At 41.8% G+C, this 107,571-nt stretch overlaps 3 protein-coding genes and 6 long non-coding RNA genes across 18 annotated transcripts; 1 reads left to right on the plus strand and 8 right to left on the minus strand.

Annotated features, from left to right (window-relative positions):
• Positions 1-2,212: 2,212 nt before the first annotated feature.
• Positions 2,213-3,987, minus strand: LOC118228490 (interleukin-17C-like). Its single transcript, XM_035420042.1, has 3 exons — positions 3,694-3,987; positions 3,242-3,513; positions 2,213-2,796 (listed from the first exon to the last, which is right to left on the minus strand). Exons 1-3 carry the CDS (start codon positions 3,778-3,780, stop codon positions 2,550-2,552), a joined length of 606 nt encoding a protein of 201 aa, XP_035275933.1. The 5' UTR covers positions 3,781-3,987; the 3' UTR covers positions 2,213-2,549.
• A 10,182-nt stretch (positions 3,988-14,169) lies between these two features.
• On the minus strand, positions 14,170-70,155 carry zc3h18 (zinc finger CCCH-type containing 18). Of its 6 annotated transcripts, none has more exons than XM_035418623.1 (19): positions 70,081-70,155; positions 67,778-68,658; positions 63,185-63,269; positions 56,367-56,515; positions 55,038-55,133; positions 50,938-51,095; positions 49,404-49,518; positions 48,001-48,272; positions 30,093-30,275; positions 29,302-29,427; positions 27,654-27,755; positions 24,970-25,179; positions 23,567-23,695; positions 22,457-22,465; positions 20,451-20,647; positions 19,235-19,434; positions 18,509-18,608; positions 14,789-14,882; positions 14,170-14,419 (listed from the first exon to the last, which is right to left on the minus strand). In XM_035418623.1, the coding sequence occupies exons 2-19, from the start codon at positions 68,645-68,647 to the stop codon at positions 14,197-14,199; spliced, it is 3,318 nt and encodes a 1,105-aa protein (XP_035274514.1). In that variant the 5' UTR covers positions 68,648-68,658; positions 70,081-70,155; the 3' UTR covers positions 14,170-14,196. The 6 variants fall into 6 exon arrangements, with proteins under 6 accessions (XP_035274514.1, XP_035274513.1, XP_035274516.1 ...); XM_035418622.1 differs by having other exon boundaries at positions 70,054-70,153; XM_035418625.1 differs by having other exon boundaries at positions 18,509-18,602; positions 69,936-70,125.
• Positions 70,156-74,392: 4,237 nt separating this feature from the next.
• Positions 74,393-78,273, minus strand: LOC118228234. 2 transcript variants are annotated; one of them, XR_004765426.1, is made up of 6 exons: positions 78,258-78,273; positions 77,678-77,973; positions 77,098-77,393; positions 76,518-76,813; positions 75,925-76,233; positions 74,393-74,809 (listed from the first exon to the last, which is right to left on the minus strand). It is a non-coding gene; the product is annotated as an uncharacterized LOC118228234 (long non-coding RNA). The 2 variants fall into 2 exon arrangements; XR_004765427.1 differs by lacking the exons at positions 74,393-74,809; positions 78,258-78,273 and having other exon boundaries at positions 76,216-76,233; positions 76,478-76,813; positions 77,678-77,834.
• Positions 78,274-78,472: 199 nt separating this feature from the next.
• On the minus strand, positions 78,473-82,991 carry LOC118227265. Of its 3 annotated transcripts, none has more exons than XR_004765224.1 (9): positions 82,898-82,991; positions 82,318-82,613; positions 81,738-82,033; positions 81,158-81,453; positions 80,578-80,873; positions 79,998-80,293; positions 79,418-79,713; positions 78,838-79,133; positions 78,473-78,553 (listed from the first exon to the last, which is right to left on the minus strand). It is a non-coding gene; the product is annotated as an uncharacterized LOC118227265 (long non-coding RNA). The 3 variants fall into 3 exon arrangements; XR_004765226.1 differs by having other exon boundaries at positions 80,538-80,873; XR_004765225.1 differs by having other exon boundaries at positions 78,485-78,553; positions 78,798-79,133.
• On the minus strand, positions 82,992-84,067 carry LOC118227266. The gene is made up of 3 exons (XR_004765227.1): positions 84,058-84,067; positions 83,478-83,773; positions 82,992-83,193 (listed from the first exon to the last, which is right to left on the minus strand). It is a non-coding gene; the product is annotated as an uncharacterized LOC118227266 (long non-coding RNA).
• Positions 84,068-84,272: 205 nt separating this feature from the next.
• LOC118228334 lies at positions 84,273-86,393 on the minus strand. Of its 2 annotated transcripts, XR_004765458.1 has the most exons (5): positions 86,378-86,393; positions 85,798-86,093; positions 85,218-85,513; positions 84,638-84,933; positions 84,273-84,353 (listed from the first exon to the last, which is right to left on the minus strand). It is a non-coding gene; the product is annotated as an uncharacterized LOC118228334 (long non-coding RNA). The 2 variants fall into 2 exon arrangements; XR_004765457.1 differs by lacking the exon at positions 86,378-86,393 and having other exon boundaries at positions 85,798-86,159.
• A 199-nt stretch (positions 86,394-86,592) lies between these two features.
• LOC118228143 lies at positions 86,593-87,657 on the minus strand. The gene is made up of 3 exons (XR_004765416.1): positions 87,538-87,657; positions 86,958-87,253; positions 86,593-86,673 (listed from the first exon to the last, which is right to left on the minus strand). It is a non-coding gene; the product is annotated as an uncharacterized LOC118228143 (long non-coding RNA).
• A 1,251-nt stretch (positions 87,658-88,908) lies between these two features.
• On the minus strand, positions 88,909-89,979 carry LOC118228144. Its single transcript, XR_004765417.1, has 3 exons — positions 89,854-89,979; positions 89,274-89,569; positions 88,909-88,989 (listed from the first exon to the last, which is right to left on the minus strand). It is a non-coding gene; the product is annotated as an uncharacterized LOC118228144 (long non-coding RNA).
• A 3,699-nt stretch (positions 89,980-93,678) lies between these two features.
• On the plus strand, positions 93,679-107,215 carry trhr2 (thyrotropin releasing hormone receptor 2). Its single transcript, XM_035417281.1, has 4 exons — positions 93,679-93,920; positions 101,726-102,383; positions 103,051-103,459; positions 106,004-107,215. Exons 2-4 carry the CDS (start codon positions 101,998-102,000, stop codon positions 106,496-106,498), a joined length of 1,290 nt encoding a protein of 429 aa, XP_035273172.1. The 5' UTR covers positions 93,679-93,920; positions 101,726-101,997; the 3' UTR covers positions 106,499-107,215.
• Positions 107,216-107,571: the final 356 nt, after the last annotated feature.

The following is a 107,571-nucleotide window of genomic DNA, read 5'->3' on the forward strand; positions in this document are numbered from 1 at the left end:
TAAATTCTATCAACAGGGACTGGTCTGAAAATTTGCTGGCAGATGGAACGGTGTCGGTGAAGATGGGAGAGCTTCCTTCTAACCAGGCCACGTGCCAGTCCAGCTTCTGCTGTACAGGATAGTGTAGAAGTGCTCTCTGTTAAACTCCAGCACTTATTAGACAGTGACCAATAATATTTCACAAAGCGCTTTAGGAGTACACTTTCACACGCAGGGAGGAGGTGTGTCATTGGTCTGGCATGCAGTTCAATGTGGCAAGAGGTGGCAGCCCCAATAGGAGACTTGGTTCGCTTCCCGAGTATCAGGCAGGGTGAGAACCGCAGTTATGGCTAGCCAGGAAACGGCACCTTTGGTGACGGCCAGGGAGGGGTCCCTATCAGTAACAGGGTTTTGCCAGGAGGATAACATGATTAGCCAGGAGGATAACATTAAAGGGGGTGTCCTGGTTGCAGTGGGATCAATGCCTGTCCTGAGTGCACAACAAGTACATCGTCTTTCCTACTCATGCCATGTTTGGATCCTGCAGTTGCAGGATCCACAAATTTCAGTATATCATTGCCGATAGCCATAAGCAAGTATAAGCCTTCTCCTAGGCACAGTGTACACATTACATTACATTACATTACAGGCATTTAGCAGACACTCTTATCCAGAGCGACGTACAACAAGTGCATCAGTTCAAGGTGCAGAGGTGCAGAAAAACACACTAGAGTGAAGTAAAGATCGTAGTGCCAGAAGTGACCACATAGATCAGGACTCCAACCCTGTAGGGTAACCTGTTCAGCAAATAAACAAAACAATCCTGCCAAGTACAAAACTAGCACTGAAATCACATTTGCCTAATCAGTAGGAGTGTGTGTGCTGTGCACCCCCACCCTCCCCCCAGCCAGGACAAGCCCAGTCATCATCACTGAGACCCAGTCATCATCACTGAGAGCCACAGCAGTTTGGACAAACTCCACCACGTTGTGAGGGGCAAGCTTTCTACACAGTACTATTTCACAGTACACAGTTCAGATGGTTAATTTGACTGTGGCAAAGTGCATATGGTCTCTACTACTGGGCTGATATGTACTGTGTTAGAGTTGAATGAACACTTGACAATTTACTGTGTGCCTGCTTGGCAGCAATTTTGAATGACACCTAAAACGTTTAACTGCATTAAGCATTCAGGCTCCTCCCTTTTATACAGGATCTATCTTAGTTGCTCCTGATGTCACCATCAACACCAATGTGTGAAGCTCTATCCATTGAATAATAGATCAAGACAATTGATCAAGACAATAGGATGCACCTGAGCTCAAATTTGAGTGTCATAGCAAATATTCTGAATATTTATGTATATGTGATACTTCAGTTTTTTATTTTTAATAAATTAGCAAATATTTCTAAACCTGTTTTTGCTTTGTCATTATGGGGTATTGTGTGTAGATTGATGAGAATAAAAAAGAATTAAACCCATTTTAAATTAAGGCTGTAACGTAGAAAAAATGTGGAAAAAAAGTGAAGGGGTCTGAATATTTTTTCCGAAGGTACTGTATGTTGAGTGAAAGGCAGAAATACATCATGGACAGGTCATCAATCCATCACAGGGCCCACACACACCATTCACTCACGCAGCCCTTGCAGACATGGGGAGAACATGCTAACTCCATACAGAAAGGCCCCTGGATTCATTACCATCTTGTTATGATGTGACATGCTGCCCCCAGGTAGCTTTCCCCAATGCAAAATACTGAATCTCTCTACTGCCTTCTATTGCTTTATATTCCCCAATAACAGTGGTGGCAAAATCATAGGAACTCCAGCATCATTAAGTTGAAAATAAATCGCAAAATAAGTTAATGTAAAGATAAAATACATTTTAATAAAATGTTGATGCTGTTGCACAGAGATACATAAAAAAAATTAAATACAATTTTAAACAAGGGACAGCTTGTTTAAATTAGCTTGCTAATAAGGTACCACAAAATATATGTTTTATTTTATTCAATTATTGCAACACATTTTTCTACAGAATGTAATCTCAACCATCAAATCATTATTTAGAATGACAATTATTAAAATTTCAAAAACAATCCTACATCAAATTTGTTCAGCAAACACATTTGAATATTTTTTTTTAAATAAATAAATTAAAAAAATAAAACACACCGTTAAAAAAATAAATAAAGTCAACTGGAGATCTAGTCTTTGTTTCAGATCCACATTTTAAGATATTACGTCCAAGTCAATAAATAATAAAATTGTCACAATTAAAATCATTTCGGCCATGTCAGAATCAGCACCCTTGCCTACTACTCAGTATATTTGCCGTATACAACTTGCATGCAATATATATACTCAGTAGGTACGTACGCTGACAACGTTACACCACGTTAGGCAATTACGCCATCATTTCATCACATGTAAAACCACGTTTTACGTTTTTCGTTCGCTTATTGTATAAGCAAAACAGTGTTATATATTAAAATAACGTTGGTGCATTTTAAAACAAACACAACATAATGTGAGAAAAGTCTCTACAAGTTATTTCAGTATAGAAACATCTAAGAGAGGTTAGGGAAACTCTTTGGTATAACGCAAGTGCATGCAATAGGCACGGTCACAGTGCAGACTCCGAATGTGTACATTGTCTCGTTGTGTGGACATACGACCTTTTTCAAGACCCGCATACTGGTATACACCGGCATAGAGTTGTACGACCTGTTCTCTATTCCGTTAATGATACATCCTTCACAGAGGCATTCGGCTACAGAAATGTTGACAGGGTACCTTTCCTCATCATGGTTATTACTGTGGGGGAAAGAACAGTAATTAATGATGATGATGATGATTATTATTATTATTTTATTATTATTATTATTATTATTATTATTATTATTATTATTGAGCAGAATAGGTTAATGCTTCAACTAAGCTGTCAACGTGATGAGAAGTGTGTGATGAAAGGATAAAAGACAGGAATGAAAGCTTTACAGGAAATTTAGAAATAATAATTATTATTATTATAATAATAATAATAATAATTATTATTATTATTATTATTATTATTGCAATGAACCAGAGTGTACAAAATGTAACACTTGTGATTCAGAAATCCGTCCCCCATCATCAAGCCACGCAAGCAAACATCGCAATAATAGTTCCAAATTATTTGCACTATTAAATACATTTCAAATTGTAGTAGCATACAGGCGATTGCCTCAAAATTGCCGAGATGATTCATCTAACTACTTACCGGAACCACCAGGGGGAGACCGAACGTTCGTTGTCTTTCCCTGAAGAATCGTTGGAACATTCAGGCTTTGGTCGCGATTCGTTCGGACTCAGAACTTGCTCTGCCACATTGCACAAAGGATGCAGGTGAGTTTTCTTCAACAGACGCTTGGTGAGCTTCGTCAAGGCGACATCTTTATTGAAACACCTGTGCTCTTTATTGCGAGCTTCTGAGAATCCAGGAAAAGTCATGAAGTATAGATATATAACCGACAATATCAACCGTGGCAAGACCTGCAGTAAACAGATAAACAAAATTAATACTCTGGTCTCAAATTATATGGCTCGGATACGTTATAATTTATAGTACCGTTAATAAATTAATAAATACATTTCCACGTGGAATCGACTATGCTGTTTTCAACATAAAAAATAATTAAATGTAATGTGAACAGAAGTTTTATTCTGACTTACCCTCATCCTCTTGAACAAGTCAAGGAAACTTTTCACGTTTTGCTGTATACAACCGTTAAGGCAGGTGTGTCGCTCCTTCTGTGCCATATTCCGACTGACTTCAATATATAGCGGCTGCCGCCTGCGCTTGGGGAAACCCGACAATATAGAAGGAAATGGGAATGAACACAATTAGTTCCGCGCTTCCTTTTCCCAAAGTGCACAGCCAGATACCATAGTTACCCTCGTAGATGCAGGACATAGGTTCCCGCCTTAGGGCGGCTCTATCTTGAGGCGAGTTGAGTTGCATTAGTTATAGGCTACGCTTATACGTATCTGGCACATTTATTTATTTATTTAATCTCAGAATTTCAAACTAGTCTGTTAGATTTATTGTACTAGATTACACATTGGATTTAGTTATGTAAATATGTAAATGAAGGTTTATATTCTTTGAACTTTTATGAGTAAAACCAAGATTAAGCGACCTTTTGAAAAGACCACTGAATTGGTTCGATATTGTTTCCACCAAGGATTAGCCAGCAAAGACTGGCGCAACTACTCCGTTATAACTGGCATCCCATTTCAAATGATCTTCTATGAGATTACCTCTGATGAAGGGAAACAACACAGAAAATATGTTTTCAAAGATTAATAAGTAATCAATTGAATCAAATTACATAACGTATAATAGTGTAATTATTATAATTGTTGTAATAATAATAATAACAATTATTATTATTATTATTATTATTATTATTATTATGCATAATACTAAGGTTTAAATAAGCTCTAGTACATTTTACTCTTTTTGAGTACATCTGAGCACTCTCTTGGACTCATAAAGTTAACAATCATCATATTTCTGTTCATAGAGAGGATTTTTACTAAATGAGGTTCAATAGTGCTTGGCTAAACAGCACGTACTAATCAGAAGACACATACTATTGCTGTAGGCAGGCAGTGGTGAACTTGAAAAAAAGTCCACTGTAGGAATTAAAAATTAGCACAAATTAGCAAATTGCTGAAAATGTGCTTTGGAAATTGTTGTTCAGATTGTTTAATTTGGCATTCAGAGACTTGATTTAGTGCTGAACAACACAACAGAAAGTGACTTAATCCCTGAAGAAGAAATACAATTGTGATTAGCTGAAGACCTTGCCCAGCAGATCAACTTTACATCTACAAAAAAAAAAAACTGCATAAATACTGCAAAGCCAGATGGCTGCTTCTGTTTTAAAATAAAATAGTCACGGTGTTCAACCAGGAAGACTTTTTACTTCATAGTTTACCTCATCCTATAAATTTTACCCAGAACACCCACAAGTAAAAAGAGAATTTAATCATACAACAGAGGCATATACATGTAAATTGTCAAGCAATTCATGCAGATAAAGTAGTTTATCTTCAGCCATCCAATGTGTTCTGGACATTGAGATTAGTACACAGTAAAATTGCCAGTGTTAATTCAACTATTAAGAAATAAAATATGGTCCCCATTGGAGCTGAATTAACACAGTTAGACACGCTGCATTTTTTGCAATACATTTTTACCACTCTGAAAATAACATTCCCCCTGGGATTTTAACTTTAGGAACAGTTATTCCCAGGTATCAGACCCCAATCATGCTGCAAAGTTTTAAAGTTAACCACATTACTACAGCATGTAAGAAATGTTCTGTCTTTTGTTTTACTTGCTTTATTTATCTTTTCTGTTTTATCCCCTTTTATTTATGTATCCCTTTTTTGTAATATACCTCCATGATGGTACTGTGTAGCCTCCATTCACAAAAATGGATGTTTTTTTGGCAGGAGAGTGGTGCACTTGAAGGTGGTGCAGGTTCAAGTGCAGTTTAAAACATAGTCTGCATTTATATATCACGTGTATATATCGGTATTTAAATATAAGTGAAACAGTAGTGGCATTAATCTTTTAATCTGCACAGGGCATTCATTTTGTATTTCAGCTTGTCTGGTGGCAATGCCAAGTTGCTTGTGAGTCTCACCCAGTTCTTCCTCTTGGTATCCTCTACTCTACACTCTACTCTACTCTCTCTCTCTCTCTCTCAACAGAAACTCAAGCGGATGCTGATGATGCAGATAAAAAAGACTTGTGAACAAACATCATCCTGATTCTCTTTTTCTATCAGACTATCAATTTTCAGTTTTTTTTTTTTTGTTTTTTTTTTGCAGGTAGTGGGTGGTGTGTGGGATAGGGGTTTTGGGAGACTCAAGTAAACAGTCATGCATCCATGACTGGAAAACATAAACACGCTGAACTCACACCTTCCGGCTTCCCTGTTCAACTCCCCACCCACGCCTATCCACCTCCACATGCACACGTCGGGTAGAGCGGCAAATAGATGTCACATCCGCATAAACAGACAATGTCTTATTATTCAACACATCTCTGCATTTTCTAAGCTCTCTCAGAATAAAGGTGCAACCCTATCCTATATAGGTGGTACCTTATCCTAGCTGCAATACATAATTCATTTGTACTTCCCTGCTTGGAAAAGGTACTTACAGTTAAGGCCAAAAGTTTACATACACCTAGGCTAAAGATATTCAAACTCAGTTTTTCACAACTCTGCACATTTCATGTTACCATACATTTCTTTTGGAAAGCCAATTAGGGCATCTACTTTGTTCACATCAGCATCTGTACAAACAATAGTATGCAAATATAAAAATCTTGGGACCACACAGACACTGCATCGTTCTGGAAGGAGGCACAAATGAACCCCCAGGGCTGAACAAACTTTGGTCCGAAAGGTTCAACTGAACCCCAAGACAACTACATTACATTACATTACATTTATTTGGCAGACGCTTTTATCCAAAGCGACAAAAAGTGCATTTCATGGTCATAGACAACTACCAAACACAGGTTCAGTAAGATACAATACTTATTTTCTATCTAGAAACACTGAAGCAACACCTCAAGGCATCAACTAGAAAGGTTCCAACAGGGTCTTCCAGCAGAACAGTGATCCTAAGCATACCCCCGAAGTTGAAACAAAATGGCTTAAAGACAACAAAGTGAAAGTATTGGAGTGGCCATCACAAAGCCCTGACCTGAATCCCATAGAAAATGTGTGGAATAAACAGAAAAGGTGTCTGAGCAAGAAGGCCCACAAACCTGACTGAGTTACTCCAGTTCTGTCAGGAGGAATGGGAAAAAATTCCGACAAAGTATTGTGAGAAGCTTGTGGAAGGCTACCCCTAACGTTTGACTCAAGTTAAGCAATTAAAAGGCAATACCACCAAATACTAACAAAGTGTATGTAAACCTTTGACCCACTGAAACCCACTTTGGCCTCAACTGTATTAGCACCCAAATAGACCATTATTTTACTTCCAACATCTGGCAAAAAATTTGTTTTTTAGTGAACAAAAATGTACCTCCACTGTACCTATATTTCTGAGAGTGTGTTTGGCATTCAGATCTAAACCAACCAAGAAGCTCAGTAATGATGGACAGGGTTAGCTGCATCTGAAAAAGCAGAATTTCCTGAAAAGCTTCCATTCCTGTCTTCTATCCTTTCACCACACACTTTTCATCACTTTCACAGCTTAGTTGAAGTATTAACCTATTCTGCTCTATAATAATAATAATAATAATAATAATAAAATAATTATTATAATCATCATCATCATTACAGCAACAATGCAATGCTTGTTTATTCAATGGTTTGTCGGAACAAAAAGATTCAACTTATCTGCACTGCAAAATCTGAGGTTTTTTGTGTGTGTTAGTGTTGTTTTTACATCGGTCTCATTCTTGTACAATATTCAGGTGTATTCTGTTAAGTACAAGTGCAACTGCAGTGCCTAGCATGGGAGCTGAATGTGTCACTTAAACCACAATGATACACTAATCCACTCAACTCATTCTGACTTCAGTGGAATTGTGATGTCACTGAAGTTCAAATGTCAGTAAATCAAATACACACTGCTGAAAGTGCTGACAGCTTGTCACGGAAATGAACTCAACAAGCCAGAACCTGCATGCATGCAAGATACATTTAAGGAAAATCTTCTGAAAGAACGTCAACATTTGAAACAACATTAACTGGCTGTAACAAAAACTGGCATACACAGTCCCCTGCAGTCACCCCCGTTGCTTGAGCTAGAGAACAAGTGCAGTGTTAAATGTGTGGTTGCAAAGCACTGTTCCAATGCTGATAGAGCAACTGTACAGACTACAGTGCGACACCAATTTGTAAATACATTTGCATGCCACTTCTGGTTACAACATATCACCCCTGGCACAAGACCTAACAGATTTGCTAAACATTTCAAATGTTCAAATGTAAACAAAATGTCAAGGCATCGATAAATGTTGTGTTTCTGGAATGCACCCTTAGCTACCAATTTCAGCATTTAGGACTCAGGTAGGAATTGTTCTCACACAGCCAATCAACCAATCAATCAACTAGGTGTATGTAATATAGCTCCTGTACAGCTACAGGTATGAACAGTTTTTTTATGCATTTGCACATATGAATTACATATCTAATACAGGCCAGGTACCTGTACCTAATCCGTTTATAGAGATATTTTCTATGTACATTTTAGCTTACTTTTCGTCTGCCCCCATTTACAGACTTTCACTTAACAGTTCAATAGATGCTCATTTCACCTGGATCAAAAAACAAAATCCACAGAGGTCTGTAGGACTCAGTAGGGGAGGTCCATGGGTAAACTGTACAGACTCCTTAGCCACATTTCAACAATCAAGCCAGCCCAGTTAGGCCAAATGAGGACCGTCATGCATAAAGTCTTATGCTAAAAACTTCTGTATTCAGGAAACATACCCTACATACAAACGGGTGACAAGTGAAAGGAAACACCAGCATAAAGTGTCTTAGTAAGGTGATGGGCCACCACAAGCCACCAGAACAGCTTCAATGTGCCTTGGCATAGATTCTACAAAGCCTCTGAAACTCTGCTGGAGGGATGGAACACCATTCTTCCAAAAGATATTCGATCATTTGGTGTTTTGATGGTGGTGGAGAGCGCTGTCTAACACATAAATCCAAAATCTCCTATAGGCATTCAACTGGGTTGAGATCCGGTGGCTGTGAAGACCACAGCATATAATTCATGTCATTTTAATATTCATCAAACTATTCAGTGACCTCTTGTATCCTGTGGATGGGGATATTGTCATCCTGGAGACACCACTCCCATCAGATTAGAAATGTTTCATCATAGGATAAAGGTGATCACTCAGAATAACTTTGTATTAATTTGCAGTTACCCTTCACTCTAAGGGGATCAGTGGACCGAAACCATGCCAGTAAAATGCCCCCCACAGCATAACAGCACCACCAGACCCCCACACTGTAGGGGTCAAGCATTGTGGCCTGTACCATTCGCTTGGTGTACGCCACACATGCGCTCGCCCACTTGTCGAGAATATGGTAAAGGATAACTCTTTTGACTGTATCACCTATTTCCATCTCTGTAGATCAGTGCCTATGCTTTTTGCACCACTGAACTGAAATGTGCATTTGTCAAGGGGTTTATGCACTGTAACCCTACTATAATATCCCCTCTCTATGTAGTTGTTGACAGACTATTCTTGCTGACAGTCTGCTTACGTCCTGAATTGATATTCACAGTCACTCGAGAAAGAGTTTCTCTTCTGTTTTTCCTTACAGCATCACAGCCATCGAATGTGAGCTTTCGATCACAATTTCCAACCATATTTGCCGATGCCTTTCCCACAGATGTAAATGCAGACGTCACTTTAGTCACTATTCCTATTGCAACACTCGTCAGTTGAGCAGGCTTTGTGACCCAAACTCCTGCCAAAGTCGATTTCACGTATTGTGGCATTCTAAAATGTCACCTGAAATATTTGCAGTGTGAACCTCAGCAACAAGGCACGCTATAACCGTAAAAAATGCATGAAGCAACATTCTTCCATTCACATTTTCTTTCGCTCACTTTCACAACTGTCCTGGATCACCCCCTTGAAGCCTCTGGTTTATTAGCTTCGCAGGGACATAAGAACGCGCGCTCAGCATGTCCAACTGCGCCGTGCGTTTGCATGGCATTGGCCCGCCATTGTCATTTGCGTTGGGTATGTTTTGGGCCTTAGACTGCCAGCTAGTTTCTTGACTCCAGGTGGGTGCCAGCTCCACTCTAAATCCATCCCTTGCAAGCCTCCTTGATGCTGATGTCATACATGACAGCCACAAACGTCATGTATGTTGATCCCCACATAACAACTACCTTTGGCCATTATTTGGCCAGTTTACACAGACTGGCCAGATGACTACTAAAAGGATCATAAGTGCCAAAATGCATGGGTTTGAGGCACTGGGGAACTGCACAACAAACAGAACCAATAAAAGATATAGGGTGCAATAATAAAGTGATGGCATCAATTATTCAACAATCACAACATGATGAACTCATGACAGACTCACAAGATGGATCAAGTTAGAATTTGCCCATGGCAGAGTTTAGGGGGTTGTGGCTTAACATTTTAAATGATTTAAAATTTGTTCAGCACGGAAGCAAACTCAGTTGGTAGACCAGTTTCCCTACACCTCTGAGATCTACAATCTTGACAAACTCCACAACGGTGTGAATGAACAAAAATCGAGTGGATTAATCATGGAGTTTCTGGTGCGGCTTTAATACAGCTTCATACTATTCCAGGAGGCTGTATTGGTTTCATAATTAACATACAGTGCCTTCGGAAAGTATTCAGACCCACTTTTTACACATTTTGTTATGTTACAGCCTTATTATAATATGGATTAAATTCATTTTTATTCTCATCAATCTACACACGATATCGCATAATGACAAAGCAAAAATAGGTTTTTAGACATTTGTGAAAATGTATTAAAAATAAAAAACGGAACTTTGTTGAGGCACCTTTGGCAGCGATTACAGCATTGAGTCTTCTTGGCTGTGTGCTTAGGGTCGTTGTCCTGTTGGAAGGTGAACCTTCGTCCCAGTCTGAGGTCCTGAGCGCTCTGGCACAAGTTTTCATCAAGGATCTCTCTCTTCTTTGCTCCGTTCATCTTTACCTCTATCTTGAATAGTCTCCCAGTTCCTGCTGCTGAAAAACATCCCCACAGCATGATGCTGCCACCACCATGCTTCACTGTGGTTTCATCACACAAGAAAATCTTGTTTCTCAGTATTTGGGTGCCTTTTGGCAAACTCCAAGCGGGCTGCCATGTGCCTTTTACTGAGGAGTGGTTTTCGTCTGGCCACTCTACCATAAAGGCATGGTTGGTGGAGTGCTGAAGAGATGGTTGCCCTCTAGAAGGTTTTCCCATATCTACAGAGGAACTCTGTCAGAGTGGCGACTGGATTCTTGGTCACCCTCCCTGACTAAGGCCCCCCTCCACCGTGTGCTCAGTTTGGCCGGGCAGCGGTTCAGAGTCCTGGTGGTTCCAAACCTCTTCCATTTAAGCATTATGGAGGCCACTGTGTTCTTCAGGACCTTCAATGCTACAGAAAACGTTTGGTACCCTTCCCCAGATCTGTACCTCAACACAATCCTGTCTCGGAGGTCTACGGACAATTCCTTCGACTTCATGGCTTGGTCTTTGCTCTGACATGCACTGACAACTGTGGGACCTTATATAAACAGGTGTGTGCTTTTCCAAATCATGTCCAATCAATTGAATTTACCACAGGTGGACTCCAATCAAGTTGTAGAAACATCTCAAGTATGGAAACAGGATGCACCTCAGCTCAATTTTGAGTGTCATAGCAAAGGGTCTGAATCCTTATGTAAATGTGATATTGCAGTTTTTTTATTTTTAATAAATTTGCTAACATTTCTAAAAATCTATTTTCTTTTTATTACGGGGTATTGTTTGTAGATTGGTGAGAATAAAAATGAATTTCATACATTTCATAATAAGGCTGTAACGTAACAAAATGTGGAAAAAGTGAAGGGGTCTGAATACTTTCCGAAGGCACTGTAATTAAATTGGCTCAATCATGTATGTGATACAGTATTTTAGCTACATTTACTGATAAGCTCATGGTTGCTTGTGTCCTTGCACAAAACATTTTTTTCCATCTTATTTTTAAGCGAACCAGCGTTGGTTAATACCACCCATTTTCAGTTCCAGGGTATATAGATCAAGGAAAATTAATAGAAACTAAAACAAATGGATAAGGCCCTCCAAGAAGAGGATTCTGCACCCGCTACACAATTACCTCTTTTAACTATGCTGAGAGGGTTATTCAACTGAGCCAGGCTAACAGGAGGAAACAAAAATCTGCATATACAGCCATTAAGGAATGGGGTTCCTCACTCCTGGATTACAGGGTACAGGAGAAAAGCACTTCAGAGGAACACCCATAGCGGCTTACTACGTACTTATGCATACAGACTGAGCAAAGGCTATTTTAAGACTCAACCAAAAAAATGTATCACGTCCGCCATTTTATTTCTGCAGCTGTGATCCTTACAGACAGGGATGGCCTGTTTTCTGTGTTTGTAAGGTTTAGGTAGGGGAAGGAAAAGGAACTCTTTTCCAATAGGGCCCACCTACAAGCATCATCTTTGTTTCCATCAGTTACCCTGCTTGATAAGTCAATAAGCTGTAAACACCAACGCCAGGTCACTGGAACATTCCACCACAAGGTTTATACAGGGACACAAAATAGGCTTCTGTTTGTCATTAATGTACGCATTCAGAAAAGAAGCGAAGCTAAATGAGTTATATACATAAGCAAATAAGATAACATAGAGGAAATGGCTAGTATTGGTAAACCACAAAGGAATATGCAGCAACATCTAAATCAGGCTGCATGCAATTAAACATGCAGCAAAATCTACATCATACAGGATGCAATCAAACATGAGGCAAAATCAAAACGTAGAATGCAACCAAACATTAAGCAAAATCAAAATCATATAGAATGCAAACAAACATGTAGCAAAATCAAAATCATGCATGACAGCCATGTCTACAGAATGTCAGTGACACCAGTGTTCCAAAATACTAACACTGATAAATGCTTGAAAAATAAATAATACTTTGTCTGGGAGGTTACATTTGTAAAATAAAACTAGCATGTTGGACACAAGATGCTAAATACATTTATATAAATTGCTTTCAGTTGCTGGTCATGTGACTAGTCACATGATTCACCACAGGTCAGGACTGATCACCAGAGGGTGCTTCCAACTAAATAAACTAAATAAATTCAACTGTGTAATACCAAAATAAATTGTGACCAAGACGAGAAAATTTTGCATAATTGGGGTGAAGTTGACAGTGCACAGAGCAGACATGAGATAACCGGATAACCAGACATAATCATTCGGGTTTGTTATTTTTGATAAGCTCATTTGACACCCAATTCTAAATGAATTCTCTCAATATTCAAGACAAAATCATACCCTTAAATTCTCTTTTTGTTTTGTTACATCCCTCAGAATAGGTGTGAATTCCAAAAATCCAGAAACGAGCCCGTGAAAGACGTTTTTGACTTACAACACAAATTCATAACTTCTGCTGGAAAAAATGTTCCAGACACAGAAAATAAAGAAAAAACATGTTTCTTTATCAAAATAGTTTATTCAGTTGCTTTTCCTGTCACAAAAGTAAGACACAATTCCTCCCTTTCTGCAGGAAATCTCACACGCAACCTCCCACCGTATGTGTCAACTAAAACTGGGGGAAATAAAATAGACAGACCTTTTTAATTACGAAGAGCTGAGGGGGGGGAGAAAAAAAAAAACGAAAACGCTGCAGATATTTAAAAAAAGGCATACTTCACATCACAGGAATTTGTTCGCTATAATTTTACACTTGAAGAAATCTCTGTTTCTCCCATGTTTGCTATAATTGTACACATTAAGAAATCCAACACAGCTGAAAAACACTAAATGCAGGTACTAAGATTAGTCGTGTGCACTGGTAAAGAGGGGACCTTCATAAACAAAGGGGTCCCGAGAGGCGGGGTAGGGTCTTTCTTTCCAGAGAGGTTTTTCCAGAGTCTGTTCTCCGAACAGAAAACCAGTTTCCAGAAACTCCATAGTCACAGACCCGAGAGGGGGGGAGGGGAGTCTCATCAACACAGTTCGAGACGCCAAAAATGTAAAGCATTCAGAGAAAGAGATGGCGAGAATGCATTAAAGGTATCATGTTTCATTGAGACAATTCATTGGTGAGGGTGTGTGTATGTGTGTGTGTGTGTGTGTGTGTGTGTGTGTGTGTGTGTGTGTGTGTGGGTGGGTGCACGCAGGTGTGCGTTTGTGGGGGTGCAGGAGGATGTAGAATCTTTCTAGCACAGAAAGAGCTGGGTTGGGGGGGGCAAGGTTTTCCTGTCCAATCAGAATGAAAGGGGTTGGGGGAGGAGCCATGCCCTGCTGCCACTTTTTCTATTTCGTTTCACTCGCATATAAAAAAAATCTGACGGCCTCTCTCTGAGGGCAAAGCGAGCCCTGACGTTTCCCGGTCGAGCGTGGCGACCGCATCTCCCCCCCCCCCCCCCCATCCCCCCATTCCCCCCCCGTGTCGTCCCCTATTTCCCGGGGATCTTGGCCCTTTTGCGGGCGATGGCGTCCTCCACGGCCTTCAGCTGTTTCAGGAGCTCCTCACGCCGCGACAGCGTGCTGCTCGGCTTGCCCGATTTGGGCGGGGTCGGCCCGCTGGAGCCCGATCCTGGCCCCGCCCCCGCTGGCTTGCCAGATGACGCTCCAGGTCCCTTCCCAGAGGATTTGGGGGGCGGAGAAAGCGGCCGTTTCCTGCAGAGGGAAAAACATTCCCAGCTTTACTCTTTCCCTAGCGATGAGAGCGTGGAACGGAGCACAGGGATAACAGAGTTCCCATTGGGATTTCTGCATTTCAGAGGTCACCAGGGATTATCGATAATGCAAACTAAAGCAAATACCTATTTGCGTGATTGACAACCCAAGAAGCCAATGTCTAAGAGGCCAATAAGTGTTTAGTAATAGCCTTGGGGCAAACAGACAGAAATTCTGAATACAGTATGTCCCAAAAACATGATTTGTCTTTGGTGAAGCAACACAGTGAAAGACTGAAATCTTACAGCTAGTTCAGGGTAACAGTGGTAAGGGAAACTCTCCAGCATGAGGGTGTAATTTTGGCATTACCTCTCTGGTTGTGGGAGCATGGGGCGTGGCCCAGGGCCTCGGGGGCGGTCCAGTCTGGGAGAGAGGGGCGGTCTTAGCATCCTCCTGTCCCGACCTGTGAGTGACAGAGGGAAGCATCTTAGCAGTTGTGCCACGTCCCCAGACAGACTGCAGAAAGGAGCTGGCCCGATTCAGTCTACAAACAGATGCACACACTCTAGGGACGTCCCAATTCCATCCCTGGATCTGTATCGGCTTCCGATAAGTATAATATAATATGGTATTATTTTTATTATTTTCAGTGTCGTTTTGGCTAAGAAACGTCTGGCACTTAATATACATTTTAATTCTCACCTGTAGCGAAGCTCCGTACTTTCCGACTCAAACTGAACGCCAAACTGAACCTGCCATCATGGCCGCAAACAAGCACTATCCATTAGCCGTCACAAATGAGGCTAGGTGTTTATGAAATGAGCTGCTACAGGTCTGCTACGATGTCTGCTGAGCAAAACTTTTACAAAGAGGAAGCCGAAATCAGTCCTACGGCAAGCGACAAGGCCAAAAAAATAACTGGATAACTGAGTTCATTGTGTTGGATGACCAACCATTCTTGGAGATCGAGAATGGGGTTTTAGTTCACTTGACAACACAAGAAACTGAGAACATAAATGACAAGGCCCAGTACAATTCTGAGAGAATGGAACTCTGAACATTGCCATAGCAATGGACACAATCACATCATCATGTTAGAAAAAACCAGACAAGTTTTGGAGCCTGGACCAGTTCTCTCGTTTACACACACACACACACACACACACACACACAGACAGCTCTCAATGGTTTTTAATGTTTTAATTGATTTTAGTCATTAGTTTTTTCTGTTGTTGTTTTTTTACAATAAAAGCCTGTCTGAATCTATGCACTGCTTGTAGTTTTTACTGAAACTGATGATGGCAAGTGCCCAGACAAAGCTGAAATGTTATTTTGTAATTTGCCCCCATTTATGTTGAAATACACCTGGATTCTAAGTCAGTGGGGGGGAGGGGGGGGGGATTACGCCCTTAAATGTAATTTTCCTACACTGTTTACAATAGACGTCACTTTCCTATACAAGAAAACAAAGCAGATGGAACCCACATAAGTAAACAAAGATCTGTCTGTGCGAGTGCGCTTCTGTGTGTGGGTGGGTGATGAGAGTTTATCTGAGTGCCAGTCTCTGCAAGAATATTAGGTATCTGTGTGTGTGTGTGTGTGTGCATGTGTCTAAGAGATGCATATGCACTAGCGTGTGTGCCCCTATGTCCACGGTGCACAGGTGTATTATCCACCCGAGCAATTTTATTCAAACCTAATGCGGGACTTTAAAACCCGAGATTAATGATTGAAACGTTTTATAGAACGGCTCTGATGTAGATGTAAATGCAAATGCAGGCCAAACATTCTGGTCAATTAATCATTACCCCAGCCTTGTGCTAAACTACACAGACAACCATAAGGTTAAGTTCCTTTTAACCATAAGTTCTTTTTTTCTGGGGGGGGGGGGGGGGGGGGGTGGGCTTAAAGATGCAACAGATCCATTGTGGCACTCTGTACTCTCTGGAGAGCATTTCAAGTAATAATAATGTGGTTGGGAATTCAATACATATTAAGTTTACAGAAGCCTTTTCCCCGTTCCACAGCCTCTTATCGCTCGGTCCGCCGTGCGCCTGGGCACAAAACAACATGACAGACAACCCCGAAACGCTTTTCAAAACACCGGCACGCTTCGACGCGCAACGTGGCTGGCTGTCAAACGGCCCGCCTTTGTTCCTTCGCGTCGGCGGCACGGCGGAGGAACGCGGAAAAGCCGCCGGTTAACGTCCGCGCGCGTCGTGCCGTGACGTCGCCTCAGGTCATCCTGGGGAATGTTCCAGAAGGGGCAGTGCAGACGCTCAGCCCCCCAGGCTGCGTAAACCCCAGTACCTGTAACTTTCACGATGGGCGAGTTTGAAAAGGCAAACGTTCATCAGAATATTTCTACCATTTCGATATAATTGATGTCGAGCAGTGTGAAAGAATTACTGTGTTTAGTAAGTGCATCTTTGGGGTAGGAGTGTGTGATCTTGGTGAGTGTGACAATCTTGGCTCCTGTACATGCTATCAGAGTTGTATTAGCCTGTGAAAAAGGGCTAGTGTACCCAGACTTTTGGTTCCAATGTATATTAGGCCACTTAGTTTTAAAGGCATACTATGCAGGATTTATTTTTAAACCTTTGCTGTCATTCTCAACAAACAAGTTTCCTCCTCCGTCTGCAACCCCTCCCACTAACCACCGAGTACCCGACTGAGTCACTGATTTGCAAATTCATTAGAAACTACTGGCAAATTTCTCCCACTAATTACTTGGACCGGACACCACATCTGTCCGGTCGAGACCGTAAACCAAACATGTACAACTAATTAGAAAACCGGACATTCCGGTCAAAAACTGCACGCCTGGCAATCCTAACTAGAGAGCTAAAGGTAATGTTACTTACATGTCAATCAGAAAGCAAGACTCTGCATTGCTTTCCTATCTTTGGCGAACAGCTGACACCACACCACAGAGGAAAAGCAATTCCAAGGTTAATTCTAGTTCTTGAACGAGCCCCGTCAGCTTGTCTTTTTGCTTCGCTGTATCTGTGTCACCGCAGCGGCTAGTTAGCCAGCAACAAACACTCCACTGAGATCTGATCCCAAACCACAGGCTCTGTAACCACACTCACTCCTCCCCAGACAGACAAGAGTGCCACATCCAGGTCCCAAACACATTTTAGAATAACAAACATAGGTAAAGGTGCACAAATTCAACAAGAGTGCTTAAAGACGGAGATCGCCAGTGCATCATAATATGCCTTAGCATTTTATAATATTTTCAAGGTAAAAATCCTGCACAGAATGCCATTAAATAAAAACTAATTTGACTTTTAGTAGTGCCCTGCACATTAATTTATTACGTGCAAAGTGATTAGTCTATTATGTGTACACAAATAGCCTACTGCTAGAAAAAACACTCATCCACATGAACTTGTTTACTTAACTGAAACGAGTGATAACTTATTAGTTAGCCAAATACTGTATGTTTATACATAACTAATTTTAGAGGAGGCCTACTGCCATTCGTTTCCAAATGTTTAGGGATAGTTCCAGTTGATGCAGACTTCTGTTAAATTTAATTTGTGATAACGCTATTAGCAATAGGTTGCGTTAGCCTAGTACTCCAACTAGACAAGTTATTATAAGCAGTGCTGTCGTTATACCAAACGGGAGTGAATCGGAACGCGTGTTCCGGTTCAGTTTTTTCCTTCAGTGCAGCACTCTTGCCAATCGCAATGTTTTTAAGTCACAAGTTATGGTCATAAGTGTAAACTTGTATGGTTTTGAATGCACACCAGCCCACTCAGCCAACGACTAGTAAGCAACCATTCGCTAATTCAATTTTAAGTCTTACATTACCTAAATTAGACCGCAGAACAAACAAGAAACAATGTAAGGAATATAATACTACTCAGGCAAACATGGTGCAAGAATGTGCCATTTCATTTTACCGTCTATTATTTAACAAAGTAGCCAGCCCAACCTGTCTTACATAGGAAATAACATGCATGCAACACATATTTCAACTACAAGAACTTTAAATATTTTCCATAGGCAGAAGCCCAACAGGTCCCATACAATCAAGCGAGTTTGGGGTGGTTCCTGGCCCAGAGCCCTAGCGCTTACCTCTCTCAGGTGACATAGCTGTCCTCTTGGTGGGTGGAGACATGGGCCGGTCCTTGTCAGACGGCAGGTATCTCTTCCTGTTTCCACGGTCTGTCTGCTGCTTAGGAAATGTATGCAAAATACCACTGTAAAATGTTTGCACAAACCAAACAAACAAGCACCTTAAATAAACCAGCAATTATCTATGCGAAAGTTTATTTAAGTTTTAACCGAAATGCTCAATCTGGCCGTATGCACACACACAAAAATGTAACCAAACGAGAAACTACAGCCAGACCAGGAAGTAACCGTGCTAACTCATTTTGGCATGTCTTCCCATATACTCCAAAAGTTTACTTAAAAGGGGGGAGACTGTTGGCAGGTTCTAGGTCTATAGTTTTCTCTAACTTCCTAGTTTCCTGAAAAGTGGTGTGATTTTCAAGACATATTTTTTTGATTAATCAGCAAATACAATTTTTCAGAACCTAAATGTCTCTAATTTTGCTAATCAGTATTTTGTTTGAGTGCTGAATGCGCTCTCCTGTTATAAACTGTCAAAGACTGTGGAAGCTCTTGGTGTGTGTGCGAGCTTATGACTGGCTCTGTATGTGACAAATCAATACTTTCTCCTTAATCACAAAAAATCTGGTAATATTACATCTCTGATGAAAGGGTGTGAAATCATCCCCCCAATAGACCAACAGGAGTGCTGGCCAAACCTCCAAGCACAACCGTCCGTCCAATCACCTTGTGGAGCAGAGTGAGCTTGATGTCCTTGTGAGAGCCATAGCCTCCAGGGGGTCCCATGGGGGGTGTGTGCAGGGGGTGGCCCTTACTGCCTGGCCCCATTCTCTGTGAAGATGAGGTGGAGATTTTGGGGGGCGGGGCAGATGGGTCCGGCTTTCTGCGGTCATCTTTGAATGGCTCATCCTTTTTTGTTGGCTTTCCTGTAAAGGACCACAACACAAGCAAAGTTCAAGCACAACACAACCACAGCTCAACCACAACATAAGAACCACAGAATAATCATTGTTGACCGACACTGTTTTCAAATCCCCCAAGTCATGTTCACAGCTAACTGCTCCCACGTAACAGGTACTACTGAACTTCAAATTGAATGTTTTATTTAGTTTGCAAGCAGAGGCAGAAACCCCAGGCTCAGAGAGTAAATGTCCTTTCCAATATTTCGTTCAAATCACCTGGATTTGCTAATTAGCACAATTCTTTAGGTATAACCGATTAGTGAAATCAGCTGGCTGAGTTCATGGGTGGAAGAAACACATGGCAAGACTTTTACTTTAAGACTTTCGACCCCTGTATACAAGTGATTCCAATTTTCACGAAAACGCGGAGAGAAATTTTCAACACAGATATGTAGATTACACCTGTCGATCAGTTTTAAATATTTTATCTTAAAAATTAAATGCAGCAAGCAAATGATTGTCGACTGACTTGTTCTCCGTGTCTTTCCCAGCAAATGCTATTTGTTGTTTGTTCACTGCACACTACATTTTCAGACTGTTAACATTTGTGGAAAACAGAAAAAAGTCAGAATTTTTCCTCACTGGAGACTTCTGCTCTTATCACAACACGAATCCCAGGCCTACAAAGTGGTCAGTACAAAAATGTGATTTTTACTAAATACTTTTCCATATTATTAAAAGAAATACTAATTTTCACACCATAAAAGTTTCTGAGGACCACAAGTATTTGGCTTTATTGCAGAACCTTCTCCTCCACTTCAGCTTTGGAGGCATGTCCAATTTACGCATTTAGCGAACGCTTCGACACCACAGTGACTTCAAATAAGTGCATTTATTGATGAAACCACCATAAGGAACTAGCGACGGTGTGCTTACAGCACGCCAAAATCAGCTTCTGGCTGAGATGTGTGGCTGGTGTGAAAACATCCATTTTTGGATTCATCAGGAAAAAGCTTGCGCGGACAGGGAGGCCGTGCTACCTTTGTCCTTGTTGGGCCCCCTCTCGCGAGGCGGGGCCTTGTCCTTGCGGGCGTGGCCAGGCGTGGGCGAGCGCGAGCTGGCGGAGGACACGGGACTGGCCAGGTCGGCGTACATGTCGTCCGAGTCGGCGCTCCGCCTGGAGCTGGTGCTGGAGGAGGCCGAGGACACCGAGGAGACACTGCTCACGCTCAGGGACCTGGGGAGAGAAGGGGAGGCGCTGAGTCACTCATGTCATATAGCATACAATCACAGTATACACATACAGGCGCGCGCGCACACACACACACAGGCACACACACACGCACCCACATATAACCGCACGCACACACACACATACACACACACACACACACAGGCACACACACACACACACACACACAACCACACACGCACACACAGTGAGTTCCATAATGTTTGGGACAAGGACAGTCATCTTCATCTTCCTATTTGTTTTGGGGGCTTGTTGCCTTAAAGGATAATGCCAGTAATTTTTATTTTTTTCAGCATCGTCAATATATTCTGTGAAAATACCTAAACTGAAAATATTTCTGTTCTCCAAGTGCATAATTGTTCATTTAGATGGGGACTATTTTCTCTGTGTCGGTGCGGCACATTTGTACACATTCGATGCGGTAGTGAATAGGCAAGCCGAGGGAAGCCACGTCTCGCAGGCAGTATATTTACAGTAGTAGCCACATAGCCACAAGCTGTGTACTGGAAATTCTGCACATTAGTACACACAACAGCATGCAATTCCCGAGCATGTGCACTGCCTCTCTTACTGTCACTCTACTTGAAAAGGAACTACTTTCACATTTGGAAAAAGTAATCGTTTATAAAGTTGTTCCAATTAAAAAGTACGACGGCCAAGTTCTTGGTAATGATGAATTATGCTGACCAAAGCAGGAGATATGTCTCTGTTATTTTTAATAAGATTGTTTTAATACTACTTTGGAAAACACTTGAGTTCTATGACTTCAGTTCCTTTTGGCCTCCACGCTTTGCTCATGTCATCACTCAGATACAATCTTGGTCTCATCTGTCCGTAAGACCCTTTTTCCAGAACTCCGCAGGCGCTTTTAAGTACTTAGCAAACTGCAGCCTGGCTAATCTGTTTTTGTGGCTAACTAGTGGTTTGCATGTTGCAGTGTAGCCTCTGTAGTTCTGCAGGCAGAAGACAGACACATTCATGTCTGCGTCCTGAAAAGTCTTTCTATTCTGTCAGTTGGGTGTTTGTGGGTTTTTCGTCATTATGGCGAGAAGTCTTCAGTCAACATCTGTAGAGGTCTACCTTGGCTTACCAGGCCCTTAGGTGATTACTGAACTCACCAGAGCTCTTTAGTCTTAACAAGGTTTGGCCTACAGTACATCTCCGTTTTTTCCTTATTTCTCAGCCTTCCTTAACTTTCACTGGCACAACTCTGATGACAAACCCCAATATCAGACTCCGAAGACAATCAAAAGCCTAGAATCAAAGATAGATACTGAATGCCCTTATACCTGCACCAAGGAAGCAACCAAACACACCCGACTCATCAGAAAGACCTGTGAAGCCATTTGTCCAAAGCATTATTTTGCCCGAAAATGTGGTGCTACGTATAAGAAGTGCTGTCATTTCTACATGGTGAAACCAGTGTATAAAAATACCCTTAAATGAAAGCTCAGAATCAGCACTTACCACATTTGAATTGTTTGAAGACAAATGTAATCAATTAAGCATGTATGTACATGCGTACATGTACACACATACACATACACATGCAGTCACGCACACACAGAAGAACACAATCCACGCAGTAGAACACAGGTATTATTAAAAGGGAACGGAAAAACTCATTTTACACGACAGGAATTTTCTGTTGCAAATTTTGCAACAAAACATTAACTTGCATGAGAAATCCCCAATGCATAATGAGAGACCAATTTCATGGTGTTCACTATCATAACAGCAATTAGAACAAAAGATACTGCGGAGGCCAGGTGTGGAGAGGTGATGACTAGGTACCTGGATTTTCTGCGGTGTCCACCGGTAGTTCAAAAGCATGGGGAAGGGGGGAAAAAAACAACATAAAACTTGAGTGAGTAAACATTTCAGTCTGACACATACACAATTCATTTACAGCCAGCAGGAAGCCAGGAGACAAAGTTTCCGACAGGTTAGAGGAAGTGGGGACGTGTCTAGTTCCCCGCTCTTCCTACTGCAGGCTGACGTAAGCCAGCCTCCTGTTTGTAGGTCTGTCGAGTGTGGCCAATAATAGCTGGCCACTGCATCATAGTCATGGGAGGTCAGTATGGTATGACACGCATCAATATGCGCGTGGGGGGGTGGGTGGTCACAATAATAACATTTACTGCTTGGGACCTCGTCGTCATCAGTGTGAATCGACAGTTGGAGTTTTTCATCATTGGCTCTTAAAAAAAATAACGCAGCAGGTACCAGGGCGTGGCACCGCATCATTCTCTAGTGACCCCCGCCAGTGGATCAGACACCCGAACATCCGCCTGTGAAGCAGCAAGTGAAGCGTCTTCCTCTGACTCACGTCTGTGTGAGCCTAATTTGTGAGCTGTGCCGCTGGGCACATCACGCTTGTTTCAAAGGACAGCACATGCTTGTCCGCGCTCTCCAACATAACAGACGACACGGCAATCAGCGCTAACACACCATTGGGTACACCAAATTGGAAGAAAAAGGGGGAAAAGCAGGATAAGCGATATGGGACGGGTACTGAATGACATAAATGAAGGTTGATTGTCGCAGTTATGTTCAACATGAAGAAATATATGAGTCATGAACATTTAAATAAATATTGTCTTTGAGAGAAGTTCCACAGAAGCTGGGTGGAATGTATTTCCACCACCTTCACAGGAAGTGAGGTCAGAGCCTCGCAGGGAGTGGGCCAGGGACATGGGCGCAGGATGAGAGGGTCTTCTCTGACCAACACGGGCTTATGTCTGTCTGTCTTCACCTGGTTCTCCCCTCATCACTTCTCCCAAATTCCCAGAATGCATGGACAAAAAAAAAAGTATTTTCCCATCGCAATAGTGCCATAGGACTTCCATGTTTCTGCCCACTTCTCCCAGAGTTTTGGCCCCGTCACACCGTGCTGGGACACACCTGGACTTCCTGGAGCCGGAGCGGGAGATGGAGGCGGAGGAGGAGCGCGTTCGGGAGCCGGAGGGGGAGCGGGAGCTGGAGCCGCTGTAGCTGCTGGCGCTGCCGCTCATGCTGCCGCTGACCGTTCGCCTGGGAGAGGGACAGAGAGCGAGCAGGGAGCGGCGGTTACCGCAGCGCTAACCGCCTCTCGCGTCGTCACCGCTTTTCGGTTATTAAGCCCCCCAGCACCGGTTCTGCAGCGACCCTCAAAACAACACCGAACCAAAATGGCGTGCAAGCCCAGCAGCACTACCGCAGAGATGTGCACGTTAACAGCTGGATGGAGACGTGCAGTCCAAATACACAACTGTCGTCAGTACAAACAGCATCATTAAAAGCCATCGCTGAGTTCCCTTACATGCTAACTAACATCTGTCGCGCGACTGAATCACTCCGTTAACTGCGCTAGCGTTAGTATGGCATTAACAGACACAGACGGCCTACTTGTCCAAGTTATATGAACATGTTCACAGTACCAAGTAAATATTAAACAGCAAATAAGAAATACAAATACAGCTTTCCCGGTCGTTATTGTGGAAAAAATACATTTTCTGTGACCACCCCGTCCCATTTAATAGCACACTTGACGTACACTAAATGACCAACAGTATCTGGAAACCCCGTGGCCTGGGGCTGTTTTTCATGGTTTGCACTAGGCCCCTTAGTTCCAGTGAAGGAAAATCTTAATTCTACACCATACAATCACATTCTAGACGATTCTGTGTTTCCCAAACAGTTTGGGGAAGGCCCTTTCCTGTCAAGTGGCCAAATGTCCACTCGCCGACGCCCCCAGCGCCTAGGCCACGCCCACTCAAAGCCTCAAAGGGCAGAGGAATCCCCCTGACGAACAGAGAGCCCTCAATGCAGGAGAATTCAATCCCCCACAATACACTGTACGACGCATAAAAAAACCACCTGATTTACACATTACAAATGACTGCAGGGCAGCACGTTACCTGCAGGTCATCAGGTTCATTTAAACTAGAAGGACGCATACGCATGCGCGAGCATCACACATAAAAGCGGGAATATGTACACACTTAAGCACACTGAAAATCACACACGCACACACACACAATAAAGGCCTTGAACACGAGCACAAGTGAATGGATGTGCACACGTGCACAAACACACATGCACAACAAAGTCATTAGGGAGCACAGGTGAACGCATGTGCGTGCGAATACTCGTGTAAGCATAGAAACGCAAGCATGCGCCGCGCACACACACAAGCTCGCACACGCGAAATACCACCAAGCTGGTTGAAAGTGGATGAAAACCAGCAACCCCTATCCAGGGCCAGGGACGGGCATGCCTGGGGCAGGGAAGCAGTGGGTGAGCGGCAGTGGGGGCGATACGCGTACCTCCTGGGGGGGTTGTGACGCTGACGCTCCTTTCTGCGCCCCTCCCTGGGGTTGACGAATTTGCCCGCGTCCCGCGGGTTGACTGGCTTGACACCCTCGGGGGCTGGTTTTAGGGGCTTTCCCGGTGGGCCCGGGGGCGGAGGGCTGGCTGGGGTCTTGGGCGGGGCCTTCTCCCGCCGGGGGGGTAGAGGAGCAGGTTTCGGTGGCGGGCTTTAGGATGGGGAGGGGGGGGGGGGGGGGGGGAATTAGTTACTTCCACACTCCTCACTTTGTTCCCTAGAACTCGCTTTAACACCACAAGAAACAACCACCATCAGCCAGAAATGATCAACCAATACATCCTCAATATTCATAGAACAAAAACATCAATAGATTCTTATGTGTGAGGATAGAATAAGATTCTTAAATCCTTAATTGGTAGTCAAATTTTAGCAGGCACACACAACATGTCTTTCCTCCAGGCACTTATTTCACCAGATTGTTTATTGTGTCAATGCTACATTATTCCCATTCTATATTTTCACTCCGCTGCAGGAAAATCGATCTTTTTCATTCATAACTTTTGCAACCATTAGGCAGTGCCTATGGAATGCTGCTTCTGGACATTTCAAAATCTGTGTCCAAAACCACAGGAGCCATTTCTGCCGTATTTACTCATGTTGAGCAAGCTACAGTGCCGTAGGCAGAAGTAGGTTTCGGAAAACATTTTCCGCACACGCAATGCCCCACGTCAGTTCTCCTTGGGAGCTATTCTACGACACTACTGCATTTCAAACGATGACGTGGCCTTCGTCATAACTACTGCAAGTCCATCCCCTTGCGGTGGTACAAAAAATACACAATTATCTTAACATTTTTCATTTTGAAATAAATATTACAGCAAGGCAAGTGACACCCCCCTCCCTATAAGGCTGCATTCGCTCATGACAGGAACAGCTCACTAGTCCTAACTAAGGGGAAATAATGAAATAAAAATCCGATAGCTGTGACGTACATAACAAAATTGAGTCATCAAGCGCCTTGGAATATAGCACGGCCTTGCACGAACGGAAAATCCTCATCTGTACAACTTTAAATGTGAACTATTTCAGGGTGCGAGAAGCCTGTAGTCATAGAGCTTTCTAGGTGGCAATCCTTTCCTTACTGTCACCTGTCAATCAGCTGTGACCCGACTTTACATGGGCTGGCTCTTGATAGGCGGGTATGGTTGTCTACCCCTCATGACTGCATGGGCTCTCCATCCCTGTCCTAGTAGATATGCAGCCATATTCTACTCCTGGCGGCGTCCCACTGCTGTTTCCACCCTCTTCCCCACGCTGCCGGCGGGGCTCTTGCCCCAACCCTCGAGAGTGCTTCGAGAGTCGTCTGGTCTCCCCCACCTCTGCGGTCCAGCCCCTCCTTCGTCATTGCCTCCACCCTGCCCACATCTGCCGCCACCTGCTGTTCCCCATCCCCGCCACCTGGCCCCACCCATCATCTGAGCCACATCACTTATCATATCTTCTGCATAAACTGGCTGACATGCTGGTCACCAGTCGGCACCCTGAGCCGACCAGAGGAGGATGGGTTTCCCCCTTGAGCCTGGTTCCTTCCAAGGTTTCTCCCCATCTGCCACAGGGAGTTTTTCCTTGCCACTGTTGCCTTAGGCTTGCTCCTGTGGGGGTTTAGGCTAGGGCTGTCTGTAAAGCGTATTGTGACAACTGTTGTAAAATACGCTATATAAATAAAATTTGATTGATTGATATTTTTGTAAACAACCTTGACTTTTTTCTAGGAACACCTCTACAGACGAAGATTAACAGCCTGTTGATGCAGCACCTTTAGTGACGACATTATTATAACACTGCCATGACGGGCATGAAAAACAAAATTACATAACTCTAGCATACCATGGACAGCTTGCTGCAGAGGTAACGCATTACAAACCGACTCGGAATGCACTTCTTAATACAGACGACAATCTTACCGTACTATATTAGCCTTAACTTTTTTAAATGTTCCACCGTTTTTAAAGGGCAACAAACTCAATGATGACACAGAAAACAAATGAGAAGGATTATCTTTAAAAAGCTCCCTGGAGCAAGTGACACCTCGTTTTTGAATTTTTACTCAAATCAAGTGCTTTCTCTCTGAATCTGGCAATGCTACTGATGAATGTTTAAATATTATGATCAATAAGCAACAAAGACAGACACCAAAAGATGACAGGCTCAAAGAAACAGAAGTAACATTAATTCGTTTGTTGTGTTTCAAGTCTGGGTCATTGTCCGTTGTAATCTTATAAGACCTTGATATACCTGCATTTATGTAAAGCAGTGATTTTTTTCCCCTGTGTTTTGGCTCTGTGTAAATACCGCAGAAACCTACGTTAACACGACCTCTGGTCAGGCATTTTGAGCGTAACTCAGTGCTGAGCTGAAATTCTTGCCACCCAAAATGTAAGTGCCCTGCCGTGCGCTGCCGTGCACTTCTCCTGTTTGACTGAAAGAACGCTTGTGGGATTAATTATTTGTACCGAAGGTACAGTCCAGTGACGTTATTGTGCCGAGAAAATGAAACTGAATGTGTATTTGCTCATGAGTAATGTGTGATAATACTCAACTTCCTGCAAGTAGGTTGGACTGCAGGTTGTACCTTGCACAGTATATGTGTGGGGCGTCGTGTTTGTGTGCAAAGAAACTCACCCTTTGGGTGGAGCCACTGGTGGCTCCATTTTAGTCTTGGAAGAGTTCCTCTGAGCAGGTGGGGTAGGGGAGGGGGAGCGGGACGAGGAGAAAGATCTGGACCTGCCAGAGAAGAAAAGACCTAATCAAGGCACTGGCCAAAGCACACCGTAGCTAGCCAGCTTGCACAGACACAAACTAAACTACTCCTACACAAGCATGTCTAATCAGCTAAGGACCAAGACTAACAACAAATACATAGACTTATTGTACAAATGAAAATGTAAACGTGAGGATATTCTGTGAGGATGCTCTGTGCTCCCGGAAAGTATTTGGGTTCAAGTAGTTTTCTATGCTTTACAAGATCAGTAAAGCGTAGAAAACTACTTGAATCCAAAACAAATATGTATTTGACCCAGGTCTGGTCTTTTGTTTCAATCAACTTGTCTAATAACTTAATTGTTTTGTCAAGTGTCAGCAAAACTGGCTTATGAGCTGCCATTTTAAAACTGGTACAAATATCTAGTAAGAATACGATCCACAATACAATGAGGATGGCGGCATGCCACTAATCTCTTATAGCCCCAATTAGAAGCCAGCGTCTAAAAATAGCATTCTCTTAAATTATTGCTTTTATCTGTCACTGATTCAAGATGCACTGCTGTAACAGGTTCACCACTGTAAAGCTTAGACTCTTCACACTTTGATGCAAAAAATCCTAACATAATCGGAATCGATTAAAAAAAACAAAAAAAAACAAAAAAAAAAAACAAGGCAGTCCCCTTCCCCAAAGGACGGCTGAAATTGACACCCCAGGTTGATGATGATGGTATTTTATAATCCAATAACTGTCCACAAGTCACACAAGTGCAAATATCGCAGTGATGGCATTGATACCACTAAGATCCAACTCTGATCCCTAAGCAATCAATCAGCTCTTTGTATACAGGCTAGCAAAAGTGTTTATTCATTATGTGTTATTTCCAATGAGCTGAAAGCGCTTTCAGGAGCATTTGAAAACAAGCATTTCTATCTATGTAAATAATGGGAGGATACTGCAGCGTTGGGATGGGTCTGCAGCAGACCTGTGTCAAATACGTATTTGTTTTGGATTCTGTGCTCCATTGATCTTTCCTGGTGTAATGGAGCCTGCCAATATGACCAGAAGGTGGGGTTTGCACTTTTTGAGAGTATTTCATTGGTTCCAATACACCAAACAAGATCAGTAAAGCGTAAAAAACTGCTTGAATCCAAAACAAATACGTATTTGACCCAGGCCTGGTCTTCAGCAACCACAACTAAGATGCAACATGCGGAACAATGTAAATGTAGAGTGAACTGCCAGCTCAAGGCCTAAACACTCCAATCATCCCAACTGTCTGCTGCACATCAATGCACTCAAGACACAGGAGAAGCCAGATGGGAAGCGTCTGGTAAACAGCAGTGGAGTCGAGTTGCGTGGGGGAATAGTTAAGGATAACAGGGCAGTCAGCTAATATGTGGGAGGAGACATGCATATCCGGGGAGGAGTCAAGAGTGCACAAGAGAGGAGATGGATATGTAGGGGCGGAGGAGTCGGGCATAACTGGTGAGAAGTCTGGTGTGCGGGGGGGGTGTGATGAATCTGAGATTGACGAGGCGAGGCGGGGCGTGCGGGGGCGTGTCTCACCTGGAGCGGCTCCCGCTGAGGGAGCTGTGATGGGAGGAGTGGCTGGAGTAGGAGCTGAAGGAGGAGGAGCGGGACCGCGAGCGGGACGAGCCCGTGCCCGTGTAGGAGGAGGAGCGCGACGACGACCTGCAGAACACAGGAGCAGTTAGAGGTACGCCACAGTGCCCAGGCTAATGTTTTATTAATACAGCCCACTGCACGACAAGGATAAGGCTACTGCTCCATGTGATCCAATGAGACGGATAAATGCAAGGGAATGCAACTTACTACTTGAAAGAAACCAATTTTTATTTATTTAATATGACTCAACTTAAAAAAGAAGAGGTGCAGGCTTCAAAAGTAACCCACCATTTAAGAAGGATTAGACTAATTAATTATGAATACAGCCCTTATGGGTAAAATTTTGAGAACAATTACTTATGACTACAATGCCAAGGGGTAAAGTCTTCAGACCAATGCTTTATGAATGCAATCCTAAGCGGTTAAATTTTGAGACTGATGCTTTATGAATGCAACCTTAAGGCGTAAAGATTTGGTACCAATGCTTCATGAATGCAATCCGAAGGGGTTACATTTTGAAACTGATGCTTTATGAATGCAATCTTAAGGGGTAAAGTTTCGACACCAATGCTTTATGAATGCAATCCTAAGGGGTAAAAATTTTGATACCAATGCATTATGAATGCTATTCTAAGGGGTAAAATTTTGAGTCCAATGCTGTATGAAAACAACCCAAAAGTGTAAAGTCACCAATAACACCAATGCTTTATGAATACAATACAAAGCAGTACCTGGAGGAGTTGGAGAGGGAAACAGATGAGCCCGAGGGGCGGTGTCTCCTACGTCCGCGTGGGGGGGACCCCGTCATTCCAGGTCGCCTTCTGGGGGACTTGGACCGGCGCCAGGGGTCCCTCCACTCATCCGGACGCTTAGACAGTGGTCCAAGCTCCTTCTGGGGAGGGGGGTCCAAAGGCCTGTGTGAGGGAAGAGCGTGGTTCTGTTAACAGCACTCAATCAACCATCGACATACTCAACCAAAGACTCTCTCTCTCTCCAACCCAACCAATAACCCGACCAACCACTCACTCAGCCATCTAAACCAACCAATCAAGTATACACTCAATTACATAATTGTGTCCTTAATCAACAATTCTTTCAACTCAGTCAATCAGTCACTCGCTTGTTCCGTCAACCAGTGACCAGTCGACCAGTCGTTCAAAAATACTGATCAATCATTTAATCAGCCAATCAATCATTGAATCTGCCCAATAATGAATTCCTCTTTCAACCAATCACTGCCTCAATCAAGCCACCAATTACGGTGAAACCTGCCTAAGGCAGTAGCTCAGGGGAAAAATTAAAAGTGGGCATCGTGCAGGTCACCGTTGTACAGAGGTGATCGCCAAGGCAGGTTTCAGTAACGGTGTCTGACCGACACCCATTTACTGTGCTTTTGCTTCAATCAAGTCTAATAACTTAATTTTTTAAAACTGGCTTATGAGCTGCCATTTTAAAACTGGTACTAATATCTAGTAAGAATATGATCCACAATACAATGAGGATGGCGGCACGCCACTAATCTCTTATAGCCCCAATTAGAAGCCAGGGTCTAAAAATAGCATTCTCTTAAATTATTGCTTTTATCTGTCACTGATTCAAGGTGCACTGCTGTAACAGGTACACCATTGTAAAGCTTAGACTCTTCACACTTCACACTGATACAAAAAACCCTGACGCAATCGGAAGAGATAAAAATAAAAAAAACAAACAAAACAAGGCAGTCCCCCTTCCCCAAAGAACGGCTGAAACTGATATTATGGTAAAGATCGCATTAACTTGTCAAGTTTGACTGCGAGATGATTGGACAGTAATCCTCTGGTGAAAAATCTAAATAGGGAAATAACTGCAATAAAGAGTGCAATGGCTCATACTCCAAACACAAGAATGTGGACAGACAAACAAAGCAAGACCAAACAGATGAGGCTAATTTCCTATTTCTTCCTGTAGGGAAATGCCGCTAAAAAGCGATCAATGTAATGAGACACAAAACATCCAACTGATCAAATATTTGTTAAAGGAACTAGAAGAGAGGAGATCGGACATTACCAGGCTGTCCTAACATCTACACGGGCTTCAGTGCGTCAGATTGCAGGAGACTGAGCATGGGCCCCAGAGTGCAGGAGACTGAGCATGGGCCCCAGAGTGCAGGAGACTGAGCATGGGCCCCAGAGTGCAGGAGACTGAGAATGGGCCCCAGATTGCAGGAGACTGAGAATGGGCCCCAACCAGCACGCTGGAGATTGAGAATGGGCTCCAGTGTAGGAGTTTAAGAACTGGCCTCAGGGTGCAGAAGTTTGAGAATGGTCCTAAGAGTGCAGGAGAAAGGGTCACTGAAGATTTCACTCATTCCAGTACGAGGAACGGAATTTTGCATGTCGCTTATTAATCAAGAGTGCAATTAAATAATGCAGAGAAAAAAATGGTCACCTTTAATTCCATAATGAGTAACAAGTCAGTGGTTTGTCCTTCCAGTTCCAGGAAATGACGAAACCAGAAAATACAAGGTCTTGCACGGTGATGTACAAAGGTGATGTCACCTACAGTGTGCAGTTAACGTGACTGAAAATTCCACAGCGCTGACATAAAGCAAACACTGCACTAATCTACATCCCGGACAACGGGAAAGCAGTACAGCTGCCAGGGCTATTTTTAGCCCATATAACAGATTACCGTTGTGAACAAACTTCCACTTTTCAAGAAAGAACTTTGAAGGCATGAAGGAACAGGTAGAGAATTCAGCATCTTCCATTTCTGAATGTCATGCCTAATTCTGCCCTTAACTGCTTAAACAGCACAATTACTTCAGGTTTAAGCAACATGAATTAATGCTCTCATTAATCACATGATTTCTTGTTTCTGTGTATTAAACATTTAAGCAAAATCCAGAAGTAAAACGGCATTTGTTTTATTCAGCTAATACACTGAGCCAGGGTATTTGGTGGGAAAAAACAGAAGGTAAGACAAAGTAGAGGGTAACACAAAAGGCTTGTCAAGCCCCATATGGCTGGTTCAAAATGCAATAGTAATTATTAATAGGTAATCATTTTAGTTGAGCTCAACACCATTACTCTGGTTGGTGACGTGGTCGCACTGATCTGGATACTACAATGCACTATGTTGCCAATTATCCCAGTAATAGGTTACATGTAGGTCATTTCCTTCTTCCTTTATTGCCTCCTACCAGGGGCTGTATCAGTTGTTGATTTTGTTTTAATTTTAATATGCATGCTTAATGTATACTAAAAAGCACATCAATGCATAATAATTTAATCCATTGCTATATTCAGTAGTGAATATAGTGATTATATACTTCCTTCCCAAATTAATTGCTCATCTCTGCACATAGCTCTGTTGTCGGGGCACAAATCTGAACAGTGTTTTCTCACAGGATTTTTGGAAAATGAGGTGGGGGGAACACAAACCGTCTAGGGGGGTCTGGTGAAATGTCTTATGGTGAAGCCACACTATACACAGCTGGCACCGCTCCCGCGTCCCACATTTGGCCGCGTGTGGGCGTGTCACCTATTTTTGACAGACAGTTGTGTTTGTTAAATGTGGACCGGGTTTAATGTCATGTTTCATGTTCATTGTCCAGTCTGAATAAAAATCATATTTGCAGTAACCTAGATCTGAAAGATGTTAGTCAGCTGCCTAACTAAGCTGTCTAATGTCTAGCTAGTGTTTATTTTGTTTATTTAAAGGATCCCCATTAGCTGATGCCGTGGCAATCAGCTACTCTTCCTGGGGTCCACACCTGACATACTGTACATAACACATTACATGATAAACATTAAATTACATTAATATACATTAAATAGCATTAAAAAGTGAGTAACATTGCGAATTAGCCAGCCAATGTCTTCAAAGTTACATCGGGTTAGGTAGCTAGGTGGCTTGTAGAAACGAACAACTAGCAACTAATGCATTAGCAAGAAAATGTTTTTTCTTCACCGTTAGGTGGGCCGCCTAAGTGTTTTTCCAAGTTGCCTAAGCCACCTATAGGAGAAATCGAAAGAAAGAAGAAAAAAAAAAAAACCCCACCCGTAAAACAAATAGAAATGGCCCGTGCATTTATTGGTTCAATTTTTTATTTTAACCATGTGTTTCATTGTTTATAGACTACATCTCAACGCTTTCTGTTCTCAGACTTTATAATAGTATATTGAAATACCTAAAAACCTACAGGGGGGTAGAGTTTTCTCCTACAGAGCCCCACTACTGTGGAACACCCTTCCAAAATGTAAGAGAGTCAGACACAGTCTCAAGATTTAAATCTAGATTAAAAACGCACCTTTATGCTCAGGCTTATAATCAATTATAGTCCGAAAACAGGGTGGGAGAAGGCGGTAGCCATACAGCATTGTGGGGTTGCATCCTTTCTTTACTGTTACCTGCCCAGGGTTTCCCCCAGAAAAGGCCCAGTGGCAAGTATCTTTTGACGGGCGCCCGGCGCGGGCCAGCGACAGACTGATGGCAGCATTAAGGTAGGGCCCTATAGTTTCTGTGATAACAGAATCATGGACAGAAGCACGGAATTGAGAATTTAAAAAAGCTATAACACAGATTCCATAGGGCCCTACATTAAGTAGGTGCTAAAAGCTGACTGGAGATTTGAAAATATGACTACGTAATGTGAATGTTGTTATAAATAAGTCATTTATTCAACTCACATTTTAAAAAATCAACTATTTACAGCATAGCAGAGTCTTACAAAGAATCTGACAACAATGTACAGTCTTGGAATGCTGTGTTTTCAACAACAACAAAATAAATTAAAATAAATAATATCAAGGTTTTTGCACTCTACAAAAAAACTTGAAAAAAGTCCTGACTGGCTGCTGATTCTTACAGCCTTGGAATGCTGGGCACATTTCAACAACAACAAAAGAAATTAAAATAAATAATATCAAGGTTTTTGCACTCTACAAAAAAACTTGTATTCAAGTCCTGATTGGCTACTGAATCTTACAACAAGCCTTGGAATGCTGGGCACATTTAAACATTTAAAAAAACTGTCTAAGGTTTTTTGGCTTTTACAGTAGGCTACCTTTCATCCTTGAAATTATCCCTAAATGGCCCCAAGGAAGTATCTGTGTTACTGACTGTTTGGCTAGCCAGCTAAGTTAGCTACATGACCACGTTGTCATAAATTTTTCCCGACCGTGAAAACTGCCTGACTTGTTTACACTTTGGACAGATGTGGCTCCTGATTAAATCTATCTATCGCAGCACTTTAGACACAAGCAATATCGAAATTTCTTCTTGCTAAATGGACTGCATTTATATAGCGCTTTTATCCAAAGCGCTTTACAATTGATGCCTCTCACTCACCAGAGCAGTTAGGGGTTAGGTGTCTTGCTCAGGGACACTTCGACACGCCCAGGGCGGGGATCGAACCGGCAACCCTCCGACTGCCAGACAACCATTCTTACGTCCTGAGATATGTCGCCGCGGGAAGAGTGCCTGATCCTCAACCGTAGCGTTTTTGGTATTTCTAGATATAGCCTAATTTTGCCGCTGTGTTAACACATTTCTACGGTTGCCGGTCAGGCACTCTTCACCGTAAGAAGATATTTTAGGACTTTTCCGATATTACTGGTGTTGAAAGTGCTGGGACGGAAACAACGATGGATTTACTCTGTAGCCACATCTGTCCAAAATGTAAACAAGTCAGGCAGTTTTCACGGTCGGGAAAATTTTTATGACAACGCTGTCGTGCACATCAATGTCATCAAGCTAACGTTATTAATAAACAAGTGAAGTCGTTATTTCGTTGGCGATTAATAAGTCATGTAATGTTCCAATATATCGAACGTTACATTCATGCTAATAGTTTAACGTTACCTACACACTGTTTAAGTTAATATAAAAAGAATGTACTGACCGACGAGATGAAGTGATAACGTAGTTTGTAACGAGGTTAGTTAGCCTACCAAATAAGAAATGGTGGCTTGCTAGGTAACGTTAGCTTGTGATAGTTGGAAGCGTCAAGTGTTGAATGCAGAGACTGTGAAAAGGTTGAATGTCACTCTCCGCACAATGAGGGTAAAGAACACTGATCTCAGACCTGCTGTTTTCCTATTGTGTTCACGTTTTAACCAACAGATGTCGCTGGTGAGTTTTTCAACCGAGCCGCCCCACTGTAACTGTAGTTTAAAAACATCTTAAAAACACATTAAAAAAATAAATAAGTTCCCCGATGCTTAGGGCAGGCGGGGGGTCAACTTAGGCCCGGCGGGCCACTGGGTTTGCACTGGCGGAAACCCTGCAATCAGCTGTGACCCCACTTTACATAGGCTGGCTCCTGATAGGTGGGTATGGTTGCCCCCCCTCATGAGTGCATGGGTTCTCGATCCCTATCCTAGTAGCTATGCAGCCGCAGACTATTCCTGGTGGGGCCACGTTAATTTACCCCCTGTTGTTCTACTGCACATTCTCTAATGGCCATTTCAATTTTCTTCCCCATGCTGCCTTTTGCCCCAGATTTTGAGAGTGCTGTCGTCTGGACTCCCCCACAACTGCGGTCCAGCCCCTCTTTCGTTGCCATCTCCACCCTGCCCACTTCCGTCGCCACCTGCTGCTCCCCGCCACCGCCACCTGGCCCCGCCCATCATCGGAGCCGCTACCTCAAGACTCTCATTTAGTTGCCACTAATTTGATCGACATAAACACTGACAGAATGCCCATGTTGGTCACTAACCTACACCCTGAACGGACCAAAGGAGCATGGGTTTCCCCCTTGAGCCTGGTTCCTTCCAAGGTTTCTTCCCATCTGCCACAGGCAGATTTTCCTTTCCACTGTTGCTTTAGGCTTGCTCCTGTGGGGATTTAGGCCAGGGTTGTCTGTATAGTGTATTTTGTGACAATTGTTGTGAAATGCACCATATAAATAAATTTCGATTTTTATATTTTTTTGGATTTGTTTTACGGAACTTCACATTCTAAATGCAGGTAAATAGTGGCGAACAGTGGTGGTAAAGCCGGAGGTACTGCAGTCGCGGTTACGCAAAGTCACCACCAAAGCCCTATGTTCAGCCAGGAATGACCCTGTAACGTTGTTTTAACTTTACATATCATTGTAACCACTTCCTTCATACTGATGTAAATGTAGTGGGAGCTACCCCAGGGAACAAACGACTGTATCAAATTTCTGCTGCTTTACCTGTGCACGTTTCTTATTTTCTTCAGAAGATTTCATCATCTACAGATTACATCAAAACAAGTCTCTATCCTACCATTCTCCTTGGATTACATCATCACCACATACCGATGACATCAAAACAAGTCTCTACAGTTCCTGTTGGATTACACCTCAGACAATAAAGGACTTACCAGTCACGAAATGCTACCTCTATTTTTCATCCTGCCTAACACAAGCCGCCTCCCGACTGCTTCGTTGTCTCGAGCCTTGCTTTAGCAGGCAAGTCTACTCTCTCACTAGGCCACCAGCCAATTCAATTAAGCCGCATTTCCACCTAAAGTAAAAAATTTCCCCTTTTAGTCCCAGGAACTACTTTTCAAGGAACTAAAAGGTTCCTTCAGCCCACTGTTGTCTGCGTTTCCACCGCAGTCCAAAGTCCCGCGAAGATTAGGCAAATTGGCCGCTGACGTATGAAAAAGCGACGTTGTCGTCGGTCCATCTGTCCTATGATTTCTTCTGTAACCCCATACTACCACCGAAGTAGCCTGCATTATTTTCTAATAACCGGGACAGCCCGGAGGGGTTTATTCCACTTATATACAACGGGTTACCAACAATGACTATATATGGTTACTTTTGTATTTATTGATTTTTATCGATTTAATCACCTGAAATTGAAATATTCTTCCGCAGCCGTTTGGGCATATTTTACCGTTGTCAATCAAAACTGTCGTTGGTAGTTGGACTTGGACCGTTGTTATGCAACAAATAGGATATAACAGGCCAATAGTCAGATTGTAACTGTTTTATATATCCTCTCAAACACATTCATTATGTTTTTATGCGAACATTCACTTTCATGTCTGGACATCTGAGGCAACAGAATGCATTCACATTCCACAAATAACTGGCAACAACAGCAGAAAACATGCACACGTCGTAAACAATTTGCTGTTGAATTGATTACTTTCTCATCGTCAATTCCATATAGGCTAATCGCAAAATGACTAGAACAGAACGAAAACTCGGACTTGCGTGAAAATTTAAATTAACAGTGGTACAGCCACCGTTTGCTTTCCTTCAAAGTTACTGCTAGCCGAGCAGCGAAGTGTGCCCTCCAGATGCGAACCATGCACCATAAATTAGTCCATAGTCTTCCTGGTCTTTTTGTGGAATTGAAGAATGGCAGAGTAAAATTATAGCAGTCTGAAAAAGCAAAAGGGACGATTACTAGAATTAACCTGTTATTTTACCCTGACAAAAAGTGCGAAAGGTGATTTCCAGTTTGCTTTTACTGTATCACCAATGTAAATTACGCAGAACTACCGCATACCTCACATAACTGTATCAAACAATTACAACGGGCTAACAAAGAAAATCCGGAAGAAAATATTCAGCAACCGAATTAAACCGTTTGAATGTTTTGTTACGTAATATGCTGTCCCAGCACGAATGCTTAACATTTTATAAAACTAATACTAAAGCAAGAAAAGAAAAGAAGAGCACACGTTATAATTCCAAGACGTTGGCAGGCTATAACCAAAAGTGGGCTACTGCGCCGCATAACATACAAGTTTGATTTCAGGGTTATTATGAAAATAAATTGGTTTGCGGCTGCAGATTTTTAAAAATGGCGGTTGAAATAAAACACTGCGAGTAGCCTAGTCGACCGATCAGAAATTTTCAGCGCTTCCCCAAAAGTTCCGGTACTTTTGGAAAGTACTACCCTCCGAGCAGGGACTTTTTTGGGGGTAAAATAAAGTCCCCGGAACTTAATTTAGACCCGAGTTCCTCAATAGGTTCCTAGTTCCTGGCCCACTGGCACCAGCTAGAGCCAACCCTGCTGTATCAGCATCAATCGGCAAACTGCGATCAAAGACTTTCACTCTCACACAAGCCACTCCCCTCCAACGTGATTGCTCGTTCTAGTGTGTTGACATAGTCTTCTGGAGAGAATCTTGGCAGAACTCCAGGCGTGATGCAACACCTCACCCGACTATGCCCCAGCCGTGACCTCACCACTCTCCGCCCCCAAGGTAAGGACTGGGTATAAATTACCAGCGTCTTAATTTAGGCTCTCAGAAGCGGTGCAACCGACAGGTCGTCGCTACAAACCCTAGAGACAAACGTAAACTCACTACAGCGGAGATCACAAAGTCTGGCCCAGTGTAGCGGGCTGCAGTGTAAACAGGTTCAGGTGTGTACACTTTAGCCAATCAATCGCTTAAATGGTGTCAGAGCGGGCATAAAAGCTATGTTGTTTAAGGCCAAAACCATACCTGTTTAAGGCATAATTCAAGTTATTATTGTTTTTTTTTTTTTTTTTTGGAATACATTTTAAATAAATAACTGTTTCATAGAAATTTGTAACACACTGAAAGCCAGAGATCGTTATGGCCCCCTGGGACAGAAGTTGGAGATCCCTGCCTGTGGGGGTAAAGCTTCAGCCTCAGCTGCTTTGGCTGAATCAGATGGCAAAGGGGGAAAACAATGTAACAATAAGACCTCATCATATGCACATAAATGGGTCAAATCCCCCTTCAGCTTCCCAGGAAACACTTCCTGATGATCGGAACCTATCCTCCAGTGGATAAGAATCTGCCCAGCCCAAAAACATGCTCTCATTTGCTTCCTGAAACATACACGATTGCACCAACACCTCTCCCTTCCCACTCTTTCTGAAAAAAGGTGTCTTATTTTCACCGGGGAATGGATGGGGCGGAGCAGGGGCAGAGCAGAGGCTTGTCGATGACATCGTAACTCAAAACAGCAAACGTGTGAGGTCACCGCCTCCTAGCAGCCATGTGGGCCAAGGTGAGTCAGCCAAACGTGAATGTTAATGAGCACCTAGGGGAAAAATACAAATGGGAGGGGGACACATTCCAGAGGCGTGAACAAAAATAAACAACCCGTACCCCTACCCTCTATAATGTGTACAAGCAGTTAGTCATAAAAGTTCATAAAAGCATCTGTAATCTCATTTTTGGCAGAACTCCAGGTGTGATGCAAGACTGACTCCTCCCTCCTGCAGCCTGGGTATAAAACACAGTCTTTTTTTAGACACTGCACAGCAAACCTGCCCGACGAACCCGACTTCTACCCTGAGAATGGGGAAGGGGAGATAAAGTCCAAAGAGCCTGGACCACCACCCCCCTCCCATTTAACCCACAAAGTTAAATATAGGCTTTCAGTAGACACGTACTACATTACATTACAAGCTTTGAACAGACGCTCTTATCCAGAGCAACTTACACAACTTTTTACACTGCATTTTAGGGCTGGGCAATATATCGATATTATACTGATATCGTAATATGAGACTACATATCATCTGGGATTTTGTAGCCTATATCGTAATATCGTGATATGGCATAAGTGTTGTCTTTTCCTGGTTTTAAAGGCAGCATCACAGTAAAGTGGTGTAATTTTCTGAACTTACCTGACTGTTCTAGCTGTTCTATTATTTCCCTTTACCCACTTAGTTATTACCTAGGCATTACTGATGATTATTTATCAAAAATCTCATTGTGTAATTTTGTGAAAGTACCAATAGTCATCCCCACAATATCATCACAATATTGATATCGAGGTATTTGGTCAAAAATATCATATTTGGTTTTGCCCATATAGCCCAGCCCTACTGCATTTACGTTGCATTTATGCAGCTGGATATATACTGAAGCAATGCAGGTTAAGTACGTTGCTCATGGGTACAACAGCAGTGTCCTACCTGGGAATCGAACCTGTGAACTTTAGGTCACAAGCCTAGCTCCTTCCCATTATACTACACTGCCGCCAGAGTGAACTTTCTAAATTCTACTTTACTTATCTAGTGAACTTTCTCACTGTGGTTTTTTGGTTTATACAATTATACTATACAATTAAATACACATCCACACTTCCTGAGCAATTCAGATTAAGTGTCTTGAACAAGGCCACAGTGAGAATGAAACATGCAACCTTAGTTATAGGTGCAGTTCATGAACCACGACACTCCCGTTATCTCTGATCAGGACTGGGGTCAATATTCTTTTTTTTACAGCTGTGGTGATGGCAACACAAATATGATGGACGGATGCAACAAATTATATTTATATATGCTACAACTACCATACACACAGTGAACAAAAACACATGGGAAACACAACAGTGTTCCCCCAGTGAAGAGTTCAGGAGCATTTCTTTCCTGCAGAAGAGCATTTTTCAAAACCGTGCCCCCTTTACAATGCATGACTAATCACCCATTGAGAGCATGAAATCACGCGTGCCATAACTGGTAGTCAAAGATAAACAGACACTGTTAATAGTCCCAACTCACAAAGCACCGGTATTTAATTCAGATGAGGCTGAGATGAAAAGGTTTATGGCATATCACCGGTAAAAAATGTGCTGATGGCAGCCGTATAATTTTATCTCTCCAGCATCACTACAGGTGTACAGAGTAATGGGAGAGGAACTACAAATCGAAGCCTCCGTTTCAGGTTGGCTTGTAACGGGCAAACAGGATGCATGGAAACTCCTAATCTGTGTATCACAGCAGTTGAATGTCAGTATGTCCATATAAGAGGGCAGAGCTGAGGGGGGAAAAAAAGAGTCTCTTAGACGAATGACCCAGCGTGGGGAAGGTGTGATGGCCAGATAGAGCTCTTAAGCAAACATCCGTTTCCTGTCGGGACAAAGACCTGTGCAGTGACTTTCATTGCCCACTTGAGAACCCACTCTTTCTGAACAAAAGCTGGCAAAAAGAGAATTTCTCCATTACATTTTCTCCATTTTCAAATCAAGGTGTGATCAATGTCCGAACCGAATTCCTAATGGTTAGCCACAGGAGTCACATTTTAACCCACAGGTTGACTTGGCTGATGCCAACAGCAAATCTTTAACCTTGTCAAGTGATTTCATCACATGACCTCAATCACATTGTGTGAGCTGCTCATTTCACACGCCGAGGTTCGGCTACGGTGTGCTGATGATGCCCAATTTGTAGTCCAGGCCTAAGGCTCGAGACAATGGCATTCCAAGCACCTCACTGAAGGCGGGGAAACAATTCATGTCATTCCAACCCCTCCTCAGAGAAAGACGGTATAAATATCTCTAGCTGTTATTTTGGACCGTCAGCTTCACGGTGGACAAGCGTGCCTGTTACAAGCGGAGTAATGCAATGACATACCAAGCAAAAGGAAATGATGTATGTCAGTAAGAGCAATGCTTAACAAACCTGCCCAAAAAGGCGAATAAACATGCAGGTTCATTATTGGAAAATCTCTTTGATAGCCCAAGTATAACGGACCTGAAAGCCTGTTACACCACTGTAATGGCCTTTTAGAACACTATACACTATATACCACACTATAGAACAGAGGCTTCCAAACCATAGAGCACAGGGTTCCACACCATAGAACAGGGGCTTCCAAACCAAGGACCACAGACTATCACACTATAGATAATTCACTTCCAAACTATAGAACTGGTCACTCCAAGCCACAGAGCACAGGCTATCACAGCATAGAACATTTGCTCTCAAACTATAGAACAGAGGCTTCCAAACCGTAGAACACAGGGGTCCACACCATACAGCAGGGGCTTCCAAACCAAGGTCCACAGACTATCACACTATAGATAATTTGCTTCCAAACTACAGAACAGGGCTTTCCAAGCCACAGAGCACAGGCTATCACAGCATAGAACATTGGCTTCAAACCATAGAAGAGAGGCTTCCGAACCATAGAGCACAGGGTTCCACACCATAGAACAGGGACTTCCAAACCGAGGAGGACAGAACACTGGCTTCTGCTGCATAAAGCAAACACTTTGCCACAAGACCAACAAAAAAAAACTCAGTAGGTATCCCAGTGTTGTTTAACACTACACGTTGTCTCTCAGATAACCTAGCACTGGGCTTCCCCGGCAGTGATTTTATTGCCCGACAAACCTGACAGAGGCAGAATATGTCCGCCAATGCTACTTCCTGGAGTGCCAAAGTCGAGCAAAAATCAATTTTCCTATCAGACCACATTCCCTGACAAAAAAAACAAACCAAAATCTTCTTCCTGGAGATCAAGCCACAGAAAGTAACCGCCATACACCTACCTAAAAAAAAATAAACCTACTCTGCAGTCAGGCACATTTCAAGGAAATTAATATCCCGCCGACGGCCTGGGAATTTCCTCTATGAGAACCGGTGAACCCAGCCATTTCAGTTCAGCACTTTATAATGATATTGACCTCATTTCCAAACGTATCACACACACTTTGGCCAGGGGCTCCTTCCAGAGCCAACAGACAGTTTCATGAGCATGAAAGCCAAGCCAAGCAGCCTATATGTGCCAATTACACTTGGCAGTAAGGCTGTCAAAAGTGCCATGAAATTGAGTTCAAATATTAGCTTTTGTAATTAGTTAGCGTTCGAATATATTCGAATATCATTTGCCTATAATGAACAAAAAAAAGCTGCTTATAGTCGAGCGCAATATGCACATGCACGCTCTCTCTAAACTGGCCTGGGCGTTATTCGCTACAAGAACAGAGAATAGAGGACATCGGTGAACTTTCATACTACATCTGGGGCCTCATTTATAAAACGTATTTTAGATCAACTGTGTGGCGCGTACGTAGAAAATCACGCCAAAGTAGCGATTTATTAAATTTCAACATGACTCGATTTGACTCGAAACAGCTGTGACTCTACGTCAGGACTTCACTTGACGTATGCACGCAAGTTCATTTTATAAATGAGCCCCCTGAAGTTTCTATAGCCTATTGCGCAAATGAATGTGCAAATGAAGCACTTTCTCGTGAAAGGTTGAAAGTACCAAGTGTAAACTGCATGTGAGAAATGAAAATTCACACCAACTACTGTACTTAAATGGCCCTAGATTCTGCTAAATGTCAGTGTCACGACATTGAGAAAAAACGAAACAAAAAATGAAATATCAACTCGCCATCCCTGCTACCTGCGTGCTGCGCAGAGAGTACCATATTATTTATTTAGACATTGGCAGACTACAGCATAAATTGCATCTTTTGTTCATACTCAATATTAGTAATTGCAGCAAGAAACTGCAGCTGCAGACACAAGAAAGTTTGTTATATTATGGTAGCAACGGAACAAAGCAGACATATATATGTATGTATATACATACACTCACCGGCCACTTTATTAGGTACACCTTGCTAGTACAGGGTTGTCTTCTGAGGCTATAGCCCATCTGCTTCAAGGTTTGACGTGTTGTGCGTTCAGAGATGCTCTTCTGCATACCTCGGTTGTAACGAGTGGTTATTCGAGTTACTGTTGCCTTTCTATCAGCTCGAACCAGTCTGGCCATTCTCCTCTGACCTCTGCCATCAACAAGGCGTTTTCGCCCAGAGAACTGCTGCTCACTGGATATTTTCTCTTTTTCAGACCATTCTCTGTAAACCCTAGAGATGGTTGTGCGTGAAAATCCCAGTAGATCAGCAGTTTCTGAAATAGACGGTATGCACATGACGTCCCAGTAAGTGGAAGTCACTGCGGTTACACCCACTGTGTGGCAGAAAGACTACTGAGCGGCAGCGTTAGCGTTCAGCTTGAATGCTGCGAAAACACAAAAAACACATCTGAAATGGGAAAGAGCTGTTGTGCGATTGACTGTACAAATAGACTCAACAAGCAATCGGAGCTATCTTTTTACAGACTGCCGAAAGCTAAAGAAAAGAGAAGCAAATGGATCGCTGCAATTCGCAGAAACAACTGGAATCCAGGCACCGAAACGTGGATTTGCGGTTGTCATTTTGTGTCAGGTATGTTGGATTTTTGGGTAAAATCATACCTTAAGTTATGTACTGTATTGACTACTATTAAATATTTAGCATCTTTCATTTACATTCTGTGTAACTGTAAAATTTTTTGTCAGCATTTATTTAAAAAAACATCCATGATGATGAGCCTTGTGTTCTACAAAGGGGGGATGGTTAGATAGTGTTAGATAGCCAAGCATATAAATTATTAAGATATGATTTTACCCAAAAATCCAACATACCTGAAACAAAATAACAACCGTAAATCCACGTTTCGGTGCCTGGATTCTAGTTGTTTCTGCGAATAACAACGACGCATTTGCTTCTCTTTTCTTCAGCTTTCGGCAGTCTGTAAAAAGATAGCTCCGATTTCTTGTTGAATGTCCATGGACCACTGGTTCTTTGGAAAGTTGTAAGGATCACTGTCGAGTCCAACTGCCTTTAATTTAAGAAGATAATCGTTTGTTTTACTCCCAGTTTTGCAGTTTCCTCTACTAAACCCAGCTATGTCGCAACATGTTTTGCCACTCAGTCCCGACTGAGGGGGGGTATTCCGGTGGGAAAGTGACGTCAATGCATACCCTCTATACTCAAACCAGCCCGTCTGGCACCAACAACCATGCCACATTCAAAGTCACTTAAATCACCTTTCTTCCCCATTCTGATGCTTGGTTTGAACTTCAGCAGATCATCATGACCATGTCTACATGCCTTAATGCATTACCGCCACATGATTGGCTGATTAGATATTTGTGTTAACGAGCGGTTGAACAGGTGTACCTAATAAAGTGGCCGGTGAATGTATATTTACCATCATTGTTTTATTATACCAGCATGTTTGAGCGTTTGCAGAGAAACTCAAATACTATCAATAAAAATGGTTTAGCTATTTCTCAGCATAATGACGGATTCAAAGACTAAAGGAACTCACCCGATATAGTCTTCAAATGGATCCATGCCAAACAAAAGTAATTATTCATCCTCTCAAAAAGCTTTTACTAACAAACTCTTAGTAGCGTGCACTCTGGAACAGTCTTCCATTGCTTCCCTGACCCTCCCCTAAAACCTAGTATATGGCTGGACCTAACACACGGGATCCGGCCAGCCAATGATGTAACTTTATCACTCAGTCAGAACACTCAGTCACTCAGTCACAGACATTCGCGTTTGTAGGGCTGGCCCCGCTGTTGCGGTCCAGCCAAAAAAATAAGTCAGATAAGAAACGATTAAATGAATAAATATCAATATTTCACTGACTGATGAAACAGCTGGACAGTATTCCAAATATACTGTGCTCATATGGGTTGATTATGCAAACTTGAATAACCAACAAAGCAGGCTATGCTATGCTGGCTAAAAAAAAGCTAACACTACAGAACTCATAGCATATTTAATTTAGGTGCCAGGCTGGCTTACGTCAGCAAGGCAGCCACCAGCTAGCTCAAACACGAGGCTAGTGGATAAGAGCCAAAAAGTTACAAATAGCTGAATTATGTAAAATCATGAAGCTTAAAATAAATTTAGACCATCCCTACAGGGGTGGTATTTTGGCCTGCATTATTAAAAGCAATATTTTCCCTTTTTACGTTGTCTGAATGAGGTAGCCAATCAATGAAATGTACCAGGGAATCATCACTCACAGGCTAACATTTCCAGTGTGGCCATTTGTAAATGCTTGAACAAGGCTCCAGAGTGCGACCAAAAATCTGTCAAGTGCGACTAAACATTTTCATTGGTCGCACCGATGCGCCTGACATTTAGCAGGCCTGTCTCTGTGTGTGTATGCGTGTAGCATTATTTTTTTCCCCACCGGCATTCTACGAAGACCCGCCCCTACTCTGCCTCCGACTGGATCCGACCCTGATATCCTTCTTCGCTGAATGTGGGTGGGGAAAAAAAATAAGGCAAGTGTGTGTGTGAAACCGCGCCCTGCACTCCTCCTCGAGCAACATCACAACCTTAAAACATAACGGTAATTCAAAATGAAGAGAACTATTGACTGTTTTTTCATCAAGAAAAATTCCGCGGTGCCCGTTACACATGTCCCCGGCCCTGAGAGGCCCAGCCCCGACCCGACATCATCGGCGGAGGTAACCGCTCCACCACCTGTCTCCCCTGTCCCCGGTAAGATGCCTAATCCTGACCCAACATCTTCGGCGGAGATGGCCTCATCTGACTCCGAGCCAGAGCCAGAGCCAGAGCCAGAGCCTACCACATACAAAAAGGCCATAATACATGCCTTTCACGAAGAATGGCTTGTCCAATTTCCGTGGCTCGGACACGATAAAACGGCCAACTTTATGCATTTCATTTATTGCGAAGAGTGCGGCCAAAGCGCTTTTGCTGTCGGGAGCATCGACGTTCCGAATTGAAACGTTAAAAAAAAGCACGGTGTCTCCAAGAAACGCGTCCTGTGCCGTGGCAGGCGCGTGGTCGGCAGAGCAGCCCCCCCTCCCCGCAGCGTTTCAGCGCCAGGCAACGGCAAACCGAAGCAGTGAGGAGTCAGAAATGATAATAAAATTTAACACTGCTTATAATGTAGCCAAAGAAGTGCTACCTTTTACTAAATGTAACTCCCAGATCATCCTTATGAAAAAGAATGGGTTAAATGTAAACTACTGCAACGACACTGCCTGTGCCCAGTTCATTGGGGTGATCGCAGACACAAAAAGACGTCTGTTCAAATCGTGGATTTGACGTGTACATGTCATTCATGATTGATGGAGATACAGACATTTCCACGAAGGAGTGTGAGGTCGTCTACAGGGTGCACCTAAATTATGCGCTGGTGCACCTAAATGGAAAAGTTAGGCGCACCAGTGCAACCAATGTAAAAAGTTAGTCTGGAGCCAAGAATATGTTGCTGATACTTAGCTACTGCTATAGATCACATGATAAAAATGAACAGACTTTCACAAACATTTCCAGCACCATTTAAATTACTCTAGATGTTTAAATTGGGTTAGACACATAGCCTACCGTACTTTCCCCATCCCATAACTTTCTGAAGGTTTAGAAGGTGCTAAACAGTCACAAGGCTGGAGAAAAACTCATTTTGACACTGGAGGGTGTGCATGCACAATAAATTATATAAGCGACCTCCACCCCAGCACATCGTCAAATGCCTTCAAACCGGCCGTGCTTGTTCATCAGTCGACCTCTACTACACGCTATATATGCAGTCACTCACAAGTTACAGATGCATCGCACATCATCTGTGCTGGGACAGGCTGATATTGACAGGGAATTTTGAATTCTTATTTTCAGCATAAAAACAGATTTTCAGAACAATGTAGCATCGCCAAAATGATATACATAACTGAAAATATATCTCTCCAGTGCAAGTAAAACTATGATTTTTTTTTTACCCATCTCTACAGCCAATAATGTTTGCTCCTTCCAGACTAACCACCCAACCAATAAGAATGATGATGAACAGTCCTCTTCATGCCAAAAAGGAAATGGTATGGATTCAAAACATCCAACAAGACTAAATTTGCATCCAATTAAGGAAATCAGATCTGAACACAACCTATGAACCACTACTAATTTCTTTACCTTTATACAAGATGCAACCAACACTGCTTCCCAAGGTCTATGATGTTTAGCACTTATACATTATCTTTTTGGGTGTGGTTTACGTCTCTCCTGGGCTGTGAGCTTGAACCACACATGGGTGGGCGGAGTTAAAGGCTTCCATGGGGGCGGGGTTTATGACTCACCTGGGAGGCGGGGCAGCTGGGGATCTGGGTTTGGGTTTGTCTTTGTCTTCCTTCTTCTCTCGTGGCTCCCGCAGGGGGCGCTCTCTCGGCCTCTCCTTCTCCTCTCTCTTGATGCGGTCCCGCTCCCACTCCTCCTTCCTGCGCTGCCTCTCCCTCTCCCGCTCCCTCTCTCTCTCCCGCTCCCGCTCGCGCTGACGCCGCTCCCTCTCCCGCTGCTCCCTCTCTCTCTCGCGATCCCGCTCCCGCTGTCTGTCTCGCTCCCTGTCCCGCTCCTGAGAAATGGGCGCATGCACACGCGTACAGACACACACACGCGTACAGACACACACACACAGACACACACGCACACACAGACACACACGCATACAGACACACACGCACACACAGACACACACGCATACAGACACACACACACGTACGTACAGACACACACACACACGTACAGACACACACACACGCACGTACGCAGACACGCACACACAGACACACACACACACAGACACACAGAATTTGGTTGTATTATCGGATTGTGATATTTTATGCGCAAGAGACTTTCTTTGTCGACATGCATACTATTATTATTCTGAGGGCTGGACAAGCAGGCCTGAGCAGGTGGTCCAAATAATTTATTTTCCACACAGCCCAGTAAATCCCACATCACCGCAGGCCCCATGTAGAAAATTTTTTATTTGTTGTTTTACTTTCAGATTTAAAAAAAGCAACATAGCTGTTTTTGCATTTTCTGTGTCAATCTACCTATTTATTTGTTAGATACAAGTCAGATGTATAACCCTTATGCTTCTAGAGCAGATATTTCTGAAGTTCAAATAAACATTTAGCAAAAGAAAAAAAATATCGGTTACAGATGCCTCCATGAACGGTATCAACATTTTGTCTAATTTTATGAAACATTGATGGCAGTGATATAAATGTGTTGATTTACTGTGTGAAATACAGGAGGACTGACAGGCAGAAATTACCATCATTTACAAACTTAAGAAATCTTAGCTAAATCTGTCAATGGTGTTGCATTAATTTCGACTTCTTGTGCGTATTAAAGCCAAAGACAATGCTTGTCAAAGGTAACTAATAATGATCTAGCTGATGTTAAAGTCAAATCAGTACCAAAGAAAACCTACAGAAGTCAGTGGCCTGGGGGGGAAGATAAGAATATACCTTACTCCCAAGCCCTGCACATGACAATATGTTGTGGTCAGTTTAAAATACTTCAGGCTCTGTGGAAGGGTTTTCAAATTTTACCAACAACTAAAGAGTTGGAGGATTTCAAATATGTATCTGACCCAGGTTTGGTATGTTTGCACATACATCTGTGCGTGTGTGAGTGTGCACATGCAACACACACGTCTGATCACGTGTGTGCATACATATAAATGCGTACTTACGTTATAATGGTAGGGTATGGGAGTTTCTGTGTACTGTACTCTGAAGTTCTCATATTGACCTCCTCTCCAGAAAGCCTCCATTTCATAGTCATAGTACTCCGGGTAGGGTTCATTGCTGCAGATAGAAAACACACAAGGCACGTCAGGGAGAATTCACACTACACTCACCAACATAAACTCCCGAACATTCACCCGGCCTTCGTACACAAATCAAAGCAAACTCCACAAAAATCAACAAGGAAGCCAACCCCAGAGAGCGTATATAGGAACTGGGTAGGTAAAAGGAGCCAGGAGTTGCAGAAACCAATACGGCAGTCAGTGCACCGCAACCCTCAATTTCAATATAGGCTATAATAAAGAAACTACCAAAACTAAGGGGTTTACCGCCATATTTTCATTTCAGCCCAGTTATAATATATCTAAGCATAAGGATCATATATGTGCTTTTACTTGACACGATTCGATTAAGTTAGTCCAGTTGTTTTACTCATCATCTCATACGTCTTAATTACACATACGACTTGACGTATCAACTCTTTGAAGTTGCCATCGAAAAGGTACTTTACAACAAGCATAACCAGCTCAGATGGCATAACATTCACACAGCTGTAAGTACACAGTCCTAGTGATGCTGATGTGGTAGTATTCAGCCAACAAAGTAACAAACAGCAATATAAGTTTTATCGTTTTTGCGCTTTACTTACAACAGTGTTACTTCATGCTTGCTAATATACCTCATTCAAAACCCGCAGACAAATATACGAAAGACCTATTGTGAATGACATCTCAAAGAATACACCGCCCTCGAAATTGATAGTTAACTTTACTTCAGTGGGCTCTGACAAAATGCAGAACTGAGAGTGGACTGACAGACACAAACGAGAAGAGTCATTCACTGCTTGCTCCAACTACTTCATGCGGTGTCATAATTACATTTCGTTCAGCCTCCGCACGATGGTAGACAATCCACCTGCTAGTCATTATCGGGTGTTCAGTACAACCAACCAGAGTCTTGTGTTGATTCTTCGATGAGTAAAACAACTCGACTACAACTTTGTTATTGAATCGTGGGGGGAAAAAAATCACAAATAAATTCCAATTCTTATATGTGTTATGGGTATAACTGTGTTGAAAATATGACAGTAAACCCCTTAGTTTGAAAAAGGCATCAGTTTCACCATTATAACCTATGCGGAAACTGAGTGTTGCAGTGCACTGGAAGTCATATTGACTTCTGCAACCTTGACAACAGAAGCAGGCGGTTGCATCCGTTCCATAGCACAGAGTTCAGCGGCTGTCCCTTAGAAATGAACCTTAGAAGAAAAGTAGAAGGATCATTTACACCATTACTTAAATCTGGGCACTGCTGGGGTTGAACAGTGGCCCTGTTTTGGGTTTATTATGGGGTTGATTAATTAGCCTGTTTTGGGAGCAGATTAGTTGCCTTATATTGGGGTTTTTGTGGAGTAAATCAGCCATGGACAGCAGTGCTGCGGGTAGCTTAGTTGGCTTATGTTAGGACAGATGTACTGACCCCGGCTCGCGGATCTCCCTGGTGATGCGATAATTGCGTTCCCTGAAGAACTCGTTCTCTTTGTCGAACTCCCGCTCGTCCTCGCCGATGGTCACATTGAACCGTTTCTCCTCCAAGTCGGGCTCCTGCTCCTTGCGTATGGTGGCTTTCTTCAAAACCTGGAGAGGAAGGGGGAGGGCGTATATATTCAGAGGATGTACAATAGAACATTATAGAAAAGAATCTCTTCTTGGAGGACGAACCAAATGCAGTTTGAAACCAGAAGTGACAAGCAATTGCAACTGAACAACATAAAATACTTTATTATTACTGAGGCACAGCCAAACGTTAACCTAAAACAAGTTCCATTTTACACTGAGGAAAAAAAACTTAACACTGCGCCAAAATTAGTTACGGTAATGTCTTAGCTATTACAAAGAATACAAAGGAGACAGACACAAGTTAACGCACACTGATATAAAGAAGGGGGGAGGCAACAAAATCAGTCCATAAAAATAATGAAAACAATTTGCATCAGATGGCCAAGACACAGAATGCATATAATCACTTGATTATTTTGGGTTGTTATCTTCTGCTAAAGATAATAGCTCCACAATGAGATCAGCCTATTTAAAAATAAGCACATTAGCCAATTCCAAATAAATCGTTATTTTAAGGTGCGAATTCTTAAAACTGGCGCATTTTTTACATCGCTTTCAGAGTTGCAAATGACCTGTAATCCCAAAGTATTTGCATCTCGGAGGTCACACTGTATGCATGGACACCTCTATTGTACTTGACTGTCAACAATCGGGTACACTGCTATCACACTCCCGTACCACGTCATCAGACGTATGTGGAAAAGACAACGCAAAACAGACGCCCCCTCATTGCAGAGTCTCGTATCTGCCAAGTACACAGGCCATTCCACAAAAAGAGGGCATCCACTGTTCAAATGTAAACAATCAGTGGCCAGTATGTAAATGAAAATAACCCGAGGGAAAACAAGGCAAATTGAGACAGACAGCCTTTGAAGCAATGAAAAGCCTAGACTCCCTTAGCTGAGGTTTCAATGGGACTCACCTAAATAAATAATGGGTAAATATAAAGAGTTTTACAAAGACAGTTACTCCATGTTAAAAAGTTAACATGTTAAAAGACATGCTTTTAAACACCTGGTCTGAGGGAGACCGATGTGGTCGAAAAGTCAATGTTCACGTGGTAAAATAAACAGCATTATTTCTTTTTTGAAGCACTAAGTGAGTGTGAGTCTTTTCTTTTCTGATTTTAATCAATTTCCCCCACCCGATTCAGGTTAGTATAGACATCTACAATTATCCTCCAAAACATGTGGTGTCACCAGCTGCTTCTTTTCACACCACAGACTATACCTAAGCTTATACAGTCGAAGGAAGGCCTTTCACATGTGGCTTCTGCATGCAGTTCACAGGTGCTGAATCAACCAGCAGGGGTTTCAAGACAGCGATGAACGTGGACCCCTAACTGACTGAACACCCTCATACCCTGGGAAACACAATCGCCAATTACACATTCCCCTATGGAGCTACCGACCACAGCTGCTGATGGCATTGTATGGATTAGGTCTGAGACAATGTAACTCATCCATGCACAACAGCATGGTGCCTTAAAGGTGCAGTGTGTAGAATTTAGCGGAACGGACCTGGTAGAAATGGAATATAATATTCATAGGTATGTTTTAATTTGCGTATAATCCCATGAAAATAAGAATCGTTCTGTTTTCGTTACCTCAGAATGAGCCCTTTATATCTACATAGGGAGCGGGTCCTCTTCCACAGAGACCGCCATGTTGCACTGCAATGTTTCTACAGTAGCCCAGAACTGACAAACGGCTCTAGAGAGGGCGCATTTGTGATGCGTGGGTACCTTCCAATATAGCTGTGTGTAATACCACACGGGTTGTTTACGGTGTTGTCGCCCTTTTTAGTACAGTCTGGCTTGATCCATTTATTCAATAGGTGAGAGTATAAGCTTTCTAACGATGTATAACATGTCTAATTTTGCTTTTGGAATAGCATTTTATTGGTCAGCGCAATTGAAAGTTTTCTTATCATCGCATTCACATGTGGTAGCAGTAAAACACACTGCACCCAACGAAACGTTGATAACGATTATTTGTAACATCTTGGAAAATACTATTATTATTGAGGATTTCTGGGCATAGCTAAGCCATATGTTTGCTGATAGACCTAGCTGATATCATTTTCTGGTGTAAGACAGAAGTATACAGAAATATGTCATTGATTTACTGTCTCTGTCTCTATCTATTGAAAACAGATAAGATTTTTCCCCCATCACTGCTGCTAAGATCATTGCTATGTAAGTATTAGCCTACTGCTCAAAGTATTTCGGTTATATACGTTATTTTTGAAATTGAGTATCTTTAAATAGGTTAGTGGTATTTTATAATGAGGATATTTCACACGCATCATGTCTTTCTATGATTTACCATGCAAAGCAGCAAACATTAGCAATAAAACGCTACCACAATGCGGAACAATTAACAATCATAATCGCTATCTTACTTGAAAGCTATGACCTATAGTTTTACAGACTAAATAACTAAATACAATTTATAAATCTATCAAGGAACCTCATCACTTGACACTTGACTAATCAATGAGGTCGAAGACAGCATTACGGTAATGTAAAACGAAACCCAGGTCCTATTTTCCTATTTTGTATAGTATTTCAGTTTTTTGCAGTTATACTGCAGTTCTGTAGATGATGTGAGGTCATGCAGTGATATTGCCACGGCAGGCACAATTAGATTTTAAAGGAGAGCGCGTCGTCAACTCGCTATAGCACCAACTGTATATTTACCAACCGATACTTATTTAAGCCCATTAAAGATAACAAGTCAGGGGTTCTGCCATGAATGCCTGCAAATCAATACTCCTACTGAGAGAAATCAATCATTTATCAACAGGTCATACCAATTTCTGCCATGCTAGCAGCCTCAATAGCCCAGAATGCAACAGCGTGGCTTCGTGGGAGATTGGGGGCATGGCCATGATCTCCGACTTTGCTTCTAGTCTTTTAGCTAAATACAACTAGCTAGCTAGCAAATATCAATATCAGCCAATTTAGCAGGCTGGCTGTATGCCACGCCCCTTATCACAAAAGGGAGTGGCAAAAGTAGTTCTGGGTAAAATGTAGGAATATAACACACTGAAGCCAGATCCAGAAGAAGCCTGACAGGATAACAACTGAAAAAAACTGTAAATAACAAAAAAGTTCAATATATTGCAAATATCACATAACCCCTGGAATGAATCTCACATTGCTGCTATATGTTTACTAACGACAAAACTGTTTTAGCCTGGAATTTTCCTTTAACTGAATGAGGTACCCAGTATTGTGTCTTATGATATAGCTTGAATCATCCATGTGAACTCCAGTAAGTATTAGCCAATCTCCTCTAGCCCCTTTCTTGCTCAATAGTTTCCCTGTAACCTACACACAGATTCTTCATGACGTTTCAACTAACAGTTTGTATTGTTTTTGCTTTTGAGAGTATTTAGTATCACTTTTTTGTAACAGTTTTAAACTATAGCCAGGGTTATTATGCTGCTGCTTCTTATGATTTTGCAAAACAAATGTAGTATTAAAAAATAAAAATAAAAAAGTACATTCTAATGCAAGTCTGGACACATTTAGTGATAATTCAACTCACATTGCTTTTGTTTTTCAGAAAGCAAGCTTTTTATAGTGGGTAGACTTTTTCCCCCAACATGTAATCATTACGCTGTGTCTTTCGTGAAGGCAAAGTAGAAAAAAATGCTCTAATGAGATCCACCTTGGAGCTTGTCCAATCATTGATTGTTAAATTATGATAAGATGTATGGCTACAAAAGGAGAGCCAGTTCATAATAAGGTAAGAGTAATGGAAGTAACTATTCCAATTAATGATACAAATTAAAATGGCTTCATTTCGACTTCACTTTCCAAGTTAAAAACTATTGCTGATCTCAGAACCACTCTGTATGTGAAGTTCTACTGTACGTATCCTATATGTCTTATGTGTTCAACACCGGTGTGGCGAATTTGACAGGCAGGTGGGGGGCGTGGATGGGGCATACTTCTTTGGCGTGGCGAAGCCCTCTCTCCCAAGCACTCTCCACTGGGGGCTCCAAAGGTGGGGGCGGCGGGGGCAACTCCTCAACCGCAGGGCCTCCCTGGAAGAGAGAACACACAAGTATTGATACACATGCATACCAATAACATTCAAACCGACAGATACTAAAATCCACACGTTAATAGCATACAATCACACAGGTACTATAACAAACACACATGATTATAACATACAAGCACAAATACAGAAACCTGCACAAAAAACAAGCCACCATACAGGTGCACACTAGGGATGCAACAGTTCATGTAAATAAACCAAACCAATTCACCAGCCATGGTTCAGTTCACTTTCTTCAAAAATCACTTTCTTATGTCAAACTATGTTTTCAAAATAGGCACTCATAAAATTGTGTCTTGTAAAGCTTAAATTGGCAATTTCTACACCAATAATAAGGAATACAAAGATCAGTTAACTCATGTTGCTGTCATTTATATCAATAGTCAGGCAGAACTATTCACACAGGGGAAGTTGTGGCAAGTGCAGCATATAGCTGAAGCACCAGTAAACTGGTGAGTTTGGAAAGTATGCATGAGACAAAACACAGTTAGAGGATCCTCCAACAAATCTGCTGTTTGGAAGCATCACGGATTTAGTGTTAACAACAGCAGTGATGGGGGAAAAAAGTGGTGGTTAAAACAACATTGCTGTGCAAGCATTGCTTCGCCAATGTTCTGTATGTTCAACAAAAACGCATTGAACATGATGACCCATTTACATCAACATCACCCTAGTGTGTCACTTACAAGCAGGAGAAACACATACTAAACAAAGTGGTGCTTTACCTTTTGAGGAAAAACTTAAGCTGCATCCATGTTCTATTTATTTTGATACAGTAAAATACTGAATTTTGTGAACAATTGTTTTCTTAAAATACTGCATTTAAATTTCAAGTTGCATCCCTAATACTTAACACACAAAAACAAATGCATATAATAAACATACAAGCACATCGAAACCAATACACAGATACAAATAAAATGCAACACAAATTCTAATACACACACACACACACACACACAAACACATACAAAATAAGCAGATAAAATCTCACACATACATGCACACTAATGACATGAAAGCACACAGCCATTTTTTAAGACACAGATACTAATTAAAAAGCAAATATGTGTATAGTATACACACACTTACAAAAGGTACAAGCACACTTGCTTAACTATGCACGAGCACACAAACTAGTACAAAGCACAAACAGTGGCAAACACAACAACACAGAGTGGGGTAAGGAAGGGCGTGGGGTGGGCGGAGTTCATACCCAGGGGTTGGAGGGCATGAGGGGGTGTGGGCCTCCTGGGGCCCCCCCGTTGGGAGAAAAAGGGTCAGGCTTGCTGATGAGAGAGTAGTTCCCCTTGTCATTCACCCCAGGATGGATAAACCTGCAGTTCATTCCCCAAGTGCAGTTACCTGAGATAGAGGGAGAGAACAATAAGAGGGGAGAAGATGGGAGAGAGAGGAGATGCAGGGAGGGAAAAGGCAGGAATGGAGGAGAGGGGAGAGAGATGAGATCTGTAATTCCCAAAGGAGGAGCTCTTTTCCTGAAGCTTCCTACAAACATGGTATTTCTCAATGATAAAACTTTCAAATAAATCTAAATTTTGTCAAGATGACATTTCCAAGTGATACGCAGTCTCATAAAAGTCAAGTCTAATAAAGTCAGCATGTGCAATTCAATAGTTCATTAGCAGGGGCGGAATTCAATAGCAGGGGCGGAAATCGTTGTGGTGGCAGTTTTTCAACATCATTTCCTAGAAATCCAACATTTTGCAATACTCCTTTTGCGTGTTTTGACTGGTTCATCGTGGTTCAATCCAACCTAATGATATTTGGCCTCTTAGTATCTGTTTATTCCCACTACTGTCCTGTCAAATGGCTCAGCTGGTGTGCCAGCTTGGCTTTTGGTTAGCTATCTTTAAAGGAGGATGTTATTGCTTTTGTCGTGTTTTATAGCTTGTGTATGTGTTGTTAGATTCACCTTCATTTATCTTGGACCCCTCTGTTCATCAACAAATAATAATGGTTCATGATTATTATTATTATTATTGATAATAATAATACTAATAATAATAATAATAATACTAATACTAATAAAAAAATATATATATCATTCAAGAGACACATGGCAAAACAGAAATAGACAGACTTAATATACAATTTTTTTTTTTTAATTAAGAATAAATAAATTGAAATAAGAAGAAAATGATAAAATTACCAGGAGTAATAATAACAGACAAGGAAATTGAAAACATAAAAATACAAAAATAACACTAAAAAAGGATGAGCCAAAATTATTTTAAAGGAAACAAGTACTTAGGTCAAATTTGTTTAAAATTTTTTGTACAGGCTGATATCTTAACATGTCAGTAATGCATGAGGGTACCAGAGCAAGGGGAAAAAAAGAAGAGAAAAAAAGCACCATAACATCAATTCTAAAACTAACTGGTAACCTGTGCAAAAGAGGAAGCATAGGAGTAATTTGGGCTCTTTTTCGGTCTTCGTCAGTACTTGGGCTACAACATGTGTACAAGTTGCAGCCAATATATATAGCATGTTTGGTAATACCGCAGAGTAGCGCGTTATAATAATCTAACCTACTTGTAACAAAAGAATTCATCAATCTCTCAGCAACTGTCTCAGAGAGAAAAAGCCTTACTTTAAAAATATTTCTTAAATGAACGAAGGCCATTTTGGTGACCATTATTACCAAGAGCTTGAAAGTTCAATTTGGAACCAAGATTAACACCTAATTTTATTTACAAGAGATTTACAACTAGAAACCAAAGATCCCAGTTTACTGAATAAATTGTCTTTTTGTATTTAGGACCCAATGACCAAAATCTAGTTTCTTCTTCATTCAATTTATGAATATTGTCAAGACATCCAAAGCTTTAATTCTGTAATGCTTTAATTCATTTCGAGGGAGCTGACAGCCCTGTTTTCATCAGGTAGGACTGAGATATACAACTGGGTGTCATCAGCATAAATGTCGAAGTTAACACCATGCTGTCTAATTACCTGACCTCGGGTAACATGTACAGGGCAAAAAGCAAAGGTCCCAAAATGAATCCCTATGGAACCCCACGTGCTATGTCAAACTTGTTAGAGGTTTCACCCAGAGAAACAGAATTTTCTCTTATAGACATGACCTAAACCAGCTCAGTGCTGTGTCAGAGATTCCAACCCCATTTCGCAAGATGACGAATTAAGGTCGCATGGTCTACAGTGTCAAAAGCACCAGTAAGATCAAGAAGAACAAGAATCAATACACCGCCAGAATCCACACTCAACTGTAGGTCATTTACAATCTTCGCCAGGGCAGTTTTCCGTGCTATGGTTTCCACGGACATCCGACAGCAACTTATCAAAGATGTTGTCCGTGTCAAGGAAGTCATTCAGCTGCTTGAAAACCACTTTGTTCAAAATCTTGCATAACACAGGAGATCAGATATGGGCCTAAAGTCACAGAATAATCAAGATTATTCTTCCTTAAAAACCTCTTGCCACCCACCCCCTTTTTGGAAAATTCCGCTTAAATTACATGCCCAAATATTTCAGCTTATAACTCAGGATCTGTGGGGGCAGTTAAAAGATGTAGAGCTAGAATCTTTAGCAGGGGCAGGGTTCAGGAGTTTGTATAGAACAAACTCCACTGGTTATCCTTGTGATCAGTACTGTCTCCAGTGAAATAAGACTGCCTTGATTTCCTTATTTATAGCTCTGTTCTAGCTGGTAAGCTGGTCTTAATACAAGTCAAAATAAATCTGTTTTGTATTTCTCCATTTACGTTTAGCTTTATAGCAGTTCATTTTTAGTTGCCTGGTCTTGTCATTAATCCAGGGTGCTTTCTCTTCGGATGAGTCTCTTTTAACTTTAATTGGAGCTACAGCATCTATGGTAGATTTAAGTGTGCCATTAAAAATGTTAACCAATTCATTACATTACATTACATTATAGGCATTTAGCAGACGCTCTTATCCAGAGCGACTTACACAACTTTTTTTTACATAGCACTTTACATTGTATCCATTTATACAGCTGGATATATACTGAAGCAATGCAGGTTAAGTACCTTGCTCAAGGGTACAACGGCAGTGTCCTTACCCGGGATTCGAACCTACGACCTTTCAGTTACAAGCGCAGTTCCTTACCCACTGTGCCACACTCCGTCCAAGAATTCATCTCAAGAAGAGGAGTTCAGTTTCTTAGGATTCACATTTTTACCCGTGAATAAACTCCTCAGTGGTAATCAAATTTAGAACACGATTCTGACCTTCTGCCACTTTCTTACTCAAATTATTATTTTTTTTTAAATACACGCGAATGATCTGACACAGCATGATCGAGATTAACAGTGACATGTAGGCCTCTACATATAACCAGGTCCAGCATGTGCCTTTCGTACCGGCTGGCCCTGTTACGTGCTGATTAAAGTCAAGAGAATGGATCAGATTCGCGATGTCCATAGTACTGGAGTCAGAGGTATCATCAACATGAAAACTGAAAGGATAAAATTGAGCAAATTCAGCTAAAAACAGTGAGCTCTGCTTCACAGGAGGCCTATATACAGCAACAAGCAGTACAGGTGTATCAGTGGCATTTCAATAAGGTGGTGCATCGCATTTCAGTATAACTGCAAGATATTCAAATACAGAAAAATCCCCAAAAAAAAACATTTGTTTGCAATTGTAGATACCTGCATAAAGACCTCCTCCTCCTAATTGACAAAAAACAAAATTAGGTGGAGAAGCTTCAATAAGGACTGCTTTGCCATTTTCCCCCAACCATATATCTATTAGAAAAATTTAATCTCGTAATATCTCGTAAAAAAGTAATATCGCTGAATAAGACCGTTTTAAATAAAAAAAGGACATAACATTTATCAGAGCAAGGAGCATATTGTAGCATACAGGTTTAGGTCCGGAAATTATTATTAAAACTCAAAAGCCTAACCAGGGACAGGGGCTGCAAATCAGATTTGGCTAGAAATGCATGACAATGCATTCGTTTCATGTTTTAAACTGTAACAAGGTCAATATGTATTGTCCCTGACAAATCAGCAAATAAATAAATAAAAGGGGGAGTAGGCTACTTCTAATACACACACGGTAAGGTTTCTAGGATCAACAACACTAAAATGCTTCCTTTTACCTTATGTCCCCTTCAAGATTATAGGATCAGTAGAGCAAATGTCGGCACATTTTACAAATGGTAGCAAAGAAATACTTGCATGTTCATGGACATTTGTGATCCAACACAGCACCATTGACTACGTTTACATGCACGTGAATTTTCCACTATTATTCCGAATATGACAATATTCCAAATTTGATACGGGTCATGTAAACAGCATATTCCGTTTGGATATTCCGAATTAGGCCTTATTCCGAACGTAGCATTTTCCGATTAAGACGCATGTATACAGCGCATTCGGAATATGCATCTCTTAATCGGGGGCATTGTAAACAAACCAACTAGCCAACAGTTTGCAAGGCTGGGGTAGGGATGCACGCACAAAAGAAACACCCACATTTATGGTCGGAAGGAAAAACACACCTACTTTTACTTGGATATCAACAGGTTTTTGGATATGTGCAAATATCGCCACGCCGACCTTTTCAAGAAGGTGGTTGAACGAATGAAAGAGGGAGGCTGTGTTCGCACGGTCAAACAAGTCCGCCACCGGTGGAAAACGGCGTTCCACTTTCCCATATTGTGACGTGATAAACACCATGTTAGGGCATCGACCCCTGTCAAACACAGCGTACATCACTACGTTAAAAAAAAAAGGCTGGCGGTAACGTTGACGATAGGCATAGCGGCCGGGCCTAGAACATTAGCTGTAACATCTAGTGACAAGAAGTCATTCAATCAAACGGCACCCGCCAATAGAAGAAGGAGGAGGAGGAGGAGGAATCTGATTCTGACCACCTAACTGTAGTCACTTACTTAATGTAGGAACTAGTTAACCCAATCCTTGTTGCACTGATATTTTAAAGCAAGTGGCTGCACCTAGTGGTGATTTTAGGATTCACTGTGTGTACCCTTGTCTAAATGTAAGGGGTATGTTGACAGTGGTAGGGGGTTGCGGGACGGCCCGGGGCGGGGCACTGGAAAATTTCCCTTATTTTCAAATTCCAATGTTGACAGGTATGGAGTATGCACGGCTGCATGTAAACGAGAATATTAGTGGAATATTCATTTTCATTCACCATTAACAGCTTAGTAGGAGGAATACTGTCTTTTTCGGAATAAGGGCAAAAACTGGAATATTTTGCGCATGTAAACGTAGACATTGAAGCCATCCGTCTCAGAGTGTCACGCTATAGCCAGAGTCAGAGACTGCAGTGCGCTGCCATGTTAATTTAGACACAAACATCATTTTATGATTTCTGGAACATGAAATTATTATCCCAGCTTTTTGCATTTTTTGTTCTTTACTTTTTTTTGTTTTGTTTATTAACTCATTTGTCTGGGACAACGCAATTTAACATTGTCACAAGTTAAAAGCAAGAAACAGATGTTCTGCATTAAAAGTTTGCGGCCAATGCCACCCGCTACTTCCATTTTTTAAAAAATGGAACCAAATATTACTTACAAACTTTACAACTATAGGTTGGCCTAGATGGATTACAATTTAATATTCAACCTGGCTTTCAAAAACACATTAATTGTATGTGTCATTCATAGAAGTTTCAAGAGATTATAATAGTACAAAGCCTTCTTGCACATTTGAGGCGAAGCATTAGGTTTTTTGCCAGAAATAAATACGGTGAAATGTGACCATCATACAATCCAACAAGGCACACAACGACTTCAATTTTCATTTGACTTTCAGTTCACAGAACGTAAAGCTGGCTGGGAAAACTCTGGCAACCCACAGCTGATCACTGATGATGTAATGCTGCCCCCTGCTGTCCGAAAACAATCCCACTTGGGCATTCAGGTACTGTACTTAATCACCAAATAAAACCATGTTTGAGCAACGAGTATATCTTGCATTCATTTGCATGCAGTACAGCTCTTTTGCGTGATCCAATTTAAATTCAGTTCTCATCACCTTCTGGTACACCAATTAGAACAAGAACAGCAAATGCCAGTCCTCATAGAGAACCTCAGTGGCTGCAGGGTTTTATGCAGACAATTTGGACATTGGAAACCAAGTGTTCAGACTTTTTAGCCAATCAATGATGTAAATTAAGGACTTAAGTCCTTACGCACCAAAAACCAGGAGATACTGCAGACCTCCAGGATTTGAGGAAAATGAAAATGTAAAACGGCAGACTTAGATCTTCTGCCACTGAAATCTTGAACTACGGTCCCCAACATCCAGGATACACCACATAGAAACTCATACCAAAGCAAAGGCCCAAAATCTGAGGAACAGGAGCCAAATCAGGACATAAAAGGAGCCCTTTTTCATGTTTGTATGCCAGCATGTTCACCAGCTAAGTCAACCATTGTGGGGAACTGTAACCCCATGGCCAAAATCACAGAGCAACTACAAAAGTCCTTGTAGCTTTTATCCTGTTAATTTGTGGACAAGGTTTTAAAAAACAGACAATTATATTTGCAAATGAACTTGAAATGGCACTGCCCTTAGTATTTTACAATAGCACACGAGTATTGGTCAGTTTCCATACATACAATGTTTTTTTGTGTAATGATTTGCTCATGGATCTCAAATACAGGTAAGTGGCTCACAAACAAATGCTTCACAGCTAATTGGTGCACAGGTGACTGCTCGAGTGAGGAACAGTGGCTTAAAGGAGTGGCAAACGATGAGTGATTTAAAAGTGGGCGGGGTACAGGTGAATGAGGAAAAGCTGAGTGCCATAGAGGCACAAGTTGTTTAATGGAGTGACATGCGAGGGGAGTGTTTTAAAAGTGGGCGGGGCACAGGTGAATGAGGAACAGCGGAGTGTTTAACACGCAAGTGCAGTACAGGTGAGCAGACTAAAGGCGAGTGGGTCACAGGTGAGTAGTTTATAGGTGAATGGGGCAGCGGAGTTCCACGCAGGTGATGGGCATGCTGGCGAGTAGGCTACAGGCTACAGGCCACAGCTTTGAGGCCCTTACCCTTCATGAAGAACCTGCAGATGGGGCGGGGGCGGAGCTTCCTGTCCATGGGGTCCTTCACCTCCCCCTCCTCCAGGTCATCGTCCTGCAAAGCCACAAGAAAATCACATTATGTCGACTTCACGTTCCCCAAAATACCTCTTCCTCTCCGGGATGGAAGGGATCTGCCAGGCCTAGACTCATGTTTACATGTCTCCCCAAACCGGTATTCATCTGCACTAGTACATTTATGATAGCTGTAGTGGTTGTATTTTTTGCTCTCATGCTACCATATATGGGAAAGGGGGCATGTGCTGGGTATGATCTACATGGCTACTAATGGATTCTGATGATCGGCATGACGCAATCTTATTTAACCAAGCACCCGTGAATGCAGGAGATGTACCTGACCAATACCAGGCTGTCACCAGAACAGTGTGTTCTGCATCCAAGACTGCAGGGTTACAGTGTGTCAGTTTTTGTCTCGTACCATAAAATAATCACATACCTCTCCCTCTGTGTCACAGGTGCTCAGTTGCTGTTACCTGGTGCAAAAAAGGCTTGGATATCCAGAAGCAACATTTATGGTTAATGTCCTAACACTGAGCATGGCATGAACCAGAACTCTTGATTGGCTCATGCCTCAGAAACTGCGTTAAACAGTACAATGACACAAAGTTTGCACCCCATCACTGACTTCACTAACAACACCTGCAAAAACACAGGCTAACATCTTAATTCATGCCCACGCGCCACAATGGATTTCAGTAGGATGCGATTGGCTTGGAGTCAACCTGCCCTTGCATTTCATATAAAATATTTGCGACCGTTCTGCTACTTCAGGGAGCAAGTGCTACTAGTTTTATTCTCAGGAAATTATAAACCAGGAATGTGGCCAGACTATGACAGGTTGACTAGGGTCACGAGCAGAAGGAACCTTTCGGCATGGAGCAGAGAATCCTGGTCCTGGTTGGCTTCATCCATTTCAGAGATTTGTTTCCACCGATTACACCAGCTCAATAAGCTAATTAGCTGCATACACTACATCCTCTTTACAGATTAGTTCACAGTAAAATGCTTTATGTAGGGACACAAAAACAGTCTTCAGCTGCCATTCCACAGCTAATCAATAAATGCAGATTAAATGCAGAGATCTCATAAATGATCGGGTAATTACAATAATTCAGATAGGCTGACATGGATCCAGAAACTGTTCAAGCCCTCCAGGAAGGAGGTTCCCCACCTGCTTCAGGCTCATACCGGACAGGCTGTACAACTAACTATTGCATCCATGATTCAGTGTGGCATAGCGAGGTGCGTCTTTGTGTGCAGGTAACAGTTACAGGTGTGGGCATGGTATGGATGGGGGAGATGCAAATGTAAATGGGTCTGTGCTGTGCTTCAAATTCATGCATTTGTATTTGCATGTGTACATTTAATGAGTAAACTGCTGGCTCACCTTTTTAATGGTTTACACCCGTGTGCCACCTGCAAATCAACCTGTGCCTGTCATTTTCAGACTAGTTTATAGGCGCATTTTTGGAAGGTATTATGTAACGAACAGATAACTTGGGTGTTCATACCCATTCCTGACAATGCTGAATTTTGTGGTCTGCCCACAGCGCAGAGGTGATTAGACCATGGATATGAGGTCCAATAAGGAGAGAGATGAAAAATGCTCAATGCTGGGAAAAGCAAGATGCTTTTCCTGTTGTCATGGCAGTGCGCCATTCAATGGCACGCTCATATTAGCACACACAGCTGACAGTAAACACTTTCACTGAGCTCTAATCTAACCACCCCCTTGCTCAGCCGTACAGGAGCGTATGTGGGCACAACAAAGGGTTTCTCTATTCTGATTGCGTGGTCAAAGGGTGTGGTTAATACTGAAACAAATTATGGTTTCGATGAGGTGTGTGTCTATCATGCTATCACCAGGGACGAACTGGAGAAAAGGGAAACCAGGCACGACATTATTTCTATTTAAGGAGCATTTGCACCTGCAAAGTGATGTGTGCTAACTGGAAAAATAATTTCGGAGCATATCTACTAATTGGGATGCACTAGTGTGCTCCAAAATTTTTCAACTTGATAAAAATGTTAAGCATAGAGCCCTGCCCAAGCCTGAATTTCTTTTGGAAGGGCAGAAAAATATGTCCACTCTGCTTCCCCTTTCACCGTACTCAGCAGAAAGTTCATTATAACAACTGTATAACGTAGCATCACCCAGAGATTCATTGGCGCAGATGAATATCCTACGTTTCATCGCTCACCAGTGATCCCTGCTGGCCAATACGGTGGCTCACAGTATACATGCCCAAGATACACATTAAAGTGGTAATAAACACTAAATCAAGTTTTTTGATTTCTAAAGCAGAGGACCCCGTCTCCATTTAATAAATCACATAAATCTGACTGTAGAACTTTTCATCAATGACAGGGTTAAATTTTATGAATATCTTTTCTTTCTTTTTTTTTTTTATCTAACCCTGCCATCGGTGAAAATTTTAAGCTGCATTTCTGCTGAAGTCTAGCCCCAGGGGACACAGGAAAAGAAGTGACGTGACGTAGGTGAAAAACTGCTTTGACGCAAGCAAATCAATGCCCAATTTCCACCCCTCTTCTTGATCAATGGGAAAGTATTCTGGATTTGATCTCATCTATTTCAACCGCACAAATTATTCCACTTATTTCAAACCACCTGTGGTCAGGTTGTGACAGTCTGGCCAGTATTTCTTTTTCCTTTAGATTATCTTAGCCAGAAATCCTTTTTAGTCTTTCCTTGTTCAATCCTAGCTTCATTTATAGGGGGCATTGGACCAAGGGGGCATAGGACCTTTATTGTGTTTGCGAGAATGGCGATTGGTGCTTATTATTAGAGGCCCTCTAATTCTAGGTCATTCTTCTTATTAATATTCCTTCCAACTCTGGCTGAATTTTCACCCCTTTCCCATACTCAAAAAAGTATGAAATTTGAAAATTCATGTCCGGTATGGCTGTCAATTACTTATGCAGGGCACCCATGCAACTGACACTCTAGGTGGCACTGTGCAACATTGCAACATTGAAAACTTATTATTGCCATCCCGTTTCATGTACATGCACCAAATTTCTTCCAAATGTCGACCTCCTCATGAACAAATAATATCACAGAACCCATATCATTCGCAATATAGGATTTTCTGAAAAACAAACTTTCGTACTTCCAGAACATTTGCCCAATACTAACCAAATTCGTCATGCATGGTCTACAGCATGTCACTGGCAGCTGCAATCAGGCCATAAAAATCCCCCTCCTTCCCCACACACACAAACACACACAACAGCAGTGTGTAATTCCTGAGCCTTGATATAAAGCTACATCATGTTGTCTACAAGTATGACAGCCCTGAAAATGGTTTCACATTAAAAGATTTCCCAGTAGCTAACTGTAAAAACTGTAAGATGACACGTGGTATGAAGGCAACTAAACTGTTGCACAATTTTGTTTACGTTTTTTAAGAAAAATACAAATTGCACTCAATGCTCTGCAGCTCACTCTTGGTGATTGGCCCCTGACATTGCTGATTACAGCTATATTTCTATGAAGTTATTTAGCTCTATGGTAGTTTGTTGGCAGTAGTTAGTAGTAGGCCTAGTAGTAGTATTTTATAGCTTGCTTTCTGTTAAGATTTAGTTAGACTAGTTTTCATAATTGTACATGGCTTTTCTAATTGTAACATTAGTCCTTTCCGATTGGGGCATTTTCCAATTTTTGTATTTTTTAAATTGCAGCAAGTACGCCACGTCTACCCGTTTTCTCATTTTAACTCAAGCATGGGCTTCAACTGTTGAGCCCATGGCTGCCAAAGCACCACTCACAAAATTAAGATTGCTACTGTAATAAAATGCCCAAAGTGAAACCGTTTGATCATAGCCACCTAGTTGGTGTTTGTCTACTTTTCACTGTCAATGACCATTACGCTGCAGAAGTGGTTCCTTACCAGGAGATTAAATAAAATAGAACATAATATCAGGGAAAGATACCACAGACTACTGTGTTGGATCATTTGTCACTCTGTAACTTCTTAAGAATAGCACTGGAGTCCTATTTGGTTTATTTTGCCAAAATAACTTTGCAGGTCTTCAGAAAACAACAATTCAATGTAATTTGCTGACATTATAACAAAACAGCAATGATAGCCAGCTTGATCCACAGTGACAGATGCGAGATCGTTTTCTCCTTCACTGGCTCCACCTACATGCCTATGACACATTACTAACTGGATTCAACACCCCACCCCCTAACTTTATCTCCTCCCTCCTCCCCACTGTACTCTCAAGCCCAATTTGCAAATTTTAAAATTATGTGAGAGGAGACAGGACAAAATCTGGTTTTGCTGTATACTCAGTCTAAAGCTTTTCATGTTTGTGCAAGCTCTACTTGTGGACTGTGGTGTGAAAATGAGTGGTGGCTTGACATTATGCTTTTTGGAGGGGAGCATGTGCTTAATGGCATAACGGATAAAAGAGAGGCACGGTAGGTGCATAGAACTGGGCATTTCCAATTGAGGAAGAAAGGAGAAAGCACAAAAGTGTATTGTAAAGCTACCTCAACAGACAGGCTGTACTCACGTCAATCTCTCCCTCGTCGATCTCACCGTCGTCCTCGTCTTTCTTCTTGTCACGAAAAGACTCCCGTCTTCCCCTCTCCTGGGGGCGAGGCTCCTCAGGCTTCTTGGACTGCAGCTCCTCCTGAGGGGGCAGGACCTCAGCCTTCTTCACCTTTACCTCCTCTTCCTCCTCATCCTCCTCCCCCTCATCTCCGGCCCCACCTCTCCCTGCCTCCTCGTCCTCCTGGGCGGGGCCAGCTGCCTCCTCGGGCACCTCCTCGTCGTAGTCCAGCTCGTGCTCGTCCAGCTCTCGCGACACAGAGGGCGACTCGTCCTTGGGGTCACTCACCACCCTCCTCTGGACCACCTCTTCTTCATCCTCCTCCTCTTCATCAGCGGTCACACGCTCCGTCGCGAGAGTCAGTGCTGCTGCCTTTGCCCCGTTGTCTTCGTCATCCTCTTCGGGAGGCCTCTCCTGCTCCGGATCAGAGTCAGGAGACTTGGGGCATGGGCTGACCCTGTCTTCTTCCTCCTCCTCTTCCTCTTCGTCCTCTTCCTCCAGGAACTGGTGCACTGCACTTCCCCTCCTCAGCTCCTCTTCCCTGTTCAGATGCGCCCACTCTCCATGCTGCCCCTCCTCTTCCTCCTCCTCCTGGTCAGAAACACGCTCATGGCCCAAGTCACGCAGTAGCATCTGCTGCTGTTCCTGCTCCCCGTCCTGCTCGACTCCTTCCTCCAGCTCTTCATCGTCCAACTCCGAGGCCCCGCCCCCACCCTCTTCCTCCTCCTCTCCGTCCTGCTCGTCGTCGTTCAGGAGTTCGCTGTCGGAGTAGCCTCTCTCCTCCTCCAGTGGGGATTGCGGGGACTGGGCAGGGCTCTCAGGGGTGTCCATTACAGATTATTCTTCAGAAACAACGGGAACAAGAGAGGCCCACATCAATGATATCAGCGGTTAGTATACACCTCACATACCTCCAAAATGCCAAAATCATGGGCAGGAGAGAAAGTACTTCACACCTCCCCCTCAAAAAATTTGAGATGCAGCACACCTTTCAACAGCATAAATTCACTGTTAATTAATATAATCATATACAACAATTACTTGTTTTGCATTACAATAATTTAGTCTGCCTGTCAGTCAGATCAATTACTATTTGCCATGCCGCATTTTACAGCACTAAACCCATATGCAGAGTCAACATCATGGAGAAAAATATTAGCTAATAAAAAAACAAAAACTTGGGATACCAGTAAACTATCGTCATGGGAGAGGCAATGCCCCCTGGGTTGGTAAATGTCCTGGTCAGAGCAGGTCAACTGTATCCCAATATTCAAACCGAGGCTTACAATGTATAACCTACTCTTCATTCCACCAACTAATGATATCAACTCCTCTGGCTAAAAAAGTTAACTGCAATTAATTAAACTGCAAACAATAGATTGTTTTCTGATTACGTAAAGTACACCGTTACTCCAATACCTAACTGCGCGTCAAAACATGTTTTATTTTATGTGGGCAGCCAACTAGCTAACGCATATATAACCGAGATTTGACAAATAAAACTAACCAACAACTTCTCAACATCGTCGATATAAAAAAAGCTTCCCAAATTACTCCAACAGAGGGTCACCCATATCTTAGATAGTGGATTTGCTAACGGATTAGCGAGCTAGCCATTTTGCTAAATTAAAAACGCGCACATTAACGCACACTGGGTACAATCCATTTTTGTCTTTAAAATTAGCTACCACGTTGTGGTCTTTGACACATAAGTCTACAACTCAAAACGCGTTGTTTGATCAGTAAACTTGCCTATCACTAAGATAATATAAGCCATTAGCAAGGTAATACAACGATGGACGTTTTACTCTGTCTTGAGCGAGCTAAAAAGCTAGCAGGCCCGAACACTGCCCTTGCAATCCACCACCACGCCACCGGCGCCGCAAATGATTTCAGCAAACGCCGCACCTTCCTGCAACATATATCCAACTTAAATAACACACTTTGATGCAAGATTTCGTTCACAAATACTGCTTTATCTGTTAATATGTTACCACCCACGTTTTCTGCTCATTAACAATGACACAATTAACCCTCTAAACAACCAGACTAAGCGTAGCCAGGGCTAGCAAACTAGCTAGCTACTTAGCCAATAAACATTTGACGAGCTAACTGGTACCTTTCCAGACTGATCGTCTTTGGAAACAGGGCTGTGATCTTAAAAACTACCCAGTCGCTCCCCGTCTAAGTTTGATAAACAACAATAAGTAATCAGATCAATGCTATTTTCTTTTTACCGGAGAGAATCAAAAACTCTGCATTACACAGTGAGAGCGGCCATTGCCTTGACGTCATCACGACACGACAGTCTGTGCGTCGCCTTTCGCAGGACTGTAGCAGTAAAGATGCTGTGCATCTTGCAAGATGCTAGACTCATTTATATATTCGTTGACCATTCGGAAAAGATACTTGAATCACCATCGCTCTTCGAAAAATGCCTCCCCTGTCGGAGTGTGAAACAATACAGAGGATATTAGCTTCTTTAACTAAGGTATAGGAAAGTTTAATTTTGAGGAGTTCATTCAGTCCCTCAAGTTTTGGCTTCAGAGATGAATGTGCATCCAAATATATAACAGTTTAAGTATTGTATCCCTGCTACTACAGTAAACTATTGTGTACATAAATAATGTGTGAAAAATGTTAACAAAATTCCAACAATTCCACAACCTTTGTAATCTGTATTATCAATGCCTTGCAGACATATAAAGTATATATAGTGACAAAGACACAAAATGATGCCCAGGTCTAGAAATTAATTACAAAACTGCCAATGAAGCCTATGGCCAGGAATCTGTTGCGGTGTTGAGCATAATTGGTGATAGCATTGCACAGAGGAAAAGTTCAGCTCACTCTTATGATCAGGAATCAGAAATTCCTCTGGAAAAATGATACTCCTGCAGGCTTCCAGCACCACCTGCCTAAGAAGTGTACTGCAATGGCCATGCTGCTCAGCTGTTGGACTAAAGTGAAAACAAGCAGCAGCTGGCTCCAAGTGTTGTATCCCAACATAATAAAATGAGTGTTTGCTCTTGCAAGAACCACAACACATATGTAGTTAGATTAAGAAAAGGTTTTGTTTTATTTTAACAGCTAACTGCCATCGCAGGCAATTATAGGTATGTCACTCTGTGAACACTTTGAAAGTCCCAGAACTCTTCCTTATATAGCCACACTTGTCAACCAATCACATGCCAACTTTAAAACCCACACAACATGTGATCCAGTGCCATGCATCCCTAGCATGTAAATCATTTCTCCATTTTTTCCCCTACTAAATACACCCACAGTAGAGTCTTTAGAGGACCCATGGATGTAAGGACCCATGGATGATTCACGCATGTTAAATAATTATTTTTTAAAAAGTAATTGTAAAACCCGCATGTTTGAGTCAAGGAACTAGCTTTGAATTGTAATGAAGGTTGCGCTGCACTTTTTAAATATACAACCAACAAAATTGCATACATGTTTTATTCTTGATTCTTCTTGTATGGTATATACTATCACAGCTTGTTGACTTATTGATCTTAAGATTATTATCCACACTTCACCATCTCTTTCTCAATATTTTTAGCATATCAGACGTCATGATAGGCATAATTGCAACCTCTAATCAAGTGAAACTCTAATCAAGAGTTTTTTTGTGATATCTTTATTACATACACCTGCAATATCTTTATTGTATATAGCATCCCCGTTTTTAAAAGCACTAATTTCCAAGACAGGCATTTCGTAATTGACACGAAATGTGCATTTATTCAGCAGACTCTTATTCAAAGTGATTTTCAATGTAAGAGAATTATCAGTTATTTGAGCAACATTCATGGAGAGACATCATTAAATGTTATGGATTTATTCATAAGCTAATAACCAAATTAAGTCATAAATCACACCACAACAATTGTAATGTAAATTAGCAGTTCTGTTAATTAAGGGACTTGTTTCTATTGATCAATAGAATTCTACAGAATTATATTGACAAAAGAGATTTGAGCTGTAGGTCAACAGATTGCTCCTCAGTGGCATTGACCACAGTAGACCTCTGCACCCTGGTTTACCAACCCCCAGACTACAGTCTGCTCACTCTGCCTGGCCCAGAGTATGTAACAACAGCAGGACTGCCTGGACCAGGTCCACCAGCTGGCCCAGGAGCACAGCCGGTGCAGCAACTTCACAGAATTGCAAGCGTAACACCTGCTGCACCAGTCATGTGTTCCAGCCAGGGGAGAAGATATAGGGCCGGTCACCTAAGCTGGACAGTAACTGTTAGGGCCCCTGCAATGTGCTGCAGAGCATATATGAGTTAGTTTATGAGGTCCAACTCCAGCTGAGGGCTGTGGTACTCCACAGGAACTGCCTGGCCGCCTACCAGGGGTCCTTGCTTGCCCCTGACTCCAGCCAGCTGTCACAGCTCTCAAGCACAAGCCAGCCTCCGTTTGTGCAAGCACCAGGTTGGGGTAGAGGGTACAGTGATTTGCCTCGCAGGCAGGGTCGCCATCACCATAGCCAGTACAATCCCTGCCTGATCCTGCACCTGTTGCGGCATCTGTGTCAGTTCCAGTGTCACCGCCCACTGCCAGAGAGGACGTGACAGGCATTGAGTCAGTGCCTGATCTGGTCCTTCCCTCCCATCTCCTGGTGGGGACACCAACCTGCCACTGCCTCGTCAGGGTATGTGCCAGTGCCAAACTTCAGCTTAGCTGGTGGATTTGGGTAGGAACTGCAGTGGGAAGGGCCTACAACAACAAGGTGGTTGCTTGTTTTTTTAAAGGGGAGAATAGTGTAGCAGTGGCTAATAGAGGTATCTAGCAAGCTAACAATGGGCTAGCTTGTTTGCATGCCTGTATTGTGGTCCAGGTAGCTAGCTCACCACAGAAGGGCTAGCTCAGTGTTCACATGCTTTTTTGTGTTATGTGATGTCACAGAAGTGAGAATTTGTGCTTGTATGATGTATGTAATGTCAGCCTTTACCCCTGCTTGAGAAGAACACAGCCTTCTTAATAAAGCATGACCATTATTCAAGATCTGCCTGGTCCCTCTTGGGAAGTGCTCGCAAGTTACTACATATAGACCATTTATCTTAATATAGTCAGGAAAGATTGATACGAGTCAAAGATTGTTCGTTTACCAGATCCATTCATTTTATGTTTAAAGATTAGTGGATCAACATGTGCTTACTGTGAACTGAAGACTTAGCTGCACCCAACACACGAATAGTTTTATGACTGTCTTGATGCTATGTAGCTGTAAATGATGACCATGTCAGTGCTGGCAGGCATGAACTTATTTTTATACAGTCTATGGCATGAACTCAAGTTTCGTCTTTTTTTTCTTGATGGGTTTAAGTAAGATGGTCCTATGTCCGTGCTTAGAGGGGCACTTCTGCCCCGAGCGCTGCAAAACATCAAACCGTTTCCTTGAAAGAAACGATTACCTCTCGAGGAAGCACCTATTTTGGGAAGCATGCGGTGCTGTTTCAGAACATTTCAGAATTTTTCTGTGAGTTAGGTCTGCAGTAAGCCCATGTGTGCATGCTGCTCTGGGCACAAATGTGCTTCATGACTGACACTTTCGCACGACTCCCCAAAACAACCACAGCTTCCATAACAAACCTTGGCATTCATTACATACATTGTTGATTTTGTGCTAACTTCAGGGTAATTATGCAATTTGAATTTTTTTCTAGAAGCTAGTCTTATTAATTTACAGTTGCCTCCATAGTAGCAGATACAACTAGACCTGTTCTCAGAATGAGTACACTGACTGATATCTCGTGTGGTAGTAGCCTTAAGTATTTAAATCCTTAAAAAGTAAAAGTGGCCGTTTTAACATTTAATAGCTAGACTGGATATGTATTGCAGATATCCACAATTCAATTCTTCCTAGTCAAAATGAACATTTCAGATATCCACAATGACATTCTTCCTAGCCACAATTGTCATTTCAGATATCCACAACGTTCTTCCTAGGACAAATGATGTCACTTTTGCCATTCATGTGTATTGGGCTTTCAATTTCAGATATCCACAACGTCATTCCATCATTCTTCCTATCCAGAATGAACATTCTGGAAATCTGCAATAGAATTCATACTAGGAAAAATTCCCATTTCAGGTATCTACAATCCAATTGCTACTAGTCAATTTTAATTTCAGATATCCAAAATGAAAAAACCGTTCCAGATATCTATAATGTAATTTTGGATATCCAAAAATACATTTTGACTAGTAAAAATAAAATATCATTGCGGATATCCAGAAGTGGGGATGAATAATTGTGGACGCTGGAGTTTCAGAAATGATAAGTCTTCAAACTCTGAGGAAAAAACACCACTAAGACACTTTCAGGTTTTCACAAACTGAGACTTTGAATAAACTAAATAAAGTGCCTACATGGCGACTATGTGAAATATAACCCGACTTGAGTGTGTGTGGTCAGTGGTATAGCTCAGTGGAATTGGAGCGACAGTGTGTAGGCTATGTAAAAGCACACTCCAAAGAGAAGGGAGTTATGCTCTCATAACTGAAAGACTTTCAAGATGCAGTTGTCAGTTAAATTCCATTTTATTTGAATTGCAATTTTTACAGACAGTTGGCACCAGGCCTGAACCCCCAAGACAATAAGCAAGTAAGATCCCCAGTGGGATGAAAAACACTCAAACTGTGGCGAGAAAAAACTCCCCAATGGGAAGAAATCTCGGGAGGAACCCGGTTGTAGAGGGGGAGCCCATCCTCCGCTGGCTGGCCTGGTGTCAATTGTAAAGATAGGCTGACAGGTAACATAGAACGGCTGCTGCCTGCAGAGATGCAATCAAGTGGTCACACTATGCCACAGATCCCCAATGCCTTAGAGATCTTAGCGATGACAAGGAACTGGAGGAAGTCCAGAGAGGCGTAGTCCGACAGCGTCCCACGTGGCGGAGTGGTAATGCCATGCATCCTGTCACAGAGGTTTGGGAGGGATTGACACAGAGATGTGGGTGGGCATGAGTGTCTCCTGTGTGAGAATGGGAGGGATAGACAGGTAGAAACAATCTTAGCATCTGCACAACAGAAGTCATATGGACAATTAATTAATTAATTAATTAATTAATTAATTAATTAATTAATTAATTAATTAATTAATTAATTAATTAATTAATTAATTAATTAATTAATTAATTAAACAAATTAATTTAGCCTAGCTTACCTAGTCTCTAAACTGACCCCCCTAGACTAGGCTGCTGGTGAATCCCAGACTCCTGTTCACCTTGCTGGAACAACTTCCAGGCCCAAGTTCATAAGAGCAGATCTAGTTCACCACTCCCAACTCATTTATAAATACGGATGTGTGTATGAACCAGTGACTTCTAGCTAAGATAACATACATTTAACAGCATACACAGAAACTATATTAGGCTATTCCTACTGGACTTGTGCATTGTTATCAATACGTGTTGTTAGAACATAACTAAAGCTGTCTTATTATAACCCAAGTATCAAACTAAGCACTATTTATTTTGGAGCAATTCAATACAATTTTCGAGACTCTTTCCTCACCATCTTCTCCATCGTGTAATGCTTCTTGTGCTGTTTCGTGGCGACTTGACTTCTGTTTGCTTCTCAATGAGTTCAGATAAGTCCAGAGAGCTGGTGAAAGATCCCAGTGTCCTGGTAGCTCTGCTGGATCGCCCAGGACCAAATTCATAACTGTAGGCTAGTGGTGATCTGGGATCAAGTTCTAGCCCACTTTGCCTTTTTTGCCCTAATCAATGGTTAAGGCCAGGCTATGGGCCAAGGAAAACCAATCCCAAATCACCACTCCTAGAGGATGAAAATGGCTCGTGACTGTTTAAATTTATCAACTTCCAGGCCAGAATTCATGAGAGTAGATCTAGTTCACCACTCCCAACTCATTTATGAATATAGATGTGTGTATGAACCAGTGAATTCCTCTAGTTCAGGTAATATACATAAACATCATACACATAAACAACATTTCTACTGGTCTTGTGCATTGTTATCGATATATGTTGTTAAAACATAACTATAGTCTTGTTATAACCCAAGTTTCAAATGAAGAAAAATTAATTTTAGAGAAATTCAATACAATTTTCGAGACTCTTTCCTCACCATATTCTCCATCATGTAATGCTTCTTGAGCTGTTTTGTGACTACTTGAATTCTTGTTGCTCATCAATGAGTTCAGAGAGAGAGAGCTGCTCGTGTATCCCAGTGTCCTGGTAGCTCTGCTGGATCTCCTGGGCCAAATTCATAACTGTAGGCTAGTGGTGATCTGGGATCAAGTTGTAGCCCATTTCGCCTTCTTTGCCCTAATCAATGGTCAAGGACAGGGTATGAGCCAAGGAAAACCGATCCCAAATCACCACTCCTAGAGGATGAATATGGCCCCTGGCTGTTGTACATTGCCATAAATGAATACTGCAAAAGATTTAAAGAATAAAGATCCAACTCAATGAGATCAAACGATAAGAAACATCTGGGACCATAATTACTACACAGAATAACGTATGCGTGTATGAACTAGTCACTTCCTCTAAATAAGATAATATACATTAACAACATACACAGAAACCATATTAGGCCATTCCTAGTGGTCCTATGCATGAATACCAATGTGTTGTTAGTACATAACTATTGCTGTATCAAATTAAACACAATTTACCTGGAGCAATTCAAAACTATTTTCGTGACTCTATCCTCACCAATTTCTCCATTATGTAAGGCTTCTTGTGCTGTTTTGTGGCAACTCGACTTCTTATTGCTAATTCCAAAGAGCTGGTGATAGATCCCAGTGTCCTGTTAGCTCTGCTGGATCTCCTGGGCCAAATTCATAACTGTAGGCTAGTGGTGATCTGGGATCAAGTTGTAGCCCATTTCGCCTTCTTTGCCCTAATCAATGGTCAAGGCCAGGCTATGAGCCAAGGAAAACCGATCCCAAATCACCACTCCTAGAGGATGAATATGGCCCCTGGCTGCTGTCCATTGCCATAAATGAATACTGCAAAAGATTTAAAGAATAAAGATCCAACTCAATGACATCAAACAATAAGAATCATCTGGGACCATAATGCCTACACAGAATAATGGACGCATGTATGAACTAGTCACTTCCTCTAACTAAGATAATATACATTAACAACATACACAGAAACCATATTAGGCCATTCCTAGTGGTCCTATGCATGAATATCAATGTGTTGTTAGTACATAACTATTGCTGTATCAAACTAAACACAATTTACCTGGAGCAATTCAAAACTATTTTTGTGACTCTATCCTCACCAATTTCTCCATTATGTAAGGCTTCTTGTGCTGTTTTGTGGCAACTCGACTTCTTATTGCTAATTCCAGAGAGCTGGTGATAGATCCCAGTGTCCTGTTAGCTCTGCTGGATCTCCTGGGCCAAATTCATAACTGTAGGCTAGTGGTGATCTGGGATCAAGTTGTAGCCCATTTCGCCTTCTTTGCCCTAATCAATGGTCAAGGCCAGGCTATGAGCCAAGGAAAACCGATCCCAAATCACCACTCCTAGAGGATGAATATGGCCCCTGGCTGCTGTCCATTGCCATAAATGAATACTGCAAAAGATTTAAAGAATAAAGATCAAACTCAATGAGATCAAACGATAAGAAACATCTGGGACCATAATTCCTACACAGAATAACGTATGTGTGTATGAACTTGTCACTTCCTCTAACTAAGATAATATACATTAACAACATACACAGAAACCATATTAGGCCATTCCTAATGGTCCTATGCATGAATATCAATGTGTTGTTAGTACATAACTATTGCTGTATCAAATTAAACACAATTTACCTGGAGCAATTCAAAACTATTCTTGTGACTCTATCCTCACCAATTTCTCCATTATGTAAGGCTTCTTGTGCTGTTTTGTGGCAACTCGACTTCTTATTGCTAATTCCAGAGAGCTGGTGATAGATCCCAGTGTCCTGTTAGCTCTGCTGGATCTCCTGGGCCAAATTCATGACTGTAGGCTAGTGGTGATCTGGGATCAAGTTGTAGCCCATTTCGCCTTCTTTGCCCTAATCAATGGTCAAGGCCGGGCTATGGGCCAAGGAAAACCGATCCCAAATCACCACTCCTAGAGGATGAATATGGCCCCTGGCTGCTGTCCATTGCCATAAATGAATACTGCAAAAGATTTAAAGAATAAAGATCCAACTCAATGACATCAAACAATAAGAATCATCTGGGACCATAATGCCCACACAGAATAAGGGATGTGTGTATGAACTGGTGACTTCATCTAACAAAGATAATATACATTAACAACATACACAGAAACCATATTAGGCCATTCCTAGTGGTCCTATGCATGAATATCAATGTGTTGTTAGTACATAACTATTGCTGTATCAAATTAAACACAATTTACCTGGAGCAATTCAAAACTATTCTTGTGACTCTATCCTCACCAATTTCTCCATTATGAAAGGCTTCTTGTGCTGTTTTGTGGCAACTCGACTTCTTATTGCTAATTCCAGAGAGCTGGTGATAGATCCCAGTGTCCTGTTAGCTTTGCTGGATCTCCTGGGCCAAATTCATAACTGTAGGCTAGTGGTGATCTGGGATCAAGTTGTAGCCTATTTCGCCTTCTTTGCCCTAATCAATGGTCAAGGCCAGGCTATAGGCCAAGGAAAACCGATCCCAAATCACCACTCCTAGAGGATGAATATGGCCCCTGGCTGCTGTCCATTGCCATAAATGAATACTGCAAAAGATTTAAAGAATAAAGATCCAACTCAATGAGATCAAACAATAAGAATCATCTGGGACCATAATGCCTACACAGAATAATGGATGAGTGTATGAACTAGTCACTTCCTCTAACTAAGATAATATACATTAACAACATACACAGAAACCATATTAGGCCATTCCTAGTGGTCCTATGCATGAATATCAATGTGTTGTTAGTACATAACTATTGCTGTATCAAACTAAACACAATTTACCTGGAGCAATTCAAAACTATTTTTGTGACTCTATCCTCACCAATTTCTCCATTATGTAAGGCTTCTTGTGCTGTTTTGTGGCAACTCGACTTCTTATTGCTAATTCCAGAGAGCTGGTGATAGATCCCAGTGTCCTGTTAGCTCTGCTGGATCTCCTGGGCCAAATTCATAACTGTAGGCTAGTGGTGATCTGGGATCAAGTTGTAGCCCATTTCGCCTTCTTTGCCCTAATCAATGGTCAAGGCCAGGCTATGGGCCAAGGAAAACCGATCCCAAATCACCACTCCTAGAGGATGAATATGGCCCCTGGCTGCTGTCCATTGCCATAAATGAATACTGCAAAAGATTTAAAGAATAAAGATCCAACTCAATGAGATCAAACAATAAGAATCATCTGGGACCATAATGCCTACACAGAATAATGGACACGTGTATGAACTAGTCACTTCCTCTAACTAAGATAATATACATTAACAACATACACAGAAACCATATTAGGCCATTCCTAGTGGTCCTATGCATGAATATCAATGTGTTGTTAGTACATAACTATTGCTGTATCAAACTAAACACAATTTACCTGGAGTAATTCAAAACTATTTTTGTGACTCTATCCTCACCAATTTCTCCATTATGTAAGGCTTCTTGTGCTGTTTTGTGGCAACTTGACTTCTTATTCCTAATTCCAGAGAGCTGGTGATAGATCCCAGTGTCCTGTTAGCTCTGCTGGATCTCCTGGGCCAAATTCATAACTGTAGGCTAGTGGTGATCTGGGATCAAGTTGTAGCCCATTTCGCCTTCTTTGCCCTAATCAATGGTCAAGGCCAGGCTATGAGCCAAGGAAAACCGATCCCAAATCACCACTCCTAGAGGATGAATATGGCCCCTGGCTGCTGTCCATTGCCATAAATGAATACTGCAAAAGATTTAAAGAATAAAGATCCAACTCAATGAGATCAAACGATAAGAAACATCTGGGACCATAATTCCTACACAGAATAACGTATGTGTGTATGAACTCGTCACTTCCTCTAACTAAGATAATATACATTAACAACATACACAGAAACCATATTAGGCCATTCCTAGTGGTCCTATGCATGAATATCAATGTGTTGTTAGTACATAACTATTGCTGTATCAAATTAAACACAATTTACCTGGAGCAATTCAAAACTATTCTTGTGACTCTATCCTCACCAATTTCTCCATTATGTAAGGCTTCTTGTGCTGTTTTGTGGCAACTCGACTTCTTATTGCTAATTCCAGAGAGCTGGTGATAGATCCCAGTGTCCTGTTAGCTCTGCTGGATCTCCTGGGCCAAATTCATAACTGTAGGCTAGTGGTGATCTGGGATCAAGTTGTAGCCCATTTCGCCTTCTTTGCCCTAATCAATGGTCAAGGCCGGGCTATGGGCCAAGGAAAACCGATCCCAAATCACCACTCCTAGAGGATGAATATGGCCCCTGGCTGCTGTCCATTGCCATAAATGAATACTGCAAAAGATTTAAAGAATAAAGATCCAACTCAATGACATCAAACAATAAGAATCATCTGGGACCATAATGCCCACACAGAATAAGGGATGTGTGTATGAACTGGTGACTTCATCTAACAAATATAATATACATTAACAACATACACAGAAACCATATTAGGCCATTCCTAGTGGTCCTAAGCATGAATATCAATGTGTTGTTAGTACATAACTATTGCTGTATCAAACTAAACACAATTTACCTGGAGCAATTCAAAACTATTTTTGTGACTCTATCCTCACCAATTTCTCCATTATGTAAGGCTTCTTGTGCTGTTTTGTGGCAACTCGACTTCTTATTGCTAATTCCAGAGAGCTGGTGATAGATCCCAGTGTCCTGTTAGCTCTGCTGGATCTCCTGGGCCAAATTCATAACTGTAGGCTAGTGGTGATCTGGGATCAAGTTGTAGCCCATTTCGCCTTCTTTGCCCTAATCAATGGTCAAGGCCAGGCTATGGGCAAAGGAAAACCGATCCCAAATCACCACTCCTAGAGGATGAATATGGCCCCTGGCTGCTGTCCATTGCCATAAATGAATACTGCAAAAGATTTAAAGAATAAAGATCCAACTCAATGAGATCAAACAATAAGAATCATCAGGGACCATAATGCCTACACAGAATAATGGACACGTGTATGAACTAGTCACTTCCTCTAACTAAGATAATATACATTAACAACATACACAGAAACCATATTAGGCCATTCCTAGTGGTCCTATGCATGAATATCAATGTGTTGTTAGTACATAACTATTGCTGTATCAAACTAAACACAATTTACCTGGAGTAATTCAAAACTATTTTTGTGACTCTATCCTCACCAATTTCTCCATTATGTAAGGCTTCTTGTGCTGTTTTGTGGCAACTTGACTTCTTATTCCTAATTCCAGAGAGCTGGTGATAGATCCCAGTGTCCTGTTAGCTCTGCTGGATCTCCTGGGCCAAATTCATAACTGTAGGCTAGTGGTGATCTGGGATCAAGTTGTAGCCCATTTCGCCTTCTTTGCCCTAATCAATGGTCAAGGCCAGGCTATGAGCCAAGGAAAACCGATCCCAAATCACCACTCCTAGAGGATGAATATGGCCCCTGGCTGCTGTCCATTGCCATAAATGAATACTGCAAAAGATTTAAAGAATAAAGATCCAACTCAATGAGATCAAACGATAAGAAACATCTGGGACCATAATTCCTACACAGAATAACGTATGTGTGTATGAACTCGTCACTTCCTCTAACTAAGATAATATACATTAACAACATACACAGAAACCATAATAGGCCATTCCTAGTGGTCCTATGCATGAATATCAATTTGTTGTTAGTACATAACTATTGCTGTATCAAATTAAACACAATTAACCTGGAGCAATTCAAAACTATTCTTGTGACTCTATCCTCACCAATTTCTCCATTATGTAAGGCTTCTTGTGCTGTTTTGTGGCAACTCGACTTCTTATTGCTAATTCCAGAGAGCTGGTGATAGATCCCAGTGTCCTGTTAGCTCTGCTGGATCTCCTGGGCCAAATTCATAACTGTAGGCTAGTGGTGATCTGGGATCAAGTTGTAGCCCATTTCGCCTTCTTTGCCCTAATCAATGGTCAAGGCCGGGCTATGGGCCAAGGAAAACCGATCCCAAATCACCACTCCTAGAGGATGAATATGGCCCCTGGCTGCTGTCCATTGCCATAAATGAATACTGCAAAAGATTTAAAGAATAAAGATCCAACTCAATGACATCAAACAATAAGAATCATCTGGGACCATAATGCCCACACAGAATAAGGGATGTGTGTATGAACTGGTGACTTCATCTAACAAAGATAATATACATTAACAACATACACAGAAACCATATTAGGCCATTCCTAGTGGTCCTATGCATGAATATCAATGTGTTGTTAGTACATAACTATTGCTGTATCAAACTAAACACAATTTACCTGGAGTAATTCAAAACTATTTTTGTGACTCTATCCTCACCAATTTCTCCATTATGTAAGGCTTCTTGTGCTGTTTTGTGGCAACTTGACTTCTTATTCCTAATTCCAGAGAGCTGGTGATAGATCCCAGTGTCCTGTTAGCTCTGCTGGATCTCCTGGGCCAAATTCATAACTGTAGGCTAGTGGTGATCTGGGATCAAGTTGTAGCCCATTTCGCCTTCTTTGCCCTAATCAATGGTCAAGGCCAGGCTATGAGCCAAGGAAAACCGATCCCAAATCACCACTCCTAGAGGATGAATATGGCCCCTGGCTGCTGTCCATTGCCATAAATGAATACTGCAAAAGATTTAAAGAATAAAGATCCAACTCAATGAGATCAAACGATAAGAAACATCTGGGACCATAATTCCTACACAGAATAACGTATGTGTGTATGAACTCGTCACTTCCTCTAACTAAGATAATATACATTAACAACATACACAGAAACCATATTAGGCCATTCCTAGTGGTCCTATGCATGAATATCAATGTGTTGTTAGTACATAACTATTGCTGTATCAAATTAAACACAATTTACCTGGAGCAATTCAAAACTATTCTTGTGACTCTATCCTCACCAATTTCTCCATTATGTAAGGCTTCTTGTGCTGTTTTGTGGCAACTCGACTTCTTATTGCTAATTCCAGAGAGCTGGTGATAGATCCCAGTGTCCTGTTATCTCTGCTGGATCTCCTGGGCCAAATTCATAACTGTAGGCTAGTGGTGATCTGGGATCAAGTTGTAGCCCATTTCGCCTTCTTTGCCCTAATCAATGGTCAAGGCCGGGCTATGGGCCAAGGAAAACCGATCCCAAATCACCACTCCTAGAGGATGAATATGGCCCCTGGCTGCTGTCCATTGCCATAAATGAATACTGCAAAAGATTTAAAGAATAAAGATCCAACTCAATGAGATCAAACAATAAGAATCATCTGGGACCATAATGCCTACACAGAATAATGGACACGTGTATGAACTAGTCACTTCCTCTAACTAAGATAATATACATTAACAACATACACAGAAACCATATTAGGCCATTCCTAGTGGTCCTATGCATGAATATCAATGTGTTGTTAGTACATAACTATTGCTGTATCAAACTAAACACAATTTACCTGGAGTAATTCAAAACTATTTTTGTGACTCTATCCTCACCAATTTCTCCATTATGTAAGGCTTCTTGTGCTGTTTTGTGGCAACTTGACTTCTTATTCCTAATTCCAGAGAGCTGGTGATAGATCCCAGTGTCCTGTTAGCTCTGCTGGATCTCCTGGGCCAAATTCATAACTGTAGGCTAGTGGTGATCTGGGATCAAGTTGTAGCCCATTTCGCCTTCTTTGCCCTAATCAATGGTCAAGGCCAGGCTATGAGCCAAGGAAAACCGATCCCAAATCACCACTCCTAGAGGATGAATATGGCCCCTGGCTGCTGTCCATTGCCATAAATGAATACTGCAAAAGATTTAAAGAATAAAGATCCAACTCAATGAGATCAAACGATAAGAAACATCTGGGACCATAATTCCTACACAGAATAACGTATGTGTGTATGAACTCGTCACTTCCTCTAACTAAGATAATATACATTAACAACATACACAGAAACCATATTAGGCCATTCCTAGTGGTCCTATGCATGAATATCAATGTGTTGTTAGTACATAACTATTGCTGTATCAAATTAAACACAATTTACCTGGAGCAATTCAAAACTATTCTTGTGACTCTATCCTCACCAATTTCTCCATTATGAAAGGCTTCTTGTGCTGTTTTGTGGCAACTCGACTTCTTATTGCTAATTCCAGAGAGCTGGTGATAGATCCCAGTGTCCTGTTAGCTTTGCTGGATCTCCTGGGCCAAATTCATAACTGTAGGCTAGTGGTGATCTGGGATCAAGTTGTAGCCTATTTCGCCTTCTTTGCCCTAATCAATGGTCAAGGCCAGGCTATAGGCCAAGGAAAACCGATCCCAAATCACCACTCCTAGAGGATGAATATGGCCCCTGGCTGCTGTCCATTGCCATAAATGAATACTGCAAAAGATTTAAAGAATAAAGATCCAACTCAATGACATCAAACAATAAGAATCATCTGGGACCATAATGCCTACACAGAATAATGGATGAGTGTATGAACTAGTCACTTCCTCTAACTAAGATAATATACATTAACAACATACACAGAAACCATATTAGGCCATTCCTAGTGGTCCTATGCATGAATATTAATGTGTTGTTAGTACATAACTATTGCTGTATCAAACTAAACACAATTTACCTGGAGCAATTCAAAACTATTTTTGTGACTCTATCCTCACCAATTTCTCCATTATGTAAGGCTTCTTGTGCTGTTTTGTGGCAACTCGACTTCTTATTGCTAATTCCAGAGAGCTGGTGATAGATCCCAGTGTCCTGTTAGCTCTGCTGGATCTCCTGGGCCAAATTCATAACTGTAGGCTAGTGGTGATCTGGGATCAAGTTGTAGCCCATTTCGCCTTCTTTGCCCTAATCAATGGTCAAGGCCAGGCTATGGGCCAAGGAAAACCGATCCCAAATCACCACTCCTAGAGGATGAATATGGCCCCTGGCTGCTGTCCATTGCCATAAATGAATACTGCAAAAGATTTAAAGAATAAAGATCCAACTCAATGAGATCAAACAATAAGAATCATCTGGGACCATAATGCCTACACAGAATAATGGACACGTGTATGAACTAGTCACTTCCTCTAACTAAGATAATATACATTAACAACATACACAGAAACCATATTAGGCCATTCCTAGTGGTCCTATGCATGAATATCAATGTGTTGTTAGTACATAACTATTGCTGTATCAAACTAAACACAATTTACCTGGAGTAATTCAAAACTATTTTTGTGACTCTATCCTCACCAATTTCTCCATTATGTAAGGCTTCTTGTGCTGTTTTGTGGCAACTTGACTTCTTATTCCTAATTCCAGAGAGCTGGTGATAGATCCCAGTGTCCTGTTAGCTCTGCTGGATCTCCTGGGCCAAATTCATAACTGTAGGCTAGTGGTGATCTGGGATCAAGTTGTAGCCCATTTCGCCTTCTTTGCCCTAATCAATGGTCAAGGCCAGGCTATGAGCCAAGGAAAACCGATCCCAAATCACCACTCCTAGAGGATGAATATGGCCCCTGGCTGCTGTCCATTGCCATAAATGAATACTGCAAAAGATTTAAAGAATAAAGATCCAACTCAATGAGATCAAACAATAAGAAACATCTGGGACCATAATTCCTACACAGAATAACGTATGTGTGTATGAACTCGTCACTTCCTCTAACTAAGATAATATACATTAACAACATACACAGAAACCATATTAGGCCATTCCTAGTGGTCCTATGCATGAATATCAATGTGTTGTTAATACATAACTATTGCTGTATCAAATTAAACACAATTTACCTGGAGCAATTCAAAACTATTCTTGTGACTCTATCCTCACCAATTTCTCCATTATGTAAGGCTTCTTGTGCTGTTTTGTGGCAACTCGACTTCTTATTGCTAATTCCAGAGAGCTGGTGATAGATCCCAGTGTCCTGTTAGCTCTGCTGGATCTCCTGGGCCAAATTCATAACTGTAGGCTAGTGGTGATCTGGGATCAAGTTGTAGCCCATTTCGCCTTCTTTGCCCTAATCAATGGTCAAGGCCGGGCTATGGGCCAAGGAAAACCGATCCCAAATCACCACTCCTAGAGGATGAATATGGCCCCTGGCTGCTGTCCATTGCCATAAATGAATACTGCAAAAGATTTAAAGAATAAAGATCCAACTCAATGACATCAAACAATAAGAATCATCTGGGACCATAATGCCCACACAGAATAAGGGATGTGTGTATGAACTGGTGACTTCATCTAACAAAGATAATATACATTAACAACATACACAGAAACCATATTAGGCCATTCCTAGTGGTCCTATGCATGAATATCAATGTGTTGTTAGTACATAACTATTGCTGTATCAAATTAAACACAATTTACCTGGAGCAATTCAAAACTATTCTTGTGACTCTATCCTCACCAATTTCTCCATTATGAAAGGCTTCTTGTGCTGTTTTGTGGCAACTCGACTTCTTATTGCTAATTCCAGAGAGCTGGTGATAGATCCCAGTGTCCTGTTAGCTTTGCTGGATCTCCTGGGCCAAATTCATAACTGTAGGCTAGTGGTGATCTGGGATCAAGTTGTAGCCTATTTCGCCTTCTTTGCCCTAATCAATGGTCAAGGCCAGGCTATAGGCCAAGGAAAACCGATCCCAAATCACCACTCCTAGAGGATGAATATGGCCCCTGGCTGCTGTCCATTGCCATAAATGAATACTGCAAAAGATTTAAAGAATAAAGATCCAACTCAATGACATCAAACAATAAGAATCATCTGGGACCATAATGCCTACACAGAATAATGGATGAGTGTATGAACTAGTCACTTCCTCTAACTAAGATAATATACATTAACAACATACACAGAAACCATATTAGGCCATTCCTAGTGGTCCTATGCATGAATATCAATGTGTTGTTAGTACATAACTATTGCTGTATCAAACTAAACACAATTTACCTGGAGCAATTCAAAACTATTTTTGTGACTCTATCCTCACCAATTTCTCCATTATGTAAGGCTTCTTGTGCTGTTTTGTGGCAACTCGACTTCTTATTGCTAATTCCAGAGAGCTGGTGATAGATCCCAGTGTCCTGTTAGCTCTGCTGGATCTCCTGGGCCAAATTCATAACTGTAGGCTAGTGGTGATCTGGGATCAAGTTGTAGCCCATTTCGCCTTCTTTGCCCTAATCAATGGTCAAGGCCAGGCTATGGGCCAAGGAAAACCGATCCCAAATCACCACTCCTAGAGGATGAATATGGCCCCTGGCTGCTGTCCATTGCCATAAATGAATACTGCAAAAGATTTAAAGAATAAAGATCCAACTCAATGAGATCAAACAATAAGAATCATCTGGGACCATAATGCCTACACAGAATAATGGACACATGTATGAACTAGTCACTTCCTCTAACTAAGATAATATACATTAACAACATACACAGAAACCATATTAGGCCATTCCTACTGGTTCTGTGCATCATTATCAATGTGTTGTTAGCACATAACTATTGCTGTATCAAACTAAACACAATTTACCTGGAGTAATTCAAAACCATTTTCGTGACTCTATCCTCACCAATTTCTCCATTATGTAAGGCTTCTTGTGCTGTTTTGTGGCAACTTGACTTCTTATTGCTAATTCCAGAGAGCTGGTGATAGATCCCAGTGTCCTGTTAGCTCTGCTGGATCTCCAGGGCCAAATTTATAACTGTAGGCTAGTGGTGATCTGGGATCAAGTTGTAGCCCATTTAGCCTTCTTTGCCCTAATCAATGGTCAAGGCCAGGCTATGGGCCAAGGAAAACCAATCCCAAATCACCACTCCTAGAGGATGAATATGGCCCCTGGCTGTTGTCCATTGCCATAAATGAATACTGCAAAAGATTTAAAGAATAAAGATCCAATTCAATGAGATCAAACGATAAGAAACATCTGGGACCATAATGCCTACACAGAATAACGGATGCGTGTATGAACAAGTGACTTCCTCTAAGATAATATACATTAACAACATACACAGAAACCATATTAGGCCATTCCTAGTGGTCCTATGCATGAATATCAATGTGTTGTTAGTACATAACTATTGCTGTATCAAATTAAACACAATTTACCTGGAGCAATTCAAAACTATTCTTGTGACTCTATCCTCACCAATTTCTCCATTATGAAAGGCTTCTTGTGCTGTTTTGTGGCAACTCGACTTCTTATTGCTAATTCCAGAGAGCTGGTGATAGATCCCAGTGTCCTGTTAGCTCTGCTGGATCTCCTGGGCCAAATTTATAACTGTAGGCTAGTGGTGATCTGGGATCAAGTTGTAGCCTATTTCGCCTTCTTTGCCCTAATCAATGGTCAAGGCCAGGCTATGGGCCAAGGAAAACCGATCCCAAATCACCACTCCTAGAGGATGAATATGGCCCCTGGCTGCTGTCCATTGCCATAAATGAATACTGCAAAAGATTTAAAGAATAAAGATCCAACTCAATGAGATCAAACGATAAGAAACATCTGGGACCATAATTCCTACACAGAATAACATATGTGTGTATGAACTCGTCACTTCCTCTAACTAAGATAATATACATTAACAACATACACAGAAACCATATTAGGCCATTCCTAGTGGTCCTATGCATGAATATCAATGTGTTGTTAGTACATAACTATTGCTGTATCAAATTAAACACAATTTACCTGGAGCAATTCAAAACTATTCTTGTGACTCTATCCTCACCAATTTCTCCATTATGAAAGGCTTCTTGTGCTGTTTTGTGGCAACTCGACTTCTTATTGCTAATTCCAGAGAGCTGGTGATAGATCCCAGTGTCCTGTTAGCTTTGCTGGATCTCCTGGGCCAAATTCATAACTGTAGGCTAGTGGTGATCTGGGATCAAGTTGTAGCCCATTTCGCCTTCTTTGCCCTAATCAATGGTCAAGGCCAGGCTATAGGCCAAGGAAAACCGATCCCAAATCACCACTCCTAGAGGATGAATATGGCCCCTGGCTGCTGTCCATTGCCATAAATGAATACTGCAAAAGATTTAAAGAATAAAGATCCAACTCAATGAGATCAAACAATACGAATCATCTGGGACCATAATGCCTACACAGAATAATGGATGAGTGTATGAACTAGTCACTTCCTCTAACTAAGATAATATACATTAACAACATACACAGAAACCATATTAGGCCATTCCTAGTGGTCCTATGCATGAATATCAATGTGTTGTTAGTACATAACTATTGCTGTATCAAACTAAACACAATTTACCTGGAGTAATTCAAAACTATTTTTGTGACTCTATCCTCACCAATTTCTCCATTATGTAAGGCTTCTTGTGCTGTTTTGTGGCAACTCGACTTCTTATTGCTAATTCCAGAGAGCTGGTGATAGATCCCAGTGTCCTGTTAGCTCTGCTGGATCTCCTGGGCCAAATTCATAACTGTAGGCTAGTGGTGATCTGGGATCAAGTTGTAGCCCATTTCGCCTTCTTTGCCCTAATCAATGGTCAAGGCCAGGCTATGAGCCAAGGAAAACCGATCCCAAATCACCACTCCTAGAGGATGAATATGGCCCCTGGCTGCTGTCCATTGCCATAAATGAATACTGCAAAAGATTTAAAGAATAAAGATCCAACTCAATGAGATCAAACAATAAGAATCATCTGGGACCATAATGCCTACACAGAATAATGGACACGTGTATGAACTAGTCACTTCCTCTAACTAAGATAATATACATTAACAACATACACAGAAACCATATTAGGCCATTCCTACTGGTTCTGTGCATCATTATCAATGTGTTGTTAGTACATAACTATTGCTGTATCAAACTAAACACAATTTACCTGGAGTAATTCAAAACCATTTTCGTGACTCTATCCTCACCAATTTCTCCATTATGTAAGGCTTCTTGTGCTGTTTTGTGGCAACTTGACTTCTTATTGCTAATTCCAGAGAGCTGGTGATAGATCCCAGTGTCCTGTTAGCTCTGCTGGATCTCCAGGGCCAAATTTATAACTGTAGGCTAGTGGTGATCTGGGATCAAGTTGTAGCCCATTTCGCCTTCTTTGCCCTAATCAATGGTCAAGGCCAGGCTATGAGCCAAGGAAAACCGATCCCAAATCACCACTCCTAGAGGATGAATATGGCCCCTGGCTGCTGTCCATTGCCATAAATGAATACTGCAAAAGATTTAAAGAATAAAGATCCAACTCAATGAGATCAAACGATAAGAAACATCTGGGACCATAATTCCTACACAGAATAACGTATGTGTGTATGAACTCGTCACTTCCTCTAACTAAGATAATATACATTAACAACATACACAGAAACCATATTAGGCCATTCCTAGTGGTTCTGTGCATCATTATCAATGTGTTGTTAGTACATAACTATTGCTGTATCAAACTAAACACAGTTTACCTGGAGCAATTCAAAACCATTTTCGTGACTCTATCCTCACCAATTTCTCCATTATGTAAGGCTTCTTGTGCTGTTTTGTCGCAACTCGACTTCTTATTGCTAATTCCAGAGAGCTGGTGATAGATCCCAGTGTCCTGTTAGCTCTGCTGGATCTCCTGGGCCAAATTCATAACTGTAGGCTAGTGGTGATCTGGGATCAAGTTGTAGCCCATTTCGCCTTCTTTGCCCTAATCAATGGTCAAGGCCAGGCTATGGGCCAAGGAAAACCGATCCCAAATCACCACTCCTAGAGGATGAATATGGCCCCTGGCTGCTGTCCATTGCCATAAATGAATACTGCAAAAGATTTAAAGAATAAAGATCCAACTCAATGACATCAAACAATAAGAATCATCTGGGACCATAATGCCTACACAGAATAATGGACGCGTGTATGAACTAGTCACTTCCTCTAACTAAGATAATATAGGCTACATTAACAACATACACAGAAACCATATTAGGCCATTCCTAGTGGTCCTATGCATGAATACCAATGTGTTGTTAGTACATAGGCCTAACTATTGCTGCATCAAACTAAACACAATTTAGCCTAATTGAAGGAATTCAAAACCATTTTTGTGACTCGTTCCTCACCAATTTCACAGAAAATAAATTTTAAGATACTTCTCTCCACAAGTCGCGAATGCTCAATTGTACACAATATTCAGATCCCCCAATGCGTTCAATTGGGCCAATCCTAAACTAACAACTGGCCTGCATTATAGCCTAAGCCAGGTTAATGCTTTTTACATTTCCTGTGTTTTACTGAATTATCTTTTGTAGCTTCGTGGTCCGAACACAATTATTGCAATTCAGAAAACAGCAAACTTAGCTAGATTTCTTCTCTTGCTGCTTGCAAAGCGTTACGACATTTACAGCACATGTCTAGTCCGCTAACCTGGGCTGAATGTAGGGCGTCCACATTGAAAGCCAGGTCATCGGCGGTAATAGCGGCTCCAAGTCGATCCGTTTTACTTGGAAGGGCTGGCGGCGCTGATTCATGAGCATGATGTTTTCCTGCTTGATGCCAGTGTGAACGATGCCCATATCTATCCAGGGCTGTGGCCACCTGGAGAATAACCGTCCGGAGGTACACTTCATCAGCGCATTGGCTTTCTGGAAGGCATCCAGGGTCTGGTCCATTACCTCTTCCACCAAGTAAATGTGAAACTAGTCCGCAAAAGCTTCGTAAAAGCGAACGATATGGTGATCGAAAGCATTCTCGCCCGTAAGAGCAGCGAGAAGTCGTGCTTCTTGAGTGCATATCCTCGAGTGAACACGGGGCATTCTCTTCACGGCCACCATTTTCCGGTCGCTCCGACGATGGAGCGACCGGAAAATGCTGATCCTGAAAGCTTTGTCCTGCCACAAAGAACGTGACTTTGTACAAGGTACAGCAGGCTACTTGACCTGTTGTTTTTTGTTTGTTTGGGTTTTTTTTGTGTGTGTGTGTGTGTGTTAAATTTATATATGAAATTTCAAACGTTTTGATGACGTAACAATGGGCCATACATTTTCCACGTGACTTCTATTGCGTCACATTCTGGTAGTCATAACTAAAAATGCATTCAATGAATGGGAAAATTAAGCAAAAATTAATAATAAATAAAAATCAATAAAAAATTATGTACCGCTTCGTGGACTCCCGGATAACCCCAGATCCAGAATATAAATTAAAGCAGGGTGAAATTGATTCATCTGAATTTATCTAAATCAGTTGATGATTAAATCACTGGCTACCTCCCTGGATATGAAGTAAATGTTTTTACCAATAATAATAATAATAATAATAATAATAATAAATGTAATTTTATCCACGGAAATAGCTATAGCTACAAAAAACGGCAAAATAAATGTTGTGGTTGCGATCGCCGTCGTAGACGTCAGAAGGAAATGTCACTGACTTAAAAAAAAAAAAAAAAGTTGGCTCTCTCTGTTTTCCAGCGGAATAAACACCCCGAAGTGAAGCACAACCTTACCTACTAATCGTAGATAAGATCGCTGTGAGGTTGCTTTCCATAGAGGACATCAGCTGCATACCCCCGTATTACTGAAAATGCTGTAGATGTGGCTAGTTATAAGTGCACACCGGCGTATGAGTGCTGTGTGCGTTGTGCTGTCAACAAGTATATATACTTTATATAGGCTACAGTATATAAATGCTACATATATAAATGTAAATACGATTGCATGAACAGCCCCGGAAGCCCGCAGCCAGCAACGCCACTGTGTATGTGTGGGGGGTTGCCCTTTTTTCAGGTTAGAGCAACAGCCCCTCTAGAATGTCTGTGCATGTCCCTGCTCGCAACAATACAATGTATGTAGTTCCTGTACCAATTCCTGTCGCTAGGTGGGAGTAAAGAAGTGTTGTCGGTGCTAACCAGATTTTATTGCTCAGGTAACAAATGATTGTCCCCTTTTTATCTTCTGTACCGGCGACCGTGTTTTGCTCATTCACGTCTCCGATATGCAAACAACTTGATTCACAGACAAATGATAGGCTAGCCTACTGCGTCCAAAAATGACCAACTGATGTAATTAGCCTATCCAACCACGTTGCAGTTACTTATGTAAATTAGATGCAATAAAGACCTAACTTCAATAAAGGAGAAACACGCCAAACATAAAAGCCCTGTTGTTCATTAGCATACACCATTTATCCTGACTGAAAACTCATCTTCAACATGTTTTCTGATCTCGCTTATTCCATTGCGGAAAGATACGCAGCACAAATCACTAAATAGTATCTAAATAAAAATATATGAATACAAGTATGTATTATTTATGCCATTACTTGTGATGCAAATGGCACGTGTGTGTCCTAATATTTCCTGCACAACCATCAAATAAGATTTTTAATGGAGCAGTTTTTCATCTGAACTGATTTGATCAACGTACCTTTTATTTGAAAGTATTTGTGTTTTATCATTTCAGTGGCATAAGTGACACTGATGTGAAATAACAATCGATTACAGAGCTATTATTATTATTATTATTATTATTATTATTATTATTATAAAGAAATTGAAACGTTGATCTGGTATGTAATATCGTACGCAAATTAAACAATCGCTATCATAGTAGGCTATTTCAAGGGAAACTCAGACGAGATAAGTAAAGTAGTCAAAAATTGTAACATCCGATACAGCATTTGTGACCCCTCCACGTGTTCCCAGTACACGCACTTCAACATTACTGTTTTCAGCTATTTCAGCACTGTGAAAGCTACAGAGCAGCGGCGACGATAACACGAGACAGACGCACTGAGCGGGCAACGGCTACCAAGTTCGGGACACTGTGCTCGAGCTGCAGGTGTCAGACGCGCGCATTTAAGTGCTTTCCTTGTGAGCCAGAACTTGGTAATGCGATAAATAAGCTATACAAATTATTCTGCGGAGAGGAGCGGCGAATTCCTTGAGGCAATCTACGTCGCGGTCCTTTCATTCGGAGTTATCCGCTTACGATCCAACAGGGATATATTTTAGGTAGGTACGATTATTTCTCATAATTTCTCATAATGTTTTTCATCATTAAGTAGACTAGACTATTCTGAAGCAGTATAAAGTATATAAAGTTTTCTTTGCGAAGGTCTGCGAGAATAACATTTCTTTGGAGGTAGGCTATATCATATTGTGAATGGGATTTAAAATAAATTGTATGCATCCGTTGTTCAAGAATATACTACAACCATCGGCATATATTTTAAATTAATGACTGGGTATCCTCCTGATGACATTTTTTAGAGAGTATGCCTCTCCCTAAGTACCCTTATTTTCGTGTGCCGACGGAAGTTATGAAATGCGTGAGTTTTCATAATGTTGTGTTATTCTCAGTCGCTTAGAAATGAGAAGCAATAATGATTTGTTCTCTGGAAGCCGCGTGTTGAACAAGCTCAGTTGATTTGCGTGTATAATAATTCAGTTAATTTAAATGAATCGCTATATTCGAGGAATAGAAAACAGTTCTACTTATTATTTGGCTTATTAGGCTACTCACACACAAGCACACACACACACAATTGCGCACATGACAGCGCGTGTCTCATTCCCTTCAATTCTATTTAATTCTTAATCTCGTAGTGATAAACTTGGTCAGGAAATTTAAAAATTCTAACTGAGGCACAGCTTCATATCACAGACCGCATACGTCGCTTGAGGCGCTTCGTCCTCGCATAAAAAGCTCGTAATCAGTTTCACCATCGCAGGACAGGGGTCTACAGCATATATTGAAATACGATATTCTGTCACCGAAAACCGATGTGTTTTGCGTCTTTCAAAAAAAAAAAAAAAATTAATGCAAACATTTCCCTACGATAATCAAATCTAAATGAAATTTCCTTGGCTAAGCACAGCTTTCTCTAACAAATTAATTCAAATATACAGATAGGCTGTGTCTGTCAACGTTGTGAAATATAACTATGTTTTAGTTATTTTAAAGTAATTAAAGCAATTCCACCCCCCCCCCCCCCCCCCCCCAGCTATGTCATGCTCCTCAACTCCACCCTTTGTCAAATTCAAATTAATGACGAGGAAAAGTCTTATGCCAAAGCACGGGTAAATTTACAGATGTAACATTCAATTACGAATAATGCTGAATAACATTACTGGACAAATTGATTCTATGAAGTATCAGTAATTACAGTTTGTACTGTAACATGAGGTGACGTTTTGGGCTGTCAAAGCTACACAGTTTTCCTGTAATAAAAAGGGGAGTTGATGCTGATGTTGACATTTTTCTTTAACACATAACAATTATGTATACATTTGGTGTAATATTTTGCTTGTATTGCCTTGTATTTCTCACAGCTATTGAGAAGTGCAGCTCTGTTTACTTTGCTCCTTGACTGCAGTGGGAGCGTAGCCTAGCCTCCCCGTGGGAAGCCGGTCTGTCTGTGCCTGTCCTTCTCAGTGGCCTGGCTGTGCTCACTGAATCTGTACACTGTCAAAGTTATTTTTAATTTTTGATCAGTCACCGTAGTCAGTTTTTCATGACATACTGTTTTTAAGGCCATCCAACGTCACGTTTTGTTTGTGCTTGTATTTGTGTTTCCCAGTGGTCGGTGTAGTTTTCTTTGGACCTTGTTGTAATGTGGTTGACTCTAATTGATTCAATTTCGATGCTGTGCTCCTGAGGTTGTAAGGTGTTAGAGGGTATTAGTGAAGTGAGGCTAAGGACCAGCTGGGTGCTGGATGAGGGGACATTCGTTGTTGCTGAACTGTTAGCATTGCAGTCTCTCTCTCTCTCTCTCTCTCTCTCTCAATCATATTTACAGGCAACACTGGAACATATTCTTAAAAAACTGAATGTGTGTATTGAAGGTAGTATAATGCACAGGACTATTACTAAACTCATCATTAGAAATCAGCATATGCAAACACCCTGGTAAAGTAAGTGAGTGTACCCGCCACTACACCCGTGAGGCCTTCTCTCCAGTGTGTAAAGATGCACTTCTGAATAAACTGAAAAATGGCGCATTGGCAAGATAAACGCAGAAGCATTGCATGCATAGAGCCTGTTGTATTGTGATTTCAGGTCCCCAGTGTTCAAAATAAACAACTATTCATGTGGGCTTTAAGTGACCCTGAGTGAGCCAGATGCAACAGTGAAACAGTTGGGTGAGAGGTATCAGCTACTTCAATTTGAATAGGACATTGAATAGAATTTATAAATCTGTATATCAGCAAGAAATAAAGCAATTATCAGATTTGAATTCTATGGCTAAAGTGTCCTTCATATTGAGATATTCCTGGAAGTTCCCTTTACCCTGAGATACGGTAGTCATTGAAGGTCTTTTCACCCTAGATAATCACTGCAGTTCCCTTCACCCGGAGATACAGTAGTCATTGAAGTTCCCTTCACTCTTAGACAATCACTGCAGTTCCGTTCACCCTGGGATACAGTAGTCATTGAAGTTCCCTTCACCCTAGATAATCACTCGAGTTCCCTTCACCCTTGAGATACAGTAGTCATTGAAGTTCCCTTCACTCTTAGATAATCACTGCAGTTCCGTTCACCCTGGGATACAGTAGTCATTGAAGTTCCCTTCACCCTAGATAATCACTCGAGTTCCCTTTACCCTTGAGATACAGTAGTCACTGAAGCTCTTTTCACCCTAGATAATCATTGAAGTTCCCTTCACCCTAACCCTAACCCTAATCCTTCACCCTGGGATAGTCACTAATAGTTTTCTTCAAGTCAAGTTTAACTTTATTATCTATACATCCATTCATTATCTATACCCGCAAATTTCTGGACAGTTCACCAGTCCATCACAGGGTATTAACTTTATTATCCAAGTAGGAAATTCATTTGATCAAAAGTGCAAACATGCTTACTTTGAAACAGTACAACATCAACAAGTCTACAAACAGCAGTTCAGAGAATACAATACATAACTACACGTCTCCTCACCCTTAACTTTTGCCTCTCTGCCACCCCCCCCCCCTCTCACACACACACACACACACAATACAATGCAGTTGTGCAAAATGAACCCCATAATATATAAATATTTAAAATGTATTAATTGGTTGTGGTAGAAATATAAGATAATATAATAAATAAGCACTTATTACATAAGTCAATTCATTTCCCCAGCACATTCAGTACTAGCTGTTAAATATATTAATGGCAGCAGGAATAAAGATTGCTTGAACCTGGTCGTTTTAATTTTAAGCTAAACTGTTTTGCCCCACTCTCTCATTTTAAATTTCTGGTGTATGGAATGAGTAACGTCATTAAGAATGCAGTGGACCTTATTTAAGATAAGGTCAGTAGAGCGGGGCTAGTGTCACCTGCTCAGTTCCTATGATCCTACTCACTGTCTTAATTTTGTGCTGTTCCTATGATCCTACTCACTGTCTTAATTTTGTGCTGTTCCTATGATCCTACTCACTGTCTTAATTACCTTTGTTATAATCTTGGGCGCACACATTCCCTAACACACAAATCACACCAAAAGTCAGAACACTTTGGAATACAGACTTTAATACAAATTTGTTGGACACTGTAGTTAACATTTATTCTGTTCAGCTGTCGCATAAAAAACATTCTCTGCTGCAGTTTTTTTTTTTTGCTTTAGATGCTGCACAGTCAGTAAAATTGAGTTTATTGTCAACCTCAATGCCAAGGTATTTGTATTTTGAGACTCTCTTTGATTCACCACGAATCTGGGTGAGCAATTAGACCTGTTACATTTAGAATCAATAACCATGTCTGCGGTTTTCTTAACATTGACCTGCAAATAATTGTCAGTGCGCCTTTGAATGAATTTTCCTATCTCACTCTCAAAACACATTAAAGAAACGCTGGCAGACGTTAAAAAATCCTCTAATGCTGTGTTATCCACATATTTAAAAAAAATAAAAAAAGATGTCTCAGAAGCTTGACATTCATTAGTATGCGAAGTAGCCTATATGAAATGGGTGCCAAAACAGAGCCCTGAGGTGCTCCTGTACTGATTGTTCTAGGAGATGACAATCACAGAGTTGACTTTTACTTGTTGGCTGCAAATCACCAGGAAATCCTTAATCCATAGGATTATATTGTAGTTGACCCATAGATCCATTAGCTTGCCAACCAGTGAGTGCTGAAAGCACTACTGAAATCAATGAACATGATTTTGATGAGACTGATGAGCCTGTTCCAGACGTCCGTCCGTGCTGTTGATCACGACCAGCGCTGCATCATCTACCCCCTATCTTCCTAACATGCGAACTGAAAAGCATCCCGGTGGAAGGAGCAGTCAGGAAGCAGGTGTTTTAACACCAGCTTTTTCAGGCTATTCACTGGGACCGATGTCAAAGCGTTAAAAGTCGTACGTCGTTCATCTCTTCGGGTCTGCTGTTTTTGCACACAGGAGCAATCCAAGACTTTCCACTGCTCAGGGACTGAGGCAGTGTCCAGTGACCGCTGGAATAGCTGCCAGAAGGGGCTGATTAGTTGGCCAGCACATGTCCTACAGCTGATGTCATCAGGGCAGCTTGATTTTCCTAATTTGACCTGGCTGAATTGGTCTCTCACCTCATCCTCTGTTATAATCACTGATTTAGTGGCTGGTGTATTATCGTTGACTCTTTTAATCAGTTCAGCTTGCTCTTCCCGAAAATCTAGGTCGTCAACCCGGCAATAAAAAACATTCAAGTCATTGGCAAAGGAAAGTTTACCTGCAACCGTCATACTTTTCCTCCTAGGTTTGTACCCAGTGATATTCCCCAATAGAGGCCCCTACCAAGGTTTTTTGTATTCTTCCTTCCTAAAAAGCTGTTCTAGTCTGTCTTTATTAATTTCCTTACATTGCCTAATTTTTGGCTGGACCGCAACAGTGGGGCCAGCCCTGTAATAAACGCGAATGTCTGTGACTGAGTGATGAAGTTACACCATTGGTCAGCCGAGTTATGAAGTTACACCATTGGTCGGCCGGATCAAGTGTGTTAGGTCCAGCCATATACTAGGTTTTGACCTGGTCTTTTTTCCCTAATTTTCCTCTGCAGAGTTCTCCTCTCCTCTCCCCCTGCTTCTGACTTAAAAAGACACTTTTTCTGGTTGAGGAGTCACCCATAATTCATTGTTTGAGTAGGTATAACCATATTCGCACAGAATTATATACAGCTTGAAATAGTCATGGCGGTTTCGTTAATATCCCCTGTACTGTTCATGAAAACATCCCAGTCTGTGCTTTCCAGACAAGCTTGGGGGATGTCTGTTGCTTCTGGTGTCCATCCCGCGACCTCTACCCTGTTGGTCTTCTCATGCCTGCGCTTAGTTTGGTTATAATTTTATAACTTAGGTGGTAACTTTATCATGTTATGGTCTGAACTGCCCAAGACAGGTAGCGCATTTGAATAATGGCCACTTTGGATGTTACCATAACAAAGATCTAGGCAGGCCTCAGGGTCAGCTAATGTAAGTATTAGCTGCCCCTGGGGCTTCAGTCTTAGCCTGAGACATGTGTTCATAGATGGTACTGGCAGCAACCTACATATCAGCAGACTGGGGAATGTAGACTAGAAACAATCTGATCTTGGGCAGCTCCCTTGGTAAACCATATGGGCTAAATTCATTGGCAACCGTTTAACGTCTTTTGTGCACACTTGTTTTTTTTTGTTGTTGTGATGAGCCCAGGATTGCAATATTTTTTGCTGATACAAGCACATGCACCCCCGCCTCGTCTTTTATTAATAAATGTTAATATTGCAGGCCATTCTGATGAGCGTGAAATTCTCCAGGTCTACCGATGTATCTGGATCTGCCTCTGAAAGCCATGGTTCTGAAAAGCAGGATGAGGCAGGATTGCAGATAGTCCAAGATGTGTTGGGCACATGCATGTAGTTTGCCAGTTTTATTCCTTATTCTCTCCACATTGCCCTGTAGGATTGTTGGTAATGGTTGTTTATGTGGCTGTCCGCTCATCCAGTTCTGAATATTACCACTCATGCCTCCTTTTCTTACTTTGGGACCCTCATTCTTGCAACAGTCCTGTAGTTAATAAAGAGTCGTTCCATTGCTGTCTTTGTGGCAGGGTGACACTTTGGGTCAAATACTAATTAGCTTTTCTAACGTATAAACAATTCTGGCCTTAGAGTTGTGAGTGAGAAAACAGTACACAGTCAAGTTCCATTGAAACTACTACACTGTCACCCTGGGATAATCACTGACGTTCTATTCACCCTGGGATAATCACAGGCTGAATTCCCTTTCAACCTGGGATAATTACCGATTTTCCCTTTCACCCTGGTATAATTCCTGAAGGTTCCTGTTGGAGCAATCACTCATTTTCCCTTTGCACTGAGATAATTATTATGTGCCCTCTGATAATGCCTCACCAGCTCAGCTGTGGAGGTCAGATCAGCTAATAAAATGCTTCAGCTAATGCTAGTTCCACACAAAAGAAAATTTATGGCTAATGTTACATAAATATAGAATATGGTGAGAAATTTCACCTGGGCAAGCCCATAGTACAGCAGGGTTGATTTAAATGCGGTCACCTCAATTCATCACCGGGGGCTCTCTGGAAAAGGCGTTACCTCATTTCAAGGGGAAAGAGATGGCGGAAGAAGTCACAGATGTCTGGCTCCCTTTTCCAATCACAGCACACGCCAACTGACTAATAAGCCAGAGAGAGGTTTGATAACCCCATTGCTGAAAATAGTAAGAACCGGCAGGGCATGGTGCACATTTCATGACAGGAAATCAACATGACACAATGAAATGATTAACCCCAAGTTCACTCAACAAACAGCACATGTACAGTAAAAGCAATGGAGGTCACTTGTATCGTTGGATGAAGGCAGACCAAAGATGTGGTCATTTAAAAAAAAGTTTTACACATTTTTTGCATCAGAACTTGAACACAGCAGCCTTTTTGTACTTTGCTTGTCAACGAGACATATTTTGGGTGTGTTTACTCATTTACACTGTTGGTCTGATATCAATATGCTTATATTATCCTTATATTATAAAACTGAATATTTGCACCTGGGAAGAAAAATCACAGTTCCTAAAATTTACATGGAAGTTTTGAAAATGGGATCATGATTGGGGATTTTTATATGCATAGATTTTTTGTAGAAAGTGCTTTTTTCAGTAATTTGCTAAAGGTTGAAAATGATAGCAAGATGCGTGATGCAGTCCATAGGGCAGATAGAGGTTCAGTCCTCCTCAGTGGCATCATTCTCAGCTGTGGCCCTTTCCTTATGTGTTACTCCCTCTGCTTTCCACCTATGAATAATACGAGAGGAGGGCTGACTAATACGCTCTGTTTTTTTATTTTAAAAAATATGTTGAAAATGCTGGCAACAGACAATAACGTCCAGAACACATCAATATGGTGATGTAGCTTTGTAAGGTTTACTGATAATTGACACGAGATGGGAGTGTGCAAGAATTTGTGAACGACGGATGAAATGTCGGCCTTGTAACAATTGGGTTCGAGAAAAAGTGCTTCTCTCCTTTGTTAGCATGTAGCGGATGTACTCGCCAGCAGTACCAGGGCAATTATGCTCTTGGAAGGTGCTTCGTGCAGATATGAGAGAGTCGGCAGCAGTAAGAGAATGAAGATAGGAGGAGACGCCAGGTTTCGTTTCCATGGTGACAAACAGACAAACCCTTGCGAAGCTGACTGTTGAAGTGTCGCATCGCAGGGAGGCGTGCGAACAGCGCTTATCTGCGGTGATGAACGCACGTGTAATTAATCATCAGAACTGCATTGCGGCGGGAAAACACCTTTACCAATGCGTTTATGATGCCAGTCGTGCCATTAACCTTTAGCACTTCTTTTTCTCTCTCCCAGGCGATTATCAGAAAGATGCCTCTGATTGTGTTCAGGAGGATAGGCAAGCTCTGAAGGCGTACCGCTTGCCAAGATTTACACCAGCAAACAAAAAAGGGTGTTCTTTTCCCGTAAACCTCAAGGCACCAGGACAGCCGAGGCTGACTGACTCAAAGAAAGACCAAGCCACCTGACGAAAACACGCTCACACTTGCCTACAATCGCTTAAATTCAATTCAGGGCAATACAAACCCAGCACACACACACACACACACACACACACACACAAAACAATGATGACAGAAAACTCAAGTTCCAGGATGGACACCCCGACAAACATCTCGCTGAGTGCCGTGGACACTGTCTCTGAGTCGCTGCAGTATAAGACGGTGTCCGTGTTCCTGGTGCTGCTGGTGTGCAGCCTGGGCATCGTGGGAAACGTAATGGTGGTCCTGGTGGTCCTCACCACTCGTCACATGCGCACGCCCACCAACTGCTACCTGGTCAGCCTGGCAGTGGCCGACCTCATCGTGCTGGTAGCCGCCGGCTTGCCCAACGTTTCTGACAGCTTGACGGGCACCTGGGTGTACGGGCACGCTGGCTGCCTGGGCATCACCTACTTCCAGTACCTGGGCATCAACGTGTCTTCCTGTTCCATTACCGCCTTCACTATTGAGAGGTGAGCGGTGAGCATGCTCTCCTTAAAGACAGAAACAGAACATGCCAATAATATAATGAAATGAAATATATTATTGAGACATCAGCACTTCACAATATAATATATAATGTATATTATATATTATAATATATAAATATATAATATATAATATTTTTTAAATATGCATGTAATATTGTGAAACATGATGTTTCAGAGCAGTTTTCCTATTATTATTATCTTCTATACATTGACAAAATGTTTCAGTGTATTCTATTTCTGTAAGTGACAGAATAACCTATGGCATACACATAAATCAATACAATTGAGGGGAAAGTGTGGGCATGGCTGTTTCCATATGCCTAAACATGCATTTAGAATGGATTTAGTTTGGGAATAAACATTTTAAACTTGCATAAATCAATGCTAAATGAAATGTAGCTACTGCCTAGTTCAGTGATATGAAATGTAAATCTTGGAGGACTGTGTCTGCTGGATTTTGGTGTGTTTCAGTATATAAGGACAGAATTAAGGAACTGATTGTCTGTAGCCAATAGCCTGAATTCACTGCTGATACGTGGAAAACAAGCAAACCTGCACACACCTCAACTAGGCACAGGTTCAGTTCTCTTCTACCCTTGTTTTGGACGTAGGTTGACGCAGGTTTACTTTTTGTTGCTCCTTCTTCAAGGTACATCGCAATCTGTCACCCGATGAGGGCTCAGACCGTTTGCACGGTTTCCCGGGCCAAGCGCATCATCGCAGGTGTGTGGGCGCTCACCTGCGTCTACTGCCTGCTCTGGTTCTTCCTGGTGGACATCCAGGTGAACGCAGACCAGCGGGTGCAGTGCGGGTACAGGGTGTCCCGTGACCTCTACCTGCCCATCTACCTCACCGACTTCGCCATCTTCTACGTCCTGCCGCTACTGCTGGCCATCGTGCTGTATGCCCTCATCGCCCGGATCCTCTACCTGGGGCCCCTGCCTCAGCCCACCAAGAGCGAGGCTCACGCTGCCACCACGCTGCGTCGGAGCTGCAAGGAGCCGCCTGAGGGCGGAGCCAAAGGCCGCCACAGGAGCGCACTCTCCTCCAGGAAACAGGTGTGCCGCGTGCATTGGGGAAATCGGTCCCATTTGAAAAAGGCGTTTGCGATGGGAAAACGTGCCCCACAGGAAACGTGCATTTATCTGGAAAAGGTTCCCTCCAAGAAACAGAAACCAGGTTCTGTGCTGTAGCAGGTGCTGAGGCGATCCATATGCTAAAATGTAAATGGTGGCATCATGTAATGTTTTGCTGGTGGCACAGAGATATAAACCATAGGAAGATGATTTGTGGAACCAGTATTACATATGAAATACAGGCATGGAAATGCACAATTCAAATAAATGTGCTTTATATTGCCCAGTTCTGTACAATTTGCAGGGGTTGAACAACAGGCAAGCATTGTTTGGCAGGTGGCCTTGTATGGCATTAGGCTTTTACAACTACCTTCATTGCATTTATGAAGAAAGTAAGTATGGGTCAAATTAGTAGTGATATAATGGGGAAACACAGGCTGTAACAAACCATTGATACTCAGTAATGTATTTATCTGCAAAGGTCGAGGGCGAGCTGAGGCCAAAATCAGCAGGCATGGGGCAATAAGAAGACCCATGCACTCAGTGACACACCTACACACAGACCAATCCAGACATCATGTCAACTATGGGAGATATATACATAATATATACATGCAAATTCCAAACAGAAGTTGACCTTTTCCTTCTGCTCAAGCTTTTAGGTGGCAAGTTCGCATTTGGTCAATGATAATGGAAATTGTATCTTTAATGGCATTGTCCATAACCTGTAATGCTGTGTCATAACTGGATATGACAGGTCTTTTGGCATTCTCGTGACTGTTATGTAGACTTTAGTTTGGCATATAGTCCATGTAAAGTATTACCTGCTCTACAGTAAAAAATTACATTTGAGTAATTGGTCGGTTGAGTTCTGTTTGTAGAATGAGGGGGCCACTCCCACCTGCCTCTCCCCTCAGCTGAGCCACACCCACACCCACCTACAATATCGTTTTCACATTATTTTGTCTTTACCCAGTTCTTGATTTCTTTGGTTGATTTACGGGCATTTCATTAATTTAAAAATAATAACCAATTAGGTTGCTGGAATTGATTACCCCTGGATGAAAGCAACAACAGAACTGGTTCTTTTCCATCATAAATATAGTTTGGTGAGTTCAGTAAAAAAAAAAATTACAAAAAAGATTGCTCTGGAAAAAATAAGACAGTTATTTTAATGTGTACATGTTCAGGACACCCCAGGATATTTGCTCTATGCACATCAGGCCTGTTTCTCTGCTTAGTTTGCAGTTCAATTAAGCCTCATTCAATTAATTTGACAAAATAATGTTATGATTTGAAGTAAATGTGTCTTTCTGCAAAGAAATTACTGCCATTCATTTGTGGTTTGATGACCGGAGGCTTTTGTAACATTTTGTTTTGCATTTACTTGTATATTATAGTTTAGGAACTGCAAAACTAAAGCATAATACATGGGTCAGGGTTGCAGATTCACTTGGAATGACAATAGAAATAAGAATCAATATAGTCAATAGAAAGAATAATACACTTTTGGTTGGCCGAGCTTCACAGTTCTTATACTTTGCAGGCATGTTGTAGTGAGTACTGTACATTCTTTCGCCCTTAACATTTGGAACATTCTAACCATCGGAATAAACCCCAGGAAGGGGCAGCTCAGGACAGTGAAACTTGCTGATATGCACTACATTAAATGATGCAGTACATTGGTGAGATCTGCTGATTCACACTGCATGGAATGATGGAGCAGTATATCTGTGTGCAGAGAGCCATGAGCTTGTTACCTTTGCTGTGTGTCTTTGGACATAAACGGTTTGCCAGAGTCAGTGCCAGTGATACTCTGTGTTTCCAGGAAAGGAAAACCTTTAGCTGGTCAGGCCAGCATCATTTGTTCTGGAATCCATTTGCATAATCCATAAATGCCTTTAGAAACATGCCACACACCCATTATCTTTTAGCTCATTAATTAAACTGTACCACCCTGCCACCTCCTTATTCGTTTTGGGCATTTTCCACAGTGCAACTGTTTCTGAATTCTTCTAAAGGTCAGAGTCAGGGAGTGCATTTCAGCAGGGGGAATATGCTCTTTGAAAGAAAACCTTTCAGTTTTCAGCTTGTTGACACTTGCGTCACCACAGCATTTTTTATATCTATATTTTTATCTTCCACTGTTGTTTGATACAAAGGAAAGGTTGAAGGAAAATGATTAAAAATCTGAAAAGTGTGAGAAAAGTTTGTATACAATTTGAACCATTGTTATCACTGATAAGCGGAGACCACATTTTTGAGCATTTTATAGTTGGATCTGATAAACCTCTCGCTTTCTCCTTCACTACCGTTTCTCTTTTCACTCCCTCACTGTCACTGTCTCTTTCAATGAAGTTCATTTCATTAAAAATACTTTTTTGGCACAAAATACAGACCAGTAAATGCAAAAAGTTTTTGTGTCATTTGTGTAAAAACAAAATACATAAAGTGAATTAAACATCTGTGGGTTTATGTCTTATAAATTTCAGCAGGTATAATATCTACCACCTCTCCTCATTGTAGGTAACAAAGATGCTGGCAGTGGTGGTGGTCCTGTTTGCCCTGCTGTGGATGCCTTACCGAACGCTGGTGTTGGTCAACTCCTTTGTTACCACGCCCTACTTGGACGCCTGGTTCTTGCTCTTCTGCAGGACCTGCATCTACGCCAACAGTGCCATCAACCCCGTGGTCTACAACCTGATGTCCCAGCGTTTCCGCTCTGCTTTCCGTGACCTCTACCGCTGCCAGGGGGAGGCGGCTCGGCGACGGACCCTCTCCATGGTAACCGCCGGCTACAGCACGGCCAGAGACCCCTCGACCGCTGGCAACGGGACCAAGACAAAGGTTGCCGCAGAGACCGAAAAGAAGGGCAAAGCAGTTTCCTTCGGAAAGGACAGAGTAGACGCGGATACCTCCGAGAGATGGAGGGAGAAGAGGGACACGGTCAGTGATGCCCTGGAAGCAACACCCTGTTCCACAGAGACGAAGAACAACAAAATGCAGCACAGCATAGTGTAGAGGGTCACGCGAAGGAGCCCTTCCCTGTGTTTTTGACACATCAAGGGATGTGTTCCAAGGTGTTTTAACGACTGGTTTCAATGAGACAACAATATTACATTTGTAATCGACACTGGAGGAACGCTGCTGGCATTGATAACCCAATGAACTTGCTTTCAAAATAGAAAATGTTTTTACTTTTACCATCGACCACCATCAAATGTCACAAGAAAACAAATTAGTAAATTCAACAATGGAAGATGACAAGTTAATCTTTAAAACAATCTTTAGGCCAGTTTTTATTATGCCAAATGTACTTTATAGCCTCTTAATTCATTGCCATTCAATGATAATTGCAAAATATCCAAATCTATCCAAGCTTGATACTCGGGAGCTAGCTAGCTAGGGGCTAGAAGCAGCTAGTTCCTTACCTAGTCAACTAGCTACTGAAAAACACTTTTTTTCATGGCAAAAGTTTAAAATAACTTTTAAGATTTTAATGTTCGTGCAATGAAAAATGATACACTATTGCATAAAAAAGCACTGTTGTACTGTTTAGTTGAAAATAATTCAAGACTATAGTATGAATACTGCAGTAGACATGAGCTTGATTAACCAGTGTTTTTATTTTTTTATTTCATTTTATTTTTTTACAAATTGAAATGGGATGCTTTAAAAAACATCGGCAAATAGACTGGTCATCTGCATATATACCAACCTGGAGTCTGATTGGTTGGTCCAAATATCCTGTGTTCTAGCTTTATTTGGAGACAATATATGACAACTATGCCTAATACAGAGTTTCTAAGTGCCATCATTGCTGCGTAGGTCATCCATCTAACAAGCACCCCCTCCCTGCAGACTCTGCTGCAAGTAAACCCCCTAAGCATGAGACATTGGACAGTAATGCCTATCTGGGAGTTCATAAAAATATGCTTTCCCCACCAAAAATTAGTATTCCTTCATAGCAACAAGATAAAGCCAACAATAGCCCAAAGGTATGCCAATAAAGGGGTAAAAAACGCTGCTCACAGAATAGCGAAACAAACAAGAGGAATTCTTGTGTAATTATACGGCATAATTCTATGAACAAA

This window comes from Anguilla anguilla, chromosome 5 (assembly GCF_013347855.1).
Source record: "Anguilla anguilla isolate fAngAng1 chromosome 5, fAngAng1.pri, whole genome shotgun sequence".
Taxonomy (NCBI): domain Eukaryota; kingdom Metazoa; phylum Chordata; class Actinopteri; order Anguilliformes; family Anguillidae; genus Anguilla; species Anguilla anguilla.

Coding starts and splice junctions, on each gene's coding strand:
- LOC118228490 (XM_035420042.1), bottom strand. CDS start 3,780: ATGGCACAGAAGGAGCGACACACCTGCCTTAACGGTTGTATACAGCAA. Junction 3,514..3,693: donor ACTTGTTCAAGAGGATGAGG/GTAAGTCAGAAT, acceptor TGTTTACTGCAG/GTCTTGCCACGGTTGATATT. Junction 2,797..3,241: donor GTCTCCCCCTGGTGGTTCCG/GTAAGTAGTTAG, acceptor TTTCCCCCACAG/TAATAACCATGATGAGGAAA.
- zc3h18 (XM_035418623.1), bottom strand. CDS start 68,647: ATGGACACCCCTGAGAGCCCTGCCCAGTCCCCGCAATCCCCACTGGAG. Junction 48,273..49,403: donor CCATACCCTACCATTATAAC/GTAAGTACGCAT, acceptor CCCATTTCTCAG/GAGCGGGACAGGGAGCGAGA. Junction 14,883..18,508: donor AGCTATGTCACCTGAGAGAG/GTAAGCGCTAGG, acceptor TGTCACTCACAG/GTCGGGACAGGAGGATGCTA.
- trhr2 (XM_035417281.1), top strand. CDS start 101,998: ATGATGACAGAAAACTCAAGTTCCAGGATGGACACCCCGACAAACATC. Junction 102,384..103,050: donor ACCGCCTTCACTATTGAGAG/GTGAGCGGTGAG, acceptor TCCTTCTTCAAG/GTACATCGCAATCTGTCACC. Junction 103,460..106,003: donor CACTCTCCTCCAGGAAACAG/GTGTGCCGCGTG, acceptor TCCTCATTGTAG/GTAACAAAGATGCTGGCAGT.